Source organism: Crocuta crocuta, unplaced genomic scaffold, assembly GCF_008692635.1.
Source record: "Crocuta crocuta isolate KB4526 unplaced genomic scaffold, BGI_CrCroc_1.0 scaffold170, whole genome shotgun sequence".
Lineage (NCBI taxonomy): Eukaryota > Metazoa > Chordata > Mammalia > Carnivora > Hyaenidae > Crocuta > Crocuta crocuta.
The window spans coordinates 7,503,235-7,613,136 of NW_027527853.1; the positions used below are offsets into that span (position 1 = coordinate 7,503,235).

At 40.8% G+C, this 109,902-nt stretch overlaps 1 protein-coding gene across 1 annotated transcript; it reads left to right on the top strand.

The window, feature by feature from the left end:
* Positions 1-9,741: 9,741 nt before the first annotated feature.
* On the top strand, positions 9,742-94,665 carry HTR7 (5-hydroxytryptamine receptor 7). Its single transcript, XM_077780457.1, has 3 exons — positions 9,742-10,373; positions 86,169-86,927; positions 93,061-94,665. The coding sequence occupies exons 1-3, from the start codon at positions 9,742-9,744 to the stop codon at positions 93,101-93,103; spliced, it is 1,434 nt and encodes a 477-aa protein (XP_077636583.1). The 3' UTR covers positions 93,104-94,665.
* The last annotated feature ends 15,237 nt before the right edge of the window (positions 94,666-109,902 follow it).

Below are 109,902 nucleotides of genomic sequence, written 5' to 3' on the forward strand. Positions count from 1 at the left end.
TCTTGTTGTGAACTATACCATTTAGACTTTTCTCATCTTCACCCTGGGCCTAGGTGAAGAGGAACAGAAAGGGAGAGAAAGAAAATGAATAGATAAGAATCACTGAACACTTTGTGGAGGGCTAGCTAATTTGGCCAGCCAATTTGGTAAGTCTTACTTATCTATCTTATTCCATTTTCAAAGCAAATGTGAATTAAATACTTGTTGCTTGTTTGTTTGTGTCTTTAACAACATCTGCATTTTACGTCTAAGAAATCTATGGCTCAGGTAATGGACTAACCTACGTGTAGTAGGCTAAATGTAGTAGATCCAGGCGGTTTGGTTTCATTTTCACTTTGTGTAGTCAGCTGGGCAGAGCAAGCAATGGGGAGAGTTCAATGGTGGGAAGGGGGGAGAGAAGAGAAGGGGAAGGAAAAAGAGAAAGGTGAGCTGGAGGGGAGAGGAAAGAGGGAGTAGGGAGGGAGAGGGGAGGGGAGGAAGGGGGTGGAAGAGGAGCAGGAGGAGTGGGAAGAGGCAAAGGTAGGGGAGAAGAATAGGGAAAAAGGGTCAGACCTGCAGGGGAAGCTGAGGCAGCAAGGATCTAGAATTTGAAGGAGACCCTGAAAATTTCTGCCTGGAAAATAATAGTACTGGGTAATTACTCTATGTACTTTGTGTCCATTATCTGACTTATCCACTTTGTATCCATTTCCACTTTGTATCCATTATCTGATTAATACTCATAATCAGCCAATGAAGGAGATATTGTTATTCCTATTATATCTTAAGATGGATGGCTCTGGAGTCATTTCCTCTTCTTTGGGGAGTTTAGAAAGAAGGTGCATTTTGACATCCAAAGCAACTTTTGAGCTCTTCTCAGTCTCTCCAAAGACCTGTCTTTCTCGAGCTGGTCCCTAAAAATCAGTGTGTGTTCACTAGTCTTTGGCTTTATCCTCTTTTCATTTGTTCCTCTTTCCTGAGTGAGCCAAGAAACACTCCACTGGGCCCCTGTCCTCTAAAGCTTAGGGCCTGAGGTGGGGAGCAGGGCCAGAAAACAGTATTATAACACGATTCGTCCAGGTGTGTCAGGAGCATCTGGCAGGGCGAGGGGGAGTTTGGGAGATTTGGAGGAGATAAAGGACGTCTTCCTGGAGAAAGGAATGTTTGATTTAGATTTTGATGCATGGAATTGAGAAGTAACAAGATGCAGAGGTCCGGGATATATCCAGAACTGGCACAAAGTAGGCAGTGCCAAAATGTGCAGATTTAATCAATGAACCCAAGAGCCTCTCATTCTCCTTCATACCCACATCATCACAACTGTAGCTGTCGGATGTATTCGGTTGTCTAAATACATGGCCAGAAATTCACTGAACTGTGCATCTAGTGTGCTGGTCTGCTACACCAGCAACCCAAAAAGAAGCCCTTCTCTTGTTCCCAATGATGGAGCATTTTCAGGAACTCCTGTGCAGATTTAAAAAAAAAGAAAAAAAAAAAGCTGTCCTTCCTCTAGGTAGACTTGTATGTGCCCCCATTCACCACATGACTGGTAAGTCTGGGCAGTGAGCAATCTCTGCCCAATTTTTCCCAGAAATCCTGATAAAGCATACTAGAGGAGGTAATCACTAAACCTAGAACTCAAATGGAATTCCATAAGACATCACCCATCCAGGAAGCCTGTATCAATAATTCCCTCTCATCTTCTTCTCTTCCCCCAGAGACTCCCATTACTGATCTGATATCTTCAGAATTTGTCCATCTTCTGAGCTGGGGTAGTCTATCTCTGTTTGCAATGTTAGTTTATTTATTTATTTTTTTAACATGCAAGGAAAATAAAAGAGAAAAAATTTTTATATCTATATTTCTATCAAAAGTTTGGAAATGAAAGCCAGATGGAGAAAGCTGGTATATTATAAATAGTAGCATTGTGAAAATAAAGAATATTCTTATGTCTTTAAGACGCAAAGTATGCCTGTGACAAAAAAAAAAATACAACTTAAGAAGACATTAGGAAAGAAAGTGAAAGAAGAACTGGTATTTGGAAAATATGTGTAATGATAAACTTAATGTATTAGTATTTGTATTAGTCAGGGTTCTCCAAAGAAAGAGAACTCATAAAGTGTGTGTGTGCTTGTATCACATGAGGAATTGGCTTGTGGGGTTAAGAATGCTGACAAGTCCCCAAATCTGAGGGTGGCAAGCTGGGAACAGGAGAGTTGATGATGTCGTTCAGTCTGAAGGCTGGCAGGCTCAAGGCCAAGAAAGAGCTGATACTTTAGCTTGAGTCCAATGACAGAACACAAACAAACAAAAACCCAAAAATATTGTCCCAGCTTGAAGACAGTCAGACAGGAGGAATCCTCCCTAATTTGAAGAAGGATCAGACCTTTCATTCTATTCAGGCCTGCAGTAGAGGATGAAGCACCTCTATGTTAGGAAGGTTAATTCCGCTTCACTCAGCCAACTGATTCAAATGCTAATCTCACTCAGAAAAACAAAAACAAAAAACTTCATACACACCCAGAATAATGTTTGCCCAAATATCCTGCGGCCCAGCCAAGTTGACAGATAAAATTAACCATCACAGTGATGCTGCCTGGAAATTGTTGCATATTAAATGAAAACAAAAATTGCGCTGGCAATAACTTTTTAACCAAAGGCAAGTTTACAAAGAATATTTATTGAAATCAAAAGAACAGGTCCTAAACAGAAATTAGCATTTGCAAACATAGTAACTACAAATATTATTGCTCAGTGTGTTGGAAATACAGCTTGGAACTTGCAGGATAAATTACATTTAAAAACCAAGTTCTTCGCAGGGAGGGAGAGGGTCCTGGTTGGCTCAGTTGGTTAAGCGTCTGACTTCAGCTCAGGTCATGATCTTATGGTTTGTGAGTTCAAGCCCTGCCTTGGGCTCAGAGCCTGGAGCCTGCTTTGGAGTCTGTGTTTCCCTCTCTCTCTGCCCCTCTCCTCTTGTTCTCTCTCTTTCTCAAAAATAAATAAACATTAAAAAATTTTTTTTAAATCAGCTTATTTGGGGCATTTTCTGTTGCAGTTGATAATCAAGTAGACATATAAAAGCTATTTGTGTTGTTGAAAATTTCAATATGACTAAGTATCTTCTGGAAATGGTGCCCCAAAAAAGGCACATCATTAGGAAGTGGCTTATTTTTGTGTTTGGAGAAGAATTTTGAGAATTTTAAAGTAGATTTGTCAGAATTGGTAACCATGACTACAGATGGGATTCCTACAGGGGTCATTTTTAACATCAGACTTATGAAACATAAGCACAATGTCACAGGATTTTCTCAAGACATAGAATTTTAGCCAATTTATTGTACCATTGATTAGAAACCATTTTGAGCTCTAAACTTAAATACTGTACAGAAAATAGCCATGGTAGTTAACCATGGCCCACACACAGTTCACGCTCCAAATAGCTGTAAATGGATGTAGTGGATGCTGAGAAAATCTTGAATTGCAGAAAGAGATCTACTGACTAATGCTATCAAGGAAAATATCTCTACTTTGGATCATCAGTGAAGACTGGACCAGATTTAGTTCTATCTCCTTTAAATATTCTGATTTCCTATCCCCACCCCCACTTCCCACCTCCTTTTATAAAAACCATATGGGGCACCTGCGTGACTCAGTCAGTTAAGTGTCCCACTTCGGCTCAGGTCGTGATCTCGAAGTTTGTGAGTTGGGGCTCCACATCGGCCTCTGTGCTGACAGCTCAGAGCCTGGAGCCTGCTTTGGATTCGGTGTCTCCCTCTCTCTCTGCCTCTCCCCTGCTTACACTCTGTCTGTCTCTCTCTCTCTCAAAAGTAAATAAATACTTTAAAAAAATTTAAATCATATAAACTGGGGCATCTGGGTGGCTCAGTCAGTTAAGCATCTGACTCTTGATTTTGGTTCAGGTCATGTTCTGATGGTTCATGAGATCAAGCCCCACATTGGGCTCCATGCTGTTAGTGTGTGGCCTGTTTGGGATTCTCTCTCTCCTTTTCTCTCTCTGCCCTCCCCCTTCTCAAAATACATAAATAATTCTTAAAAATAATAAAAAGCATGTAAACTGATTTGTTCGTATGTAGCAAAATTGTATCTTTGGAAAACTCATCTGGCTGGGAATAATCTAGGTCATTTTCTGCATAGAAACTGGTTTCCTGATATGAAAATTATGGTTTAACCTCATGCTGTAGCATCAAGACTATGATCCAAAAAAAGCACTCTGACTTAAACATTTCAACTTTATGATAATACTGCTGAACTTACTCTTTTCAATTAATATCATTAGTAGGAATAAAAATTACACAAGGAAGTTTTGCTCTTTAAGGACCTATGTAACTGCCTATATATATATATGTGATATTTTACAGAAAAGATTTGATGAGCCCTTCTTGAAATCAATGTTCCATAAATGTTGATGTCTTCTCTTCCGTCTCCTAGCCAAACCTGGGGGGTCACTTGAAAACTTGTGTGCTTATTTTTTTAGATGTATTATTGTCACAGTAATTGAGAAATGGGATGGTTGATACCAGCTTTAGCAGGAAAGGTCCAGGGATGCTAACTACCCTGCAGTGTACGAGAAAGTCTCATACAATGAACACTTGTTCCTTGTCTGGCACGGGTAAAGCTTGTTTAGCACTTTTTTTTCCCATCTAGAATCTAAACAGGTTATATATAAGTGCACAGCAATTTTTTCACAATTTTTATATGCACAGAAGTTTCCAGGAATGTAACTATTGAGTAAACAGAGGGAAGACTGTACTTTACTTTGCTTGGAATTACGAGTTGTTGGAACTGCAAGAGAACTGTAAGAGCTGTTCCTCCTCTCAGAAAATCATGTCATTGCAGTAACACTGTTTTTGTTATTTGGGTTGACAGTGCAGCACAGCTGTATCACTCTGCATTTAAAAAAATTTTTTTTAATGTTTATTTGCTTTTGAGAGAGGGAGAGAGAGAGAATGAGTGGGAGAGAGGCAGAGGAAGAGGGAGACACAGAATCCAAAGCAGACTCCAGGCTCTAAGCAATCAGCATAGAGCCCAACGTGGGGCTAGAACCCACAAACCACGAGAACATGACCTGAGCTCAAGTTGGATGCTTAACCAACTGAGCCACCCAGGTGGCCCTATAACTCTGCATTCACAGCAGTCACATTTATGGTGACTCACATATATACATATTACCAAACATGCCCTTATATACATACATATATATATATCATCATTTTATATATAAAATCTAATATGTGTTGAATAAGTATATATATTTAGCCTTTACTTAAAAATATTACGTGCATATTGGAAGTACTGATATTCAGTTAGTTATCTTAAATCTAAATTTAAACATATTAGAACCTAAACATATTTATTAGAAAAATGTTCCACATATTTATGGAACCCTGTCGCCTTTCCTCCAGTCTACTGATGAAATTCATACTTGAACTGCAATGTTGTCCCTGTGAATTCTTTGGTTTTCCCAGTCAGAACCAGTGCCTCTTTTCTCCACATCTTCAGTTCAGACCTATATTGTGAGGCTTTTCATATAGTACTACAAGTTGGATTAAACACTTAATAAATGTTGACTCAATAATGCTTTTATGGGTTTTTCTTTACATTTCTTTAGATTGAAAAACTTCATTTTTCTTCTTTTGTAAATTTTTCAGTGTTTATTTTCGGGGAGAGAGAGAGAGAGAGAGCACGAGCTGGGGAGGGGTAGAGAGAGAGGGAGAGAGAGAATGCCAAGCAGGCTCCATGCTGTCAGCACAGAGCCTGATGTGGGGCTCAGTCTTACCAACTGCAAGATTATGACCTGAGACAAAAGCAAGAGTGGGCACTAAACTAATTGAGCCACCCAGGTGCCCCCATTTTTCTTTTAATTAGTCCTTCAGGTTCAGGCCATGAAAGCTGACACTGTTGAATTTGTTCCCTGACAGAAGCTCTCTGAGGAAGTTTCCTCTTTGTCAAATTTGTATTGAGGAATAGATTTCCCACTAGGGGGTGGGCATGTACCAGTTATATTTCAAAATGGTCCTAGTATGAAAAAATGGAGCAATTTAAAAATAAACAAGTGTTTTTGGATCTATCTGTTCTTTGATTTTCTATTTATCTTTTTTATGACAATTCTTAAAGGTTACATTTATTTTGTGAAGAGAATGAAAAATTTCTAAATGGAAGAACCCAAAGAAATAAAGTTCATTTTAGTATTCTGCATTAAGGGATAATACAAACAAAGGTGGCATAACCAAAGGATGCATGTATCTAAAATAAAACAAAACCTACCATTCACTTTTAAGCTGAGGAATTATTTTAAATCATGAATGACTTGGTTATATAGGCATTATTCTACCCTCAGTTTATTTGACAAACGTTTAATGAACGCCTAGCATGTGGCAGAAATAAAATACCCTTGCTTGGGGGGGGCTCACAGTCTAATGAGAAAATAATCCTGTAAATATAAAGCATATTGCAATGGTAGGTGCCATAATAAAGATATGAAAAAAAAATGCTTCAAGAATCTGGAAAGGATGAAACTAGCTATGGTAAAGGGGGTTGTCACAGAGAAAGGGGAAGTTCTGGTCCTAAACTAGCTGCTCTTATCCCAACAGAGCCTCCCCAACCTCTGTGGACAGATTTCGGTCCTTTCGTGAGGATGTATCTTCTGTCTCTGTGCTCCTGCTTGACAGCCCAGCTGGTAGCCACAGGCTGTTATTGAGATATTGATATGCACTAATCTTAGCACTGCGTTTGCCCAAGCCTTCTGATTTCCCTAGTCTTTCTCATCCAATTCTGGGATGAGGGGACACCCAGGCAAATCGTTCAGTTGAGCGAGGCCATAGGGTGTAAGAGTGAGTAGCTGAAAAACTTTGGAGAAGTGAAAGAGTAGCTCTAGAGGAAGTCAGGCGTGTTGGGCACTGGAAATTACAGCAACTCTAGTCGGCATAACATTAGTACGCTTAATCGACCAGTGAGTTGCCAATGGATCCTATGGCATAGAAAGCTTTATTTTACTTGTGTTTCTCAAAGTAACTCCAGATCGCCAGAGTGTGCTGGTTTTAAGGCAAAAGACTCCTAAGCTTATGTCCTATGGATGTGTATGGGTGAGTCTGCGTAGATATGATTAAGCATCTGCACGTAGATGAGCTGGATGGGTACCTAGAGGGAAGAAGAGCTTATAAAAAGATGGTAATGGCTGTTGTAGGACTCGGCTGCTCTTCTCTGCTACCCCTGAGCAGTTCTGAAAGAGGGAGATTACCAGTTGGAAGCATCAGAAAGCTATAGTCTCAAATGCCCTCATTGACAATTTTATGAGACTGCTGTTATAGGAGATGAGAGCCTAGACAAGGTTTGATACTTTTTAAAGCGGCAGAGTTATTTTCTAAATGAGAGAAATAAAACGGATGAAGACTAAAGACATGATTTGATTTAAATGCCAACGCTTCTCGTTCTCCAGTATAACTGCCAAAGAGTGGGTGGGCAGGGCGAGGGGGAGGGAAGCAACACCTTGAGATGGATTTTAAAACCCGAGGAAACAAAGGGCAAAACCAATAACAAATTTAGGCGAATGCTTAGGTATTTTATGAATATTTTGTGAAGCTGTATCTTTGGCTTTTCTTTATGAGAGATTAAGGGAACGTATAAGTGAGATTTTCAGCATATTTATGAAGAGAGGATGATTTGTTGGTCAAGGTTAGAGGGAGACAAAGAATTCCAGATAGTTCTGTCAGGATTTCAGAATAGTGATAGATGAAATTTAAACTCAACATAAGCAAGGTAATGCTGCAGAAGCTGAGATTTTCAATAAGTATGTTTATGCACTGTGACAGGTTATAAATTAAAAACCTAGCCACTCTAAGGAAATACACTCAACCATCACCAAGGATAATGCAATAGACGTGACTGCTCTATAAAATGGGGAGTTTGGACCTGATGCTATTTGGAAAATGGAAGAGGAAGTAAATTTGAAAGTAGCACTTTACTATTTGGTGCATTTATATGTCCTACACTTAAAAAACAAACGTGAAAAACATCAGACACTGCTACAGATTATAAGTGGGTTGGGTAAGAGCTGGTAGGAGTGTGGGTGGCAAATTTATTGACTGTGGATTCAAATAATAAAAGTATATAAATTCTTTGTATAATTACATAACATGGAATATCGCTTAAAAGAGCCAAGATAGGGGCAACTGGGTGGCTCAGTCAGTTAAGTGACTTCTGCTCAGGTCATGATCTCAGGGTTGGTGGGTTCGAGCCCCACTTCGGGCTCTGTGCTGATGGCTCAGAGCCTGAGGCCTGTTTCAGATTCTGTGTCTCCTTCTCTCTCTGCCCCTCCCACACTCATGCTCTGTCTCTGTCTCAAAAATAAATAAACATTAAAAAAAAGAAAAGAGCCGAGACAGAATGTAAGTTTCTCTCATTACTCAGGGGGAAAAAATATGAGGAAAGTCATATAAAGTTCAAGTGAGTTAAAAAAATTAAAATGAGAGAAGTCAAAAGTAGCTTGTGAAATTACCACCTTAAAGAAATTTTTAAGAGGCCTTGAGACCATTCTAAACTTAAAACCAAAAAACTAAACCATTTCATGTAGTTATGTATGATCTTGGACAAGTCATTAAACTTCTCCCAGCCTCTCTTTCCCTCTCTGTCTTGAAGGATAAACAAATGGTCTGTCTCTTCGATGCCTTCCAGCTGCAAACTAGTTTTCTGTTGTCTGAAATTATGTTTAGTACTAACATAAGATTGAAGAAATTTCTTCATCCATTTCCTTAACTATTAAATAGTATTGCATTGTGGCCGACATATTTTCTTCCACTCTTTCTCTGACTCAAGGTATTGACCTGCTTATTTCAGGCAGAGGAGAGCCCCTGACTGTTTCGTAGTGAACACTGGCCCACCATTTGGGGATTTTGTTTTTGTTTTTTTACTTAAAAAACCTGTTTTTGAATGTGTAGAGAGAAACTTAACTATTACTTACCCGCTGAAGGCAGTAACAACTGTATTTTCTTATCTGGAAAAATAGGGCTAATACCCGCCTTGAAGAAGGGGAGTATTAGCTCTCAGATCAATACATTTTGAGGTTTTTGTTCCTTTCCTTCCTATTTATAATCTGCTAGGGCCTAACTAGAAAAGAAAACAGATTTGATTATTTTCAGTCTTAAAGAAGTCACTGCTTACTTTCAATAAAATCTTTAAACAAAATGGAGTGAAGTAAGTCTCATAAATGATAAAAATCAGCTACTCTTACAGGGTTTGAATACCAAGGGGATTTTAGGCAATAGGCATTAAGCCAACATACACCTCCAGGATTCTTCTGCAGAGCATTGTAACCGGTCATTTCTCTGCTTATGTGCAACATTTCCAGAATACCATGGGAAAATTCAACCCCGATTTCAATATATTAGGCTTTGAAGTCTGAATATAAATGCAGCCAGGGATCATTTTCAGAGCCCGAGAGGCCTGCTTCTAGACGCTGGAGGGCTGGTCAGAATGGGTTGGAGCCCCATGGAGGTCCCTTCCCCAGGGCCCAGCCCCCCAGCTCCTCCTGGGTGCCAAGACCCAAAGGCATCCCACCCTCTCCCTGTTTTATTTCTTCTGCGCTCCCGCCCCCCGACTCTTTTGGCTGCTTCTCTTTACCATCTTCGTTTTTTCCCATAAGTGGTCAAAATAGGAAACGGAAGTATCTATTTGTTGCTTGGGGTAGTGCTCGGAAAGGTTTTTTAATTAAGAAAACAAAATCATCTGCAGGTTCTTCATTTCGCAATGAGTCCGAGCGTCCTCTGGCTCCCGAGACCTCCCCCATCCGACTGTCGTTCATACTGTGAGGGGGCTCGGGTAAGTCGAAGGGGGTCTGCGCCTCCAGCCGCACGGAAGGATCTGCGAGCGAGCGAACCGGCTCCGGATCCCGGGAGGCGCGTGGAGCACCGCCCCCCGCCCAGCGGGGAGGCGCGGGAGAGGCTGCAGCCCGGCCCAGCCGGGGAAACNCACCTGCTGCGCGGGGTCCCAGAGGTGACCGCCAGCCCGGTGCCCACCTGGGACGCGCCGCCGGACAATGCCTCCGGCTGCTGGGAGCAGATCAACTACGGCAGAGCCGAGAAAGTTGTGATCGGCTCCATCCTGACGCTCATCACGCTGCTGACGATCGCCGGCAACTGCCTGGTGGTGATCTCGGTGTGCTTCGTCAAGAAGCTCCGCCAGCCCTCCAACTACCTGATCGTGTCCCTGGCGCTGGCCGACCTCTCGGTGGCCGTGGCGGTCATGCCCTTCGTCAGCGTCACCGACCTCATCGGGGGCAAGTGGATCTTTGGACACTTCTTCTGCAACGTCTTCATCGCCATGGACGTCATGTGCTGCACGGCCTCGATCATGACCCTGTGCGTGATCAGCATCGACAGGTAAGGGCCGGGCCGCCCCATCCCGGGGTCTGGCTGGGGTTGTGCTGGCTGCTCCACCCACCCCGGAGCACTCGCCTTTCCTAGGAGGATAAACCAGACACCTCGGCGGGATGAAGGGCTGCGCCTAAAATATCAACCCCCACACAACCGAGCAACTTCAGTTACAGCATAGCCTATATACACCTTTAAAAGAAGAGTCCAAAATGTTCTAGTTTACTGTAGTGAGGATTTTAAGACCAAAGTTAAAGTATTTTAAGCATTAGCAGTTCCACCAGGGCATCCTTTGGTTTGGTTTTCAGAAGGAAGGGATTTGATCCTCTCTGAACTTGACAAACCCTTGCTGTGAGCCTGAAAGTGTCATTTCTTACTTTAAGAAATCAGTAGTTGAAATGCCTCCTTGTTTCCCCATCGATCGTGGGAGCAACTCCCCAGGCCAATGAAGGGACTGAGGATGGTTCCAGAATTGGGGGGGGGGGTCTAAATGTCTAAACGTTGCACTCCTATGATTGCTCATTCTAAATCTCATGCTTTTGGAAGTCCGATTTCAGTGTTTGGCAACGCCGTCTGTATCCTGCAGGCGTGCTGACTGGAGCCTCACTCCCCGTCTGAATGGTTGGCTCTAGCCCTTCATCATATCCCTTGGGAATCTTCTCTTGAACACTCCCCAGTGGAGTAATTGAAACAGAGGCTGACCATCTGTCAGAGATGCTGGGGAAAAAATTCCTGTCTTGGGTGTCAGATTGGGCTGGGAGACCCCAGGGTTTCTTCAGACTGTAGGATTACAGATTCTGCAGTGGAGCGCCTTTGGCCCTAGGAATACAGTGCAACTGTCAACTTGAAGTATGGTCCCAGGGTTCTTTGGCCACCTAATAGCACTGTTTCTCTTGAAACTGATTTATTAAACCTTAATATTTACCCATGTTCTGATGTTTTCAAAGCAGCACAGGACTCGTATCCTGTTGTTTAATGATACAGAGAAATGATTGCTTATTTTCTTTGTGGACCTATAGAACCTTTAAATGTGTAAACCTTTCAGCACAGAAAAATAATTGATGCTTCCACACTTAAAATGACAGTGCCTCAAAGGGTGGTCTAGCACAAAACTGAGCTTTTCTTCCTTTGCCTCCCTACTATTTATGGGTTGTTGATATTTAACATGTTCTCCTATTTTACTGCTTGACCAGGGTTTAGAATTACTGAATAAAGGGAATGATAGGAAAGGGGATATTTTCAAGAAAAAAAAATACTGTAGCTGCATTTAAGGATCTAGATTTATTTTGAAAAAATTGATCTTGCCATTTTATATATCATGCTAGGTAGGAGCCTCCGACAACAAACAAGGAATTAGTTTTAAGAGTAGTGCATGAACAGCATATATAAGAATATTAGCTCTAAGCTTGACAGCTGAAGTTCTGAATTACTGTAGTTAAGAATGACAAAAACATATGCACTCACAGTCTGGCTGTGGCAACAGGAACTAGGAGAGTGCACTCACTATACACTGTAAGTATATCACTATACACTGTAAGTATATACAGGAATTGTGGGTCTAAAAATTGCACTGCTAAGCCTGTCTGAGCGTCTCGCATAAATGGAGTCCTTTTAAATGGAATTTAGTGTAATAGAACAAATATTAATTTATGGTGCAAGAAGTATGTTTATAATATTTTCATTTCGTAATTGATGCTAACTCGTCTCCTAACATAGCCAGTGCTTCTGTTCTGCTGGGCACATTCAGGCTTGGCTTGGGATGACCCTGAGATTCCTGTATATGAGCTAAAGGCTTTCTTCACTCAGTGTGCACATGTGACTTACCAGCAAGCAGCAGGCCTGTCTCAACTACAGTGAAGAGGTTAATACTGCTTGGCCAGAGCTTCTAATTTCTTTGTCTAGTATTAGTATATCCTTATAATTGTCACAAATTGTGATATTACATAGGGATGTAGATCCTGTCTCCTTATTTCCTCCTATGAGAATTGTCCCATTGGTGAATTCTGTTTAAAAATTATTTGGGAGGAGGAACATATCATTTTTTTTTTTTAGATATACTGAAGAACTGTTAACACTGAAAGAAGACATAGATTGCTTTTCTTCAGAGAACACACAGAAATAAAAGTGAGAAAAAGGAAAATGCATTTGATATCTAAGGTGAATTATTTTGGGGGGTAACTTTTATTTATTTATTTTGAGAGAGAGAGACTGAGAGAGAGAGAGAGAGAGAGAGCGTGCTAGCGCAGGAGAGAGGTAGGGACAGAGAGAGAAGGAGAGGGAGAGAATCATAAGCAGGCTCCACACTGTCAGCACAGAGCTTGGCTCAAGGGCTCGATCCCACCACAGTGAGATCATGACCTGAGCCCAAGTCAAGAGTTGGATGCTTAACCAATTGAGCCACACAGGTGCCCCCAAGGTGAATTATTTCTGAAGAGGTTGTTTTCTTCAGTTCCATTGTAGAATATGACCAAAGATACAAAAATGTGTTAAGAAAATATAAAAAAATTTCATCTTCATTTATTCATTCTACCTTGAGTACAAGGTTAGGTTACAGTCTGCTTTGTGCAGCATGATTAATGATGAATAATAATATTCCTGCTTTTGAGCTCTTACTGTATTGCAAGAGTTTGGATATCTATTGAGTGTTTCACTAGTCCAAAATGGAACCTTTGATGTTTCTCAGACACACCCCACCTTACCTGGATGCTTTTCTCGCCTTTTCCAATGCAATTTCATGCTGTTCTTCTTCACAGGCGGGCAACACTCCCTTCCCCATCCTCTTCAGATAATGATTCATGATCATCGAAAAAGTAACAGTCATTAGGTGGGAACTTCATAATCTTTCCACTACTAAACAGTCTTTCATGTTACACCTGTACCCAGTTTTATTTCTATCCAGTTAAAAAATGTGATGACATTGTATCCTGGCAAAGAGCAAACCACCTACACCTCACATTACCCCATCCCCTTTCACCCCAAAGGTTTTGTTCCTTCCTTGATCCCTCTTCTTTTCAGTGTTTCCTCTCAACTGGGTCAAGCTTGATCTTCTATCTTCCTTTGGCCTCACTTCTCCCTCCAGTTATTGGAATTAATCTGCTCAAAGAACTGTGCCCACAACCTGTCTTTGTTTCCTTCCTCCTCAAGTAGATGAGTTTGACACTATCAGATCTACTAAAGTATTTTAACTCACCTTCCTGGTTTCACTTCTGTTCACCCCGCATCCATTGCCCATAAAGAAACTAGAATGATCTCTTTATTAAAAAAAAATTGTTCTAAGCGAGATAACATTTACCTGTACTGAAATGCAAAGATATTAAATGCATAGTCTGACATGAAATGATACTCAGCGTCCCTCATCATCAGGGAAATATAAATCAAAACCACACTGAGATACCACCTCACGCCGGACAGAGTGGCTGAAATGAACAAATTAGGAGACTCTAGATGCTGGCGAGGATGTGGAGAAACGGGCACCCTCCTACACTGTTGGTGGGAATGTAAACTGGTGCAGCCCCTCTGGAAAACAGTACAGGGGTTCCTCAGGAAATTAACAATAGAACTCCCCTATGACCCAGCAATAGCACTGCTCGGAATTTACCCAAGGGATACAGGAGTGCTGATGCATAGGGGCACATGTACCCCAATGTTCATAGCAGCACTCTCCACAATAGCCAAACCATGGAAAGAGCCTAAGTGTCCATCAACGGATGAATGGATCAAGAAGATGTGGTTTATCTATACAATGGAATACTACATGGCAATGAGAAACAATGAAATCTGGCCATGTGTAGCAACATGGATGGACCTTGAGGGTGTTATGCTGAGCGAAATAAGTCAGGCAGAGAAGGACAGCTACCATATGTTTGCACATATAGGTGGATTAGGAGGAACTTAACAGAGGACCATGAGGGAGAAGAAGGGGAAAAATAGTTGGGGAGAGGGAAGGAGGCAAACCATGAGAGACTCTTGGAGTCATGAGAGACTCAGCATGAGAGACTCTTGTTCTCATGCTGAGAACAAACTGACGGCTGAGGTGGGTGGAGGAGGGGACGGGGTAGACGGGCATGGAGGAGGGCACTTATTGGGATGAGCACTGGGTGTTTTATGGAAACCAACTTGACAATAAACTATTTAAGGGAAAAAAAAAACAAATGGGTAGTCTGAGGAGTTTTGACAAATGTCTATACCTACGTAACCAACACTCCAGTCAGGATGTAGAATATTTTGATAATTTCGGAAAGTTCCCTCGTACTCCTTTCAGAATGATCTTTTAAAAATACAAATCACTGGGGCGCCTGGGTGGCTCAGTAGGTTAAGCATCCAACTTTGGCTCAGGTTATGATCTCGCGGTTTGTGGGTTGGAGCCCCGCATTGGGCTCTGTGCTGATAGTTTGGAGCCTGGAGCCTGTTTCACATTCTGTGTCTCCCTCTCTCTCCTTCTCCCCTGCTCATGCTCTGTCTCTCTCTGTCTCTCAAAAATAAATAAATGTTTGGGGCGCCTGGGTGGCTCAGTTGGTTAAGTGTCCGACTTCGGCTCAGGTCATTATCTCACAGTTTGTGGGTTTGAGCCCCGCATCAGGCTGTGTGCTGACTGCCAGCTCAGAGTCTGGAGCCTGTTTCAGATTCTGTGTCTCCCTCTCTCTCTGACCCTCCCCTGCTCATGCTGTCTCTCTTTCTCTCTCAGAAATAAATAAAACATTAAAATTTTTTTTTCATAAATAAGTGTTTAAAAAAATACAACTCACATGCAAACAGCTCTATATGTTGTTTAGGTGAGCTTACCTAACGAGTAAAGGAAAAAATAGTGCAGAAGAATGGAGAACACCAGATTCATGAACATGGTTATCTCTGGTGGGGTGAATGGAGGTGTAATGAGGGACTAGCACAGGTGACTATACTGGTAATGTTTTGTTTCTAATTTGGATGGCTGATGCAGTCTTTTTATTCTTTGTATAACTTTCTATGTCCAAAATGCATTTTTAAATGTCTTTTGGAAATACTTCTGGAAAATGAACAAGCCTAAGTATAGAGCATGCAGAGTTTCCATAAAGCAGACACCTTAGTGTCATCTGCCACTAGATCAAGAAATTGAACATTACCAATCTCCTGCCCCTCTCCAGTTTCTGCTGCTCCCAAGGATAACTGTTGTCATGACTTTTTAGTATCATGAATGAGTTTTACTTGGTTAGAACCCACATAAAGAGGGGCAGAGAGCAGGGGAGGAGCAGAGAGAAAGGGAGACGCAGAATCCGAAGCAGGCTCCAGGCTCTGAGCTGTCAGCACAGAGCCTGAGTCGGGGCTCAAACCCACAAACTGTGAGATCATGACCTGAGCAGAAATTGGATGCTTGACCAACTGAGCCACCCAGGCTTCCCTAGTAGAGTATATACTCTTAATTCTAGCTTCTTTTGCTCAGTATATGTGTGATTCATCCATAGATTTTAGTCTGTCAGTATTTTATTTATTTGGTGAGTAGTATTCCATTATATTTGCTTATCAGTTCACCTGTAGATGGACATTTGAATTGCTTCCAGTTTCTGGTTATTACTAATAGTGCTGCTATAAACATTTATTTGTATACATGTCATTTTGTGGATATGTTTACATTTCTTTTGCGTAAACACAATGCTGTATAGTAAGGTAACTTACTGTATTTGAATTCTATTTACCCCCTTACATCTTTTGTGTTATTGTTGTCATGCATTTGAATCTACATATTTGAATGACCTAATCTATTACTTTTGTTATTTTAAACAATCAGCAGCTATTCTTATTTACCCACATATTTACCTTTGCGTTGCTCTGTATTTTTTTCCCACGTTACCATGTTTTCCTCTGGATCCTTTTCTTCTGCCTAGTTAAACTTTCATTAGCATTTTTTTAATGACAGTTTGCTGGTAACAAGCCCTCTCAGATTTTTATTCATCTGAAAATGTATTAATTTTGCCATCGTCTATGAGTGATATTTTCTCCGAGTATATAATTCTATATTTGAGGGGTTTTCAGTACTTTAAAACATTATCCCATTGTCTTCAGGCTTCCATCATTTCTGTTGAAAACTCAGCCATTAACTAACATTATTATTATTCCTTTGAAGATAATACATCTCTTTTTCTTCTGGCTGCTTTTAAGATTCTCTCTTTGTCTTTAGTTTTTATTCATTTTTCTATGATGTCCCCAGGTCTGGCATTATTGATTATTTTTTGTTCTTTGTTTGCTGTCAACCATGGGTGAGGTTCTTAGTAATTTTTGTACTTGTGCATTGATATCTCTAATCAGTTGGATATTATCTTCTTAAATAATTTACTGTCCCATTCTTTCTCTCTTCTATGTCTCAAATTTACATAATTTGGAACCTTTACTCTTCTCACACATGTCTCTTACACTCTATTTTCCATTTTCCTCTATGCTTCTTTTTGCAAAATTTTTGACCCTCCTTCCAATTTATTATTTCTTCTGCTCTCTCTAATCTGTTGGTCAGCATTATCTATTGAGTAATTAATTTCACACCCCTAGAAATTTCATTTGATTCCTTTTTTTCTGTATTTGATCTTTTTTGTCGATTCAAATTCTCTGCCTTTTCATGTAATTTCTCCTTCTTATTATTAAATTCTTGATAGGCTCTTTTTATGCTAATTCCAGTATCTGAATCACCTGTGGTTTCTTTGTGTGTGATATGTTTCCGTTTTTTTCCCTCTGGATTTTGGGTCTATGTCTTTGCATGCCTAGTACATTTGATTATACACTCAACATTTTTCATGAAAAATTATAGATGTTGTAGATGATGTTATTTTCCTCCAGAGAAAATAGCTGGTAGGCAGGCATATTGGTGGACTGATTATTATAATCCAATTAGGGTTTGTGTTGACTGTAGGCTGTGTTTTAGTTTTGACAGAGTTCTGTCTGCCACTGGCCAATGCCTCTTTCCAGGATGTAGCCTTCTTGGGATTTCAGCTGAGAGCATGGGTGTTCTCAGGGACTTCTCCCGCTGGCTTGTTCAGTACTCTAACTCTTCTCTCAGGGCTGTGAGATTGCTAAAGCTCCCACTGAAAGCCTTTTGGGAAAAGGAAAGCTTTCCTCCTTGGCTTCTTAGCTGCCTGCCCTGTACAACAGCAGAATGCAACCAGTGCCTTGAGGGGAATACCAGCCAAGTGTTGGGCTTAGTTTTCTGCCCCTTCCTTAATACCGGGATGTTGGCCTCTCAGGTCTTTAATTTTGTCTTTCTATCCTCAAGAGATTACCAAAATGCCTTCTGGCATTGTGGCCTCTTCCTAAGCAGCTCTGCTGAGGTTTTTTTGCCTGGATCCTCCTCCCCTTCCCCTCATCTCGTTTTGGCATATGTCCCAAGGGAAAGAGTGCCTGCAGGATTTTGACTCACTGCTCTGTGGTTCTCTCTTCTCCAGGATTATTTTGTTCCCTTAACTCCTGGTTGTCTCAAGAATTCTGTGGTGGCTACAGGCAGGTGTGTGTGTGCGCGCGCGTGTGCACGCGCTTTATCCAGCTCTTTTGTTGTTTCAGCAGAAGCATTGGTCTGAAGCATCAAGCAACCTCATCATAGCTAGAAGTGGATGTGTGCCTGAAATATTTTAAATATATACAAATACGGAAGTATAATTATGTAAATTGCTCTTCTGAAAACCTTTCACTGGCTTTTCATTTCACTTGGAATAAAGTGGAGAGTGTTCAGCGCATCCATAAGGTCCCTACTTTGTTTCTGCCTCACTTCTCAGTGACAGTTTGTACCAGAGTCCATGGTGCTTTCCAAAGTATAGTCTCACTGACCCTTTCAGTTTCTCCGTCAGGCCCATTCCATGCAAACCCACCAACTAACATATTTGCAAAACTGTGATTTCATGTCTGGAGTTCTAGTCCCTAATATATCTGTTCCCTAATGTATATTTTTTGATCCCAAGTTGGAGAAGCTTAAAAGTGTTTGATACTCTCGAAGGGCAACAATTAAAATGTCTGAAAAATACTAAGTATTGACCAGGATGTAGAACGAAGGGTACTTCCATACATTACTAGCAGGATGGTGAATTGGTAAATCATTTTGAAAGTGGTTTGGCGTTATCATGTATGGTTGAAGATACACACACCCTATGATTTTGCTGTTTTACCATGAGGTATGTATCAAAGAGATTCTTGTCACCAAACGTCTTGTACAAGAATATTTATAATATCCATAAACTTGGAATCCTAATACTTGAAATAATATATCTGTGTATCAGTAATAGAATGGATAAATAAAGTGTGCTACATTTATACAATAGAATACTATTCACTAGTGGTTCTCCAACTGGAGCATGTATCAGAACTATCTGAAGAACTTATTAAAACACAGATTGCTGGGTCCTACTCCAAGAGTTTCTAATTCAGTAAGTCTGGGGTGGAGCCAGATAATTTGCTTTTCAAACAGATTCCCGGATGATTCTGAGGCTCCTGGTTTGGGGACCCTCCTTAGAGAACCATTACTATACAGTAATGAAAATGAACAAGCTGTGGTTAAAACAAATCTCACAAAATAACGTAAACAATATTTTGTTATAAAAATTTGAAACATATTTAAAAGTGAAGAGTATAGTATGAAGAACCTAATGTATCCATTGCCTGGCTTCCACAGTAGTCGATTTATGGCCAATGTATTCAACATATCCTTTGGAGCTCCTCCAGTCTTCACAGTATTTTAAATCAAATTTTCAATGTCCTGTCATTTCATCCATAAATACTTTGGGGTCACAAACACAATGTTGAGCAGAAACAGCAGAGTCCCAAAGAACGCATATAGGTGCAATTCCATTATGATAAAAATTTGAACCAAACAACACTGTTGAGAGACCTACGTAAGTGGAAATTTTATAAAGGAAAGGAAAGAAATATATATCATGAGAACAAGGAGAGTGATTGCTTCTAGGCATGCCTCTGAAGTCCTGTCATTGACTTGTTGTGTCTTGACTGTAGTGATAATTACATGAGTGCTCATTTTTAAAATTACTGTTAAAGCATCTGTGTATATTCTAGGTGATTTCCTGCATATGTGTTTTGCTTTACAATCAGAAGGACAAAAGTATTTATATGATGACATCTTGTGAGGTGTATTTGGATTTACATCTGATGTATGGTTAATCTGAGCCAGTGTAGCTGCTGTTCCAACGCTGTCAGCGACCGTTCCTTGTTTTGCTTTGTGTGTGAGGGCAGGGGTCGTCTCTGGGTTGTTAGCAGTTACAGGAACTCCTCTGTATTTGCAGGAGCCATAAACCTCAGTTCTGACTGGTGTCTGGCTGAAGTCTTGCTTCCTCGCCAGGTACTGTGACTCATTCACTTCGACGATGTGAGTTGTGCTCTTGGCTTTCATTCTGCTGTGATCAGCAGCACAGGGTGCATTCTGGCTTCTCTGGACCGCCTTTCTCTTTGAAGAAGTCATCCTTGCTCATCTTGAAATTAATTTTCAGCTTGTAGATACACTTTATGAGTTGATAGGATCCCCTTCTACCTTTGCTATGAAAAGGTGAGAGAGAGGAGATTAAACATGTCTTCCCTCTCTTGTGAATGACAGTTCTCATAAACTACTTTTTTTCTTAATATTTATTTCTTTTTTATTGAGAGAGAGAGAGTGCAAGCATGTGCAGGCACCCAGCTGGGGGAGGGCAGAGAGAGAGGGGGACAGAGGATCCGAAGTGGGCTCCGGGCTGACAGCAGAGAGCCTGATGTGGGGCTTGAGCTCACCAACTGTGAGATCATGACCTGAGCCTAACTTGGACGCTTAACCAGTTCAGCCATGCAGGCGCCCCATGTAAATATAGTTAAGGAAAAGAGTGGAAGTTTAAATATGGCCGTGATGGATATAAATCCTGATTGAGGTCTCAGAAGAAATGTTGAATTAGACTGGTGATAGAAGGGCAGGAGAGTTTCCAGGCAAGGGGAACAGCAGATGCCAAGAGGCTGAAGGCAGTGAATTGGTCTGTGAGTGAATTTACAGAGAGGGATCCAGAAGGCATCCCAAGTGAGAAAAAGCCCAAGTCTGCAAGATCTTGCCCCTTGTGCAGATGCTGCTGGCTGCCTTTCTTGATGCTTGTCACCTCCTTCCTCCTCAGCTACAGGTACTCCTGTTTTCACCTGGGAATATGGCTCCCCAGAATAAAGTCTACATTTTCTCATCTCCCCTGTGGCTTGGTGTGGCCATGTTACCAAATTTTGACTCAGGAGGTGTTAGTAGAAGTATTGTGTTTCAGCTTCTTGGAAACTTCCTTCTACACATTTGGTGTGGGCCTTCTTCCTCTCCTTGTTTGTCCTTGCCTCCATCTTGTCTCCTGGAATTTGAGTATGGTGGCTGGAGGTCTGGCTGTCATCTTGGTTGACAGAGGGCCACACTGGGGAGGGAGGAACAGCATGCTGGAAGGGTAGCATGGATCCTGGAGGACTGTGGATTCCACAGCGTTGCTAGAATGCTGACTTCTTAGTAATAGGTGAATAGATACCATTATGTTGTCTCTTACAACCGCCGAATGTGCCAGTTTCTTACCCCACTTGCTGGCCCTTCCCATGGATGTCCACATGTATACATCGTAAAACATCACTGAGGGTGTCACGGTGTCTTTCTTTTCTGGAAACCCTGTAGGAATAACAACTACCATTTTTTGAGAGCCTTTTGTGCTACATACATTCCTAGAAACTTGGCATATAATATCTCATTTAATTTTCATAGCAAGGGTGTTTATTGAGTGTCTGTCATGGTGCCTCTGCTGGCCCAAGGTGAACAAGAGAAAGTATGAACATTTTCAATCCCATTCTGTAGATGAGGAAACTAAAGGAACATACACAGTCTGTGTGGCAGGAACAGCGTCTACCCCATGGGTTCCCCTATATCACTGTAGCCATTGTCTGCTGCATGAGAATAGTCAGGGCCCTTTATAATTTAACTCCAGCCTCCCTTCTAGCCTCAATCTGGCTAACTCCATCATAGGCCCTTCCCTTTCAATATGTCAGAACAGAGCTAATGCTCTTCCTCCCAAACGTGTTCCTCTTACAGTGTTCCCATCCCAATCAGTGACATCAGTCAGTACTCACTCACTTTGCTAGACATTTGGGTACCATCTTTGAAACTTCCCATTCAGCCCCCCACTCTCACCAGCCAATCACCAAGTCCTGATGATTATCTTTCTACTTTACTTCTCCCCACCCACCATCTCCAGGAACTCAGCCTGAGCCTCTGTCATCTTTCATAGGGACCACTCAGTGTACCCTCCCAGGAGGCTCCCTGTATCTACTGCCCCATGTTAATGCAGCATGTGTAACTCTAGCTGAAGATTAGCGTCACCTGGGCAATTAAAAAAATAGCAATTCTTGGAGCCCAGCTTTAGAGAGAACCTGATTTGATTGTTCTGGGTGGGCCAGGGCATCAAACATACCACTAGGTGGTATGTTTGAAGATACCACCGGGTGATTCTAATGTATAGCCAGATGGAGAACCCCTGAGTTAGGATTATCTTTTTAAAAGGCAAATGTAGGGGCACCTGCGTGGCTCAGTCATTTAAGCATCCAACGCATGATTTCTGTTCAGGTCATGATCTTGGAGTTGTGAGATCCAGCCCCACATTGGGTTCCATGTTGAGTGTGGGCCCTGCTTGGGATTCTCTCTCTCCCTATCTACCTCTCCTTCTCTCTCTGTGTCTTTCAAAATAAATAAATAAATAATAAGTTTAAAAAGTAAAAAAATGAAAAGGCAAATGTGATTTTTTTCATGGTTCCCGAACTTAGCTGCACATTAGAATCACCTAGTAATCTTCAGAAAATTCCACAGCCTACACTTATGGACAGTGTCAGGGGGTAGGACTCATGCATCCCTATTCTGGCAGCTCCCAGGTTAGTCTAGTGTGCAGACAGGTTTGGGCACTACTCAGTGATGCTGTTCTCCACTTTTTTAATGGGCTAATGAGTTCCCCTACTCTAGGGATAAGGTCCTAAATGTTTAATATGACCTAAAAGATGAATCATCTGACCTCTGTCTAGCTCACTAGATTAGGGGTTGATAAACATTTTTCTGTAAAGGGCTAGATGACTATTTTCATAAATATTTTAGGCTAGTGTGCCACAGGGGTCCCTGTTGTAACTACTCTGCCACTATAGCCTGAGCATAGACAATATGTAGATAAATGGGAGTGGCTGCGTGCTAATAAAACTTTATTTATGGGTACTGAAATTTGAATTTCATGTAAAACCATTCTTATCTGGGGTTGCCATACAAAAATAGGCAGCCCCGATTTGACCCGCTGCAGTTTGCCAACTTTTGCCCAAGATTTGATACAATTCAGTTTTCTATCCATCTATCTCCCTATCTACCTACCTACCTGTCTCCCCCAAGTCCCCACTATTCTGGCAACTTTATTTCAGTTCCTTGACATTTTGATGTTTAAGGCCTTAAGATCTTTTTATTATACCCCCTGCCTCCTCCCCCCACACTGTTCTATCTCTTTGGCTGGCTAATTTTTTTATCACTTTTCAGACAGGTCCTTGATTAGATGTTACTGCTTCATGCAAGTTTCCTAGAATCTCCAGATTGTCTTAAACAGTCTTTTTTCTTACTAACTGCATATTTTCTTACTAACACTCACCTCAATTTGTAACTAGTGGTATATGAAATTAACTGTAATGAATGCATGATTTGTGGGATCAGTCATCTGTGTATTCTGCATGGCAGGCGTCTATCTCATTGGAGACTGTATCCCCATCCACGGCATAGTACTTGGCACATGGTAGGTGTTTAGGTAGTCATGGTGGGTTGATTTGAGGAAAGAAGGTCAGGTACCTCAGATTCCCAAGGTCTGGCCCACCTTGACTTTTCTCCAGCACTCTGTGAAACCTTCTTGGTGATAACATAGATGTTTCCTAGGGAAACCAAAGAACAGAAGTGACATGGAGGCGGACTGCCCCAAGGGATTGTCCTATCCAAGTGTGGTAGGCTGGTAAGTCACTCTGCTCTCCATGCATATGCAGAACACTGACTTTAACAAAGCCCTAGTGATAGGAATCCTTAGCAGCTTAGAGCCACGGATTGGCTCTTTATTATCACCATTGTTGTGCCATGGAGCAGAGGGAAATGCAGGCAAAATTGAATGAAAATCTCAGAGCCTTTTTCTTTCAGTGAAGAGACATATTTGCAGCCAAGCTCATACATCCCAGAAGGAGAGCCACAGGTGTCAGGCAGGAAGATACTACCCGAGTAGTGGAGCACAAGAACTGGCAGCTGCAGTGTCATTTGTTGAGTGCATATCTGGGCCAGGTCCACCGCCAGGAGCTTCACGTTATTCATCTCATCTCATCCCCATGACCGCTCTGGGGGCACTCTCATTCTGGCCACCTGTGTGACGGGCAAAGGGAGACCGATAGAGGTTAAAAACCTTCCCCAAGAGCACACGAGAAGAAAGTAGTGGAGTCATGGTTGGCTAGGAAAATGACTGACTCCAGGTCTTTTGAGACCTAGAAGAATGTTGCCTTTGGAACATCCTTTGTGAACCGCGTCAAGCACTAGATATTTTCTCCTGCCTTCCAGAGAGGACAGCGATGATGTTAATATAATAGTAATTATGTTAGCCTAAGTGCAGAGTCTCTCACCTAACATCCTAAGGGCCAGCTGTGTTTTGGCCTCTCTCCTCCACTGTTGAACCAGGACGTCTCCACTCCAGTCCATCTGTTAGCTTTTGGGTTTGGGTTAAGGTAAGTCATTATGGAATATCAAGCTCCTCTTCTTCACAGGTTTAAGATGAACTCTTGAGCATCAGGTTCTAATAGAGACCCAGGTGTGTGTGTGTGTGTGTGTGTGTGTGTGTGTGTGTATGTCTGAGAGAGAGAGAGAGAGAGGCTGCATGAGCAAGCTAAAGGAGATGGTGTAGCTGAAATTTCTTTAATAGGCAAACCCTTGTTATATGTCTACTAGATATTTGAGTACTGGGTAGGGGGATACAAAGGTGTATAAATACACAGCCCCATCTTCAAGAGGTTATCTAGTTGAGCATAAATTAAGATTATTTATTCACATATCAAAAAATTTTGGACCTTCAAAAAGGTAGCTTATACATACTGCTTTGCAGTCAATCCCTGTGTGCGATGACCTTTTTGGAAGAGTTTATGAGTCATTTAGCTTCTGGTTGCAAACAATTGGGTTGAGTGCTTCCATCAATAAAAACCCAGGTACTCTGTGGTCTGTTTTTTGAACAGCCTTTCTGTGCCTAAAGAATTCTTGCTGAGGACTGCTGCAAAATGATGGCTCCAGGTCAGACCTAAGTGTTCACTCTTCCTACGTTGTAGTGCAATGCAGGTTGCCCGCCTCTGGGGGCTGAGCAGCTGGGGGCGCTGGGGAGACATTCCCACTGCATCTGTGTGGTGAGCTTTTTTTTGCCCATTTCGCCAGTTTGCATTCTCACTTTGATCATGGGCTCTGTTCTGATTCACATTCCTGAGCATTCTATATTTATGGGCATTCTGATCATATTTTCTGCTCTTTCAAACGGTAGTAGCTGGATAGCTTTCTTCCTTCCAAATGGTTCTTTCATCTGGAACATCCACCAAAGCCATCCGCCTATAGGGGTCTATGAGTATTAATGCTTAAACCCGAGAGATTTCAATCGTGTGCTCCAGTCCAGCTATAATCTATTTGGCCCAGTTGCCTGAATATTTCAGAATTGTGTTTTTAGGAAATACATATTCTGTATGTTTGGGGTGAAAAAGTCTCTGATAATCTCAATAAAAGTCTTTGAAAAGACTTCCATTGTGATATATAGATTGCCTTGTGGTCTCATACTTGATTGTTTTGGGGATACTGCAGGCCCCCGCCACTCTGGCTTCCTTTCTGGGTCACAAAGGCGATAGTCCTTTAAACACAACTTCTTAACACTTCAAAATTGTTTTTTCTTATTGTGGGAGTCATAGGGGATTCATCTATTCACTTCTTCAACCTTTATTACTCAGTCTTCATTAGTTACTCTTCTGTATCCTAAACAAGGCAAATAAAGTCTTTGCTCTCTTGAATTTTATATTCCAGTAAGAATAAATAGGACACATTAGAAGTGTTTTTTAAAAACACACTAATTCATTGGTAATATGTGCCATATGGAGAATTAAAACAGAGCAATGTATGAATTAGAGTGGGTACTCACGGAACATGTTTCTGGAGAGATGGCATATGTAAATAATGTGGTGGAGCTGGCTATGTGAAGATCAGGAGGAAGAACACTCTGGAAAGGCAGCAGCCGGTGTCAAGGCCTTGGGCCAGTTGATTGCAGTTGATCACAGGAAAGCCTGGAAGGAAATGCGAGTAGAGCAGTGGTCACAAATTATGTTGGGATTTGGACCAGGTAGAGTTTGGATTTTATGCCAAGTGCAGTGGATCCTTTGCTGAGTTTGATGTGTAGGGTGACATCATCCCATTTATAATTTTAATAGTTTGCTGTGGTTACTTTGTGGAGAATGGATTGGAGAAGGGTAAGACTGAAAGCTGTGAGACCAATTGGGAGACTTCTGCAGTAGTCAAGAGAAGGGATAATTGGGAATAGTGAAGATGGAGAAAAGTGGAGGGATGTGGGATTTGTCTTGGGGGTACATCTGCAGGACTTGAGGGTTGGATGTGGGGAGTGAGGGACAGAGAAGAATGAAGGATGATGTGCTTTTGGCTCAAGCTACCCAGTAGATGGTGATGCTGTTTACTGACTATGAAAGTAGTAGGACTGGTGGCAAAAATCAAGAGTTCTACTTTCAGTGGTAAGTTTGGTTACCAGTGGACATTGGATGCAAGTGGCTAGAGTTCCAGAGAGAATTCAGGATTAGAGATCCACATTTGGATGTCATTGTAAATGTTATTTAAAGACATAGGATGGGAGAGAATAGTTAGGAACAGGGGCCTGGATACCAAGCCTTAGGGAGAGAAGATATTCAGATGCCAAGAGGAAAGGAGAGGCTAAAAAGGGACAGTCAGTGCAATATGAGGAACAGCGGGAGAATGTGCCATCCTGGAAGTTAAGGGAAATGTATGTTGAGAAAGATAAAATAACTATGTCAAATGGTGTTGCAAGGCTAGAAAAATGACCAAAAAAATTGGCAACCTTGAGGCCTAGTCATCTTGAGAAGAGTAATTTCAATGGAGCAATAGAATGGAAGCCCAGATGGAGTGAGGCAAAGAGACTATGAGAGGAAAGAAGTGGAGATGGTGACTCGGAAAAGATCTTTCAAGAAGTTTCACTGTTAGCTGCTTACCTGGGAGTCCAGCAACCTACATTTGAGCTCTGTGTCTGCTGCGTTGTATCCTAATGATAATTCCTTAAGTATGTGTCTTAAGTTCCATTACAATGGGCGAGAACTTTGACTTCGTTTTTCACTTCTACTTCTTAGTACTTACAAAGTTCCTAGCACACAGTAGGTGCTTAATCATATTAGCCAAATGAATGGTTGGATGAATTAATGAATATCCTACTAGAGCAGAAACACTTTAGCTCAAGACCGTGTCTAATTCATCCTCTGCAGGTCTGTGTACACCAAGTGGGATGCAAACATCAGGGAATAAATGTGTCTCATAAACTTGGGAGTAAACTAAGGCAGTTTGGATTAGGAAAGGTCCCAGAGAATGGGACAGGATACAAATTCTGTCTCTGTGACTCCTGTGACCTTACATAAGTCACTATACCTTATCCCTAAACCTCATTCCTCTTAATGATATACATATCTCCATAGAGTTAATATGAGGGATAAATAAGATCATATGCAAGAAGAGTTCAGCTAAGGGCTTGCTTCTTATGAAATGGCCACCAATTAAGAGCATTGTTATTATTACTATTATTCATGTTGTTCGGCTCTGGGCTATGGTGGGACTTGAGTTCTGCCAGCCAGTCAGGGCAGCATTCCGGGATTAGAGTTGTTTGAATTGGAGGGCCTACTGGTGCCCTTCTTGACTCTCCTTTCTTCTTTCATTCTGAAAGTAATAAGTACATCAAGTCTACCTGCAGGAAAAGACTATGTGGGGTCTTGATGAGGCTTCAGGGAATGCCAGCTTGCCCCCAAACCACCTACCTGTCCATTGATGCCAGAAATAGGGGCCAAAGTCAGTTCCATGATTAAGTTCAGACACTGCTTGAGGCAAGTCAAGGACTTGAATTCCTTCATGCTGGGGTGTGCTCAGTGGGTCAGTCCAGAAGGGTAAACAACTGGTACCTTATATAATGTTGCAGATAATGGGGAGAAGATGGTTGGCGGTGCATCATCCCTTGTCAGATGATATCCTAGCTGTCTCCTGCTTTTGCTCTTTTTCTGTGTACTTCCTGTGTGTCACAGAAAGCATTGGGGCGGTTTCCATTCTTTCTGAGTATACCATATCCTCCCTTGCCTCTGTATCCTAATAGCTGTTGTTTCCTCTGCCTGGAATGCCTTCCCCTTTCCTGCCTATTTCCTAAACATTCTTCAAGATTCAGTGAATACATCATGGTCTCCAGGAAGGTATCCCTGACATCTAGGTCTGGGTTGGGTTCTCCTCTCAGACTCTCCCTCAGCACCCTGATATTCCTTCTCTATTATCATCATGCTGAAATATGCCTGTTTATATTTCTTCCCCCGCCCCATGTACCAAATGCTGAGGTCCCTGGGGACTGCGACATCTTATTTGTCTCTGTTTGCTCCCACCTTCTATTGGCATGTGGAAGGTTCTCAAGAAATATGTGATTCATAAGTGAATAAATAAATGAATGAAGCAAGCAAGCAAAAATTGTCTATTTAATTGGGTCTTGGGTTTGAAACAAGTAGGCAGGGAAAATGAGGGACATAGAAGCCACACCATTTATGATTCAGTTCTGCTCTGGTAGGTCTTGTTTCCTTTCTCCCGGAGTGGGACCTCATCGTAGCCGCCAGGAGCATTTTTTTCTGACTTTGAAGGCACAGTCCTACTTCACACGATTTATAAAGTCACTGTGAATTTCATTGTCATCATGTTCTGTCATTAAGATCTCCTTGTAAAGGTGGCCAATATAATAGGGTTTTTAACTGTGTGGTGCATTACATGAACATCCCCAGCAAACCTTATGGGGTTAGCACCTGAGTCCCAGAGGCAAGACTACATGCTGGAAATAGTATAATGGGACCCACCACAGCTACAGATAATTCAAATATACTTGCACAAAATGAGAAATCCCATGATAAAATGTAACCTTGCCTCCAGAACGTCTCATTGCTTTATCTTGGGTGAGTCAGAAGCATTTGTACATTTCCACATTGGCTCCTGTCTTGGTTCTTCTTCCAGGGAATAGCTCTTATCCTGGTAAATTCCTAAGAGACTATTAGATTTCCCTTGAAACTGTGTGTGTCACTTGTGTGTAGCCCTTTGATAGATGACAAAAATGCCCCCACTTTTTCCCATTCCTTTATGCACATGCCTTTCATGTGAGACTTTATGGCCCTCGTCACATTGACTCTAGGTTGGCCTCATATCTTGCTTTGGCTAATGGGACTTTAGCAAACACGATTGAGGCAGAGACTTGAAAAGAGCATGCATGCTGGAATTTGTCTTCCTTTGCTGCTTTGGGGGACCCTGTGACTACTGCTACGTGAAGAAGCCTAGGTGGGGTGATAGGAGACTCATGGCTGAGTTCCCCTATTTCCCTGGCTGCCAGCCCCCAGTCAGTCAGATGAGGTTTTCATGAACTACTCTGGCACCCATAGATCTATCACCTGACCACAGACAGACACAAGAAAACCCACTTGGGATGAACTGAACCTGCCTAGACCACAGCAGTGCAGCTGCCCTACAGAATAGCGAGTCGAATATATGGCTAGTGTTTAAACCCCAGGGTTTTTAGAGCATTTTGTTACACAGCAAAAACTAGAGGATAGCAAGCCTTTAGTGATTTGATCCCTTCTCTTCCCATATTGATTTGTTCATGTTATGGCATAACGTCCGTCATGTTCTCTGGATTGTTTATGAATCTCCCGGTAGACCTTGGGTACTCCTAGAGCAGAAGCAGTGTTGAGAGGGCTGGTAGGATTTGCCCACAAGACTCCTGTCCCAGGGCCAGGGACCAAGAGCGCACTCTGGAAATGTGGATGGGCTGGACGGATGTGTGCACAGCTCCACTGCGACGTCTTAGAATCTTGGCTTTTGCGTCACCAACATCCTCTTTCCTAATTTCTTCTCCACTCTCCAGCTAGGTGCCCAAAACGTGATGTTATTTCTATTCTTAACATTTTGTATTTCCACATTCTTTTATAGTCATGGTGTTCTCCTACCCATCCTTAATAATATCCTAGTGTATATACATATATAGGTAATAGCAAAGTCCCCCAGGTTTTTAAAAAACAGAATTATGTAGTCACAAAAGATACTGGCCAAAATAAAGCTTTTTGAAAAGGATCCAAGTATCCTTTTTATAATTATATTTTTCAAAAGGCATTATGTGATGATTGATTCTTATTTTATTTAGATGTGATTTGATTTTTGCTATGTAAGATTGGTATTTTCAAAATGAACAATTTTTCCCTGAAAGCTATTAATTTCCTTTTGTCTAAGGTGATGACTCCTCAAACAAATTCATTTCATTGTTGTTGCTTCAGTAAAAATCCCTGCTCGATTGTTGGCATTTTGGGAACCCTAGAAAGTTGTGTGAAGGGAGTCCTTCAGAGTCAGAATGAAGAAGAGAAAGGTAACTCAGGTAAACGTCATTAGCAGCTCCTAAGAAATTTTTGTTAAATAAATGCCCATTGAAGGACTAGACATTACCCTTGTAGCTATAGGACTCTCTGCTGCATGCTGACCATTTCATTGACTCTTCCGAGTAGCCCTGTGCACTAGGTAGATTCTTTTATTCCCATTTTACAAATGTGGAAAAGCTTAGATAATTTCATCAGGTTACCCAGGGGCAGAATCTGGAATCAAACATGGGTGTGCCTGATTCCAGAGCTGGTGTCTTAACTCTTATGCTTTGCAGAGAAGGGAATGGAAAGTGCGGTCTATTCCTGGTAGATCCTGTGTCTTCTTTTAAAGACAAAAACCAAGGGGCACCTGGATGGCTCAGCTGGTTAAGCGACCAACTTAAGCTCAGGTCATGAGCTCACGGTTTGTGAGTTCGGCCCTGGATCAGGCTCTGTGGTAACAGTTTGAAGCTGGGAGCCTGCTTCAGATTCTGTGGCTCCCTCTCTCTCCACCCCTTCCCCCGCTCACAGACACACACAGTCTCTCTCTCTCTCAAAAATAAATAAACATTAAAAAACAAATAAAGATAAAAATCAAATAACATACCTAGACCTTGAAGTTTCACTTAGGGCCACAATATCAGCGTCTTGAAATATTCTGTACAATGATAGGATAGGTGTTGGCCTTGGTGTCTGTGTTGGTCTTTACCTACCCTTGATTGTCCAGAAGTACAGGTTTGGCATGCCAAAGGTTAAGTGAGGTCAAGTTGTCCCCCACAAATTACCGAACAGAATGAGAGAATGTTAAAACTGGAAGGGACCTATGCTAGTTTATATCTCTGTGTCTAGTCTCTACTTTTCTCCACTCTGTTCTCCTCCCGGGAAACTGACATGGCCTCTGGCTTCTGGTTGGGTTTAGCCAGTGGCAAGTTCAAGGAAGATATAATATCAAAGGGAGATCCTACCCTTTCTGAGGGTCACCTTGTACTCACTGTGTTCCTTGACTGGAAGTCACTGTTCCCCTCAAGGTGGCTCTTGCTACCTGACTCCTTCCTTCTGGGTCCTGTAGCTCGCCTCCTGCCCTCCTCCCTTCGCATGTGGGGTGATGATCATTCTATTATTGCACTGTCCTTTATAGCTCCCCTATCCCTGCTCATACCTCTGTACATAGTTTCCTTGAATTATTCTAATTTGAGGGTGCAGTTTATTTCTTGCTGAGATTTTGATTGATACAAACTTCTAGAGATTACGTAGTCCAACTTTCCTGTTTTATAAAGAAAAAACTGAAGCACAGAGACAGTAAGTACCTGCCTGAAGCAACTGACTGCTAAGTGGCAGAACCAGAACTTGGAAGACACATTGGACTGACATCTTACCCAGTGATTCTTGTATACACCCGGGTGAGGAGAGACCAGTGAATGGCACTATATTGGTTGAGACCGTTGTTTATTTTATTACTTTTTCTTGTAGAACAAGAGCCTGAGTCACGTTTTCCTGTAATGACTTTGGCCCAGGTTATTGCTCAACTGTAATTGGGCAACTTGTTAGTGATGACTTTTGCCTTAATCTTGGGTGCTCCAGAATGAAAAATGCCATGAAGGGGCTGCTGTGTTTATCTCGTTGTATATTTAAAAGCAGTGTAGGCAAATGGTTTGTGTGTGAGTGTAGTTAACATCTTTCAGGACATGTGGTTTTTGTTCTTTAGGAAACACTGAGTTTTCGTTAGCTTAATAATGCCCACAAACCACAATGACCAGGAACCAGGTTCTTTATGTCAAGGGAAGAATATAGTGTTTATTGATAGCATCACTGAGTAGTATTCAAGCTGGAATTACTGAAACTTGGCTTTTACCAATGCGCTGGCTCCAGATAAACAAGTCAGTCAACATTTGTTGAATGATTTAATGAATGAATATTCATATTGTTGATGATTAGGAAATAGTAAAGTTAGCAGTAGCACCTACTCTGTCTAGAGTACTGCTAATTAATTCTTTGACTTCTGAGGCATTCTCTGCTGGCTGTTGAAACCTAATGAAATTAATTAGAATTCTGATGGCCTCACTTCTTTTTATTTTATTTTTTTCTGCTCATTTTGCATACCAATGATGGCGTACAAAATGCATTGCATTTGGAATCCAAAGGCCCTGCTTTTAGGTCTCATTTTGTGACTTCCTTACTAGCTATAAAATATCATTTCATTTTCTTTGAGCCTCAATTTCCACATTGTAAACTTGGGTTGATAATACCTTTCTCACAGGATATTTTGGTGGCAAAAATAAAAATGTATGTACAAGAGTACTTTTTTGTAAGTGGAGAATAATGCTTTAGCTGTAGTGTTAGGGTGTTATAACTACCTTTGAAAGGACAGACTTAGCAGGACTGTCCTGCTGATGTTCTGATCCGTGTGTGCTTTACTAGTTCAGACGCTTGGGATCTTCTCCCAGTATCTGTGAAGCTCACTTGGAATTCTTATGATTCTAAAGAGACAACTCAAGAAGTGATCAGATAGCAGGTTTCCTAGAGTGGATTTCCCATGCTGCGGGCTGCTCCTGTCTGACAGCATCCGGGTCCTTGCTCCAAGCAGTAATGGTCTGGAATCGTGCTCAACTCTTCTTCCTGTTGAAACTTTCCCCCTCAACACCTTTTTCAGTATGTTGAGGTTCTTCCTCTCTTTTGCCTACCCTCCCCAAAATAATAATCCAATACCAAAAAGCTACCACTCCCTTAAGTTTCCTGAGAACTACTGGAAAGATCTTCATTGTTTTACTATGCAAAACAAATCAATTCCCATCAGCCTCTATCTCACTCATCAGCGTAATCTTGAGCCTTCCCTTTCACAACTTAAATCTGAATCATCTTGAGGAAAAAATGACCTTCCCCCCCTTACATGAATTCTGCTTTCTCAAAATGCAGAAGCAGCTGGAGTAAGTAGTTCTCCCTTTTAAAAAATAACAGATTTTGTTCCTGGTAAATGTAGATGTGAGTATGATTAATAAAATGCAAATTTACCTGAGAGCATTTAAGCTAGCATAGCGTTTTGTCATTCTGTACTTTTTTAGTCAGCTGATACTAAAAGTGCAGTTACTATGAGTGTGGGTTTGAAAAATGTTTTGACATCTTAAAGGGGTCCTCATTTTTGAAGAAGGATGGGAATCCCTGGGGTGTACTCTTTAGCTTATGAGGTACTGCCTGAACTCTCTTCTACCCCGAAAGGAGGGCGGAGCTAGCTGAGGCCAGTCTAAAGAAGGCTCTTGGCCTGGGGTCTGGAATGGTATGTAGGGTTTTTGTTTCACGTTTCTGCGTTGAGGAATAAGGCTGAACTAAAACCAGTGTCCATGACAAAAGTGAGCTTGGGAACCAAGAGGTGCAGTTGGGAGTGAGTAGACCCTCGAAATAGAAACCAGATACCAGATTCAGCCTTCATGGAGAAATTTAGGATTGTAACTCTAAATTATCCGCAAATTGCGGATATGTAGGAGGAGTGAAGGGGGAATGGGGCATGCTGTTCCAACCTCAGGTCCCAAACCTGGCAGATTCCTGTTGACCCTCGATCCTCAGCCTGAGGCATCTCTGCTTGCCACAGTGGATAAAGAGGCAGTATTTTAGTAAAAAGGGCATAGGAGAGATTTTCTGGGAAGGGATGCAAATGAACACTTGATTTCCACAGAGGTTTTTAGTTTGTTTTTTTTTTCTTTTTGTGTTAACAGCTTTAGTGAGGTATAATTTACATACCACAAAATTTGCTCATTGTAAGTACACATATCACTGATTTTGAGTGAATGTATAGAGCTGTATATTTTTTTAAGTAGGCTTTACACCAAATGCAGAGCCCAACATGAACTCATGACCCTGAGATCAAGACCTGAGCTAAGATCAGAAGTCAGACACTCGACTGACTGAGCCACCCAAGTGCTCCTAGAGATGTGTATTTATCACCACAATACAGCTCTGGAATATTTCCAGTACCCTCCACCCTGAAAAAATATATATGCAGTAAAACATTGTTTGTGAACATAATTCTTTCTGGAAACTTGCCTTTAATCCGAAGCTCCTGTATGTCAAAGCGAATTTCCCCATAAGAAATAATGGAGACTCAGATGATTCATTCCACAATGCAAAAATATATAGAAATGATTAAAATACTGTAATATAATACAAAATAATAAAGAAAACCTAAACTATAAAGAAAAACAAATTAACCTGCACTTACCTTTGAAAACCTTCCTGGCTGGTGCAAGGGAGATGAGAGAGGAAGGCTTATTGTGTAGGAAGACTTTCACTATCACTAACAGAATCCCTGGTATCTTTTGGCTCATTGGAATAATTTTCTGCGTGGGGGCCACCATTGTATATGCTCGCACAGATATTGTATATAGTACAGTATTAATAAACTCTTGTCATATACTGTTTTTAATGTAACTGGCAATAAAGTAGCAGAGGAAAGGGTCTGTATCTGCAGGCAGCCTGACCTAGAATAAAGCAAAGTATTCCTGAGCTTACTCTTGTATGGGAAAGCAAAGGACTGTCCATAGGTGCTTTGAAGTTTCAAAAAATACACTAGTCCCAATTGTGGGCACCTTCCAACGTTCTGAAAAGTCACTGATTTCTGCCACACACCACGGCCTGAGACCAAGCATCCAAGCATGAGAGACGATCACCCACAATCATCCAGTGAGAGAGAGGAGAGAGAGAGAAACTGTTGGTTCAGTTGTGATCATATGACGTTCAGTATCACGTATCACTAGTATTGCAAGACATCGCTTGTTTGTCAAGTTACAATTTATTAGAAATGTTTGCTTGTCTTGTGTAACGCTCACAGGGTCAGTTACTCACAATCCAAGGTTTTAATGTATGTATATGTATGTGTGTATATGTGTGTGCGTGTGTGTGTATGTATCTAATCTATATCCGTATTTATATCTATATACCTATCTTGCAGTACAGCATGTTATTGTATGGATATGCCACATTTTGTTCATCTACTCATCAGTTGAAGGACATCTGGGATATTCCACTTTTTGGATATTATAAATAGTTCTGTTATGAACATTTATAAACAAGTCTTTGTGTGGACATTATTTTTATTTCTTTTGGGTAGATAACTGTGAATGGAACTGCTAGTAAGAATATGTTTAATTTTCTAAGAAGCTATCAAACTGTTTTCCAAAGTGGTTATACATTCTCAAAAGCAGTGTATGAGAGTCCAGTTTCTTCACATTCATGCCAGTCTTTTTCATTATAGCTACTCTAGTGGGTGTGTAGGGGAATTTGTTGTCCTTAAATTTGTGTTTTCCTACTGACTAATGATGTTGAGCACCTTATTAGCCAATTGGGTATTTTATTTGGTGGGACATCTGTTCAAAACTTCCCTTTATGGTGCCTAGGTGGCTCAGTTGGTTAAGCATCTGACTTCGGCTCAGGTCATGATCTCATGGTCCGTGGGTTCGAGCCCCGCGTCAGGCTCTGTGCTGACAGCTAGCTCAGAGCTTGGAGCCTGCTTCACATTCTGTGTCTCCCTCTCTTTCTGACCCTCCCCTGTTCATGCTGTCTCAAAACTTCCCTTTACTTTTTAATTGGGTCGTTTATGGTTTTATTATTAATGGTAGGAATTCCTTGTATATTCTGGTTACATGTCCTTTATCAAATTTAACATTTGCAGATTTTTTTTTTCCCATCCATAGTCTTTTTAGTAGTGTGTAAACTATGTTAATCATTTGTTTTTAACAAATATTTATTAGCACTTAGTATGGAATGGATAATGTTCAACACACTAGGAATTAGAGAGCAAACAAACCAGCCCAGCCCTCACTCTCACAGAACCTTGGATTGTGGAGGGAGTCAGCACATAAATTAAGACAAAGGAAAAACACCACAGTAGAAAGTAATTTGTACCGTGCAACAAATTAAAACATGGGAATATCAGGCAGAAAACTGCTGTTTTAGATGAAGTGATGTGGGACATTCTCTCTGATATGAGGACATTTGAACAAAAAGACATGATAAAGTTAGAAGGCCAGTTGTGGGACTGCGTATGCAAATGGGCTCACCCATAAACTTTATTTATTTAATTTTTTTGTAGGCTCAGGTTTTCATTAGTTACTGTATAGTGTAATCATTAGTTTCAGGGGTAGAATTTAGTGATTCATCATTTACCTACAACACCCACGGCTCATCACAGTGGTATCACAAATGCCCTCCTTAATCCTTGTCACCCATTTAAACTGTCGCCCTGCCTACCTCCTCTCCAGCAACTGTTTGTTCTCTGTAGTTAAGTCTATTTTATGGTTTGCCTCTCTCTCTTTATCTCCCTATGTACACCTGTTTCATTTCTTAAATTCCACGTATGAGTGAAATCATATGGTATTTGTCTTTCTCTGACTTATTTCGCTTAGGCTAATACACACTAGCTCCATTCATGTCGTTGCAAACGGTAACATTTCATTCTCTTTTATAGCTAAGTAGTATCCCATTGTATATACATACCACAACTTCTTTATCCATTCAGAGTCAATGGATACTTGGGCTCCTTCCATAATCTGACTACTGATGATCATGCTGCTGTGAACATTGAGGTGCATGTATCCCTTCAATATAGCATTTTTATATCTTTTGGAAAAATACCGAGTAGTGCAATTGCTGGATTGGAGGGTAATTTTATTTTTAACTTTTTGAGGAAACTTCATACTGTTTTCCAGAGTGGTTGCACCAGTTTGCGTTCTCACCAACATTGTAAGAGGGCTCCCCTTTCTCCACACCCTTGCCAACATCTCTTGTTTCCTGAGTTGTTAATTTTAGCTATTCTGATAGGTGTGAGGTGGTGTCTCATTGTAGTTTTGATTTGCATTTCCCTGACGACAAGTGATGTTGAGAGCATCTTTTCACGTGGCTGTTGGCCATCTGGATGTCTTTTTGGAAACGTGTCTATTTATGTCTTCTGCCTATTATTTAACTGTATTTTCTTGGGGTGTTGAGTTTGATAAAGTCTTTATAGATTTTGCATACTAACCCTTTACCAGATACGTCATTTGCAAACATCTTCTATTCCAAAGACTTACTTTAGTTTTGTTGATCGTTTCCTTTACTGTGCAGAAGCTTTTCACCTTGATCAAGTCCCAATAGTTTATTTTTGCTTTTGTTTGCCTTGCTTCAGAAGATGTGTCAGGAAGAAGTTGCTATGCTGATACCAGAGACGTTGCTGCCTATGATCTCCTCTAGGATTTTGATAGCTTCATGTCTCATATTTAGATCTTTCATTCATTTTGAATTCATTTTTGTGTATGGTGTAAGAAAGTGGTCTAGTTTCATTCTTTGGTGTGTTGCTGTCCAGTTTTCCCACCACCCTTTGCTGAAGAGACTCTCTTTTTTCCATTGGATATTCTTCCCTGCTTTGTCAAGAATTAGTTGACCATAGGGGCGCCTGGGTGGCTTAGTCGGTTAAGCGTCCGACTTTCGCTTAGGTCATGATCTCAGGGTTCGTGGGTTCGAGCCCCGCGTCGGGCTCTGTGCTGACTGCCTGCTCAGAGCCTGGAGCCTGTTTCAGAGTCTGTGACTCCCTCTCTCTCTGACCCTCCCCTGCTCATGCTGTCTCTCTCTCTCTCTCTCCTAGAAATAAATACAACATTAAAAAAATTAAAAAAAAAAAGAATTAGTTGACCATATAGTTGTGGGTCCATTTCTGGATTTTCTGTTCTGTTCCATTGATCTCTGTGTTGTTTTTGTGCCAGTACCATAGTATCTTGATCACTACAGCTTTGTAATATAACGTGAGCTTCAGAATTGTTATTCCTACAGCTTTGCTTTTCTTTTTCAAGATTGGTTTGGCTATACAGGGTCTTGTCATTCCATACAAATTTTATGATTGTTTGTTCTAGCTCTGTGAAAGATGATGTTGGTATTTTTGACAGGGATTGAATTAAATTTGTAGATTGCTTTGCGTAGTATAGACATTTTAACAATATTAGTTCTTTCAGTCCACAATCATGGAATGTCTTTCCATTTCTTCATGTTTTCTTCACTTTGTTTTACCAGTGTTTTATAGTTTTCTGAGTGCTAATCTTTTACCTCATTGGTTAGGTTTAGGGGTATCATAGGTTAGTGTGGGGGGTATCAGTGTGGAAGTACTGAGAACAAATCAACCTAGAGTTTCACCAGTGTAAAGTAGGGCTTTTAGGGGTCCTGATCTGATTCGGGCAGGTATGGAGGCTCAGCAAGGCGCAAGGTATTTCTCAGAAGCATTGGTTTGCAACCTGGGCTCCTAAGGAATCATCTGATGACCTCTGTGCCTAGGGCCCAACTCAGGCCAATTAAATCAGAATATCTGCAAGTGGGACTCACACTCTTGTTTTGAGTGAGATTGTACCTAGTTCTGAAGGAGCTAAATAAATGAAGATACTATGTTAACTTTTGCAAACACGCCTTCTTAGGGTGCTTGAGGGAATGTGGAGAGAAACAGCCATATCAACCCCTATTTTTGAGCACTCTTTAGAGCACATGACCTCATTTAATCCATTCATCGTTGTCCCAGGTAGACTTCATTCCCATGAGCACACTGAGGCTCAGAATGATTATGGTTTACTCAAGATCACAAGTTCACGAGGGGAAGGATTCCTGCTTCTCAGAGGATTAGCATCCTCGATATGACAGTCCTAGAAGCCTTTAGTACTGTGTTGTAAACACATCCCCCAAAGCTGAGGGATGGAAAAGAGGCTTCCACATTCCTACAATGTATGACCCAAGAGAACAACATTAAAACTCCTACTTTGTGTTCTAAGAATAGTTTTTCATTTAGATCATGGTTATTTTTGGTATAATTCTAATAAGGCTGCTTATCTGGTTTCCCAGTTGTCAGATTAGAAGCAGAACATTAGAAACTGGAGAGGCGTTGCTCACAGTAGGCACTAAAACAGCAAAATGTTGAAGACGGAGACTCAGAGTGGAGGAGGAAAACAGTTTGCTCCTCTGTGAGATGAGTAGGTTGGATTAGTTAATCTCCGAAGTCACTTCTAGCTTTAAAACTCCATGTGTTTAAGATAAAGGCTATAAAAAGCTATGGAAAACCACACAAGAGTGAAAAAAAAAAAAACAACCCTAGAAATCTGGACCAATGTGGGGAAAATCAGAGAACTTGGTAGCTCCTGAGGGCATAACTGTGTCATAGACAGCACAGTGCTTGATGCTTTTGATGATGACACTGAGTCATCAGGAAAACATTAGATTCTGTTCTGTAGATGCTGTTTCAGAATGCAAAAAAGCACACGATTATTTTCAGAAGATTTCATTCAGTAACGCTTATCAAAATGCTACTTAAAGATGCACTGTTTGGGAATTTTCCTTCGTGGGACGTCTTCCTTGATACATTCTTCATGGTTTTATGGAGTTTTTGTTCCTTGATAGAATAATACAGATAGTTGTGACAGTACCTTGCATCCATCTGTTGTTTTATACTAATTCAAAGCATTTTTCCATGCTAAGTTCCAGTTAGTGCTTAGACTAGATGTGTACTTCTTACAGTGTATCCTTAGTATGAAGCCTTCTTGGGCACATGGGTCTGTGGTTGGCTGATAGTGAGTCTGTAGACCGATGGCTTCTTGAGGGCAGGAAGAAGGCCTTCTTCATTTTGGTAGCCTTTGCGTCTTGATAAACGTGAATTGCTCAGTGAATGAACTGTAGAAGAATAAAGTCCCTCTGTGGTCCTGTTGCTAAATAACGTAGACTCGTCTTACACAAGGCAACGGCTGTTGCTCACCCTTCTGTCATTCCCATCGCCACTACCCAAGACAGCCACTGAAAAGTAAATGCCCGCGTGCTTGTTGTAGAAAATGTAGAAAACACGTAAAGGAATATCACACAAAAAGGAGAAAAAAGACCACCCGGAATCCTGCTGTCAGGAAAAGAACCCTCTGTCCTGTCTTTTACTTAGATATTTCATATGAAACCAAGTTGTCAGCTGCCACCAGCCTCCTCTTTGAGTTTCCCTGGAAGAATCCATTTGCATAAAAGTATTTGTAAGCACTTTATAGTATACTGTAAATTTTCTTTGGCGACAAGAGTTTGGGTTTCTCTTTTGCTCTCCTTCTCCCTTTTGTGGACTGCCATTTTTTTTTCTTTTCTTTTCTTTTTTTTTTTACAAATAGTTTATTGTCAAATTAGTTTCCACATAACACCCAGTGCTCATCCCCACAAGTGTCCTCCTCCATGCCCATCCCTCCTCCCCCCCACATCTGTCAGTCCTCAGTTTTTGTCAGCATTCAAGAGTCTCTCATGGTTTGCCTCTCTCCCTTGCCCCCACCATTGTGGACTGCCATTTTGTCAGCTCCTGCCTTCCTTCCCTTAGTTATTTCCCAGAGACTTCTCATATCTTCTGGCAGTATCGTTTATTATTCAGAAAGCCTTTAAACCTTTGTGCTCACGGGACGCCTGGGTGGCTTAGTCAGTTGAGCATTTGGCTCAGGTCATGATCTCAGGGTTTGTGAGTTAGAACCCCACATGGGCTCACTGCTGTCAGCAGGGGGCCTGCTTTGGATCCTTTGTCTCCCTCTCTCTTGGCCCCTCCCCCACTTGCGCTTTCTGTCTCAAATAAATAAAACATTAAAAAATTAAGAAACCTTTGTGGTCATATCTAGGCTTTCCTTAGAAGATACTGGTGGTGGTGGTAGAAGGACATGATCATTTTTTATAAATGGCTTCATTTATAAATGAAAAATGGGTTCATACCTAGTTCCCCCCACCCCATTTAAAAAATTGTAAAATACCCATAACATTTACAGACCTTAACCATTTTTAAGTATGGTCAAGTGCTGTTAAGAACATTCACATATTTGTGCAACCAGTCTTCAGAACTCTTTTCATCCTGCAAAAGTGGTATTAGAGACATTAAAGAACTCCCCATTCCCCTCCTCTCAGCTCCCGGCATCCACCATAATACTATCTATCTCTGTGAATTTGACTCCTCTAGGTACTTCACAGAGTTGGAAATGATACCACACTTTTGTCTGTTTTCACTTAGCATGCTGCACTCAGGGCTCACCCATGTCACGGCATGTATCAAAATTCCCGTCCTTTTAAACGTGGGATAATATTACATTGTGTATGGATAGATCACATCTTGCTTATCCACGCTTGTGTGTCCCTGGACACTTGGGTTCCTTCCACCGTCTGGCGGTTTGGAATACTGCTGCATGAGCGTGGGTGTAGGAACATGGCTCTATGAACATGGGTGTACAAATATGTCTTCTAGACCCTGCTTTTTAACCCTTCGGGGTACATACCCAGAAGTGGAAGTGTTGGGTCATATGCTAATTCTATTTTTGATTATTTTGAGGAACCACCATATACTGTTTTCCACAACAGCTGCACCATTTTACATTTCCACTGTAGACAGAATTTTATATCTTACTGTTTTTCACTTAAAATTATTTCGGGAACAGTTGTCACAACCTCAAGTCATTTTTCAAAATTACAACTTCTGGTGTCTGCATAATTATCTACCACAATTTATTTGGTCATTTCCCTATATTTGATATTCAGGTTGTTTCTAGTTTTGGCTACTATTGAGAATATAATGAAAATACTTCTTTCCTGCTCTGATTATTTTCTCAGGATAATTTCTTATAAGTGGAAATCATAAGAGTTTGTATTTTTAGTATTTATGGCATATATCATTACATTCTTCAGAAAAATTGTGCCAATTCAGGCACCACCACCAAGAAGAGATGTAAAAGTGTCTGTTTCACTGCATTCTTGCCAACAATGGGTAGTATCACTAAAAAAACATTTATTTTTAACTTTGGCGATTGAGGAAACAAACATGGCTTGCCATTTTGGTTTGTATTTTGATTAGAGGTGTCCAACTTTTATCATATATTGCCTGGCCTTCTGTTTCTTTTATGAACTGTCTTTGCCTGTGTGTTCATCTCCATTTTACTGATAGAGAAATAACTTTTATTTCTGATTGTAAAAATATTAGGTTCTTGTAGAAAATTTGGGGTGTACAAAAATATAAAAGAAATAAAATTCTTACATTAACCACTTAATGATAAAGGCCATTAAAATGGCGAATATTTAAATAATATTTTTTGTTCATATCTCAGTGTCTGTATTAATTAAAAATAAATTTTTTCTTTATCTTTTCAAAATTGAAATATTTGTGATTTATCTTAGATAATTTATGGATTTTTAAAATTATTTTATTATTATTTCTTTAGTGCTTTTCACCATTGTAATAAAGCTTGTTGTACATTTCTCTAAGTGCATTGTTGTACTAAGGTCTGTTTCTGGGCTATAATTCTATATTGTTAGCTATCAATTTTTTTTAATATTAAAAAATTTTTTTTACAAAGTTTATTGTCAAGTTGCTTTCCATATAACACCCAGTGCTCATCCTCACACGTGCCCTCCTCCATGCCCATCCCTCCCCCCCCCCCCCCCCACACCACNTTTGGTGAGTTCCTTATAGATTTTGGATATTAACCCTTTATCTGATATGTCACTTGCAACTATCATTTCCCATTCTGTCAGTTGCCTGTTAGTTCTGTGGATTGTTTCCTTTGCCGTGTAGAAGCTTTTAATCTTGAAGAGGTTCCAATAGTTTTATTTTTGCTCTTGATTCCCTTGCTTTTGGGGATATGTCAAGTAAGAAATTGCTGCNATTGCTTCTATCCCAACTTTCTCGAGGGTCTTTATTAAGAAGGGATGCTGTATTTTGTCAAAAGCTTTTTCTGCATGTATCAACAGGATCATATGGTTTTTATCTTTTCTTTTGTTGATGTGATGTATCACATTGATTGATTTGCGAATATTGAATCAACCCTGTAACCCAGGAATGAATCCCACTTGATCTTGGTGGATAATTCTTTTTACGTGCTGCTGAATTTGATTTGCAGGTATCTTGTTGAGGATTTTTGCATCTGTATTCATCAAGGATATTGACCTGTAGTATTCTTTTTTGGCTGGGTCTCTGTCTGACTTGGGAATCAAAGTGATGCTGACTTTGTCGAATGAGTCCAAAAGTTTTCCTTCAGTTTCTATATTTTGGAATAGCTTGAGAAGAATGGGTGTTAATTCTGTTTTAAATGTCTGGTAGAATTCCCCAGAGAAGCCATCTGGCCCAGGGCTCTTATTTGTAAGGGGATTTTTGATAACTGATTCAATTTCCTCACTTGTTATGGGTCTGTTCAGGTTTTCTATCTCTTCTGGTGTNACTTGCGCTTTTTCTAATTTCTTGAAATAGCCCTGGAGTGCAATGTACTTTCTTCTTAGAACTGCTTTCGCCGCATCCCATAGTGTTTGGATTGTTGTATTCTGATTTTCATTTGTTTCCATATATTTTTTAATTCTTTCTCTAATTGCTTGATTGGTCCATTTGTTCTTTAGTAGGGTGTTCTTTAGCCTCCATGTTTTTGGGTTTTTTCCAGACTTCTTCCTGTGATTGATTTAGAGTTTCATAGCATTGTGATCTGAAAGTGTGCATGATATCATCTCAGTTCTTTTATATTTATTGAGGGCTGCTTTATGTCCCAGTATGTGATCTATCTTGGAGAATGTGTCATGTGCACTTGAGAAGAATGTGAATTCCATAGCCTCAGGATGTAGAGTTCTAAATATATCTGTCAAATCCATCTGGTCCAATGTGTCATTCAAGTCCATTCTGTCTTTATTGATTTTCTGTGAAGTTGATCTATCCATTGCTGTAAGTGGAGTATTAAAGTCCCCTGCTATTAGCACGTTCTTAGTGATAAGACTGTTTCTGTTTGTATTAATTGTTTTATGTATTTAGGTGCTCCCATATTTGGTGCATAGACATTTATCATTGTTAGCTCTTCTTGATGGATAGACCCTTTAATTATTATATAATGCCCTTCTTCATCCCTTGTTACTGTCTTTGCTTTAAAGTCCCGTTTGTCTGATATAAGTATAGCTACTCCAGCTTTTTTTTGACTTCCTGTAGCATGATAGATATTTCTCCCCATCCTCTTACTTTCAATCTGAGGGTGTCCTCCTGTCTAAAACAAATTTCTTGTAGACAGCAAATAGATGGATTTTGTTTTTTTATCCATTCTGCTACCCTATGTCTTTTGACTGGGGCATTTAATCATTTACATGCAGTGTTATTATTGAAATATATGGGTTTATAGTCATTGTGTCAGTTGTGGGATTCATGCTTGTGGTGTGTCTCTAGCATCTTGCGTTCCTTGCAACATTTCCCTCAGAGAGCCCCCCTCAGGATTTCTTATAGAGCTGGTTTAGTGGTGACAAATTCTCTCCTTTTTTGTTTTATGGAAAGAGTTTTATCTCTCCTTCTCTTCTGAATGACAGGGTTGCTGGATAGAGGATTCTTGGCTGCATACTTTTCTGTTCATCACATTGAAGATCTCCTGCCATTCCTTTCTGGCCTGCCAAGTTTCAGTAGATAGGTCTGTCACCACTCTGATAGGTTTCCCTTTGTATGTTAGGGCCCTTTTCTCCTTAGCTGCTTTCAAAATTCTCTCTTTGTCCTTATATTTTGCCAGTTTCACTATGATATGTTGTGCAGAAGATCGATTCAAATTACATCTGAGGGGAGTTCTTTGTGCCTCTTGAATTTCAACATCTACTTTCCTTCCCAGGTTGGGGAAGTTCTGCTATATTTTGTTTCAGGACTCCTTCAGTACCTTTCACTCTCTCTTCCTCTTCTGGGATTCCTATGATACAGATATTGTTCTGTTTGTATTTCTGAGCTCTCAAACTCTTCTTTCATGTTCCTGGATCAGTTTATCTCTTTTTTTCTCAGTTTCTTCTATTTCTATAATGGTGTCTTCTAAATCACTTAGTCTCCTTTCTGCCTCTTCAATCTGTGCATTGGACGCCTCCATTTTAATATGTATCTCATTTATCACATTTTTTAATCATCATACCTATTTTTATGCTCCATGTTTTTTGTAGCCATAGTTTCTTTGTTGTCCTCTATGCTTTTTTCAAGCCCAGCTTTAATTTTATGATTATTGTTCTAAAATCTTGTTCTGTTATGCTGCTTATATCTGTTTTGAGCAGTTCTTTAGCTGTCAATTCTTCCTGGAATTTCTTTGGAGGAGAGTTCTTTCATTTTGTCATTTTGGTTAGCTTTCTATCTCTTGTTAGTTTTAAAAACTTGTTATGCTCTCTACACCTTTGAGCGCTGCTGTACCCAAGAAGGCTCTTTGACTGTCCAGGGCCTATCCTTTCAGAAAGTGTTCTTTGAATGGTATCTCTTGGTCTCTCTTGTTGAGACCTTGGTTATTTTATTTTCCTACTCGTAGTGGTATTTGGGACTCTCCACCATGTGTACTTTGGCTTGTTTCTTGAGGTAACCCTGGAGAAGAAGACAGACAGACAAACACACAGGGAACAAAGGCATGCAAATGCACTGACAAATCCAACAAACACGCAAACCAAAAGGGAAGACAAAAAAGTAAAGAGAAAAGAGGGAGGAGGAAGGCAAATAATAGAAAATAAAAATACATACAAAAGGCAAAAAGAAGAAAAGAAAAGGAAAAAAGAAGAAACCCAATAAACAAAGAACAGTTTAAAGCAAATAACCAGATTTTCCAGCTACAAATAAATAGCCAGGTGTATGCAGTGCTGGTTGAAGAGCATAGAGAAAGAGAGAGAAGACAGGGCGGGGATGAGGCAAAATTGGAAATAGAATAAACAGGCAGAAGGGATAAGAAGCTTTTTTCAAAGAGCTAGAGGGTGGAATAGGTTGGAGAGGTGAGAGAAAGATCCTGTTGTTATCCAGAGAAACTATATAGTCTAATTACTCCTGAGAGAAAGAGATGTAAAGGTAGGTAGGTGTAGAATTTACATCCAGAGAATGGATTAAATGTGACTGTTTAAGCAAGCCAGTGACCAGAATTAATCAGGGCTCTGCTCCATTTAAAAAAAAAAAAAAAAAAAAAAAAAGAGGAGGGCAACTCTCTAGAAGTGATGGGCGTGGTGTGATCCATTGAGTCTCCAGGGAGTCCTCCCTTGGCGGTTGTGGGGAGAAGAGTGGCGGCGCTCCAGTCCCTTGAACCAAGAGCTGCACCTCACTTTTTTGGGTGTATAAACTCCCTGTGCCGGGGGCGCAGCCAAGGTGGGCGGTGCTCTGTATCCCAGGCCAGGCCTCGTTTTCAGATCCCAGTCTGCGCCCCCCACTGAAATTCCCGGAAACACAAACAACACAAACACGATCCCCTCAGGGCAGTCCCAAGCCTCTTGCTTTCCCCCTGGGGATTGAGCCAGAAGCTGCTGCTCCCGTTTCCTCCAGGTCGGGTTGGCGAGCGAGGAGCAGTTTCATCCGGGGGTCACCTGCACGAGTGTGTCCCGCCTAGGGTCAGCTGGAGAGCGGGAATTCTGGTCCATCTGTGTCCCATCACCCGAAATACGAACTCACGGGCAAATCTCCCAGTTTTAAGCCCTTCACCTCCCCTCTAGAGATCCAGCTGAGCCAGAAGCACAAAGGCGTGTCTGCCGTGGCCCCTCCAGGTCAAGCTGGCAAGCAGGGAGCAGTTTCCCTGGGGGGTCGCCTGGGGCGAGTGCTTCCTGCCTAGTCAGCTGGAGAGCAGGAAACCGGGTCCCTCTGTGTCCGAGCAGAGGTTTTTCTGTTCCCCAGGGACCTGGACCGTGTCTTGAGCAGTTTTGGCCTCTCTCTTTACCCTCTCATTCCCCACAAAGGGGAATCGCCCCCATCCCTCTGTGTCTCTGGTCCCAGCCCGATTTTATCTTCCCCAGTTCGCACTCATGTTAGAAGGGGTGGGCTCTGTCTCCTTTCCCTCCCAAACTCCTGGATCCTGTAAGGGTTCCTATGGATTCAGGTCTTCTCTGTGAGAGATATGGGGGCGAGTGCAATGTATGGAGTTCCCTAATTTTCCGCCATCTTGCCCCTCCCTCTCTAAAAAAATTTTTTTTAATGTTTATTCATTTTTGAGAGACAGAGAGACAGAACATGAGCAGGGTAAGGGCAGAGAGAGAGGGAGACACCGAATCCCAAGCTAGTTCCAGGCTCTGAGCTTTCACTGCAGAGCCTGATGTGGGGCTCGAACTCATGAACCATGAGATCATGACCCGAGTGAAGTTGGATGCTCAACCAACTCAACCACTCAGGTGCCCCTAAAAATATTTTTTAATGTTTATTTTATTTTTGAGACAGAGCACAAGTGGGAGAGGTGCAGAGAAAGAGAGAGGAGACAGAGAATCTTTCTTGGGAAAGATCAAGAAACAGGAGGATTATCAAGCTTCAGTTTACTGGAAATTATAATGCTATCTTGAATGAAAGAAAAAACTGGAAGGGAATATCAGCAGAGTTCACTTTAAACATTTTTCCATTTGGGCGCAATAGACCTAGGATAAATAGAAAATGTACATCTTTATTCTAGGTATAATTTTAGGAGTACACCACATCTCATTTTAGGCTAGCCTTTATTATCTCATGTTGTACTCTGCTTCAGTGAACATGTGAACATGAACACAAATGTATACATGTACACCTGGACTAATTCTCTTTCTTGAGCATTTCATGAATCTTCTACCTCTTAATCTTTCCTTGGTATTTTCCACTTAATTCTCCTATTAAATTCTGTTCAGTATTTAATGTGTTATGTGAATACTGATTATTTATGAAACTTTCCTCTAACTTCCTAGTTGAAATTCATCATCCCCCATCGATCTCCTCATCCTTTGGGTGTTATATATATAATCCATGTACCCACTTTGATGGCCCTTCGCACATATTGCCATAGTCTAAATACGTATATGTCTGTCTTCTCTAAACTTAAACCTTTCTGTGGACAGGTACTTGATGTCCTGTCTAGGAACCATTATAGTTACTGGCCTATGATAATTGCTCACTAAAGAGAATAGCTTGGAACAAATTTTTCTGAACCTCCCTTTTAAATATCGTGTATAATTCAAATATGTAGAAGGGATTAAGGGGACATTTTATTATTTGTGACTTCAAATTTGTGACAGTTGGTTATAAAAGTCATCCAAAAGAATGAGGAGGCTGACTTAAACTTTCAATGAAATTTGTGTTTATGGAAGACAGTTCCAGTCGTATCAATTCTTTAAAAAAAATTTTTTTAATGTTTTATTTATTTCTGAGAGAGAGAGAGACAGTGTGAGCAGGGTAGGGTCAGAGAGAGAGGGAGTCACAGACTGAAACAGGCTCCAGGCTCTGAGCTAGCTGTCAGCACAGAGTCCGACATGGGGCTCGAACCCACAAACTGTGAGATCATGACCTGAGCTGAAGTTGGACGCTCAACCTACTGAGCCACCCAGGCGCCCCCAGTCATATCAATTCTAAACATCCAGTTTAATTTTCTCTTTCACAAACACTCTCTCTCTCATACATACACACACTGTCTTTGCATGGTATCAAGAAAATGTGGACTCATGTTGATGAGTAGTTGTGAAGAACAGTATTTGCAAAAATAGCTTTCTTTTCAATTTAATGGATACAGTAACTCAAAAGAGTAGGAAATACTCATCTCAAATTAAAATCACAATAAGTAACAAGTGCATGCAGTTATTAATTAAGTATTCAGCTTAAAGGATCAATTAATAGGTTCCTCAGCCATTTAAATTTGTCAGCATCTGTCAGAAAATGCCATGTGAATATATCTTGTCATTTACCTGAGTGGAACACACATATGTTGTAGGGTTGTATTCCTTGTATGATTTTATGTGATTACATAAGCACATGCAGGTGAATTTTAACCAAACAAAAGAGAGTAAGATAAAAAGACCTGCAGTCTTCTTAATCAGTGTCATACAAATGCTTTATCATGAGGCCTCTGGAATAAAGCAGACAGCACATATTAAGTTCTTTGGGGTCTCCTTTGCGTTAAAATTTGATAGAGAACATAAATGAGTGTGGCTGATGTTTCACATTACAATTTTAAAAATGATTAATATATTTTAACTGTGAAATTTGAATCAAGCGTTTGCAGGACCCTGGGAGCAACATTAGACTGTTCGTGTGAGTTAGAGAAGAGATGTTGGCATGGGAAAATTTCATTGTGTCTGATCCATTCGATTTTCCCAGATAGGAGCTGCAGTGGTGTGTGTGAAAATCTACAGCATAATATCCAGGGTGTGTACTCAATACTTATTTTCTTGACGTACTGAATAAATAAATGAGAAAGGACAAAAATAATAGTCAATATTGCGTGTTTACTGTATGCCAAATCCTCTGCTAAGTGTTCAAAACAAACCAGGATTGTGTTATTATTACTCCCATTTTACAGGTAAGAAAACTGAGGCATAAAAAGATGAAGTAACATGTTTTAGGTTGCCCAGTTTATGAACAGCCAAATATGGATTTGAATTCTGGCTCTGTGAGGTGCCCCAATCCAAATATTTTTAACCATTACACTGTACCAGCAAGATGCATTTGGCCAAGCACAGTGCTTTTCCTGGTGATTTATTTTTGTTTAATTGTAGCTGATTTTATATAACTATGCAATTCACTCCTTGTGTCTTATTTATCAATTTCATGGAACTACAGTGATTCTTAATTGTCTGTTAACCTTCAGAGTACATTTGCCAACAGCATTTAAATAAACAGATCGTGTCCAGGCACTTGGATTTATAAAGTGAGTTTGATGTTCCCAGTGAGCCTTTCCATATTCTTTTCAGTTCAGGAGGATGCACTGATGTGTGTGGGGTGTCCCTCCTGGCACAGTTTTATCGTAGGCAGAACAGACAAAAATAGCATTGGGAACCAAAGCCTTTGGTTATTTTTCTACTTTATATTTCAATGATTGTCGATTTTATAACTTAGGAGGACTATGTTTGAAGACCATAAACACATAAAATCACAAAAGGAAGAGTCGAAGCAAAGGCCTTGAGAATTGCTGGGTCTTTAAGCTACTTTCAAGAGTTTTCTGTTGTACAGCAATACAAAGTAAAGCTTGGGAAGGAGGAAGTGGTGTTTGTTTCAAATGATCGTTATTTACTTCCAGTTTCAGTCATCAGTTAGCTGGCAGATGTGCTGAGAAACCTCACAAGAAAAGCCTCATACTCTCTGGAGGACAAGGATAAGTCACTGCATAATTATGATATTATCTGATATCATAGTGTACCTGTCACTGTGGGATCTCAATAATGAGAGTAAGCAGCTGGAGAGGGGCACAGATAGGGAAAACTTCACAGTGGGGTGACCTTGAGCATGGTCTTGAAGGACAAATAGGACTTTGCCCAGTTATGAAGTGGGGATTAGAAGCATATAGGTGCCTGAGTGGCTCAGTCGGTTAAGTGTGAGACTAGATTTCTGCTCAGGTCATGATCTCACTGTTCCTGAGTTCGAGCCCCACGTTGGGCTCCATGCTGACAGCATGGAGCTAGCTTGGGACTCTCTCTCTCTCTCTCTCTCTCTCAAAATAAATAAATAAATGTAAAAACAAAGTAGTATACAGATTCTTCCTCACTTTCCCACTTTGGCCTGTAACTGTGTTTCCCTCCATTTTTCATATACTTCTCTCTTTTCTTTCTCCTCACCTTTATGTCAAAAGGAGAACGCAACTTAAAATGATGAATTGAAATAAAGCATTCTTTTGTTTTTCCTGTTTGTTTTGGTGAGAGGTCTTTATTTATTTATTTTTTAAAATTTTATTTTATTTTTTTTACAAATAGTTTATTGTCAAATTGGTTTCCACATAACACCCAGTGCTCATCNGTGAGAGGTCTTTAAAAAAAAAGTAAATTCAATTTGTTTGTTTTGTTTTACTTTAAACAGAGTACAGATAGAGCCTTTATTCTTATACTAATACATTGATATTATAGTTAGTTAATATTTATTAAAAGAATGGGCAAAGAGAATTGAGTTTCTGGAGAAGCAGAAATCAGGAGCAGTCATTGTCTTTTAGGCTTTATATCTGGACCCAATCTAATTCTTGGTCCCCAAATGAATGATTTTTATCTGCCTTAAGAAGATGAAAGCAGTTATTTGTAGATACATATATGTAGGTCTCTTCTGTAAGAGTTTGAGGTCTTCCCTATTGTATTGTGACCATGGTCATGACCTTTCCAGAAGAGTTCTGTTTAAAAAGTTCTGCTTTGTTGATCCCTTAAGAATACCAAGGCTTGATCTGCTTGGGATATTGTTAACTTTCTATACTAGTTGAGTAGCTTTTGGCTAGCAAATCAAGTGTGAGAGGTCTGTAGAACGATGGTGAGCTACCTGCACACCGACGTTTACCCGAATGATCCAGGGGATCACCTTAATCTCTGGCAGCCTCTGTGCCTCAACCACTCAAGAACGATGGTGTGTCCGGTGCCAGGCGTCTGGCCACTAGATGGCGCTAATATTTGCTGCTACGGCTCCAGCCCAGGGTAATTTAGTAATAATAGGTGAATCATTTATTCAGCAAGTGTTATCAATTAATTACCCATGAACCACACTCTGTAGGGGTTGTGATTGGTGGGTTCCAAAGATGAGTAGGGTGCAGATCCTACCCTTGAGAGGATACGCTCATTGTTGTACACAGATAGCAAGGTAGTAAGTGAAAGGGGGCGTAAAAGAGAGGCAGTTTCATGAAGGCATTAAGCATGCAGCTGGGGCCAGCGTGCCTGGGTTCACATCCCAGTTCATCCACTTGCTAGTTTGCTAGCTCAATTACTTCCCCTCTCAGTGTCCCCATTTGTAAAATGTGAATAATAATAGTACCTCCCTCACAGGGCTGCTATGGGTATTGTGTAAGCTAAATATGTAAAGTCTTTAGCACCACAGTTGATATAATTATTGGCTAGTCATCCCCTAGTCCCAGCTGTGACAGGTAAGCCTAATGAAGACAGTGAACTCAGCTTGATTTACTGATGGGTCCTAAGCGCACTGAGCAGAGTGGGCAGTTCTCCTGCGGAAATATGTTGTTCTAGAAGGGAAGGCTTGAGGATGGACTTTGTGGGCCTCGCTGAGTGAAGTGTGGAACTGTAGGCCTAAAAGGGGCGCAAACTTACCAGTTTACTCAGTTTGTTTGACATAATCTGTCTTGCTTGTTCTAAAGAGGTATGTTTATTATTCAAGAATGCTGTTTCTATAGGGAGGTCTTCCTGAGAAAATGCAGTAATGCAGAGGATGGTTTTCCCCACCTTCTGGTGGAGGAGGAGAGCTCCTAGGGTGACCTTTCATTTCCCTGGGGACCTCTCATGGGGGCTAACCTCCCACGCAGTGTGGTGGCCATTCCTCTTGTCCGCTTCTCCTTTGCTCTTTCTCTCCACATGCACAAACATCTTGAAGGCAAATGTCAAGACTAGGAATAAGAAGAGCTTAATTTGTCACATTGAGTACAGCTGTGTGTGGAACGGCAATTTGCATTTTAATGTCCTGCTTATTCCAGAAAAGTGGCATTTTACAGATTTCCTGTATTATTCATGAATTTCAAGGCTTTGTAGTTTAAAAATAAAAGTTCAGGTAATAACTGAGAATAAGGGAAGTTAAACTCTGTCAGGTTTTCTTGCTCTTTGCTTGTCTCATCACTTTTTTTTTTTTATCTGTTTGAGCATTTCTTAGCAAATTCCTACGTTGTATACCACAGTATCAGGAACAAACACATGTAGAAATGTTAACCCAGGCGCCATATCTGGCCACCTCCTTAGCTTCAGAGTTCCCAGGAGAGCATGTGTGGTAAATATATACATAAACAAATGAATAAAAATCGCTGACCTGCATAGAGAAACATGAACCAAATACCTAGAAGCAGGCAAGTATGACCAGGTGTTTTCCTGCTGATGAAGGGGCTGAAGCACCCTAAGGTGAGGCCTGCCCTTTGCCGCCTGGCCTCCACAGGGGGCTAATGCCCCCATGGTGGGTAGCCTGTTTGTTGGACATGTGGGAAAAGGCTGAGCAAAGATTGGGTGTTAACCTACCTGCTCGTACGTTTTGTGTTTTTAATGAAAACACAGGTTGATTTAGGTCAGATGTAACCCTGGATGTGCCGTGGAAGTTCCCACTGCAGAAATGCCTGGGATGAATAGTCTTTAAGATGGAAGTCAGGTGGTGTAGAAGTGCCTTGCCAAAAGGCCAGACCCCGGGGGTCACGTGGATTCGGGTGAGGAAGCACACTCCAGGGGCAGACACATTCCAGTGCCAGGCTGCCCCCACGGGGCCTGGGGACTGCTTCCCGGGCTCTCCTGAGCAGCACCTCCACGGGCCTATGGCCTTGTGCATCGCTGCATTCTCAGCTGCATCCTCGTCACCGAGCCTTGTGGTGCATCTTAAGGAACAGTAAAAAATGTTGGGGGAAAAATAAACACAACTTCAAGGACCAGAGAATAAGAATGAACCATAGTGTTGGGGCGCCTGGGTGGCTTAGTCGGTTAAGCGTCCGACTTTCGCTTAGGTCATGATCTCGCGGTTCGTGGGTTCGAGCCCCGCGTCGGGCTCTGTGCTGACTGCCAGCTCAGAGCCTGGAGCCTGTTTCAGTCTGTGACTCCCTCTCTCTCTGACCCTCCCCTGCTCACGCTGTCTCTCTCTCTCTCTCTCCTAGAAATAAATAAAAAACATTAAAAGAAGAAAAGAATGAACCATAGTGTTATTTAAAATACATTACAGGGGGTGGGGGGAGAAGAAGAGAAAAAAAAGAAAACGAAAAGGATCTAAGCGTCCGACTTTGACTCAGGTCATGATCTCAAGGTTCGTGGGTTCAACCCCGCGTTGGGCTCTGTGCTGACAGCTCAGAGCTTGGAGCCTGTTTCAAATTCTGTGTCTCCCTCTCTCTCTGCCCCTCCCCTGCTCTCTCTCTCTCTCTCCCTCTCTCAAAACTGAATGAACGCTAAGAAAAAATTGTTTTAAATAAAATACATCGCGGGACACCCGGGTGTCTTAGTCTGTTAAGCTTCTGACTCTTGGTTTTGGCTCAGGTCATGATCTCACAGTTCATGATTTCGAGCTCCATACCGGGCTCTATGCTGACAGTGAGGAGCTTGCTTGGAATTCTCTCTCTGTCCCTCCCTCTGCTCCTCCCCCATTTGTTCTCACTCTCAAAATAAATAAATAAGCTTAAAAAAAATACATCACAAAATGGAGGCTCAAATTGGATTGAGGGAGCTCAGAACTGGTTCTCGACCAAAGTGTCTGTTGCCATAGGCAAAGTGTTAGGACTTGATGTGGGGAAATGGCAGGGGTGCCATTCAGTTAGGTAACATTTATTTGGTGCTTATGTACAAGATACTCAGCTATGTACTATATGGACACGTGTGTGTGTGGTGATTAGGGGTAGGAAAGGAACAGACAGACTGACGGGGGCATGACACAGGTAGCAAAGGAATTTGCATCTAGGACTTGAATATCCCCTAGATTCTATTTGGCTTTCACAGAGAAGACAGTATTGAAATGTATGTTCTGCTACTTCTTCAATTCGATCATCTCCATTAGATAATTCGGTCTGTTTGAATGACTAAACACTTCTAATATTTCTCATGTTTCTAAGTGATGTCTAAGTGGCAAATAATAGGTATTTTACTACAGTTCTCTACATGTTTCATTTGTTCATTCATTCATTCATCCAATCAGTATTTATTTAGTGCCTGTCATTTCAGCCATTGTACTAGGATTGGGATTTAGTGCTGAACAAGGAAAAACATGGTTCCTGCATTAATGCACCTTTCATTACTGAGGATCCACACAGACAAGCTGATGACCATCGTCCAGGGTAGTTGCTGATGTGACGAGGTGATGCCCCTGCAACTCTGAGTCGGGCACTCAGTGAGACGTGAGTCTTTCTGGAGGAAATGGCATCCAAGCTGACCTCTACTGAACGAGTAGGACTTAGCCTGCAGAGGACTATGGAGTGTTCCAGGCACGGGAGCAGCCTGTGCAATGGCCAGGGCTTGAGTCTTTCCCAGAGTGCTCATGGCTGACAAATGAACTGGACAGTAACACAGAACTGGTGCTAATGATGCTGAGTCACACCGTCCACTGTTACACTTTCTGAACCAAGGCAGGACCCGTTGACTTTATCCTGACTGGCCATCTTGGACTGTGGGTTGACTCAGCAGAGGGCCAAGAAGAAGACGTGGTTAGGTCAGCACACACGAATCTCCACTTCTTAAACAAACCTCTTGGTTTCCTAAACTCTTGATACTGGCCCAGTTCTGGTTACTATTCTGGTTGGGATAATGCTAGATGAATATATTTTTAAAATTTTTTTAAGTTTATTTATTTTCAGAAAGAGAGAGAGAGCATGAGTAGGGGAGAGACAGAGAGTGAAGGAGGAAGAGAGAATCCCAAGCAGGCTCTGCATTGCCAGCACAGAGCCCAATGTGGGGCTTGAACTGAAACATGCAGTCATGACCTGAGCTGAAATCAAGAGTCAGAGGCTTAAACTGACTGAGTCACCCAGGCACCCCGAATATTTTTTTTTAACTGGTTATTCATAGATTGTTCTTATAGCTGCCAATTACTGAAGACACATCTGTGTGTCAGGCCCTGTATCAAGGGTTTTACAAACATTCTTATTTCAACCCTGGTCCGGACATGTGAGGGAGGAGTAGTTATTCCCCTTGTGTGGATGAGGACCAAAGGCTCTGGGAGATGAAGTGACCTGCTCTTGCCCTCTCCCCTGGTAAGGATTAGAGCAGGGATTCAAACTCAGGCTGCCCCCGAGTCTGGGCATGGAAACCCAGTGCTTGAGCTTCAGAGGAAAAACCACATGGAGGTGTTTAGTATATGATGCACAGGTTATTAATAGATCCTTCCAAAGGGCTTTGTGATTAATTTTTAAATAATGAAAGGTTTAGAGTCGGTAGATGGTTATATTTCCTGAGGTGGTTGGCAACACGATCAGACAGTTTTGTATGTGATGCATTTTGTGACAGATCATGTATAAAATGCCATAGTATTCCACGTCATCTATTTAATGGGACTTGTCTTAGCAAGAAGGTAATTAATCTCCACCTTTCTTTGTGTAATTGTATTGTGCCTAAATTTTCTAGAAATCTTGCTTGAAATCACAGTATAAAAATGATAATTATATACTAACCTTTCTCCTATGGGCAGACCTAGTTGGAAAACTTCATGATGAAGTGCCATGGCTTAATGGAAAATGAGAGGAGAAAATAAGAGAAAACTCAGAGGTGAGTTAGTGGGGGCTCCAAAAGAGAGAAGGAACATCATGTTTATTGAAGCAGGTGGCAAGGAGAGGCACACTTTCAGCATTCAAATGATAGGGTGAAGAAAATACCGAGTAAATTTTAACATCAATTAAAATCCAGGCTATTTGTGGTAGTATTATGGATGGACTAGATATTCTATAAAACTCATCGAATGCAAAACACTGGAAATTCTGGATAAAATTTTTAAGATGCATGTCATCTTAATTGCGTGGTTGAACTGGCAAGAAACTGGGAAGAATCCTCAGAGGCCTACAGTGGAGAGGCAGCAAGCAGTCAGAGAGGTGAGCCAGTGTGGGACGTGGTGGCCTCCCTTGGGGATAGCTGCTGATTTCTGGTGACCTAGAGCTTAAACATAAAGGCTGCATTCCAGAGGCAAGAATAAGCCCAGAGGTTTTGCAAAGTAGGGAGTGAGATTGAAGCTGCCACCTAACTCTTTGAGAGGGTGGCTCCTGAAAGGCTGACCNTTCTTAATTAACCCTGGCATTGTGGAGTGAAAGGTCTCTCTCGAGAATCTCTAACCATAAGCAGGCACTCACAGCATTTGGGGTTGACTTCATACTCCTCCTGAGGTTCAGGAAAATCAAACAACACAACCTCCTAACTAGAATTGGGTTTGAAGGGACCCTGAATTGGCAGTGCTGCCTCACCTGGCAGAAATGGATGCAAATAGTCTGGAGAAGTACACCTTCGAGATAGGCCTCAGAGAATTCCCACCGGTAAAGGTCTAGGAGGAAGGGGCTCATATTCACTGAATCATAAAACTCCTCAGGAAACCAGTCACTACTGGCAAAAACTACACACAGTACAATTGGACCTGCAGACTTGAGATGTAATTCTCAAATATTAAGTATAAGATACCAATGTTTACTGTGCTAAGAAAAATTGAGGCAGAAGTGAGAACGAGGAACAAAAAGCTCAAAAAGCGTCAGATTCCCCCTAAGGGAAGCCTTTCTTAGGATGGGTGTTAGATGATTACACAAGCCTCAAATGCACTCTTGAGGAGCCCCATGAACATGGCATGGACAAGGGTTTACCTAGTCTCAGAGCATCCTGCCTGTGTCTAGTTGGCCATTTAAGGGTACCGTTGTAGCTTCTTCAGAGTGCCTTCCTCTGGAAGCACCTACTCATTCCTTGAAGTATAGGAAAGGTAATGGGGCCTGATTCTAGGGGTTCAGTTGCTCAAGGAAGTCAGGAATTCCACACACTTTTTGGAGAGGACAGTGTTTTCACTGTTGCTATCACCATCGTCATCTCCATGAACATTTATTGAGTACATACTGTGTTTTATGGATTGTGATGGACATAACATGGATTATTTAATCTTATTAAGTAACGTTATACTTTATTTAATCTTGTTACATAAGTGTTACTAATAACCCTCTGTTACAAATGGGGTAATGAAGTCTTAGGAAAATGGCTCATTCAAGCTTATGAAGTTCGAAGTGGGGTACGAACCCAGTCAGCCTGACTTCTGAACTGACATTCCTGCACTTTGGCGCTTCTGGAAACTGTTCAGTGCCCTCTTGGAGAAGCAGAGCACTCCGTGTGGTATCCTGAAGGGTCTGGGGTATTGGGTGCCCTGTCTCTTGCCCGTGACTCTGGAATTGGAGGTGCTGTGGACCCAGCTAAGACAGTATCTAGGAGCCTCTCCAGCATGTGGGATGGAGCACCCTCCTTGTTTTTGTGATGTCCATTAATGGGCGGGAATTGGCCTCCCAGAGGGGAACCGGGGCACAACCAGAGGTCACTATTTGGTCCTGGAGTCCAGCCTGATGCAACTCAGACAGAGGGAGGAGAGAGCCAAAGCCTGGAGCCAAGGAAAGATGTGCCCAGAGCAAAGAGCAGGGCCGTGGGAATAATTCTTGAGTAAGGTGCAGATTGGGACTTGCCTGCTACCTGTACTCACTGTGGCAGCTTATGCCAGAAACATTATTGTGGTTAAAAAATAGCAAATTCTTTCCCAGCTAAATCCTGATTTTGATCCAGAAAATCTGACACATGAGTATTTTAAGTTGATGGGGGGAGGGTTTTAATTCGGATTCTCTTCTGGAAAAAAAAAAAAAAAAAAAAAAAAGAAGAGTCCTCATTATATAATAAGACAAAATGTTTCAAATAATGCCATTTGAAATCAGATTTCTTCTTCTAATAGAATCATAGACGTAGTATTTTCTATGGAAAGTATAGCATTTGCTTTCTCAGATACTTATCTTCACTTAAAAGATGAAGAGTTGTAACATCATTGACCATTTATTACCCTTCTGATGTCTTTTGGATTTTCTGTGGAATATGAACTGTTTTCTCATTGTTTACAGAGGACAATGTCTTGAAGACTTTCTGTTTGAAAGATATATTTAAAACTGCAAAAAGTTGTGGCCTCTTTGTTAGGGATTTGGCTCAAATTCCTAATTCTCACTATTCAACTTTAAGATGAATGAGATGTGTTTATATGGACTGATTCAGAGATGTCCAAGTGTACAGTGAATAGAACAAGTTGTGGAATATGTAGAATATGATCTTGTTTATTTGGAAATATTGCATATCAACATGTAGGAATATAATAGCATAGAGATTTCTGGAAGAATACGCTGTTAACAGTGATTACTCCTGAGAGTGGTATTAGGGATCTAGGGTAGAAATGGGGAGGACCCTCCCACTTTTAAATTCAGATCATTTTGTATTACTTGATTTTTTTACTGTGTGTCCTATAGTACTTTCTAATAAAAAAAATGAGAAAAAATTTAAAACTCTCAGATTTCAAGCCACATGTCATAGATATAATAATTTTCTTTGTGTTGCCTTTGCACAGCAAAGGAAAGTATCAACAAAACAAAAAGACACCTATTGAATGGAAAAAGATATTTACAAATGATATATCTGATAAGGAGTTAATATCCAAAATATATAAAGACCTTATACAAATAATTCTATTAAAAATGGGCAGAGAACCCGAATAGACATTTTTTCCAAGAACACATACAGATGTCCAACAGACACATGAAAAGATGCTCAGCATCACTCATCATCAGGGAAATGCAAATCAAAACTGCAGTGAGATACCACCTCACACCTGTCTGAATGGCTAAAATCAAAAATGCAAGAAACAAGTGTTGGTGAGGATGTGGAGAAAAAGGAACCCTCCTGCACTGTTGGTGGAAATACAAACTGGTGCAGCCACTGTGGAAAACAGTATGGAGGTTTTCTCAAAAAATTAAAAATGAAATTACCATATGATCCAGTAATTCCACCACTGGTATTCCCCCAAATAATATAAAAACACTAACTCAAAAAGATATAGGCTCCCCTATTTCATTGCAGCATTATTTACAATAGCCAAGGTATGAAAGCCACCTGGGGCACAGTCAGTGAAGCTTCTGACTCTTGATTTTGGCTCAGATCATTATCTCATAGTTGGTGGGTTTGAGTCCCACATCAGGCTCTGCACTGATAGCATGGAGCCTGCTTGAGATTCTTGTTTCCCTCTCTATCTGCCCCTATACCTCTCATGGTCTCTCTCTCCCCCCATCTCAAAAATAAATAAATAAACACAAAAAGTTGGAAAAAAAAGATATGGAAGCAACCCAAGTATCCATTGATAGATGAATGGATAAAGAAGTGGTATATGTACACAATGGAATGTTATTCAGCCATTAAAAAAAAAATGAAATCTGCCATTTGCAACAACATGGATGGAGTTAGAGAGTAGAATGCTAAGTGAAATAAGTCAGTCAGACAAAGACAGTGATATGATTTCACTCAGGTAGAATTTAAGAAACAAAACAAATGAACAAAGAAAAAAGAGACAAACAAAAACATACTCTTAAGTATTGAGTGCAAACCTCCCAGAGGGGAGGTGGGGGACGGATGAAATAGCTGAAGGGGATTAAGAGTACACTTACTGTGATGAGCTCTGAGTAATGTGTAGAATTGTTGAATCGTTATATTGCATCCCTTGAACCAATATGACACTATTTGTTAATTATACCTCAATTTAAAAAAACTTTAAATGCAAGCCACATACACTGTAGAACATTTATTTCTTGCAAGGGAGTTTTGCTTTTTCTGTATTTTCTTCCTCAAACCAATGGTGTTCTTATGAGTAATAGACACCTGAGACAATGTCCTAGGCATTGAGCTCTATCTTTCTCTTGCTGGGACAACCCCCCCCCCCAACAAAAACAAAAATGAAATCACTTCCCATAATTCCATTGGATTTTAGTTTTACAGATTCACAACTGGAGAGTTTGATTTTGTCCTTCTTGATGATGGCTGACCTTCGTACTGGATGTGCGTCTGTCCATTCCACTGCCCTATGGCCGTGTGCTCTTGCTGTTGTTGGCTCTAGGTTGCTACATGTTTATTCATGTAATCATTTACCATATCTTCTGGAATCCCTTACCACGTGCCACGTACTGAGCTCCATACTTGAACTTTCAAAAGACAAGTAATAGACCTTTAGAAGTGTATAATTTTGAGATAAGCAAATAATGTGACAAGTGTAATGATAGCAGAGAGTTCTAATAGCCTGGGTGCAGCCCTGGAGGGTGAGGAATAACTAATAGGAAAGGAACCAAGTTAACCAAGGAAAGGGTTGGGCAGGGCATCCTCTGGGGAGAAGCCACTTTGAGGAGCTAAAGTGTGGAGGTGAAAAGATAATATGGAAGGTGTGGCAGGTTATTTGTGTGGCACAGCAGTATTCCCATTTGTCCTTCTGCACTTGTAGTGGACTGACCTCCTCGCTGCGCTGGGGTTAGTCACTGCCATAGAATACGCTTTAGCCAATGGGATGTGAGTGGAAATGGCAAATACTCGACTGTGGGTGTGGAGTCTCTGCCACGGGGCCGTGGAAGCGTGGCTTGACACAGAGAGGTACTGCTTCGCCATCGCTAAGGAGGAGAGCCGGCCTGAGGAGATGCCTGGACTCAACAGAAGATGTGACATGACTGAAAAATAAAAATTTGTTGGGACTTTGTAGTGGTTTTTTGTTTCATGAGGACAGAAGCGAGCTTCTTTGAGCCAACACCGTATGTGAGACACAAAAAGCAGGAATAGGAAAGGAGTGGCCTACAATGAGGTTGGAGCAAAAGGCTGGGGGTAGAGCATGGAGGACCTTGTCCGTCTCATTGCCGTCTGCTGAGATAAAACACCGACCACTTCCTGCAGTCGCATGCCATTCTGTTTCTCAGCAGATTTGGAAATGGAGAGCCTTTCATTTTGTTGTTTCTGATGGTCCTTCTTCTGTCTGTCTGTCCAAATTTCTCTGGTCCAGCATTCTCTGCTCCAAAGAGGGGGAAGGAAGAAGAGAGCTTACCTTGGCTGGAATTCTTTTTCAACAGCTTCAAGAAGCACACACATTTCCTCAGGACTGCTCCTGAGGGCTGTGCAGGCCAGCACCACCATCAAGTGGCGTGCTTAATATCTTCCCCCCACTGGTGCTTCTCCAGCGTCATGACCAGAATCCAGGCAGAGACTCTCGCTTCGAGGGGATCCACTCGTGCAGTCAGCACGCTGTGTGGAAAGTTTGGATGCCTGATCTCCTGTCGGATAGGTGGGACCATAGTTAGAGTCACAGCTGAAGAGTCGAGTTCAGAACTGAGTCAAGGAAAGGCAGGGAGAAGAGGACCACGTGGACAATGGCTGCCCAGGTACGGAGCCACGTTTGGACAGTGGAAGAAACAGGAGAGCCCAGTGTGAGAGGCAGTGGAGGTAGGCAAGTGGAGGTGGCCCATATTAATTACAGAGGTAGAGGGCGATTCTACAGTTTGTGTTTCTGTGGGATCCCATTTTATTTAAAGGAGTCCCTTTTGAGTGGCCTGAATAGTGAGACTCTTCTTTTGGTTTATTTTTACTCAACACGTCCAGTGGCCTACCCTGCTAACTGAAATGGCTGGCAGAGAGAGACATGCCATCGTCCTTGTTCCCCGGGATCCACGGTTCACCTAAGTTAGAGTCCACTTCAGGGGAAACAGAGGGGGAAAGAACAGTATGAACTAGTATGCTTGGAAGTGTCCCTGGAGCCCAACACTGGCTGAGGGGGAAGAGACCAAAAGACACAAGTGGTTTGGGATGGAGGGTCAGGAAGTGGCACGATTACTTTTCGACACAAATTGTGTTCTCTTGTACTGATCCTATCTGCTCACGTCCCAACCCACTGCCGTGAGTCGTAGGGAATTTGGAAGCCAATTCCCTCTTCCCCGCAGTTATGCCACAATTCCCTTGGGTGCAACTGCCGGTTCCTTTTCCTAAACCCATTCTTTTATTTTTCTTGATTACCAGAGCCCTGGTTTTGTTTAGATTGGCAATGCTTCCAGTGGAAGTACTCCCCTTCCAAATTCCTCTCTTGGAGCTCTGGTGGTCAGGTGCCACAGTCCTGGCCACTGGGACTGAGACTTATCAAGTTCTTGGGCATGGCTCCTGGAGAACTCCTCAAAACTGGGCAGACTTGGTTAGCTTTATCTTTTTGGCCTTTTGACCTTTCTGCTGCCTTCTAGACTAGAACATGGATGGCGTGCTGTGTTTTGGTAGGTGCCATCTTAAGGCTCCAAGATAAGTTTGTTAAAACAGGGAATTTAGAAGAATGGGTCGCTGATGGCATTGTAGAGGCACCACAGCTGTTCAGGACCCCTCCGGAGGAGGACACACCCTGCTTGGGAAACGTTATTATATTTGGCCAAAAGCATTCTTAGTTACCCTCACTTTATAAAATAATAACTGTTCTTGGGGCGCCTGGGTGGCTCCGTCAGTTGAGTATCTGACTCTTGATGTTGGCTCAGGTCATGATCTCATGGTTTGTGGGTTCCAGCCCCGCATTGTCAGTGGGGAGCCTGCTTGGGATTCTCTCTTTCTCCCTCTCTCTCTGCCCCTCTCCTGCTCAGGCGCACTCTCTCTCTCGCTCTCACTCAAAATTGATAAATACACTTTTAAAAATAATAATTGTTCTCATTTGCCATGCTCCAGGGAATTCTGGCCAGACCTCAACCTAACTAAGACTTTAAATAATTGGATTTTCTTTCCTTTGTATCTCTGTATATAGATGGCTGTTAGTCAGAATAATAGTGCTGAGACTGCATAACTTCTGGAATCATCAAAGAAAAATCTATTACAGTCAGCAGACTATACTTCATTAGTGGAAATCTGCCTAATATACTTAAGAAAGATTTTTCACATTAAGGAGCAAACATTAACTTTAGAATTCAATTAACAAAATCGTCTAATTCCCTAAGTATTCTAGCTAATCAGCATTTTATAACTGATAATTTAATTTTACTCTGCTTAAATGTCGATTTAAATTTTTTTTCCAAAGTTATATCCTTTCAACCTATGTGAAAACTGCTATGTGATGTGTGAGGTATGAGTTTATAAAATTACTTACATGATTACATCAGAGTTAGGTCACAGCTTTAAGAGAAAGAAAAAATAGTTAAGCTTCACATCTTTTCTAAGGTTAATAGAATGTATCTAGCTAGTTGAAGCTATAAAGATTTCCAACAGTTTGCTTTTCCTGAACTAGAGCTGACTAGCATACATATATGTGAGTGTGTATTTGAATTAAAGTATTTGAAAGTAAAAAGTGAATCTATTTTTTTAATGTTCATTTATTTTTGAGAGAGACAGACAGAATATGAGTAGGGGAGGGACAGAGAAAGAGGGAGACACAGAATCCAAAGCAGGCTCCAGGCTCTGAGCTGTTAGCACAGAGACAGAGCCTGAAGTGGGGCTCGAACCCATGAGCCATCATATCATGATGTGAGCTGAAGTTGGACGCTTAGCTGACTGAGCCACCTAGGTAACACTAAAAAGTGAATCTATGGGGAGCCTGGGTGGCTCACTCAGTTAGGCATCCGACTTCGGCTCAGGTCAAGATTTCACAGTTTGTGAGTTCAAGCCCCTCACTGGGCTGTGTGCTCACAGCCCAGAGCTTGGAGCCTGCTTCAGAATACGTGTCTCCCTCTTTCTGCCCCTCTCCCCCCCCCTCCCATGCTGTCTCTCTCTCTCTCAAAAATAAAGAAATATTTTAAAAAAATTTTTAAGTGAATCTAAAGAGGCAATAGAATGAGACAATGGCCATCCAACAGATCTGAGTGATACTGGAAATTAAAGTGGGTCAGACCTTTTATAATGAAAATATTTATCAAATTAAGTCCTCACATAATAAAGACATGAAACAGCATAAGGGACACATTAGAAGGAATAAAGAACAGGTGGAAACTCTTATCCCAAACTTGCACGTCAAATATGGTAGCCAGAAGCCATATGTGGTTTCTGAAAGCTTGACAGGAGGTTAACAAGAATTGTGATGTGCTGTGTGTGTGAAATAGACATTAGATTTCAAAGACTTTATATAAGTAAAAACTGTAAAACCTGTCATTAAAACTTTTATATTATGTGCAGAAATGCTAATATTTAGGATGTATGGATTAAATACAGTATGTTATTAACTTTAAGTTCACATGTTTCTGTTTTTAATTTTTTTTACCAGAGATTTTAAATTACATATGTGGCTTACATCTGTGGCTCATATTATAATTCTCTGGGATGGTGCTGATTTAAACAAGTAATTGAAACAGACTCCCAGAGTTAGAGGAGAAAGCTGGTGAATAGGAAGCATTGTTCTGGTAAATGAGAGAAAAATGAACGTGAAAAGCTGTCAGAGAATCTTGAAAAAATCTTCCTCCTTAGAGCCTTGTCTCCACGTAGGTCTCTTCTCCACAGAGCAGTCCCAGTGAGCATTAAAAATGTAACCCAGGCCCTGTCTGCCCTGCTCAGCTCTTTGGGAAACTTCTCACCTCACCTCGACTAAAGCCCAAGGCTCCATAATGGCTGGCCAGGCCCCCTAAGGTTTGGTTGCTGACCACTTTGCCTATCAGTGCCTTCTATCTCCCTTCTTTCTAGCATTCCACGCTGCTGTGGCCCTTATGCCTTTGTGACACAGCCACATGCTGCCTTCAGGGCCTATGCACATAGGATCTGCTTTCTCTGGCTCACAGGTGACTCACACCCTCACCTGTGTCAGGACTTTGCTCAGGCCTCCTCTCAACTCACTATCTCATTCCATCCCACTGTACCCTCCTCACCCTGTAAAATTCATCCACAGAGCACCTAACACTGCCTGAAAAGAACACGTAAATTATTTGTGTCTTTGCCTTTATCACTACCAAATCTCCACCGCCTTAAGCAGTAGTGGAACATAGTAGGTCCTCAATAAATATTTGTCAGACAAATGAATAAAACAATTTTAAAGGAAGCAACCAGAAAAGGGGAAGAAATAATAACAGTTTGGATGGAAGAACACCAACATGTTAATAAGATCTATTTCCGAGTGATGGATGGTTTTCTTTTTTTTCTGCTATCTCCCCAAGCACATGGTTAAAAAAAACCTATTTTGTCCAGGCACTCCCTCTTCTACCCATGGCCTTGTTTCACCAAACCATTCATGGCAGTCTTCTATTTCTGTTCACAGTTGGTTTGAGGTATGTGATATATTTCTTGCTGGCGAGCTGTGGGCCATTTGGGAAAGATGACCCTTAAAAATTTATGGGGCACCTGGGTGGTGCAGTTGTTTGAGTGTCCGACTCCTGGTTTCGGCTCAGGTCACGATTTCACAGTTTGTGAGTTCAAGCCCTGCGTTGGGCTCTCTGTTAACTGTTACCCTGTGCTCACTCTCTCTCTCTTAAAAATAAATAAACTTAAAAAAAAAATGCTTTTGAAGGACTGCTCTGTCACAGTTCTACTGGTCTTGCTGTGTGTGTGATGCTTGGAATGACAGCAGCGGTATTAGGTCCCTGGAGCTGCTGAGTCTGAACATGGAGAATGGCAGATTAAAAAGCTGCAAGGAAACCCAGTCCCTGATGATGTTGGGCTCACAAATTAACTATCTCGGGGCTGTCCCAATTTGTGACTTCTTGTTTGGGGTGATAATAAATCATTTTCATTGGTTAGGTCATCTGGAGCTGGGTTTTCTGAAGATGTTTTTCCAGCCTAACATAACTGATGCAACACTGTAACAAAACTCAGGTGAAGCAGCCTCCAAATTATAAACCTGCCAGACAAAAGTGCAGACGTCAAAAGAGATACCGTTGTATAATAGTGTCTCCCTAAGGGATAAGCTAGGGACACAGTTGTCTCAGTACTTAAGGGAAGAACAACTCCAAAAAAGAAGAAATGCTTTGAATTTTTTTTTTTAAATGTTTGTTTATTTTTGAGAGAGGAAGAGACAGAGTGTGAGTGGGGGAGGGGCAGAGAGCGAGGAAGACACAGAATGGGAAGCAGGCTCCAGGCTCCGAGTTGTCAGCACAGAGCTCGCTGCACGGCTGGAACTCATGAACTGTAAGATCATGACCTGAGCCAAAGTTGGACACTTAACCGACTGAGCCACCCAGTTTCCCAAAGAAGAAACACTATGAATTATCAACATAACTATATAAACCTGAATTATAAATATAACACAAAAATGTGGGGAAAAAACCCGATTCCTCTTTTTATGTCATCTATGATGATTTAGACATGTTGGGAGTCCTGAGTTCACTTCTGTAGTCATGCTGTAAGGTTGCTGACAAATTCTACTGAAAAGAAGGAAGATGCGTGGAATAACTATTATTTTAGTGGGAAACTACCCCACCCTATTCTTACTCTGTGTGTTTTAGGGGGAGTGGATACTTCCCCCATCTTGGGCATTGGGTGGGAAGGGTATTGTGTTCCGGACCTGTATGATTGGCTCAGGGATGGGCGTGTGAACGAATCAGAGACAATAAAATGAAAAAAAACCCCAAAAACAAATAAAAAGACTTTTCTGGGTTTGGTGGGAGAAAGCACACTTTTGAATCAGGCTGAACCTTACAAAATATCTCTGTGGCTGCTGGCGGCCATATTGCCGTATACTGGGTTTGAGAATGGAGCCATGTGGATGAGTATAGAGATGAGAATTGCGGGGAACCCAGATTCTAGTGAAATCATTTGAGCCCCTGGATCAAGACATGCATGAAACATGATCTCAGCTTTCTTTATTCGTAAGCCATTATATTTGCCTTCTATTTTAAGCCCGTTTGAACTCAGGGTTCTGTCATCTCCAGTGGAAAGGACCTAACTGAACAGAAGAGTGAAATGGGATCACAAATGTCTGAAGCCATTTGAATAGTTGTCATATGGAAAAGATTGAGAATTATTCTCAGTTGCTCTAAAAGAATGGCACCCACAGAGGGGAACCATTGAGAGGCACATTTGTCCTACACCTAATGTAGAACTTTTAAACACGTGTGGCTATCCAACAGCATAGCTGTTTGCTTTAAGCAGCTGTGACTTTTCCTACAATGTATGAGTTTAACCAAAAGCTTGGGATGTTCTAAATGGGAACTTTTGAGTTGAATCGATTAGGGCTTCTAAGCTCTTTCCAACTAGACTTGCAATGATTCTCCAACATAAATGGAAAAAGAGGGATTATACGAGGGCACATATATGGATGTGATTTGTAAATGATTAAATAGAAAATATGTATTGGTTAGGAGGAAGCTCCAGAGTCAGAAAAAAGCTGTTTGAAATCCAGTTTTGAGCTTTATTAGCTATGTGAAATCATTGGAAGAGGAAGTTAACCTCTTTGAGCCTAATTTTACTTATTTGTGAAATGTGGCTAATACCTACCATATAGGGTTGCAAGGACCGAATCCAGTGACATAAGTATGCATTCATCACAGAGGCTGGCATTTTGCATGCTCCGTAAATGTTAGCTAGTAGTATTCAAATACTTGGAAAATATGAGGCAGAATTATTTTTGCTCTTCTTACTCTTGTAGCATAATCATTCTGGAGATAAAAGGAAAAGTATATGCCAGATTTCCTTAAACTCACACAAAGCAGGGTGGGTTTCTAGGTAGATACATGTATAAAAGAAATAAAATTTTTTCCTCACACAAGTAGAAAATAAATTTATCAGCTTTTTTTTTTTTATTCTTAAAGAGTTTTGCCTTTGTGTAAAGATATGTTATGTAAAAAGGGTCTAAGGGGAGGAAGGGCCTCTGGACTAAAGTTGTGGTGATTTTTTAATGGTGCTAAAAGGGGAAGGAAGAAGAAAAATCTCCTGAGTCTTCTGGATACTTTTCATGTTTCTGAGGAGAGGAAGACATCTAAGTGGTTAGACTAGGTTGGCTGCTATCAGCAACTAGTACTGAATACCATTTCAACCTAGTAGAATAATATCATTTTAAGGAAAAAATATTGAAAAGATGTGAGAATAAAGGATTAACATTAAAGAAGAGTATAAATAAACAACCAAATAGCTGATGTCTGTTTGCTTTTTTTTTTTAGGTGGATTAAGTAGATATTAAGATTATTAAGCAGATCGGAGCAAAAATTATGCTGTTACAATGTATGGTTTTGTTTTTAGAATTTTATTCTAATGCTGTCTGAATTAGGAGGTTTTTGAATTGTAGTAGTTTTGTAAGCAGTTTTCAATTATCTTCCTAAATACTGTTTTTATACAAGTAGTGATTTATAGTTCTTACTAAAAGCTTCTTTAAAAAAAATCTTTGTTTCAGGCTTTAGTTTACTTTGAAAGCTATTGATCTTTTTAAATGCTATATTCTTTCTCATTTCTTTCTTCTTTTCATCCCTTATTTAACAGTCTACAAAGGGTCTTTTCAATTTTATTCATTTTGTTCAACAAACCAACTATTGGTGTTTGTTATTTTGCCAACAATTTCTGTTGTTGCTGTTTATTTTTCCTTTGGGTTTTAGAATCTAATTTTTTAAATTATGTTTCTAGGTTGGAATATATCATTGATTTTCTAATTCTAAAAATTATTTTGTTCATTCATCCTCATAATTATTTTAAAGTATATATTTGGTATAGTTACTTATAAGGGCCAAAGTTTATTATGCTAAAACTTAAACCAGAAAATACATTTTGATAAGTATGTGCTGTTTTATATTCTATTTCAGTGGAAATCTGTGAACATTTGTGATAGGCCTAGAGCAGATAAGCAATCTAGTTCAGAAAGTAAACATTGAAATTATGCATGTATAATATGTATTTCAAGATTAAATGTATTTGCTAGTTGATTGCTTTGGAGGAAAATTAATGGAAATAGGCAAATTAATTATCAACGGTAATAAATGGGAAAGAGAACAGAGAGTAAATTTAATTCATAGCTTTCTATACATTCATTTAAGAAAGGAAAAGTGTTATCAAAGTAATGATACAGAAACAAATATAGATAATGCAGAAACAAATGTCTTATCCAAAGTTATAGGTGCCAGAGGTGTCTGGGTGGCTCAGTCAGTTAAGCCTCCAACTTCAGCTCAGATCATCATCTCATAGTTCATGAGTTCAAGCCCTGCATCAGGCTCTGTGCTGACAGAGCAAAAACAAAACAAAAAACAAGATTTTAGGTGCCATATTTTTATATGCTTTTTAAAAACTCAAACATTGCTGGGTTTAGACTGCTATGTATGATATTCATAAAGTAGGAGGAGAATAATGTTTACATTCAGATAGTGCAGCCACTTGAGCTACATTGAAGAAACCTGTCTTCTTGTCTTTTCTGCAAGGATGGCTCAGGGATACACACCCTGAGCTATTTGTAGACGAGGCTCCAGACTCCAGTTAATGAGAGTATTCTTGGCTTGTAGAAAGAAACATCAGTTCTTTGCTCTGTGTCAGTGGGATCATCAGTAGCTTAAGACCAGACTTGGCCAAAAACATTCTCCCTTTTCTTCAAACTCCAACCCAAGGACAGGTGGCCACTATGTTTGAGAGTTGAACTCACAAGGAAGACCTTGGCTTTTTTTGTGCTTTTTCATCTTAAGTGTGGATTTCTTTTTTCCTCTCATTGGTGGACAGGCAAGTATGAATATTGTGGGTACCATTAGAATTTATTTATACCATTATTTATTTATAACTGGATAAATAAATGATGGCAAAGCCCCACAACAGAATGTTAATTCAGCTCTAAAAAAAGCACAAGGGAGCTCTTGATACACCAGTGTAAAAGCATCTCGTGGATATATTTTTAAGTGAAAAGAGCAATGAGCAAAACAGTATATCCAGTATGCTGTTCTAAATATAAGAAAGTTGAAGAGAAGAAATATATTCTTATTTGCTTGTGTTTGTGCAGAGAAAAGCTAGAAGTGTACACAAGATTTTAGTAAAAATGATACATATAGAATGTAGGGAGTGAGGAGGATGGGGCAAGATTTGGAGCAAGGGACTTCTCAGTATACGCTCTTGTTTTAATTTTTTCAGTATGTGAAGATGTTACATATTCAACATTAAAATTAAAAAAAGAAAAGATCATGTTGGATGTAGGAGGAGATTGGATTAGGAAGGAGAAGAATAGGTATGAGAGGCCCATTAAGAGGCCATTGCAGTTATCCGTGGCAAATTAATGATTCTAGAATGGTGGCAGTGGAGACAGAAGTAAGTAGGTTTTAGAGCTTCTGAAGAGGTGAAGTAAGCAGGCCTGGGTCAATATGCAGGGGAAATGACAAATGAGGAGTCCAGGATGAGTCCCAGGTTCCTGAACCATAACCTTAGATGGATTCACTAAGTTGGGAAAAAAGGAGGCTAAGGTTGTGGAAGCGATGATATGTTTGGACAGGCTGAGATGGTGCTAGACCCAGTAAGGTGTTTAATAAAAGTCTGTTGAAGTCATGAACCAGATGCTTTAGAAATATCAAAGTAGAGATGTGAAGGAGGCAGTTGGATTTGTGAGTCTGGAGCTCCATGGGGAAGTCTGGTCCGGGATCATCATCCAGTAGAGTGTTTTAAAGCCCTGGCAATGGATGAGCACAACTAAGGAATACAGAGTTAGAAGGAAAATGGGGTTGGGACCCAGCCTGGAGGAATTCTAAAACATAAAGGCCCCATAGTAGAGGACAAGGCAGGCAAGAAGACTTGGCAAGAGTGGGCCAGAGAACTGGGGGAGTGTGTCAGTATAGAACCAAGGGAAGTTTCAAGAAGGAGCCAGTGAATACATGCTGAGGGCTGCAGAGCTGTCAAGCATGACAAGGAGGGAGCAATGTCCACTGGATCTAAAGAGGTCCTCAGTGATCCCAGTGATTTCTGTCTCAGGGGCCTCTTGTGCTGGAAGGTGGATGATCCCTGTAGATTGAGGATGGCTTATTTCAGATAAGCCTGGCTTGAAAACTGCGAGCTTCTTCTCTTTCAGTCCACCTGGCTTGAAAACTGACGAATTTCTTGAACTCTTCCTTTCTCTTTGTCTATTTTTCCCACCAGTCCTTGCTAAATCATGTCTACATTCTATCTACTCTGTTTCAGCAGTATCTTCTGCTTCTGTCTTCTTTTCTCTATTCATACTGCCACTTACCAAGTCAAGTCCAGGTAGCCTCATGCCAGCAAGTTGCACAGACACCTGTCCTGCCCTGCCCAGCTCTTGTACATGGGCATAACCACCCTCTGCTCTTCCTTTCCCAGCTGCTTTGTATCATAGTCCTCTTTCTCTCCCACGAGATCGACTCTGGTTGCAGCCCTATTTGCCAGTTCCTTTCTTTAAAATGGGGTTCTGAGGAAAGGAAGTCAGCTGTATTTTTTGAGTGTCTGTTAGATAGTGGGTGGTGTGGAAACTTGACATACACCTTCTTGTTGAACCATCAAAGTGACTCCATTCTTTCCCCCTTTCTCACATGTGAGGCAGTGGAGGCTCAGGATGGCTAGGTATCCTTCTCAGAGTACTCTAGCTGGTAAAAGGACAGGGCCAGAATTCAAACCACATCTGCCTGATGCAGGACTTAAACTGGTTTCATTTTAGGGGCACCTGGGTGGCTCAGTTGGTTGAGCATCCGACTTTTGATTTCGGCTCAGGTCACTATCTCACATTTTGTGGGTTCAAGCCCCACATCGGGCTCCATGCTGACAGCGCAAAGCCTGCTTGGGATTCTTTCTGCCCCTACCCTACTTGAGCACACACACATTCCTCTCTCTTTAGAAATAAACATTTAAAAAAAGAAATAAACTGTTTTCCTTTAATCCACGTGTTGAATACTGTCTAGCTGCTGTATGGAGATGGTGCTTCTCCATACAGCCTACGATAAAGAAACAGACTAAGGCAAGGACACACCAGTTGAGAGCGGAGAACATTTCAAGAAAGGCTGCACAGTCCGCCACCACATTTCAGGGACCCCGGTGCACATCTGTACTGCAGCTTGCCCCCAGCCCACCCACTACTGTCTGTTCCTCTTCCCTGCTTTGTGTTCTCCATTGTACTTACACCATTTCTGACCTACTGAACAGTTTTACTTATTTATTTATGATCTCTTTGCCCCACTCCAGATTGTAAGATTTGTAGATTTTTAAAATTCTTTTTATTTATTTATTTGTTTATTTGTTTGTTTTTATTGAAGTATAGTTGGCATACCAAGTCATATTATTTTCAGGCATACAACATAGGGATTGGACAATTCTGAACATTACGCTACCCTCACCACCGTGACTGTACTTACCATATGTCACTGCACAGCGGTATTGCAGTGTTACTCCCTTTCTTCCTCATGCTGTGCTTTTCATCCCCATGACTTATTTATTTTGGATCTGAAAAGTTACAAAATGTGTACCTCTTTATCCCCTTTACCTATTTCGCCCATCCCACCAGCTCATCCCCCCGCCCCCACCTCTGGCAACCACCAGTTTGTTCTCTCTATTTATCCTTCAGTTTCTGTTTTTGTGTATTCACTTGTTTGGTTTTTTAGATTCAGACTTTGTGGATTTTTATCTCTTTTGTTCACTACTGTATCCCCAGTCCTTAAACAGTACCTACTGTATCATAGGTGCTCAGGATACATTCTTTGATTGAACAAATGAATTAGTTAAGGTGGAGTCAAAGTAAAGGAAGGCATTGAATGAATTTCAGAGTTGCTTCAAACACCAGTGAGTGTTTGTGGCTCATTTTTAGGGGCTGCAGATGCCAAGATGAAGCTGTAGGTTTGGTCATAGGTCATTACTGGGAATGAGGTGAAGTGCTTGTCAGCAAATACAATTTCCGAGATCATGTGCTAAATAGGAGAATATGGCATTGGTATTCTGTCTCAGTTATTTCTTGTTGCATGAGAAACCACCCTGTAACTTTACTTTATTGATTATTTTTCCTAATTTTGTGGTCAGGAGTTCATGTAGGTGGTTCATTGACACAAAACGGCATCATAAGGGCTTATTTATTTCGTCGCACCCACCAGGTGTCTGGGCCAGACTGAAAGATCCAAGAAAGCTTTCCTCACATGTCTGACTCCTCAGTGCTCCTCTCCATGGTGCTCTCCTTCTTAACATGCTTAGCGTGGGCTTCCTGGCAGCGTGGTGGGCTTCCAAGAGGGAGCTATCCAAGCTGTGAAGGCGGAAGCCACAGACCTCTTAAGGCTCAGTCTCAGAAGTCACACATCACTTGCCCCACTCTCTGCTGGTAAAGATGAGTCACAAGGCTATCCCAGAATAAAGAAAGGGAGAAGAGTTTACCTCTCAAAGACAGGGTGGCAAAGAATATAAAGCCCCCTGTAGTTCACCACTGCTCGTTAGGAGATTAGACTGTTAAGATGCCCAGAACTGGCTTACTCCCAAGATGTACTTGACATTTCAAGAAGTTAATGAGAACTTATAGTATAAAGATAATTTGCACAATTTTCTGAGAAACTCAGTATGGCTAAGTCAGCAGCTAATCCCAAACTTGCCAAGTTTATAGAGAGATCTATAAAGAAGGACCAACTGGCAGGTGAATGAAATTACTGGCTGAAACCATGATTTTTCTAAAAAGGCCTTTTATTATTTTAAATTAAAATTAAAAATAATTTTGTGAAAATCCTATATGCTCATCATAAAGATTTCAAGCAATTATGAAAAACACAATAAAGGAGGAAATCATCTAAACTTTCCTGTGCAGACAAAAAAAAAATGCTAACATTTGGTGAGTTATTGTTTTGAGATCTCTTTATGCTCTTTATACTGCTATTCAGTTAGAAGGATGGCTCACACTCATTGGCTGACTCAGTAGATAGGCAGAAAGTTGATAGATGGAAAAATTATAAGAAGGAGATCACATTATACATGTTATTCTAACAAAATATTAAAACAAAGTTCACTTGAATTTAAAAGAAAAATAAAATTAAAATGAAGGAAGTAAAAACCTGAAGTAAGGGCTATTAATTTTAGAGTTATTAGTTCCTAAAAGATTACATGAAGATAATGGGAAAATATGCAACCATCAAGAAGTTGGGTTTATATAAACTATATGTTAAAATTTTATAGACAGTAATAGTTGTTCCTTACTATAAAAGTTGAAGTGATCAGTCTTCTAACACTGTATCCTACACTACTTTCCTCAACTCCTGATTCTTGTGTCTTGTCTTATTTTCACTTTGTAAAATTTACATTCTTTTTTTTTAATATAATTCCCACAGGTGCTAGTTCTATATTTAAACAGGTTCAGTTATAATCATTATTTCTTTGGTTCTAAGCTCTTCATTTTGGTTCATCTTTTGGTTGGATGAATTGTGTCCCCCGCCAAAATAAATTTATGGATACTGTAGTACTATATTCCCCAAATTCTTTCATCTTTGAGAATGTCTACTTGTTGACTTTATAACCTTAAATGACAGGTATAATGTTATTGCACACTCACATCTTTCTGTACATTTTTGTGTTATGTTCCATTATGGAATGATGCTGTTTGAATCAGCCTGATGGTTTTCCCTTCAGACATTTCTTGATTTCTTTTTTCAGTGTAGACGCCTGCATATATCTTTACATGTCTTTATTTATTTTTATTATTTTTTAAAGTTTATTTATTTATTTTGAGAGAGAGCAAGTACGAGCGGGGGAGGGGCAGAGAGTGAGAGGGAGAGAGAGAATCCCAAGCAGGCTCTGTGCCCTGTCAGCATGGAGCCCAATGTGAGGCTCAATCTCACAAACCACGAGATCATGACCTGAGCTGAAATCAAGAGTTCGCCCCTTAATTGACTGACCCACTCAGGTGCCCCACATCTTTCTGTGTCTTGAAGTTCAATAACTTTACCTGGTTAGGTCTTGTTGTTGATAATTCTCTGTCATTTTTTCCAACTGTGTTGTGTGTCCCTCTGATCATGACATTAACCTCTTTCATGGATTTAAGGAAAATATCCTATATTGTAGCTCTGTGCACCTCTATTTACATTTTGTTGTTGTCATTTTGTTTGTTGGGTTCTTTTGTTTCTTTGGGAGCACCAGTTATCCTCATGTTGTACTGTCTTTGTGTGTCCTCATTGTCTGTCATCTTCCATCCAATTGCATGAATACATTTTTCCCTCTGCATTGTTTTATTTTACCTCCAGCCTTTATTTCATGCTATCAATTTGCTTTTCAAGTGTGTTTGTTCTTTTCCTAGCTGCTTCTGACTTATCTATTAGATCTGAACTGGCAGTGTTTTGACTTCCACTTATTTCCTTAACTTCAGAGTCTCTTCTTCTATCTCATTCTGCCAATTTAACATCTTTGAGTCCCTGCTTTAGTGATTATGTATATATGTGACCCTTGAACAACACTGGTTTGAACTGCATGGGTCTACTTATATATGGGTTTTTAAAAATTAAAACAGTACAGTACTGTAAATGTATTTTTTGTCTTATGAGATTCTCCTATTTTATTTTTTCTAGCTTACTTTATAAGAATACAGTATATAATACATATTATATTAAAAAAATGTGTGCTGATCAACTCTTTATGCTATCCAGAAGGCTTCTGGTCAACAATAGGCCATTAGTACTTAAGTTTGGGGGGAGTCAAAAGTTAATATGGATTTTTGATGGCATGGAGGGACAGCACCCCAACTCCTGCATTGTTCACAAGTCAGCTGTACTTGTTGAGGTCCTTTGCAATGAAAAGTGTTTGTAAGAAGACTGCTTCCAATATAAGGGTGTTTTTTCTTTTTGATTTGGTTTTTCAACAGTCTTTTGTGTTCTCTTGCTTTCTTCATTCATTTCTCTTATTGTAGTATGTTTGTATAGTTGCTATAACACTTTTTTCCCATTTGTTTCATTCTTAACTTGAGTTATTTAAATCTTAATATTTATTCTGACGTTGTGTAGTTGAATTCACCTGGACTTTCTGCCTTATTTGACATCAGTTATTTGCCTCCCTTTAAGCTACTTAATTATTGTATCTACTTTCCTATAGTCTGAGGGGGTAGGGTTGGGGGAGGGGAAGGAGTGGACTCTTTACTGCTGTTGAATGAAAAGCCCTTAGTGGAGGACTGTTCTTTATTTTGAATCCTCATTAAGTGTCCATATCAGAGCACATTCCACTATGCTAAAGATTTACCCACTTTAGGGACCTTGGTGTATCTCCCATTTTAACCTCAGTGCCTTGAAAGATAACACATTTTAGTGCCCCTACTCACTGTTGCTAAAATGATACGTTGGGGCTTCTCTTCTTGATGGTTTTTCATGGCTTTATCTTACACTGGCTCCTCGTCACCTCAATTTACTTCAAATAATACTAGTCAGAAATTTAAGAATTTTATTCACTTATCCTCTTCATTACTCCTTCTGCAGGGTGGTGTGGGCTTAGAAGCCACTTTGTACTATCATAAGACAAAATATATATTTTTTCCCTGTCTGTACTTTTTTGAAGTTTGAAGTAAAGTTTTATGCCATTCCTTTGTTTTATTGTTGTTAGTAAAATTTTGGCTCACTCTTTACCTTTACATTTCTCTCTTTTTCTGAGGAATAAAATTCTTTGGTGGGAAAATTCAGACTTTAGTGTCAGTTCAGATACAGTTGAAGTGATTAAACACCAAGTATAATTCAGGGGTCACTTAATCTCTTGCATTATTTATTTTCATGACTTTATGTAATTATCAAAAAAATTGATAGTTTTTTGATAAGTAAAGAGTGTTACATGTTAGTTAGCTAAAAATTGAGTTGACAGAGAAAACCTCTGTTTTGGGTTTTTTGGGGGGTTTTTTGGCATTGAATGATGGAAAAATTCAGCAGAAAACAATTTCTTTACGATAGAGTACAGACAAGATTAGTCTCCCTGGAAGGTTTGTGGCAGCTTGAGTAGGGAGCAAATAGATCTGTGTTGCGCTCATTTGGTGGAGAATTTTCTGTATCCTTAGCTTCTGTTATCACTGAGTATCGGTGGTAGGCAGAATTGTAAGATGGCCCCGAGATTCTCTCCTTGTGTGTATGCCCTGTATAATTCCTTCCCCTTCAGTGTCAGTGGGTCTGACCTAATCAGGTGAGCCCTTTGCAAAGAGGATTTAAAGATCAGAGAGATTGAGACATGTGGCAGGTACTCTCCTGCTGGTCTTGAAGATGCAGCCTTTATGAGTTCGGCACCAACCAGGAAGTAAATTCTGCCAACAAACATGTACGCTTATAAGAGTTCTCCTCACATGACACCTCAGCCCCGGCCAACACCTTGAATTCAGCCTCGTGAGCCCCTGAGTAGAGAACCAGTGGAAATGTGTCCAGACTTTTGACCTACAGAACTGTGAGAACACCTACTGATTTGGTGTTATTTTAAGCCACTCAATTGTGGTAATTAATTATGTAACGAGTAAACCAATACAGTATATGAATTTTTAAAAAGTACTTTTAGCTTTAAGTGATTTGCTTTATTTTAATTAAGACTGATTTTCTCCCTACAGGGAAACTATCATTTCTTATTTTATAATTTACTTTTTCAAAGAGGAAGCTTTCGTAATTCAGTTTCCAAATTTTATTGGGGTTTTGTGTGTGTGTGTGTGTGTGTGTGTGTGTGTGTGTGTATGTGTTTGTTCCTATCCCCTCTCCTCTGCCCGGTTTTCTTCCCAAACCCTGAGACCACAATGGGAAGTCTAGAATGTTACTGGTCCTGACTGTAATCACAGCCTGGAAACACTGATGAAAATGGTTTAAAAGTGTAGTGGAATCACATTAGAACCACGGTTTTAGAAAACAGGTCAACATATAGGTTAATGGCAAATGGTAAGTTTGATGTGATCTTAAAATTTTCCTTTTACTTTTTATTTAAAAAAATTTTTTTAAATGTTTTTATTTATTTCTGAGACAGAGAGAGAGAGACAGCATGAGCAGGGGAGAGTCAGAGAGAGAGGGAGACACAGAATGTGAAGCAGGCTCCAGGCTCTGAGCTAGCTGTCAGCACAGAGCCCAACACGGGGCTCGACCCCACAAATCATGAGATCATGACCTGAGCCGAAGTCGGACATTTAACCGACTGAGCCACCCAGGCACCCCTACTTTTAATTTTTAATGTTAACCTTCTTTATTTACATTCCCAGCACTGCAGAATCATGATGCACAATTCACTTAATTTCTACAGAGTGAACGTATTTATGTAACACACCCAGATAAAGAATAGAACATTTCCAGAACTCCTCAATTTTCCTTAGGCTCCCTTTTACTCATTAACATCCCCCGTCCCCTCAAGGTAGCCACCATTCTTGTGTGTCTAGCACTATATGTTAGCTATGCCTTTGTTTGAACTGTGTTTTCTTTTTGGCTGTTTTGGCTCAGTTTTATGTTTGTGAGAATCATTAATGTTGGTGCCTTAAGCAGTAGTTGGTTTGCTCTTGTTTTATGGAATTTATTGTGTAAATATACCACGATTTATGTACCCATTGTACTATTTTATTCTTGTGGAATGGGTTGGTTTCATTTGGGGCTCTTACCATTAGTGCTGCTATGTACATTCTTATACATGTATTTTGGAATTTGGATGAATGTTCGTAGTATACTTAGAAGAATTGCTAGAGATTATATATATCATATGTTTATATATAAGCTTTATGTGAAAGATATATATATATACATATATATATATATTCTCAGCTTTAATAGATGTTAAAAAATAGTTTCCCAAACTTACTGAATCAATTTATATGCCCACCAGCAATGTATGAGAATGGCACTTGCTTCCTGTCTTCACATAACAGTTAGCACTGCAATTTTTATTATCATTGTCATCATCATTTTTAATTGTAACCATTCTGGTGGGTGTTGGTGGTATCTCAGTGTGCTTTTAATTTTCATTTCCCCTGATGACTCATGATATTTAACACCTTTCCATATGTTTATTGAAGGCCAGTAATTTTTAAACTTTGGGTCATGATCTATTATTGGGTCATGAAATCAATTGAGTGCATTAAGACCAACATTTGAAAGATCTGAAGTAGAATAGCATACAAGAGGCTGAACTGCAAATTATAATGGTGAGTTGGTATTGTGAAACTTTTGTTTCAATTTCATATACATAAATGTATGCATGTCTATGTCTGTATGCCTACATTTGTATACATCTGTCTGCCTCAGCTTCTTATTTATATACATAAGTCTTTGTGTACTGAGTGACTGTGTAAAATATATTTATTATAAGAAATATTTGTTTTTATTTCTTATTGTCAGAAAGGTTTCCAAAACCCTGCTATATATACTGTGCATTAAAAACAATCTACAGCTTCATTAAGCATAAAAACCACACTCCTCTCACTTGCACACAGCACACAACTGGGAGACTGAGCTAATAGCTGGCATAATGGAGATGTGATTCATGATGTTTTGCTGGGCCAAACTGGAAGCAAACCACTAAGATGAAATACGTAAAGCATAAGTAAAGTCCTTCATGCAACAAGAGTAAAGTCTGAAATTGAACAAGGGTAGGCTACTCTGACAGCAGTACATAGGATAAAGAACACAACAGCTCTAAATACAAAAAAGTCTTGGGCCTCCAGAGCTTCTTGAAAGTGAATCCGTGTTGGGGCGCCTGGGTGGCTCTGTCAGTTACGCATTTGACTTTGGCTCAGGTCATGATCTCGCCCTTCAGAGTCTGAGCCGCTGGTCAGGCTCTGTGCCGACAGCTCAGAGAGAGCCTGGAGCCTGCTTCAGATTTGTGTTTTCTTCTGTCTCTTTACCCTTCCCCTGTTCACACTCGGTGTCTCTCTCTGTTTCAAAAATAAATAAACTTTTTAAAAATTAAAAAAAAAAGGATCTGTGGATGGCGATCTGGGAATCTGTGTGTTTCAAAAGCTTCTCAGCGATTCTGATGTTCTGACAACTTTGGAAACCACTGATACAGGCTGCAGACGCCAGTGGATTTCACCTGTAAGGAGGGGAGTTCTCATGGAAATGGTGTTCTCAGTGTACAAAACTTTTTTAAGCCTAACAATCCCCAAAGTGTAATTCTATCCTGTTTCTTTTACCCCCTAAATTATTTTTATTCTATAGCAGCAAAACTCAGGAGAAGCCATTTAATTGAAGAACCATTATCTATAATTTCTATACAGTTAGAATAGAAGACAGACAGCAGAGTTAATTTGCTTTCTAATCCCCCTCCCTAGATTTTAACTCCCTAACCCTCTTTTTCTACAAACCCATTCTTTAATAGAGCCCCTATTGTGAGTTGCATATATTTCTCAATTATATAATACTTTGGTGCCTTTGTCTGTGAGATTTACTGTATTTTCACATTTGTGTACATTTTAAAGTTAAATTCTGAAGGCTTTATAAGCACCCTGCTTTCTAATTAACAGTGAGCGTAAGTAAGGTGCCATAAAAGGTAGTGTGACAAGTATTAACCATGCATATTAGATAATATTCAGAATNCTTGAGAGAATGAATGTGTAATTTGGACAAACACTTCCCTGAATGCCAGTATTACTTTATATACTAATTATGGGATTTTAAATGCCAGTGAGTTCTGTTTCCTTTGTGTGAATTTATGAATGTAATAAAAACACTTTTGGAAAGCTAATCAAATAACACAATCTAAGATTTAATTACCAGCTTTTTAAAGATTTTATTAACCAGGTCTTCTATATTGCCAAAATCACTTAGGTGACTTAGGAATCACAGAATTGTCCTTAATGTTTTATTATATCCTCAGAATCAAATGGTGTTCTTTTCCTTCTTTCTCCTTTTTTCTTCCTCCCTTGCCTCCCCTTTCCTTCTTTTCTTTCCATACAGTTAACAAAAATTTAGCATAGAAAAGTACAAAGAGGGGCAGCTAGGTGGCTGAGTTGCTCTTGATTTCTGCTCAGGTCATGATGTCACAGTGGTGGGATTGAGCCCCAGGTCGGGCTCCATGCTGGGTGTGGAGCCTGCTTGAGATTCTCTCCCTCTCTCTCCCCATCCCTGCTCCTTTCCTGCTCAAATGTGCATTTGCTCGCTCTCTCAAAAAAGAAAGGAAGGAAGGAGGGAAGGAAGGAAGGATGGAAGGAAGGAAGGAAGGATGGAAGGAAGAAAAAGAAAAAATTTAAAACTACTCAAATTTCTATAGCTCAGATAAAAGTGCCATTTATATTTAGTAGGATTTCTTCTAGACATCTTGGTATATACACACACACACACTCACTCATACAAACATCTAGTTTTACATAAAGAAATTAATACAATATATGATGCTCTGTTACTTGTCTTTTAGGGCTAGACATTGTTTTCTATCCATTTCTCTGTGCTTTCTTGCCAGTAAATAGTAAATACATCATAATTTTTAATGGTTACATTATATATCCATATTCATATCTGTATCCATACGTACATGCATATACCCTGATTTAACTAACCTCCTATTGATAGATATTTATACTGCAACTTCCCCCTCTCTGTTATGTGTCTAGTTCACATTCTTGCACATTTAGCACTTCGCACTTGTACAGTTATATTCGTAAATTCCTGGAAGCCTGATTGCTGAGCCTAAAGGTAAATGCTGTTGTATATCAGTTCCCAGACTGCCCTCCAGAATGGTTATCTCAGCAAAATGATAGCGTGCATGGTTTTTCACACTTTCTCAATATTTGATTTTGTCCTTCTTAAAAATTGACAAATGACCAAAAATTCTGTCATCATTTAAAAATTTGCATCTCTTTGATTATGAATGAAATCGTACATATTTCCAAGTGCTTGTTGGATATCCCTATTTCTTCTTTGTTTCACTGCTTCAATATTTTTATTGGGATGGTTTGGCCTTTTTCTCATTGACCTGTAAGAGATCTGTGAATATTGAGTTATTGTTATTTGGACTCTAAGTTCGTCATTTGACTTTTAACTCCATACACAGTGATTTTTAACTTAAACTAAATGTCACTTATTTGTTTTTACTTTTGTACATAAAATTTTTGTCAAAAATTTATCACTGTGTCACTTTATAGTTTTAAGCTTTGGTATCATAGTTAGGAATGATGATTGTCCTTGCAGGATTGCAGAGATACCCATGTTTCCTCATAGTAGCCTTAGAGTTTAAATTTTTTACATGATAATCTTTGATCCATCTGGGGTTTATTTTTGAATAAGGAGAAAGATAAGCCAGTTTTATTTTTACTTACCCCCATCGCTAGTCAGTTTTCAGACTTTAAGAATACATACCCAATTTACCACTGATTTAAAGCGACTCATTTTCTTACATTATTCCCTTATATATGTGAACCTATTTCTGGGTTCTGTTCTGTTCAATTGACCTGTCTATTTCTGAATAATTATTACTGTGTTTTGTTTCTGTGGCTTTACACTATTTTTTTTTCTTTTATTTTTGAGAGAGAGAGAGAGAGAGAGAGAGAGAGAGAGCATAAACAGTGGAGAAGCAGAGTAAGAGCTGGACCCAGGATCTGAAATGGGCCCTGTGCTGACATCAGTGAGTACAATGTAGGGCTCTAACCCACACACCTAGAGTTCATGACCTGAGCTGAAGTCAGACTGAGCCACCCAGGTGCCCAGGCTTTATACTATTTTTTTTTTTTTATGGAATAAGTATCCGTTCAATTTTCTTCTTTTTCAGATTTTGTTTTTTCCATATTTACATGATGAATGTAAGAATCATTTGGTCAAATTAAGAAAAGCCCTGCTGGAAATTTCAAGTAGGGTTGTACAAGATTATTGTATAATCATATTGTGTGTGTGTGTTTATGTGTGTGTATATACTCTTTGTATACTTTTTTTGTAAAATTATATATAGTTATATAATTGAGAGAATATTGGCACTTTTATAATACTGGGTTTTAGTTTTTAAAAATTTCCGTATAGATTCAGGCATTCTTTTAGGTCTCTCAGTAGCATTTTATGTGTTCTTCATATAGAATCTGGCCTTTAAAACATTTAACTAGATATTTTAGTTGATTGTTGTCATGAATAGAGTTATTTACTTTCATAATATTTCTAATTGTATTGATTTAAAAAAACTTATGGACTTTTGTTTATTTATTTTATTTCCAGACACTTTAATGAGCACTCAAACATATTTTTAAATCATCTTTTGGTGGATTTTAGCCTTCAAAAGTCTCACCAGATGGTACCCAGGAGACTAAAAAAGTAAATATAATTGCCTTACCATAGGACATGACTTGAGAATGGAGTCTAAAATAGGAATTTATGGAATATAATTTGTACATCCAGGAAGGACCAAATGTGGGCTGACCCTTATCATGGAAATGCAATATAAGTCAAGCTAAGTATATTAGAATGACTAAGCATGCTGTACTTATGAGATTATTTAATATTGTGAGATGTTCTTGGTACTCGGTCTCTCAGGGATAATCTTTGTGAATTCCCTATTATTTATGTGAGCAGAAGAAAGGCTGGATTTAATTAAGCCTGAAGATAGAATTCCCTGTTTAGGTAAAGACTATGGGAAGAAGGGAAGGGAAAACTGAACCAACTTCTTCAAGAATAGGAGTCTACGAGGCTGTGAATTCCAGGCTTGCTAATTTTTTTGTATAACCCCACAGATAAAATATAAATTTTCTTGTTGAGAGTGATCCTACTTCCTCCTTCTGGTAAACACCTACCTGCCCTAACTACCCACCTCCCAACCCCCCAGTAAGTAGGTGTAAGATGGTCTGACAGTGCCATCTGGTGGCCACCTGGGGAACTGTAGGAATTTGGTCTCTTCTATTGCACCTCCCGCCTGGGATAGTATCCTGGAAGCTTGATCCAGGTTTGGGAACAAGCAGCTTATGCCTGTGGCTACGGGCAAAGAGAGAAGATCATCAAAATCCAAGTCCTGGCAAAGGCTTGCTGGGGGAGCTCGGAAACAAGGAAGAAGCCAAAAGGCTACATTCACAGGAGTTGATAGAGAGCAAATATGAGATCTGAGAACAAAGGTCTGCAAAGCAGTTACAGCAGGAGACACCTGAACCATTCATTCCTGAAAAATAAATATATATATATATATTCATTTTTAATGAATATTAAAAATGAAATTTCATTTTTAAATGAAACATCTTAAGAATAGGGATTAGCTTAACTATGTCTCTGTTTGGTTCCAACACCTTTCTTCAAGGGTTTCCTCATCTACCTTTTATTATTATTTTTTTATTGTCTTAAAATTTTTTCCCAACAGCTTAAAACTCAGATAATTTCAGATAATTCCAAAATGGCAAAATCTACTCCACATTTCCCTTCCTTCCTCTCTCTTTCCCCTCTTCCTCCCTTGCTCCCTACTTGATTTTCTCTTTTCCCTTCCTTTTCAGTTCTAATTACTGCATTCTCAGTAAAAGCTCCATCTTTCTTGTCCTTCATTCTGTTTGAGAGCCAAAACTTAGTCCTAAAATTACTGATAAACCACAGTAGAGCTTGTGGGTTAGCTTTTTCAGGGAAAGGGACCTAGAGATTGTGAAATGAATACCTTGTGCCAGTGACACCCGAATCCTTGGAAAGAATCAGGAGTCCCTTCAGTATTCCATGAGGCTCAGTTCTTCTGTTCAACCCAACACGATTTCCCAAGTGCCTGCATTCAAGATTTTTGTCTCTTTTATTCACTGCCGTATCCCCAACTTTTAAGACAGCACCTGGCATGTGGAAAGATCTCCATTAGTATTTGTGGAAGGAATGAATGAATACTCTTGATGAATAAGCAAACATGGGCGATTCATTTCTACTGATATCTAATGATGCTAATTCTCATTGGGAAAGCGTGATTTCGACTTTTGTGGGATAATTTAAGCAAAATACATGAGGGTATATCTAGCACAAAACAATTATTTTTAAAATTTCAACCTACCAACTGAGAGCCTTTCAGAAAATAACCTGTTGGTAAGTTGGGGACTCCCTTCCCTTCCTTTTCATGTGTGAAGAGTGCATCTTTTATAGACATCCATGAAATAAAAATCCAACAAAATGACAGCTTTCACCTGTCTTGGCTTCTTACGGGCTCTTGGCATCCTCCTCCAAATAGAAGCTAAGGCCTTTAAATACAGAGAAGAAAACAAATTTGGAAAGCTGAAAACCATTAAACATTTGGTAAAACATCTTGCTGTGTATGTTTTCTGTTTGCTGAGTCTCTTTTGCATTGGAAATCCTTGATAACAGAGATGGAGAAATATTTATTCTCTATATAGAACTAAGCACAGAAAAAACGTTGGCTTTACCTCATATTTTTCAGAATTGTGCCCCTTTTTTGTGATCCTTCTCAGGAGAGGAGAGACGAGGTAGGCCGTTTTTATTTTATAGATTGTTCTGACATTACTCTTGTGTGAGAATTTTCTGGGCATAAAAAATGATCACTGGCTACTTTCCATTCCCAAACCCTAGGATTTCCTTAATATCTCACAAATCTCTGTGATCTTTAGGAAATACTTTCGTTACAGTGCAAAGGGGAATTTAAAATGAATTAAAAGCCTGTCTGAATTAAGACAACCCAGGAGATCAGTGGGTGTATAATATCAGAGTGTGGTAGACCTTGGTTAATTTGTGAGGATGTGTCACAACATCCAACATCAGGCTTGACATTTTGTTCCCAGCTGATTTTGGTGGCAGTGGGGGTGGGGGGAGGGCGGGTGTTTAATCTTCAGTTCATTGACTGCATGGAGTAGGAGAGGCTGCAAGGTAGATGGAGAGCATGGCTTAGCATCATAGAGAGCTCCCAGGCTGAACCCTGGCAGTACCTCTGGCTAGTTGTATGGCCTGGAAAGAAGTAGGTAATATCTCAGAGCCTTAATTTACCTCTCTGTAAAATGGGAATAGTGACGCCTGCCTAGAAGGACTGCCCTGAGGAATGGAACAGCTGGGTGTAAAGCCTCACACCTGGCTGGTGGTGCTTCTCGCTGCTCAGGTGGAATTAGAGTCACATGTTCGCTCTCCACTTCTCACCTAGGTACCTTGGGATCACGAGGCCACTCACATACCCGGTGAGACAGAATGGGAAGTGCATGGCCAAAATGATTCTCTCCGTCTGGCTTCTTTCTGCCTCCATCACGTTACCGCCACTCTTTGGATGGGCCAAGAATGTCAATGATGACAAGGTGTGCTTGATCAGCCAGGACTTTGGCTACACAATCTACTCCACGGCAGTGGCATTTTACATCCCCATGTCTGTCATGCTGTTCATGTACTACCAGATTTACAAGGCTGCCCGCAAGAGCGCCGCCAAGCACAAGTTCCCCGGCTTCCCCCGCGCCGAGGAGCCAGACAGCATCATCTCCCTGAACGGCATGGTGAAGCTCCAGAAGGAGGTGGAGGAGTGTGCCAACCTTTCGAGACTCCTCAAACATGAAAGGAAAAACATCTCCATCTTTAAGAGGGAGCAGAAGGCAGCCACAACCTTGGGGATCATCGTCGGGGCTTTCACCGTGTGCTGGCTGCCGTTTTTCCTCCTCTCGACGGCCAGACCCTTCATCTGCGGCACCGCCTGCAGCTGTATCCCGCTCTGGGTGGAGAGAACATTTCTGTGGCTGGGCTATGCCAACTCCCTCATTAACCCTTTTATCTATGCCTTCTTCAACCGGGACCTGAGGACCACCTACCGCAGCCTGCTCCAGTGCCAGTACCGGAATATCAACCGCAAGCTGTCAGCCGCAGGCATGCACGAGGCCCTGAAGCTCGCCGAGAGGCCCGAGAGAGCCGAGTTTGTGCTGTAAGGTCATTTATCACTGTTTTCCTTTCCTCCCCCGACCCCTTTTACGGGACTTCTTGAGGCGTATCCCAGAGGGCTAGCTGATTTTCTACCAAGCAGGTCAGATTAGAATGGAGAATACTGAGGATTCCAGGCCTCCCCCCAATAGAATTCCCAATCCCCAAAGCTGAAGTCAGGTACTTTGCGGGACTGGAAGAAGGGACTGATCTGTGATGACTTGCAGTCGGCGTGATGGACAAGGAAGGGGCTGTGTCCCGTCCTTTTCCCATAAACGACATCCAGATCGTGTCCCTGATCCCCCATTCCTGTAACATTATTGCTTTCTTTGCTGTTTCTCTGACATCCAGTAAAGCTTTTTTGATGACCTCATCCTTCGCTGATAAAGTCGTTTGAGAAAGGGAGCAGATTCACACAGGCTAAAAGGAAGCAGCCTGCGACAAAGGAGAGTGGTTAGCAGGGAGACGTGCTGGTATGAGGCCCAGTCTTGAAAGCTGCAGAGCGTTTAGGAAGCGCTGCCCACCTTGTGGGGAGGAGGGAACCCATGATGTCGCTGAGTCTGTCTAGGAGGCCTCAGTGACCCTCCTAGAAGCAGTTGCAGTAGGAGCTGGGATCTGAAGGAGGATTTGCAGAGGGCCAGCGGTGGTACGGAGGTGGCTGTGTCCATGCAGCCCACACTGTTGTAAAGAAGGAAGGACGCAATAGAGTCCATTAGCTGTCAGCTCGTCACACGCCGCTTTACTTTAAATTTGAGGCAGAGGCCACTTCCTCTTGTTTGAAAGCTGCTTGAGGGCGAAGAGATTGGGATGAGAAGATGAAAGGTATTGGTGAGAGAGTGAGCAGAGCAGTGTTGGACGTGAGAGGGGGAGGCGCTCCTCTCCACCAGACCCGGCAGGAGGGAACAGCCAGAAAACCATGGGCCGCCATCACCATCTTGTCCAGGCCCTCATATGGCAGAAGAGGTAACAGAGCTGGAGACTAAGGCCGCCCCCAGTAAGCTAGTGCATCATCTGAATCTTACTTCTATGAACTCTTCATATATTATATTACATTCCTTTATGTAATGTATGTGACAACATATACATGTATGTAATATGTGTAATGTGTATAACAACTGCGGCAAAGGATCAGCGCTGCTCCAGGAGGACACCCAAAGTGCCAGAGGGTCCAAACCTAGGAGACCCCCCCACACACCCCCTGTCCAACCACAAATGAGACTGAAAACCTCTAGGATCTTCACCTGGTTTCTGACTTCACTAATAGCATATTTGCCTCTGGGGCTTTAGCTTTTTATGGAGGCTTGGATATTGTTTGCCTGTTAGTCTAAGACAGGAGTCAGTGAACTTTTACTGTGAAAAAAAGATGGTACATATGTCAGGCATTGCCAGCTGTAGGTCTCTTGAAACTACTCATCTTTGCCTTTGCATTGAGAAAGCTGTCATAGACATAAGTAACATACATATGTCATAGACATATTGTACCAACAAAACTTTATTTACAAAAACAGGCAGGCAGCTGAGTTTGCCCACAGGTCATAATTTGCTGTCCCCTGGTCTAAGAAAATGACTTTTCTCTCATTACATCTCTTTGTTTGATTTAGTGGTATTGATTTTATTTATAATTATAGAGCCTGAAAATCATTTGGAATGATTGGCCTAAATGTCCATTAACTTCAGGATTTTTTTTTTAAGTCTATTTATTTATTTTGAGAGGGGGTAGAGGCAGAGAGAGAGAGAAGGGAGAGAGAATCCCCAGCAGGCTCTGCACTGTCAGTGCTGAGCCCAATGTGGGGCTCGATCTCACTAACCATGAGATCATGAGCTGACCCGAAATTAAGTGTTGAACACCCAAATGACTGAGTCACCCAGGCACCCCAACGTCAGGAAAGTTCTAATAAGAGAGTTAGAAGAGCTGCTGATTTAAAAAAATCTATACCAGGCAGCTTTCTAGTCCATCCAATGTGTGAAGACTCCTTTTTAAATTCTTGCTTATAACTCTGCCATACAATGAAAAGGATGCAGAAAATGCATGATGTCTTTCCTGTCCTGCGTATATTTCTATGGGACAGACCGAACATAAACACACATATGCACACTCGTCCTGTTTGTAATAAGAACGACAGAAAGGTGACAACAGGAAAAGCTGTAGGATTCAAAGCAGAAGAACATAACTCAGAGCTCACCCTAACCCTGATCAGGGAAGACCTTGGAAGGTATGGGCTTGGATGTGTCTCTGAAAGTAGTCAAGAATTTGTAGCTAAAGGAGAGTAGAAAAGTAAAGGCAGCAGGGGACCTGCTTATGCAAAGGACGGTCTGACTGACATTAAGCATTGGGGTGGGGCAAGATTTGGAGATGACAACGGAAAGGTAGAATGAGATTAAATTATGAAGGCTCTTGCATTCCAGCTGGGATTTTAGTGTAGACAAGTGGTTCTCAACCAGAGTTGGTTTTGCCCGCAGGGCACACTTGACAGTGTCCAGAGACATTTTTGGTTGTCACAATTGGGGGAGGGGAGAACCTGCTGGCATCTAGTGGGATGCTGCTATACATCCTGTAATGCGGGAGCAGCCTCCCTCAGCAAAGAATTACACCTCCCCCCACCGCCTAGATTCTGTAATGCTGATGTTGCAAAGCCCTAGTGTGGACAGACGTAAGCCCTTGACACAATCTCTATAAATAGAACAGAAATTATCAAAAAGACAGGCTGATCCGGGGTAGAGGCTGGAAGTACAGTCTCTCCAGTGGCTGGTTTTCTCCAGAAACATTTGAGGCTTACTCCAGGCAAGGCATGCCGCCAGGCACGTCAGGGGATGGAAAGATGAGTAAGCGAGCAGGCCTTGGCTCTGGATGCTCACAGGCCAGTGGGCCAGGCTGGCAGTGGACATGGTGTTGGTGTTTAGGAAAAGACTAGTAACCAGAGTACTGCATACAGCCCACACTGCACGCTTGTGCTCAAGCACACACTAGCTAAGTAACCCAAACAACTCACAGCTCTACTGCAGTTTATGGAACAGCGATTGGTGTCAACTCCATAGCTCACAGCAAACTTTCTTGGGATCCTTTGTCCCCCGCTACCGGTCTCTCCAGCATCCACACTTGCTGGCCAGCCTGTAGACTCAAGATTCCTCCCTCCAGTCTCTCCAGCCCTTTCCTCCTTCCCTCTATGGCTGCTTGGGCTCTAATCTCGTTCACTTATGCCTCTAACTCTGCCTTCTTGGCTCTATTTTTTCCCCCTACGTAATAGTTTTCTTCCTTCTCTGTGTAAACAGTCTACCAGATTGTGTATTGCTACTTCCAGATATCTACCCCTTTCTTCCCATTTTCTTGATCAGTGTAACGAGGAGAGACTCAGGAGTCCAGCTGGCACTGGGGAATCTTCCTTGATGTAGGGAGTAGATAGAAAAGCTATGCATGCTTCACTGGTAGTTTTAATTCACTTCTAAATGATAACCTTTGTCCCCTTTTCACAAGTATTCAAATTTGGTAATACAAAACCAAGTGTGATAATGTGATATAAGCAGGGATCCTTCTGTTTTGCTTTTTAATTTGACAACCTTATCTATGGATTTGCTTTGAATTGCCATCAATTGTTTTTCAGTGTCACATTGTGACGAGTTTGGTTCTTTGACACCATTATTGTGAACAATATGGAAAAGCAATTTATAAAATACTTGTGTAGAAAGGAATTTCATGAAGTTGTTCTGAAGTAGCTTTTCCTTCCCCTCTCCTTCTTCTCCTTGGTGATTGTATTGTCCTTCTCTTCACAAAAGTTGTATAGTCCATGTTGATTGCATTGGTGAACGATAGCAGAATCATCTTGCATTCCTGTTACGAGTTCTGTCAATCGGCAGCCCCATGATCTGTGCAGAAGCTTTGGAGTTCAGGGCAATTCTGCCTTTTCTTTATGGAAACCACTGATAAACACAAAAACAAGCAAACAACAGCAAAACAATCAAAGGGATCCTAGCAGAAACTGGAAGGCCCTGAAATTCTGGGTGTCTGTGGTGGGATGTTGCCTTAAAGCAGAAGCAAACACAAAGTTTGCTATTTGAGGGATTCTCATCCCCCCTCCCCCCTCGCGCCACCCATGGTAGTATTTTCCTGATCATTAACTAACTATAACTGGGCTCATTATTTTTATTAAATCATCAATTAGTAATAATAACAGCTTTTTTGCATCATGCTTTGTAGCGACCTGCATTTTAAGTTTGCAGTATCTCTTTAAATTAGAAAAGGCGATGGGGTGCCTGGGTGGCTTAGTCGATTAAGTGTCCCACTTTGGCTCAGGTCATGATCTCACAGTCTGTAGGTTTGAACTCTGCATCAGGCTCTGTGCTGACAGCTCATATCCTGGAGCCTGCTTCTGATTCTGTGTCTCCCTCTCTGTCTCCCCCCACCCCCACCCCTCTGCTTGTGCTCTCTCTCTCAGAAAATAAACATTTAAAAAAAATTCAGTAGGAAAGGTGGGCAACTGGACTTTCTTGCTTTTTCTAACATGTTTTGTTTTCTGAGTAGATGCACACTGCACCAAATAACATCAAGCAGTACAGATGGGTATACAAGAAAAATAAGCCTTGAGGGAATGTCTTAGGGAAAATCCCGAAGGAAGTGACATTTGGACCGGACTTTGAATAAGGAGCAGGAATTTAACAAGAAGGGATGGCTGGGGCGGAAGTCCGACTGAGTCTACTCATAGCAGATGGGATAGTATGGACAGAGGGGCACAGATGTGAAGGGAGGCAGACAGAGAACCTGGGACAGGTCTGCAGCAGTACGTGGAAGCTGGGTGGAGTCAGCAGGCAGGGCTAGGTGGGCAGCGTGGGTCGGGGCAGGGACGAACGCTTTGGAGCAGGAGTGAGAGCAAGACTACAGTGTAGTCTTGAATCCACCCACCACAAAATGAAAACTCACATTTACGGTTCTGCTAAATCATGGGTTCACAATAGGAGACGGGAGATGGGGTAAGAGACCACTATGAAAGTGAGGTCTCCTGACACAAGGGCCCACATTAGGAGGGTGGCATTGAGACAGGATAAAGGCCAAGGATGTCTGAACATTTGGTAGTTGACTGGCAGGCAGGTGGTAAGGGAAAGGACCTGGGAAATGTGGTACAGCTTGAGGACTAGAGGGATTTGGTTCATTGCACGAACCGCTGTGAGCAGAGTTGCGCTGAGCTGCAGAGAAGTGCAGTTTCCCCTCTGTGCTGAGCACCAGCCAAGGCCCCAGGCTAAGAACAGGTGTGGAGCATCATCAGGGACATGGCCTCTTTCTTGTGCCTGTTCTCACAAACCCAGGAGCCTAGAGCTGCGGGTTTGAGCTGAAGCATGGCGCTTCTCTTTAGGCGCCATTCCATGAGGTGACGGAGAAAGCAAGAGATGCTGTCTTATGGAGAAACTGATCCTGTCACCAGGAAAAACCCACCTGTCTGGTCTTGGGAGCCAAGTGAGAGTGGTACTATCGATGAGCTGGGGAGGCAAAGCCCGGGGTGCATGGCCAGGCCCACAACCCCAGTAGACCTAGGTCTCAAGCTCACACATAGTGTTCGGTAATTTGAGTCTTTTGAAGGTACAGAGTTAGGGGAGTGTGGACCTAGAGGGAATGTGGATCTACACCAAGAGGAGTCTTGTCCTCAGCTGTTGGCCAAGACTTCTCCATGACTCATGCCACTTCTGTGAATCAGAGAAAAGGAAGTGAGGGAGATAGGGTTTCCTGACCTTTGTACACGTCTTTCTATAAAGCACCCTCCTGGGCTTGAAGGGAGGAACACTTCTCATAAGTGGTCATCATTATTCTTTTTCATGTGGGGCAAGCACAGTAGTATTTTGCAGGCAGTTTTGAGAGTGGAGGCATCTTTGCCTGCAGCTGTATTATCAAAGTGAATTTCTAAATGGGTTATCTGGGGCTGGTTTGCAAATATATTAAGGCCCTGGCAACTTAGAGAAGTTATAAAATTTATGAAAAGAGCCACGGCATGCTCCCTTTCCTTTTAGAAACCCTTAGAAGCCACAACTGATTCAAATTACTGAATGCTGTAAAAATTGAATCCACCCACCACAAAATGAAACTCACATTTACGGTTCTGCTAAATCATTTTCTTGTCTTCTCTCTCTCTCCCTCTCTCTCTTTCTCTTTATAGACAAAACTCTGACTACTGTAGAAAAAAAAGTCATGATTCATGATCAAAAGTGGAAATAAACAAGGCAAGACAGAGGTGGAAGCAATGCAATCACTTGCTGAGGCTGCGGAATGGAGCGTGGCTTCGTCCTTCCCTGGGATGGCGGACACGTGACAAGCAGGGTGATCTGTTGTGCAAAGCATATTAGGAGGGAGACAGATGGTGACCTCTCCTCTTTTGCTGTGGCTCTTGTGTGCCAATGAAAATAGTTCTCAGTTTAGGACAGCCAGATCAGCTCCGCAGTAAAGCATCAAAACAGAGTTAAGTCTCAGAAAGGAAACAGTCTCTGGTGCTGTGTGTGTGTGTGTCCAAGTCCACAAAAGGAAGAAAGTTCCAATGCTCACTTCCCATGCTTCCGAGTCTAGGCATTGTGGTGAATATTCAGGAATCACTCACGAGACAGAATGTATTTTGTGGTAGGACAGAAGGGTGTTTTTCCAAGCAAACTGTGGTAAGCGTAATGTTGAATATGTTGCATGTGTGTGTTAGAAAACAGAATCCCGTCATCAGCTAATATAAATGATTTCCCGGAGCAGTGTCTGGTTAAAGCTTCTGTCAAATAGTTTCGCTTTTTATTTTTTTTGCAGGGTCCCTGTGACTTCCCCACCAATGTATTTTTCTTTGTTAACTCATTGATTGTTACGGTTTAACTCAGGAACAGATCTCAGGATGGAGAGGATCATAAAACCTGAATAAAGCTTTTTCTTGCACTCACACTTCTTCTGAAGGGTCCTGAGAGATGAGAGGGATTCCTTCTGAGAGGAAGGCTGTGTACCTGGATGAAGAGTGAGTGCTACCTAACTGTACTGTATTCCAGCATGGTTATAGACACAGAACTTTTGGCTGTCGGGTTCTCACAGATGGAGTGGGCTCATGGGCTGGTCCATAACTCTGTTCTTTTGGGGAAAGTGTGGGAACAATGGGGTTTCCATGAAAGGCTATGATGCTTTCAGAGACGGAGGAATCAATATGTTAATTCTTTGTGAGCAGCATTGTATTAAAGGGAATGGTGTGAATTGGAGGTCGCTTGGGCTGTACTGAGAAACACTCAGAAACCCAATCCGTTCCTTCAGGAGGATTTGTTTTTGTGTTCTCTGTATCCTAAATCAAATGTGTGCCTGGCCAGTTCTGTTCTTCTTCCCTCTCTCTTCCCAAAGTGGTAGACCTTAAGGGCAGGTAAGGAAACAGAAAAGGCCCCTTTGTGGATTTTTTTTTTTTTAATGGTACTGTGTAATATGTAATGAGACAGGAAGATGGTGGATCAGAAGAATACCTCCAAGGGGGAAAAATGAACACAAACCTTCATTTGATAAAAGAGAACTGACAGAGAAAATTATTTTCCTACAAGAAATGTAGCTGTTCTCTCACAGGAAAATGTGGAATTCCAACGGGGATTATGAATTTCTTCAGTTTTCACTGACACTGCATCTTACCAGACACAAAGAAGGGTCTGGAAGGGGAGGTGGGCACCGTCCCTTCAGACAAAGCTTGTACAAATTCCTGAACCACAGATTTGCTAAAGTGACTGTATATACCTACATTCGTAATTTAAATGATTAATTCTGGTCAGATAAATGTTGTTAAGTTTGAAAATGTTTTATTACATTACATCAAATAAAGTTTATTTGTAGCTGTAATAAAGCAACTTAAGTAATGATTTTTAATTGAAGGTCTGCTGTCATAAATATTGCTATATGTAGACTTGCAAAAGGGCATGCTTTATAGGTTTTGCTAAAATCCTAACAGGTAGTTAAGCCAGTCTGTAATTCACTGCATGTCACTTGTCACTTTTTTTTTTTTTTTTAAGAATGACCGTTGGGTCCTTGATTTGATTGGTGGTGTGACATTCAGCACTGTGAACATGGAGGGAACATGGATGGGTAACATGAGTCCTTACTTTTAAGGAGTGTGCCAGCAGATTGAAGGCAGACGTTCCTCAGATGGTCACCATATCACTTAGGGAGTGCCATGGCAGTTTGTGAGAAATGACCGGGTTCCTTCCTGTAGCACAAGACAAGGCATTAGGGTTAACTGGATTGATTCAGGTTCTCAAATGGGTTTAATTTTTAATTGTTTTTAAACATTTATTCATTTTTGAGAGACAGAGCATGAGCAAGGGAGGAGCAGAGAGAGAGAGGGAGACACAGAATCGGAAGCAGGCTCCAGGCTCTGAGCTGTCAGCACAGAACCTGATGCGGGGCTTGAACACACTGACACAGCGAGATCATGACTTGAGCTGAAGTTGGATGCTCAACAGACTGAGCCACCCAGGCATCCCTTTTAATTTTTTAAATTCTGACCTTAGTTATTCAAATCGGCTTTTTATCACACCTGACTTGAATGCCTGGTTACTGAACTCTCTGCTTTATTCTGGCCACGTGTGCTTTACATGCATGGCAGCCAATTGAAAAGTAGAAATCGAGAGAGGATGAGGGAAATACAAACACTTTATACTATTACACACATGACATCATTTGTGCCAAAGGCACAGCTTTTGTTTTAACCAAGAATTGGGAAAATCGCTGAGATAAGCACTTTACACATATTTTATGACTGCTCAGCAAGAATGACCATTAGGACTTATCTCTCGGCTCACTCAAGAGTGTCAGCTGTCACCCTGTAGGACTGGGTGCTGTGAAATGGTGCTTGGGAAGGAGGGTACACGTAGTACACGTAAGCCATAACTGAATGCTACCTTAGTGTGTAGTTTTATCATGTAAATATTAAACAGGGCACTCCTAAATTTCCTAGGTTTCCTGGAAACTATTTCATAATTCTTAAAGCCTTTACCACCATTTCATGTGCTTGAGATGCTTGTATATGTTTTTGATGATCCTATTTTCATGCAGTTTCATTAGATTCATTGATTCCAGGCAATATGAATAGAAAAGTCAGACCATTTTACAGATAATTTATGCTAATGTAATGATTGTTCGAATTGCCATCTGGTGATGGTAGGGGTTTTCCTTGCAGCATTTTGACTGTCAACTGAGTCCTCAACTTAACGGATAGAAATGTGTATAAATCCTGCGTTGTTTATTTACTTTTTAAGTTTATTTATTTATTTGGAGAGAGAGACGGAGACAGAGAAAGCACGTGAGTAGGGGAGGGACAGAGAGAGAAAAAAAGAGAGAGAGACTCACAAGCAGGCTCCTTACTGTCAGCACAGAGCCCAACCTGGGGCTCAAACTCACAAGCTGTGAGATCATGACCTGAGCCAAAACCACAAGTGGGATGCCTAACTGACCAAGCCACCCAGGCACCCCATAAATCCTGCATTTTTTAAACAGTCTAGGTTTCCCATCCCAGGACCTTCACACATGCTTTCCCTCTCTATCCAGAGTATTTTTCCAGTTTTCAAAGATTTATTTAATGTATGTCTCCAGTATGGTTTAGTAATTCTTCAAGGGCAAGGACCGTGTCTGTTTTCCTCACCAGTATGCCCAACGCTTAGCATTGTGCTTGCGACATATAGAGAAGGCATGTAATAAATAGTTCTTATTAGGAAGGAAAGAAGGACAAGAAGGAAGGGAGAAGGGAGAAGGAGAGCAAAAGGCCAGCATTTCCTTGGCATCTTTTTAGTTTTTGGAGGAGACAATCGAGGAAAGTTGATGTGATCAAGTGACATGCTCCATAAGTGGGACAGAAGGGGCAGGGAGGAAAGTCTCCTGTGTGCGCCATAGGGCAGGCCCTCCGCTACACGGTGCTGCTGCATGAACTTCTCATGTCAAGAGAGCAACCTTTTCTTAATTTTCCGCACTAGTAGAGCAGAGCCATGTATGCGTTATGGCCCATGTGTTGAAACTTGTTTATGTACAACTAGCCAGATGGTCTCTACTAGCACACAAAGAAGCCATTCCAGAGCTTTCAGGGGGTCAGCGTGCTGAGGAAGCACTGGGGGAAAGGCATGTTGTGATGTCATCCCTTACTTAATCCAAGTAGTATAGATCCAAAAAGGAAAACCTGGTCAGACATTCAGTGTGAAGCAGAGAGACCTGAAGAACGAATTCAGGGGATCCGATTCTCAGAGACAAACGTTGATTTAACTGGATCTCTCTTTAAAGTTGCTTTGTCTACATTTTCTCTGGAGAAGAAAATAACTTCTTAAAATCCTTTACTTTTTAAGCACCTGCTGGCTAAATAACATTTTTTTCAAAAAATTACTTATGCAGGACAAGCAGCAGAGATGCTATATGATCATCAATAAAAAAATCTAAAAGCAAGATTTACTATGCTAATCTGAAGCAGAAAGTGAGAGGCTGATGGCCATCAGAAGCAGACTTGCAGATAACAAGTCTGTTGGGGACTTAGTATTAAAAATTGCTGAGTTGAGGGAATTAAGAGATCTTGTAACCGTGGCTCTCTGAATACACGTAAAATCTTAGATTCTATTCAAACTATAAAGTCTATGCTCAGAGATTATAGAACCAAAAAAAAGTAATGGACAAGAAATATTCAAGAAATATGCAAGACTATAAAGAAATGACAGTCTAATCCATGGTTCTACCGCAAAGAAATTCATTCATTCTTCCATTCATTCACTTATTCCAATACATATTTATTTACTTATTTATTTTTATTTTTTTAATATTTATTCATTTTTTGAGAGAGAGAGAATGAGCAGGGGAAGGGAAGAAAGAGAGGGAGAAGCAGAATCCAAAGCAGGTTTCTGGCTCCAAACTGTCAGCACAGAGCCCAACACAAGTCCCAAACCCACAAAGCACGAGATCATGACCGGAGCTGAAGTCAGATACTTAACCGACCGAGCCACCCAAGCGCCCCAATACATATTTACTAATATGTCAGAGACTGAACCCTAGAACCTAGTGGTAAGACAAAGATGATCTCCATTCTTGTGAGGCTGAAAATCTACCCAGGAAGCTTCATGTTACACAAATGATTAAAATCCAATGCGAGACGTGTGATGATGAGGCAAATACAGGGAGATTCAGAAAGAATGCCTCCTTCAGTCTATTGATAGGAACATTTAAATCTCAGTGGAGGAGAGAAGTGAGAATCCAAAGTAGCAGATGGCAAAAATACCTAGATTTTCTTTTTGATGTATAGCATGTAGTATTTTTGGTGCCAAATTACCTTTCTCAATTACATTTTGATTGGGCTATTATTAAAGTGCTCTTTATTCCTTAAACCCACACAGTCTCACAGGGGGAGAGATGGTGCAGAGCAGCGACTGGACAGCAGAAAGTCCGCTGTGAACATAAAAGTTTGTCACCTGTAGGAAAATGAGAACTAACTGTATCCACAGAGCACTGCAGAGCCACAGAAAGCTCATGGACAATCTAGGACAACCACCTACTGCTTAGCAGGTGAGAACATGCTAGAGTAGAGCTCTGTTTTGTCTGAATTTGTTTAAAGGAGTGTGGTGGACAGCAGTGCTTTGCAAGCTATCTTTGGGGAAGAAGTTTTAAAAAAAATCCGTTGCAAAGCTGTGTGTTTGAAAACTATAATAAAATCAAATTACAAGAAAAGTGAGATATAAAAATATAAAATCTAAGTTCAGTTTGTTTTATATTAGGTTCAGTAGACATAAAAGTACAGCTCAGGAAATATGGTCAGAACAAGCATAACATAGAGAACAAGAAAAAAAATCACCAACGCTGGCTGCTGTCCCCTGAAAGTATATGGTTAAGGAAAGCCAGACTGAGGAACGACTGCATAATCGTGACGTGTGCAGGACACTGTGTACAAAGCCCTTCTGCAGCATGCGGTGGGGACTGGGTACAGGGAGGCTGTAGGGCACAGGGGTGGGGAGACTGCATGGAGCAGCTTCCTCCTAAGAACTACCCTTGGGATGGGAGTAGTGCAGAGAAGGGACCTGCTCTCGTGAATCAGAGCCTTCAAATAATTCAACTCAAGTAACTCAACTTTTCCCCTGTGTTTTTGCTCTTTCATTATCTACAATTAAATTGAATCCAGAATGCTGACCTAAAGGCACTGAAAGGTATTTAATTTTTAGGATGAACCAAATTGTTCTTTTATTTAAAATTTTTTTAAATGTTTATTCATTTTTGAGAGATAGAGACAGAGTACAAGCAGGGGAGGGCAGAGAGAGAGGGAGACACAGGATCCGAAGCAGGCTCCAGGCTCTGAGCTGTCATCACAGAGCTCAATGCAGGACTTGAACTCATGAACTGTGAGATCATGACCTCAGCCGAAGTTGTACACTTAATCAACTGAGCCGCCCAGGTGCCTCCCAGATTGTTCTTAAATAGGGCAAAGAAAGAGACTAAATGTTGACGTGTCGATAATAGTGTGAAGGCAAAAGATTGTGATGTAGGTTAAGGTTAATATCAAGTGATCACTCTTCCATTCTGTCATATACTCAGTATGTTCTAAACGTCACTCTGAGTAAGAATTATCTAGGGAGCTTTTGTTTGTTTGTTTCGGGAAGGGGAGGGTTAAGGTAAGCTCTATGCCCAACATGGGACTTGAACTCACAACCCAAACATCAAGAGTCGCATACTTTACTGACTGAGCCAGCCAGGTATCCCTAGGGAACTTGTTATACATGAAAACTCCTGGGACCCATTTTCAGAAATTCTGATTCATTATGTTGCAGGGTGCAGCGTAGGGTGAAGAGGGACGGCCAGCCTACCCAGTGACTCTGCTACAGCTGAGCTGGATGCCAAGTGCTGAGAATTGCTACTCCCAAACAGGCTGGCAAACTGAATCCTGTAGCTGATCCTGTGTGCAGTTAGTGAGGGAAAGCACAATTAATATAAAATAATATCTAAATCATTTGTATACAGTTACGGCATCTTGTCCGAGAAATACACAAAATGCTCGCAGATTCTCATACATACTCTTTAAGTACTCAGTACCTGCTTTTGGCACCAAAACCCCCAGCAATTTGTGGAAGAAAATAACCCACAGATCACCTTAGGTTGTTTCTAACTATAAAGACACATGGAGTTTGGTTTTAAGTGTGGTCCTGGTCAATGTCTACATTACTGAGTAACTTCTGGCATTAACTAATTCATATTGGTGCTAGCACCAGGTCAGCTGAGAATCAGTGCATCGCCTTTCTGTTCCCATGCTAAGCAGCTGATCAAATGTTTGTCAACAAAGCAAAGACTAGATCTTTGAACATAGGTGTTGAATATTAGCCAATGAGAATGAGATGTTGACTTTGGCCAACGTCCATGCTTTTACGTGTGTGTGTGTATATGGCAGTGGTTAATACAACTCACATAGGTGATTTGAGTGATTATCACTCATTAGTCATTCTGATAATACAACAACCCTAAAAGGGGGTGGGGGTGTTATCTCCATTTTATGAGGGACCTGATGTTTATGGAACCCAAAGACATTAACTTGTAAGTGGCAGAAGAGCGCTCCAGCTGTTCCGTTCCACAAAATGCATCTCAGTGGTACCGACTGGCTTTGTGGACCTGGAAATATGCATCTGAACTCTGAGAAGACTCTTGGGTCACTGAATTCCTCAAAGCAGTTGTCTAAGGTTAAAGCCCAGATAATGTGAAGGAGGCAAAGGTTGTGATTCCTACTTCCTAATAATATTCTTGGATTTCTCCATACGTGAGTACTTAGCATTTCAGTGCTTTCTCCTCATTTGCAATTCTATTGCAGCCTGCCTATAATGGTTTATTTCATGTGTTAATTTGACAGGATCACAGTGTGCCCAGGGATTAGGCTAAACATTTTTTCTAGGTGTGTCTGTGAGGGTGTTTCTGGATGAAATTAGCATTTGAATCCATAGACTAAGTAAAACAGATCCTCTCCCCAGTGTGGGTGGAATATATCCAATCCCTTGAGGGTCTGAATAGAACAAAAATTGGAGAGTGGGAGAATTAACTCTGCCTGACTGGCTGAGCTGGAACATTGGTTTTCTCCGGCCTTTGGACTGGAACCACCAACCTTCCGGTTCCCAGGCCTTTGGACTTGAACTGAACTACACTACCAGCTTTTCTGGGTCTCCAGCTTGCAGACAGCACATTGTGGGACTTCTCGGCCTGCAAAATCACATGAGCAATTCTTTATAGTAAATCTCTCTCTCTGTATAAAACTTCCTATATAGATTACATGGATGTATATATAACTCTATAAATAGCATATTGGCTTATGTGTGTGTGTGTGTGTGTGTGTGTGTGTGTGTGTGTATACACTGCCCTCGTTGCAATTGCATTATAATGTGTGCCTTTCTAGATTCTCCTCATTAAAACTTATCTCTTCTGTGTCCCACTCTCTTATCTTCCGGTGTCTCTAAACTGTCAGCCAATTAATCAAATACACTAATCCATTATTCTGGGGCAATATCCCCTTCCTGCAAGGTACAGAGTTATACTGAGACCAGCAATCCCTTAGATCAAGGTCTGGACCTGAGAGAGTTGTTGATACAAATTTCAGACAGTGTGACAAGTCGATGGTGGCAGTAGCAGTTCAGATACCTGTGCGTTTCCTTCATTGTCTAGGATTCTGTGAGTCCTGCAGCCATTTAGTTATTTACAGACTCCCAGGGACTCGTGCAGCTGAAAGTGTGCTGTTATCTAGACCCATCAGTGTGGCTTGGGCCAGGTCTTTCTCCTGCTCACAATGGAGCCGACAACTAGCTTTTGAAAGCAAACACAGTGAGGGTAAGTAAGTAACAGCTGTGATTTGTCAGGGAGGTTTGGCCAGTTGCCCGCCTGCTAGTCTTTGGGGAGATGTGCTTCTGGAGGACAGCTTTGGCTGCCCTTCCTGCCTAACAGAGCAGTCCTGGGGAGGAATGTGTACTGTCATTCCATTATTCCATCAACTTCCTCATCAATGGATCTGGGTGAAATGTTAGAATAGATTTTGGAAATGGAGATAAAATTAACACCTGAAACTATTCTGGATAGATAAGTCAAAGATTAGTCTTTATACTGCTTATTCTCCTGGCTCTTAGAAATTTAACTGTAGCAAGCTTTTAAATACTGTCTTTTAACTTACCTGCAAAAAAAAAAAATGAATAAATAAAAAAAAAAGATTTTGTTACTTAAACCAACTAAGGGAAAATTGGGCCTAATTCCCATTCATACATTTGGATCATGCAAAGCATAGATTTTATGGATGGAAGCCATCCCTAAATATTATAACATAAATTGTAGTGGGGCACGGAAGCTTTTGGCCATACTTATGTAATATAGACTGAGATAGAATATCTCCACTTCCATTTCATCACACAAAAATAAAAAAGAACACTCATCTATGAATTTATCTACCATTGGTGAGGACAGTTGAGATAAAGACCTATGTTTTCATGAAAAGAATTCATAACGAGAGTTTTAGAATGATTTTATTAGACAAGTTTAAGCTTCTGAAAGAATAAAACAGAGCTTTTAAATGTGATATTTCAAAAAAGGATGAAAAAAGAGGAAGTATAAATACCCATTCATTTATTATGTTGTCATTTTGTCAAATTTCAAGTCCTTATTAATTAAAGAAGATTTAGTATACACTTAAGGACCCTTTTGTATCCTTTATAGAGGTGTGTGACCTTGGGCAAATTCCTAATCTCTTGGTTTCTTCTGTATATCCGTCATTTCATCTGTAAAATGGGATAATACTATTCAATCCCTCATGGGGTTGTTGAGAGTATATACGATGAATAATAGTGTAAAGAACGAAGACTAGTGCCTGACCCACTGATGCCCAAATGGCGTCCTCCATCATTGCTTTTATACAATCCTACCTCGTGGGTAGGATGCTTAAATTCATAGAAAGGTAATTTTTAAGAGTAAGGTTTTGATGGTGAAGTTGACTTAATAGAGTTCTGGTACATATGGGCTCTGGAATGCTCCAGAGAATAAGACTGTAGTGAAGATATTTATTATGATACTAAGGGCATGTTCTGCTGGGAAAACTAGGGCAAGGGGACCTGCTGTGTATTCAACACTGAAACCAGAAACCAGTTCTGCTTCTCCTGTTAGGTCAAAGGGACTTCGATTGGTTTCTGTTGATGTTGAAATGAGCCATATTATGGCTAAAGGTCATGTTGGGGGAAACTAATCATAGGTGTTCTTGGGTGGTAATTAATGTGGCTGGAGTGAAGGATCCATTTATTAGTAGTACTGATAGGAGGAGGATGACTGGTGTGACTTCGTATGAGATTGTCCTAATCCCATTCTTCTGCCAGAGCCAGGCACTTTCCTTGAAGTTACAGTACCTCCTTCTAATCAGTGCTTGTCTGTTTTTAATACATGATGGTTGTATTTTTTTAAATTTCCCTAATAGTGTAAATTTTACATGTATTACCATACCGTGTGTACTTTCCTTCTATGGCCTGCTTTTTTCTCAGTGCTAGGTTTTAGAGATCTTTTCATATTGGGAGTTATAAATCAAGTTTATCCATTTTAATTGGACTATAATACTTGGTTAGCTGAATACACAGTGACTCATTCCTCTAGTTTTGCTCTTAATGGACATTGAGCTTATATCTCAGTTTTGGTAACTATAAAAAAGTGCTGCTGTGAGCATGTATGGATGTGGATGTCACCCTACATGTATTAAGGAGCAATTCTACTATATGGGTCACTTGGGTCACTCTGCCAGATGTCACCGTGCCTCTAATCCAAGTCTGCCCTGGGAGCTGAAGATGTCCCTATCTTGTGGCATGACCATAGCCCGCTCACCCATTTAGTGCAGACCTGTTGGGAAACTCTGCCCATAATACCGGTCTTCAAATGAGGGCACGTGCACTGCACCAGTTTCCATCCCCACTCTACCTCCCGCACACACATAGGCACACACACATAGGTGCACACATGCGTACACACACACACAAGGGCTCTCCCAATATGTATGGTTGCTAAAGTTGTCAATTTCCACATCCTAAACTTTACCTGCATTAGGGCCACATGCAATTTCCACTTCCTCATTCACTATCTCTTTCTCCCATTTTCTAAAAGAAAGGTCTCTTACTCACCTAAGATCTTGATATAGTGTCCCAAAGGGACAATTCAAAATATTGGGATCCACATAGTCTTCTTTAATTGAGGGCCTGAAAATCTGCAAAAGGACCTTATGTCTTTCCTTGCATATATTCTGTTAAAGGCATAAACTTGGGTAGGATTTAAAATTCAGTTAAAATACAGGATGTCTAGTTTAAATATGAATTTCAGATAAACCACAGGTAGTTTTGTATTACTTTAGTATAAATATGTCCTGAAGTAGTACGTAGTAGTGTGTCCAGTATGAGCCATGGGAACATTTATATTAAAATATTGTTGTTTACTGAAATTCAAATTTAACTGGGCATCCTATGTTTGTATGTGTGAGAGAGAGAGGCAGATAGGCAGAAAGTTTGCTAAATTTGGCAACCCTAGTGGAGTTAGAGCTGGAACTTTCATCCATGGGATGATCTGGATTCAGATATAATATCTAGTGGGGTGTCAGGACATTTTTTGTTTAATGATTTCTCCTGTTCCTTCTTCTGATTGTTAAAGAACACATCGCTCCTGAAGAAGAGTCCTGTGTGAGCAAAACAGGTAAGAAATATAGAGAACTTTGGGTCTTCTTTCCTGGGACAGTGAACTCATGGCAACTCCTTGGTCTTTATCCATCTGTGTTAAACTAAGAATATTCAGGAGTTATAAAAAGCATGCTGGAAAAACACAAGTCTATGAGAAGCACAGCCTGCAATTCTTTCTTTAAAAATGTTTATTTATTTATTTTGAGAGGGAGAGAGAGCATGAGCACAGCAGGGCAGGGGCAGAGAGGAAGGGAGAGAGAATCCCAAGCAGGCTCTGCACTGATTCTCTGCACAGAATCCCAAGAGACTGATGTGGGGCTCAATCTCACGAACCATGAGATCACCACCTGAATTGAAATCAAGAGTCAGATGCTTAACTGACTGAGCCAGCCACACAGGCGCCCCTGCGTTTCTCATTCTTAAAAGGGGGAAGTTTAGAGACTGATTATTCACAGGGCTTGGTCTTGACTCACCTGCATTGTTTGCATGATTTAAGGAGGGAGAAGGTAAACCACTTTCATGTCTGTCTCCTAGAGGTCAACATTATACCTTTGAGTAAAAGAAACTCATGTTGCAATAAGTTAATGTTTTCTATTTTCTCAATCAGATTTGTAGAAGAAATATTTACATTACCTTTGCAAAAAGATTATCAGACATTATAAATCCATAAACACTCCGTTTGGACTTAAATTTCCTGGTGTCACCCATCAACCAGTTCTCAGATCACTTGTTCATTTCTGCCATGTACTTATTAGATTTTTATAACTTAGGTATATTTAGTAGAATTTATTGTAAAAACTGCACTTAATCATGAATATACTGTTGGTAAATCGAAGCTGCCAGTGGCTTCATTCCATTTATTTTGTTGTTAATTTCATGAGTCCTGTTTCATTTTAGCAATAAGTAATATTCATATCTGGATACATGAACTAAATGGATAAAACCTCTCCATTCATTTCATTAAAAGCATTTCCAATAAAAATTTACAGTTTTACATTTAATACTTATCAATATGTGCAATAAATTTTGGTTTGGGCCAATAGTAATTTAGTAGTAATTCATGTAATAGTAATTAGATTTAATAAGAATTAGTATGGTAATTACTACCTAAAATAGTTACTTAATGATAATTTTTTAAATCAAGAAAAAATGTTTAGCCTTCAGAGTCTTTAAAGCCACTTTTTTCCCCTTTGCTATTTATCATTATATACACATTTGTGTAACAGGTGATAGGTTGATCAAAAACAGATGTTCAAACATAAAAACGTGTCACATTAAAATAAACTTCAGTGTGATGTGGAATGGAAATACAACTTTAAAAAAAGATAAAATTTCCAAATGTTAAACAGAAGCAGTTTGTATAGTTTTTAAAAAATATTTATTTATATTTGAGAGACAGAGTGTGAGTGGGGGAGGGGCAGAGAGAGAGGGAGACACAAAATCAGAAGCAGGCTCCAGACTCCGAGCTGTCAGCGCAGAGCCCAGCATGGGACTCAAACCCACAAGCTGTGAGATCATCACCTGAGCCAAAGTCGTTTAAATGACTGAGCCATCCTGGCGCCCCTGTGTACTTTTAAAAATAGCATTTGTTGTCTCCCATCACTTTTGAGCAGATTTAAAAGAATGACATCACTGCTTTAGTTTTTAAATGTCAGTATTTATAACAGTTACCGAGTTATATCTTCTGCAACTATTTACATTTATGATTTAAAATTTTACGTGTCTAAGATTTGCAAGTGGCTGCACAGTTTTTCACAATTACCCTATGGGGTACCCGCGTAAAACCGCAGGAACGTGGTAGCCCTACCATGGGCCAGACTGCTCCATAGGAGGCAGTGCGTATCCTCAACTAGATTTTGCCAAATTCTGAGCCGTTGCCCCATTTTGCACTCCCACTAATGGCATGTGAGAGTTCTCCTAGGCTCACGTTTTTCAAACACTTAATATTGTCCAGTTTTAAGGGTTTGCCCAACTGAAGGGTGTAAAATGCTGTCACTTTGTACTTTTAGCTTTACACTTCCCTGATTGTTGGTGGGACTGAACTACTTCTTCATATGTGGTTTGACCAGCTATCATTTCCTCTTCTGTGGGTTGCCTTCCTCATATGTTTGCCTGCTTGCCAATTGTTAACGTACATATTTGTGATGCAGGGAACTCGTTTTTAGATGTCGAGGGTCAAAACCCTTGCAGCTTGTTTTGGGGAAGAACACGTTTAGGCTTCTGTACTTACTAGTTATGACATGGAATGTGTGCGTCAAATATTGCGTATGTGGGCAACCGGAATTCCTGGGACTGTTTGTCCAGGGTTGCTGTGGCAGGTAGGTGGGGTTTTCTAGTCTTGAATGACGTTAGGCTGGGTGGGAGGTGCAAATAATATAAAGATGAACCTATTATTTGCCATAACAATGCTATTAATCCACTAACAAATGAAAGTAGAAAGCCCTCGGAATGGGGTTCTTTTTTCAGATAATTCTCACTTTAAATACATTTTATATGTAACTCTGGACTATTAGAGAATTATCTGGAGAAGTGCATGTTCGAGGAAGGTGGGCACCTTTGGGAAAACGCAACCTCATGGCTAATCTGTAGGAGACACAACAGATACTCAGGTGAAAGAAAGTTAAGTAACATCTACTATTGTCCTGGAAAAAGAAATCTTTGCATGTAGAACGATTCTTATAATCTGGGGAAGAGGAGGGGAAGTAGAGAGAGGAGAGAATTGCAAGAGATTTTCCAGTATAAACAGTACAGGGAGTGCAAAGCTCTGACTCTCCTGGAGAACCTTTTTTTTAGATCACTTTTATTTTTGGTCATATAATCTCCTTTTTTCTCCTTTTTGACCAATTTCAATAATTAGAATTATTGGGAAAAAAAGGATTTATTTTTATTGAAATTCACTTGGCAGTCATCTTTGAAAAAATATTTTTATTCCACAGAGGTTTTATTGGATTTTTATAAAGCAGTTTTCCACAACCAGTTAGACTCTGCATACTCCTTTTTGGTAGCTTTCAGAAGAATCCATAATTGATCAGATGAAAGCAAAAATGTGTCTCTTAACCATTGCTACTTGAAAAGAATATGCCTGGTTTTCAGTGCAACGTCCCTGTGGTATATCTGGCAGAACTGTAATTGCTAAAATTGGTAAGCAGATTCCAAGATGATTTGGGAAGTTCTAGTTTGCTTCCCACCAGCAGCATGTAGGGATGTGCTAAGATTTGAACCACTCACATTCAGGGATGTGCTAAGATTGGACTCCTACACAAAAGTGTTTAAGAGATAGGCTCACCTAATTAGGCTTAAAACTATATGAAACCCAGGTGTCCCCAGTCTTCAAGGATTTGTCCTTTCTTTTGACACCCCGAGGCACATGTGGTGGCAGGGAGTCCTATCTTCATTTTCTTTCTCTCCCCGGATATCTGAGAAATTTGCAAGTGGCTGCATAGTTTTTCAAAATTACTTTATGGTACACATGCAAAACACTGTAGATGGCCAGTAGCTCTATAGTGTACCCCAAGCGAGAAATCACCTGTGGCCTTCCTTATCCCATGTCCATTGTTCCTCATCACCTCCATCAACTGTCCCCCCTTCTTTGGTCACTTCTTGCTGTTCAGTAACCATTTTCTCCTTCTTGTTGCTCTTCTATTTCTGCTACATGACAAAAGTAGGTTCGAGCCTTGCTTATTTCAGAGATGAGATCAGGCTGTTACAACTAGTAAACATTGAATGTGTGTCTATAGCACAAGAGAATTACAATCTAGAAAATATGACAGTGGATCACTGTCCCCACAGTCCGGTGCCTGTGCCCGTCTACAACATAGAATATTCCTGATGTCTTATTTTTAGCTCCCAGCTCCACCAGCCCCTCCACACAGTGAGAAGGACTTGGACAGGCTAGACCTTGTTCATCTTGCTAACATGTAAAGTGAAGGAAAATCAGTCAGTTCTAAAGCTGTACTTAATTACATAATTTTTCTAATATGCCATTTGTTGTAAGATGTAGCATTATTCTGGGGTGTCTGGGTGACTCAGTTGATTAAGTGTCCAACTCTTGATTTTGGCTCAGATCGTGAGCCCAGGGTCATGGGATCAAACCCCACGTCAAGCTCTGCACTGGGCATGGAGGCTGCTTGGGATTCTCTCTCTCTCTCTCTCTCTCTCCTTCTACCTATCCCCCCTCCTACTCTCTCTTTTTCTCAAAAATAAAAATAAATAAATAAAAATAAAATAACTATGCTTCAATGCTAAATAATAGTGTAATGTTTTTGAAAACGTGTTGTGCCAGGTATTTTTCACCAGGGGCCACAACAGTAGTTCTTGTCGCATTTGTGCTTCTGGAACCTTACTACTTCCACATCAAGAGGGAAAGAAAGCCTAATTTCTTCCTGCTTGTATCTCAGCTAGTTTGTGACTTGCTTATAACCACTAGAAAGCATCAGTTCTGGCATGACTTCTGAAGCTAGGTCTGAAAAGATGATACAGGTGCCACTTGGCTTCCTGGATTATTTGCTCTGGAGCCCAGAGCTTCCATGTTAACAGTCTTAGTGGTCTGTGGCTGCCATGCTGTGAGGAAGCCCAAACTCTGCCAACATCACGGGGATCACATGGAAAAGCCTGGAGACTACACAAACAGAGAAAGATGCTTTGCCAGTTGCCAACTGAGCTGCTGGTTTGGTTACAGCTTCTAATGGGCTGCAATCTCGTGAGCAATTTCTTAACCAAAACCACTCAGCCAAGCCCTTCCTGAATTCCTGGCACATAGAAACTGTGAGATATAATAAAGTGATTGTTGTTGTTTTAAACTACCAAGTTTTGAAGTGATGAGTTAAACAGCAGTATTAATGAAAGCAATTTTAAATGTCAGTTAAACTCAACAGATGTACCAAAAGTCATGGCAATATGAATAACCACGACCAAGTTTGCACATGCACAGGCAGTGACAACTGTGTCATGTGGGTCGCCTGGCCAACAGCAATTGTGAAATGCCATCTATTTTAAGATGCTTGGTAGTAGGAAAAAACATATGCAATTTAGTATTGAAAAAATGAGGCAAAATTGGTGCAAAGGAGAGACAAAGACAACAAAAAGAGTTAGGGAACTGGTACGTACGGTGACTTATTTTTGAGAAAACTTAATATTTGGTCATTAAGATGATACATACTCATTATCAAAAAAAAAATAAAAGTAAAACAAAATAAAAATTGCAAAAAAAAAACCCAATAAAATCACCAAAATCTTATCATCCAGAGATTTTGAAATGTATGTAGCCAACACATATAGAAATGGGGCATATGCCTGCTTTATAAATAAGTTCATCCTACTGTGCAGCCTTTTTT